The sequence below is a fragment of the Stegodyphus dumicola genome, chromosome 6 (assembly GCF_044657685.1).
Source record: "Stegodyphus dumicola isolate Sdum_Otavi_A_Nest chromosome 6, ASM4465768v1".
Taxonomy (NCBI): domain Eukaryota; kingdom Metazoa; phylum Arthropoda; class Arachnida; order Araneae; family Eresidae; genus Stegodyphus; species Stegodyphus dumicola.
In genome coordinates this window covers 89,176,546-89,295,481 of record NC_140773.1, presented here as the reverse complement: position 1 = coordinate 89,295,481, position 118,936 = coordinate 89,176,546, and the positions used below count along the sequence as shown (strand labels likewise).

The 118,936-nt window shown below is 33.7% G+C and overlaps 1 protein-coding gene across 1 annotated transcript; it reads left to right on the top strand.

Annotated features, from left to right (window-relative positions):
• The first annotated feature begins 9,542 nt into the window (after window positions 1-9,542).
• zda (peptidyl-prolyl cis-trans isomerase zonda) lies at window positions 9,543-88,709 on the top strand. The gene is made up of 11 exons (XM_085818653.1): window positions 9,543-9,929; window positions 10,438-10,582; window positions 24,466-24,553; window positions 24,710-24,817; window positions 29,371-29,445; window positions 35,676-35,706; window positions 38,897-38,983; window positions 48,761-48,850; window positions 52,249-52,326; window positions 87,424-87,546; window positions 88,406-88,709. Exons 1-11 carry the CDS (start codon window positions 9,603-9,605, stop codon window positions 88,484-88,486), a joined length of 1,233 nt encoding a protein of 410 aa, XP_085674779.1. The 5' UTR covers window positions 9,543-9,602; the 3' UTR covers window positions 88,487-88,709.
• Window positions 88,710-118,936: the final 30,227 nt, after the last annotated feature.

Below are 118,936 nucleotides of genomic sequence, written 5' to 3'. Positions count from 1 at the left end.
TCTAGAAGGGAAAGTTGGAGAGTTTAGCAAGCGTCATTACCTCTGTAGCGTGAGCTTCTTTTTCTGCATTTATTGCTGGTTAACTTGACGTAACAGCTATTACTTTGTTGCCGCGGATTTAAGTAACAGGAGTATCTGAGCCCTGTAGAGTAATTTCTGCTAATTGTTAATATCTTTGAATTTATAGTTTAATTCTTGTTATTTGAGTTACGCCCGAGAGAGGCGTAGTGTGTTAGCCTCAAGTCGATGTATATGTATTGTGAATTTTAATTAAGGGTATTTTTAACACTTCTGTGTGCTTTCTACACATACTTCAGCGGTCATATTAGAAGATAAACAAGTGGTTCTTACAACATATACTACCAATCTGAACTTTCATATTGTTTTTTATCTGAATAATTATGCTTTTGAGAGAATAATTAGTGGTGGTTTCTCATTCTGCGTTGTGCTTTAGAGTGTGAGGATGCTCAAAAATTATATCTCGAAACTAAAAATTCGTATACCTAATGCCGACTCATCTTCTATTCTAGTGGTCAACTCACTCATGATCCAGTTCTTTTGACCTTTGCTTTTGCCAGCGATCCAGATGAGTTTGCTTGGCACTGCAAAACTACTGAAGGGCTCGTTTTAAGACGTAAAGCATTAAAGCTATTCTGGATATGTTAAAGAAATCAATCGTCAGCTGCAGCTACTACCCCAGCAATTGATGAAACTTCCAAACTGCTAACCAAGGTGTGTAAGCAAGCATCGGAACTCGGGGTGGGGTGGGGGGGTAAGTTCATGTCACGCAGTAATTCAGACAATATTAATAAATCTGTTAATTATTCTAAACTTAGTAAATGTAAAAAAATATCAAAAATTTAGTATCGACTTTGATAATATCGTTAGTAGTGTAGCGATCTCAAGAACAACTCAATGCTTGCAAATTCGAAAGAGACCTAGTGTGCAGGAGCTCTTTTACGCTAGTGGTAGAGAATTCAACTTGCATTAAACAGACCCAGGATCGAATCCCAAGTTCATTGCCATCTTCGAGGGCATAAGAAACTTGTGCATTGTAGCAGTTCTCATTGGTTGTAACAGATGGCGACACGAGTAAGTAACTACTTACTCAAAACCACTGAGGTCTCTCGCACCGCGTGATCACTGCATTAGTTAAAATTGGATAATGTTCCGAGAGGAATGTCACCTACATCCTTGGTGGTACATACATGTTTGGTTTCTTGATGGATGTAGATGACATTTTATAATGCCAACAGGAATAAATATCATGTAAGGAACAAGGGCTAAGAAAGGGGGAAAGGAATTAAGCAGTATTTACTTTTGTTTGGTCAACTATAGCTAATTTGGTTCTATTATCTAACTAATTTAGTATTAAAAATCAAGTAATATACATTTATGACAAAAATGAGGTAAAGTTAAGAGAACAGCATTGCTGGAGACAATACTACACAATACCGTGTAAAGAGTAGTAGCCAGGGAAAATATATTGGGAAAAAGAGGATTGAGAAGTTTTTTCGGAGGGGGGTTAACTTATGTGCATTTATAACAAAAACATGGGCAGTTAGTTACTGTAGTGTCGCTTCAGTTCCGTCAAGTTTCTAATTAAATTTAGTTAAAGCGGAATGGTAACACCTTCTAGTCTCCGCGAAGAACGAAGTAAACAAACCTTGGGTTTCTGTCACGCGATTCTACGTGCATGCAAAATGTAAATAAATCTTATGAATAAGAATCTATAACTTTGTAAGGAATAAAATATTGGTTCCATTGGAGTCAGAGAAGTGTTACTTTCTTACATTTGCATACCAGACACTTCACTGGTGTATCCCGGCGTGATCGAATTCTACAATGGCTGACGAAGACGAAACCGAAATTAAAGCAACAACTGCATCTGTCGCCAAGGTAAACGTTAAAGTTCCTCCTTTTTGGAAGCCAGATCCTAAAATATGGTTTATTCAACTAGAAGCACAATTTAGAAATGCAAATATTAGTGCAGATCAAAGAAAATATGATTATGTTATAAGTTCCATTGAACCCGATATTTTGTCACAGGTATCTGATATTTTGCTAAGTCCACCACAAGATAATAAATATGAGGCAATTAAAAATAGACTGATTTCATTATATGCTGATTCAGAGACTCAAAAAACCCAAAAATTACTGAGTGAGTTAGAACTGGGTGACAAAAAGCCATCTCAATTGCTGTGTGAGATGCGTAATTTGGCTGGCGATAAAGTAACAGATACTTTCCTAAAAACATTGTGGCTACAACGTTTACCCGTTAATATGCGTAGCATTATATCTGTTAGTAGTGAAGATTTGTCAAAAGTGGCTACAATGGCCGATAAGATTTGAGAATTAAACCCCGTTACTCCCCAAATAGCTGCTGCATCATCCATAACGGTAAAAACGGAAGTGATTGAAAGTTTACAAAAACAGGTTAGTGAACTTAGCTTACAAGTTTCTGCTTTAAACAAGCAACGCCACAGTCGTCCCTATTGTCGTAACCGATCCAAATCACGAGATAGGAGTTACAGTGGTAACAGATCTAGTGATATTTGTTACTATCATAAAAAATTCGGTGATAAGTCATTTAAGTGTAAACAACCCTGCAACTACTCATCAACATCACAGACAAATAGTCCGGAAAACCAGCTCCCCGTCTCTCATTGACGACGGAGGGACAAGAGGTGCAGCTGAGTCGTCTTTTCGTCAGCGACAAAGAATCGGCTACCCAATTTTTAATAGATACCGGGGCAGAAATTTCTGTCATTCCTCCCTTACCTGCAGATAAAAAAACATCTCAAAATTAGAACTCTTTGCTGCAAATGGTACGAAAATTAAAACATATGGCCAAAAATTACTCAAGCTTGATCTTGGACTCGGACGATCATTCACATGGCCTTTTGTAATTGCGGAGGTAAACAAACCGATAATAGGCATGGATTTTCTTGCAAATTTTAACCTTTCGGTAGATTCTAAAAATCGCAAGTTGATTGATGGTACTACATTCTTAACAACCAATGGAACTCCTTGTTTTCAAAATAACAATAATAATATTCCGATTTTAAATGCCGTAAATGATCCATATAAACGTATCATTAACGATTTTCCGGATTTGTTAAAACTGAATGTAGTTAATAATAAAGTTAAAAATCATAACATCGAACATTATATCGAAACCAGAGGTCCACCAGTTTTCGCTAAAGCCAGGAGACTATCAGCTGAGAAACTTAAAGCGGCTAAAAAGGAGTTTGAATTTATGCTCCAAATGGGCTTATGCAGGCCATCCAAAAGTAACTGGTCGAGCCCACTACATCTCGCTATGAAGAAATCAGGTGATTGGAGACCTTGTGGAGACTATCGAGCGTTAAACAACGTCACGCTTCCTGATAGATACCCTCTCCCATTTTTAACAGATTGCAGTTCCATTTTAGCTGGAAAAAGAGTTTTCCCATCCATAGACCTCATTAGAGCGTACCAACAAATTCCAATTCGCGAAGAAGATATACCAAAAACGGCCATTCTCACTCCCTTTGGCTTATTCGAGTTCCCATTCATGACGTTCGGCCTACGAAATGCGGCCCAAACGTTCCAACGTTTCATGAACAGTGTGTTGAATGGACTAGAATTCGTGTTTTGCTATTTGGATGACATTCTAATAGCCTCTCCAGATGAAGAAACTCACCGAAAACATCTACGAGCAGTCCTCGGGAGACTAAACGAATATGGCCTGTGTATTAATGCGGCAAAGTGTAAATTTGGTCAAACAAAACTTATATTCCTGGGATACGAAGTGTCAGCTGAAGGACTTAAACTTCTTTCAACGAAAGTTGATGCCATCAAAATGTTCCCAGAACCAAAGTCATTTACTAGTTTAAGACGATTTTTAGGTATGGTGAATTTTTATCACAGATTCATACCAAATTGTGCGAAACTGCAACAACCTTTAACAACATTGCTCAGTGGTATTAAAAAGAACTGCAGAAAAGAAATAACCTGGACGGCAGAAACAAGAAACGCCTTCCAGATCTTAAAAGATGCACTTATTCATGCCACAAACTTAACTCATCCATCCGAAAAGGCTGAAATATCGCTAACAACTGATGCTTCCAATACTGCCATTGGAGCCGTTTTACATCAGATTGTGAATAATGAAAAACAACCCTTGAGTTTCTTTTCCCGAAATTTGACATCAGCACAACAAAAATATAGTGCCTACGACAGAGAACTCTTAGCCATCTATACAGCAGTAAAACATTTCAAATACATCTTAGAAGGGCGAACTTTTGCAATATACACGGATCACAAACCACTAACATTTGCCTTCCAACAAAATTTGCAAAAAGCTTCGCCACGACAAGCTAGACAAGTATCATATATAGGCCAGTTCTCAACCGATATCCGATTCATACAAGGGCATGAAAATACCGTCGCTGACGCTCTCTCTCGCATAGACACCATTTCTGTACCATCTGCAATAGACTTACAAGTTATAGTATACTGTCAAGAAGATGACGACTTGGAGATACTAAAAAACAACCCAAACTTAAAAATCCTGCAGATCCCTATACCGGACAGCGACAAGGAAATTTACTGTGATACTTCTACAAATTATAATCGACCATACATCCCTGCAAAGTTTCGACAGAAAATATTTTCTTCAATCCATAATTTATCTCATCCTGGAATAAGATCCATGATAAAATTGATAACACGACATTTCATATGGCCCAATATGAATAAAGACTGCCAACTATGGACTAGATCATGTTTATCTTGCCAAAGATCTAAAGTTCACAGACATACACAGTCATCTTTGGGAGAATTCAAAGTACCTCCACACAGATTCCAGCATTTAAACATAGATCTGGTGGGTCCGCTACCTCCTTGCAAAGGATTCAAATACCTTCGAACCATCATCGATCGTTATACACGATGGATCGAAGCGGTACCGTTAGAAGATCAATCAGCAGAATCTATTGCTAAAGCTTTGATTTATACTTGGTTTTCACCCTTTGGAATTTCGAATCGCATAACATCTGACCAAGGTCGGCAATTTGATAGCCAACTTTTTCAAGCTTTAGGAAAATATCTTGGGTTTTCATACAAACACTACAACTGCGTACCATCCACAGGCCAATGGCCTGATCGAAAGACAACACCGAACTTTAAAAGCAAGTCTCAAATGTCATCTACTCGAATCAAAATCATGGCTGGAAGCATTGCCTTTCGTTCTTTTAGGCATAAGATCTGCCATCAAGGAAGACTTAGGTTGCTCATCCGCAGAACTTGTATACGGAACCTCTTTAGCATTACCTGGTGAATTCTTTTCAACAGTCCCTCATATCAAACAGTCTGAATTTTCTCAAAACCTTCAGAAAATAATAAGAGCTATGAAGCCAAGTTCTACCACCACCCATGGAAATAGAACAGTCTTTGTTTCTAAACATCTTTCCAATTGTTCTCACGTATTCCTATACAACAACATTAATAATTCGTCGCTACAGCCTGTCTATCTTGGACCGTATCCTGTAAGAGCAAGAAAGGATAAGTACTTCGATATTGAAATCCAAGGAAAAGTTAAAAGAGTTTCAATAGACAGACTAAAGCCATGTTTCCTAGTGCAAGATTCTGATATTCCTTTTCAAAAACTCCCACTCCAAGAAAGCGGAACTTGGGGAAACACCTGCACTCAAGAACACTGAAGAATATTCAGAAACTCATCATAAAACCAAGGGGTCTAGTCTGGACACCGGTCGAGATCGATATCGGAAAACCAGTCGGGATTCTCTTTCCACTCGACAGCAGAATGGAGAGCAAGTCTGGCCCCTTCAAATTCCGTCGGCGGAAAGTGAAGTGGACATTCCGTGCGGAAGTGACGTTTATTGCATAGCAACCAGTCTATCTCACCTCTACATTGCTCCAGGCTCAGGGGAAGGGGGTAGTTTGTTGTCAAAGGGGTTGTTTCGCACGTGCTTATTACTGAGGATGGCGGTAGAAAAAAAATTCGAGTTTGAGTAAATGGTGAAATTTTTCAAAAAAATACGCTGCTGGATTTAGTAAAGAGTATGGAAAAAAGATATGGGGAACGTAAATGGATATTTTAAATGCAGAAAGAAATGGCCTTTTCAAAACTTCAGGTATGTGAAGAAACGGAAATATAATTTTGCGTATGATCGTTTGCAAAATAGAAATTTTCTAAAAGGTTACATGCTTGTAAACTATTTGTTAACAGGAATTTTATGATTAAAATACATTATTTTGTCTGAAAAGGTTATGCAACAACATCATAAGTCAAATCATTGAAATATAGCACCTAATGAATTTGAATAAAAGAAAATTTTAATTTTTAGCAACCCATGATTGTATCAATAATTTTATTTATTCAGGAATTATACCTATCACGTAGCTACACATTAACTATGTAATCGTAGATACCAATAAGCAGTGAGTAAAAATATAACAAATTTTAACAAAAGTAATGGGAAGAAAAATAAAAAAAAATTAAATAACTATAGGTTAAATCATAAAACATACTATCTTGCACACACACACACACACATATATATATTAACATATGCAGTGAAAGGAAATTGCAATACATATTCCTATTTATACCCTTTTTAAATCGATCCCACTAGTGACCATGTGGTAAAATTGCTGAACACTGGTAGTTCAGTCCGAGGTCCAAATACTGCGAATGGTTTGTTGTACTACCAACATATCTCTGGTAACCAATATATCTGTCATTACCAACATATTTCTAGTAATTTCCAAAAGCATAAAAAATTAAGGCATACAAAACCTGTTTTAAATAAATAATTATATAAATGTATTATAAATATATTAATATATGCAGTGAAAGGAAATTCTAGTACATATTCCTATTTATGACCTTTTTAAGTCGATCCCACTAGTGGCCGAGCAGTAAAATCTCTGAACAATGGTAGTGTGGTCCGAGGTTCGAATCCCGCGAACGGGCTGGACGCATGGGTGTCATTACCAATATATCATTGGTAATGACAGATATGTCATTGGTAACTTCCAGAAGCATAGAAGATTAGGGCACAGAAAATCTGTTTTAAATATATATATATATATATAGGTATGTATGTATGTATAACTGTATAAATATATTAACAGATTCAGTGAAAGAAATTGCAGTACATATATATTTATACCCTTTTTAAATCGATCCCACCAGCGGCCGGTAAAATCGCTGAACACTAGAAGTTCGGTCCAAGGTTGGAATCCCGCGAACGGGCTGGTTGCATGGACGTTTTCTTGGTTTTCCACATGTGTTACGTGTCTACGAGCTGGTTTTCCTTACAATATCCTCCACGAAGTCCCTCGAGGCTTTACCGTAATTACATAAAACCAAAACTAAGCACTTTTTAGATCTGAATAAATATACACAAAACTGATGTAATATCTAAAAGTAGACCACATTAAAAAATCTGATAACTAATTTTAAATTTTGCATTATAATATTGGCAAGAATTTAACCGAAAATTATACAGGAATTTAACTTGTTTTATACAGGAGATTCTAGAAATTATTGGAAATTGACATTGATATCGATACAGTTAAAACTACTTAAATAAATTTTTTAACTCAAAGCAATTTAATGTAAATGTTGAATTTAGGATGTGCATAGTTTGAATTATATACTGCATATTCTTTAATGGTCTAATGTATTACATTTTTATACACTACAAATTCAAATAAAAGAAGAGGCAAATACATTATAATTTAAAACATAAAATTTCAAAATTTATAAATTACTCATCAAAACATGAAATTAAGTACATTGATATATACATTAGTTTAAAAATTACAATTTTAAATTAAAAGTATGCACCCCTTCTTTATATGTGAAATAGGAAAACACCAAATATATTGTTCTTTACTAAAATTTAATTAAGGCATTGGTAATGTAGAATAAATAAATAATGTAGAATCGTCAGCATCAAATGCGTTATTTCTATAGCGAAATACTCAAAAGTTTTTCACAAATCTTAAGAAATTAAAATATCTATTACGTACACTTTCAAAAACAATCCGTGACCTCCGCCGTGCTCAGTTTAGCTCTAAAACGACAGTTAAACGGCAGCTGTCCAGCTGACGGAAAAATTTCCGACGCGTCGATCTCTGTAATGATCGAGACGATGACACCAGACTCGCTCTCTGTCGAGTAGATCGCAAAAAACGACCCGTTCTTCTACCTCGAAGGTGTGCAGACTAGGGCTCCAAGACTACTAGAACCGGCAGACATGTGAGGTTTCCCAGTCACTTTAAAGACTATCTTGCATAATCGCTGTCACTAGGAAGGGGGTGTGTAGTGTCGCTTCAGTTCCATCAAGTTTCTAATTAAATTTAGTTAAAGCGGAATGGCAACACCTTTTAGTGTCCGCGAAGAACGAAGTACTGTCACGCGATGCAAACAAATTTCGGGTTTCTGTCACGCGATTCTACGTGCATGTAAAATGTAAATAAATCTTATGAATAAGAATCTATAACTTTGTAAGGAATAAAATATTGGTTCCATTGGAGTCAGAGAAGTGTTATTTTCTTACATTTGCATACCAGACACTTCAGTTACCTTTGAATGTGGTTTTATATATGTATTAGTTAATGACATTTGCACTCATATGATCTACATATATATTAAATAACTAGCTACTCTTAATACTTACTTCTGGATGTGTACTGTTTTACAGTTTTCTGCTCAAAACTTAAATATTGAAACATTATGTGTTTGCAAGTGAAAATATTATTTCAGATTAAAATTCTCATATAACTAGGATGGAAACATGCTGCTGTTATCTATTTAAATGTGCAGATTGACTTCGATCACCTCCTATTGATGGTTTCTGAGTCGTAAATCAAACTCTTACTTTTGTTTTAGATGGGAGAGGGGAATCAGTTATTGAACTCCAATCTGAAGCCAACATGAGATTTCACTTTTGTTTTTTTAAGATTTAGCCCACAGGAGCGTTAGTTCAAAAAGATTATTAATTTCGTTGTGGCATTTTGCGTTGGTTACCTATATAAGTCTGAATCACTTTTCAAATTGTTGCAATCAATATTGGAGCTCTGCATCATATTTAAAAAAAAATTCAAATAATGAAGAATCTGCATGAATATATACATGTGTCTCGCATTGGGAAAAAACAACGGCACCTAGAAACACCAAATTCTGAATAACATAGTCCTCCATTCGATTAAGTGCACTCGAACATCTGGCAGCCCAAATTTGGAATTTATTTTTTTAATCTATTTTGTAAGATTTTAACGAATTTTTTACTAGCAAAATCACCGATTTGAAAGCGTTCCATTAATATATTGCGTGCATCTTCAAGCATGGATATTTCATGCGCGAGGGTGATGTTGCTCTTAAATTGAATTTTGTGGTTTAAGTACGAAGAATTTCGGTGTTTAATAAATAAAGGTAACATACAAAATGTTAAAAAAACGCCCCTTTGAGCATAATATAAAATCGTTTTTTTTCCCGCTGTTTCAAGTTTCCTCGCACTGCGAACTGAATTGAAAACACCGAACACTTACTTTCCTCAACTTTTCGAAATTTCTCGTAGTTGATAATGACAGCGGTAGAAAGCCTACGGGAATTAGGAACTGGTCTGCACGCCGATGATTTCAGTGCGGAAAAAAATATGGAAAATATTGGTGCAAATTTAACTGAATCAATAGGCATTTCGAGTGATATTCATGAAAATGCTAATTCTTCTGAAAGTGTTGCTATTTCAGAAACTTCCGATGCTGCTCAGAGCTCCGAACAGGAAAATTTGGTAAATCAAGACCTAGTTTCTAATTCCTCAGTTAAATTAGATACTCCTAATGATTGCGAAAGCAAATCTGATGAAGATGAATGGCTGGATATTATGGGCAACGGTAATTTCAAGAAAAAGGTCAGTCATAAAGTCATTTGATGTATGTATGACTCCTCGCATTAATTAATGTGTTTTGTACACGTGTAAACATTTTGTTGCAATAAATTTTATAAATGTGTGCTGATTTTAAAAATCTGTATCATATTATATAAAGTGCATTTTAATTTGTTATATAAATTTCAAAACTTTACACTAGTAAAACTGAAGGTGCTTATACTGATATTTTTGAGAATGGGCACAATTATTTACCCATTCTCAAAAATGGATTTTTAGGTTGAGCGATTATTATTTCTTACGTTGTGGTTTTATTAATTGAAAAAAAAATATTTAAAGTCTGCAAATGTGTGTTATTTACTTAGTGAAAAAGTAAGTTAAGTGAATGATTGTTGAATATATATGTAGGAATTTCTGTAAGTATAATTTTGTTAAATAGATATTTTTCTAGCCTATGTTTACATATTCTATATTTAAGATTTAAAAAAATCATATTAAGGGAGAATAAAAGTCTGGGTATCTTAAATTTTAGGTAATCAAAAAAGGATTGGGACATGAAACACGTCCAAGTCGAGGTGATAGAGTTACTGTTCACGTCAGTTACTATTTGAATGGAGAACTGTTTGAGGAAAGTAATGATTTGAAGTTTATTGTTGGTGACCTAGATGTCATTCAAGGTAAGTATCAAGCTCCTCCTCCCTTTTTTTAAAATATTTTTATTATATTTTTGTTACTCATATATGCAGGGGCATCATCACAGTTGCATGCCATTAAATTTTAAAATTGAAAAAATAATCCTTATTAATTTCATTTAATCTGTAGGTATGTGTGGCAGTTTTCAGATAAATCGTTGATTTTAGAGTCAATTTCAAAATGAAATACATGCTTTCATGTCTTGTTTATCTTTGACCATTTTCTTGATAAGAAGACTGTGTATGCTGAAGATTATATATCACATTCAGCCAACTAGCACATTCAAAAGATTTTTTCTTTCTCTCCTAGTGTAAGAGAGTTGGCTAATTGTATGTTGTCACAATTTAGTTACAAACAGAGAACATTAATTGCTTACCAATGAATAAACATTTATTATTATTATTATTATTTTTTGTTTGCTATTTTTTTTTTTTTTTTCTGCATTGTACTAAGTAATACGTGCATCCTTTTGATTGCTTCTCAATTTGATATTTCTCTATATTGTGCTCCTTTTCCATACTGAAAAGCATTTGTCAAAAGAGAGGATTTAACTTTTCATTTTATTGTTCCCTTGTCGCAAAACTATCATTCACTGAACACAAACTTGCCTTTGAAACCTCAGAAGATTACTAACAAAGAGTATTTTTATTCTTATTTATTTCCCTTACCTCTATCTTATTTTTTGAAGTTTTTCAGTGTCCTTTAGATTGAGTGTTCTCTAATAAGAGGTAAATTCACTGAAGTCCCTGTTCAAAGGGATGGGGACCAACAGAGTTGACACTTAAATAGATATCCCTTACAGAAGGTAGTAGTACTGTACAGTCAAAAGTCGTTAATTCGGACACCCATAAACCGGAATGATCTATAATCCGGACCTCAAAGCTAAAAACTTTCTGCGCATGCGCCGTGTTGACACATGCGCATAGGCGTTTACACGTGCGAGTAAGACCTCTTACGACTACGCATTTGCGTGTTCGCAAGCGCAGAATACGTTTTCGCGTGCGTGTTTTATGTATAACGGACGGTATAAGCTAAAATGGTTAATCTTTGGTTTATGGTAACTTGGCGAACCTTTGGCGACCAACCCTGCTACAGCAACCTGCTAGTTTTTGTTTGGACGCCATTTTGTTTTCACAAAGTAAAGGTTTTTTTTTTTTTTTCTTCAGCAATCTGCAAGCCGAATTACGCTTATGCTAGAACTTATGGAACAAAAGTGCTTAATTATGACGAAGATTAGGTGCGAAATTGGGAGAAAGTGCAGAATTGCCCACTGCTTGCCGCGTTTTTAAGAATTGCACATACACGGTATCATCCATGTACACGTCGATGTACTTTAACTTAAAAAAACATCCCAGAACTGCACAAAAATGGCATTGCGCACACTCTTGACTTTATCTATGTATACTGCTAAAGTCCTAGCTAGTAACCTTTATCGCCTTACCAAAATGTCGCCAAACTACCTGTTACCGTATTCCAAAGATTAGCCGCTAAAATTATCTAATTATCTAATTCAGTTAATGTTGATGATTGCGTTGTTCCTTAATTTTTGAATTGGATCCGGCTTATTATTTTATGCAGACTGTAAGAGCAATACTATAAAAGTAAACTTGAACTTTCGATTATGTCAAATAGAATTTCTGATTCTGGAGCTCCCAAAGGATCGTACAAAACGAAAGTATGTTTCGATGTCCATCAAACAAAAAGTGGAATTGCTGCAAAAAATGGATAAAGACATGAAGAATGTGACAGAGAGGTTAGTGAAAACGAAAAAATTTCGATTGACAAGTTAGTCGGTATTCTCGGCACAGCAATTAACGGGACTTGAACAAAAACTGAACTTTGTAACTGAACAAAAAATTATGTCTGTTTATAGAATTAAAGAGAAAGTATTATCACATAAAACGAAGCAACTTAAACAACTTATATTGAAAGAAATGTTTAATAAAGTAAACAAATAAATATTAACCTTTTTTTTTTTTGTAAATTTTGATACCCTTTAGATCATAATTGTTCTTTATTTCATAAATTACGGTTTCATATTTTTAATTTTAGAATTTCTGCATGCCATCTTACGCGATTTAAAGTGATGATCTATAATCCGGAATCGCCGAAGTCCCGACGAGTCCGGATTAATGACTTTTGACTGTATATTGTATAATGTGTTTAGTTGCATATTTTCCTCTTTTTTTTTTTTTTTTTTTTTTTAAATTTTGTTGTATGAAGATCAAGAAGGGAAAATTATGTGAATAACTAAATTTTCGAAAGACATGGTTGTAGTAAGAACATTCATGAATAAACTACCAGTAACTATCTCAATGTTATTTATTTAAGAGAAACTTTCATTCCGGTAAGAATGTGTAATAATATTAACATTATGCTATTTAATAAGATACCTTCATTTCTATTTCCCTTTCACCTGCTGTTATTGTTAACCACTGTCAAATCATTTATTGTTGCTCTGAGTGTTGTCTGCAACAGCTTTCACATTGTTACCATTGTCATTGTCTTCATCACCTTTCAGTCTGTCTTCAATGTGCAATGATCTTCAGAACCATCAAGAACATTTGATATCTCTCTTTTTTTTTTTTTTTTTTAAACTTTAGGGCAGCTTGCTTTTTGAATGTCTTGAGGAAAAGGAAAATTACGTGAATACTTAAAAAATTTTCAGAAAAGAAGAAAATTACATAAATAAGTATAATATTTAATTTAAGGCTGACGAATTCTTATTTACATATGGCAGAGTATTCTATCTGTAAGATTAAGCATCTTTTTTAAAAATTCATTGTGTTGTTGAAGATGATCCACATGTTAATGTAATTTTTTAAAAATTTTGGGTTGAGCAGTATTCTGTTTGGGGAAATTTGAGATATACTGCAAACATGGCAAAGCATGCAAGGGCTGTCTGCCTAAGAATGTAAGCCTTTTGTGAAGCAATATCCAAACAAAACGCTTGCATTCGCATTATATGTAGGAAAATACCCATTCACTCCTCCTGTTTATAAAGATTCATACTTGCATAGATATTTCACTGTTCAGCATTATTACTCAATCAGTTTCTGATGATGTATTTTTAAGTAAAATTTTTTTTAAAAATGATTTTCAATTGTATATATTTGGTATTTGACTCTAATAAAAGCTGAATATTTATTATGCTATTTCCATTACATATTTTGTATGTGTTTTTTGCTGTTGCTTTTATCTGTTTGTCTAATTTTGATAATGACAGAATTTCACATTTTTATTCATGAAAGTTATGTAAAATAACCAAATAATCTTAAAATTGTTATGAAAAGGTTAATTTTAGTTTGCTGACCTGCTTCCAGTGAAATTTTGTCACCCGTGAATATAGCCGAATTAACCCGGTCGCGGACACTTAACCGACACGGACACTTAGCCCACATGCACACTTAGCCGACATGGACGCTTAGGCGACAGTACATTTAGCCGACAGGACATTTAGCCAACACGGACACTTAGCCGACACGGACAGTTAGCCGACACGGACAGCTAACCGACAGGACATTTAGCTACGGGACACTTAACTGTCAAGTCATATAGTCAACAGGACACTAAGCCGACGTACACAATAATTATTTAAATTTACTATCATTTACAAAATTTCTCGACTTCTCCATAAGTTCCAATATTTAAGTTATTTTTTCGCCTATCAGTAAAATTCAGTTTTCAATTCTTGCAGATCTCATATGTACTTTTAATTATTGTGTCAATTTAGCATTGTTTGATATGTATCGTGCTGTTTGGTGTATATTGGCCAAATTGAAAAAGCGATGAAATTTCTCGTCAGGGTATATGAATCAAATTTCGAAAGGAAAAAGAATTTTTTTAGCTAAGTATGACGGTCACTTAATTACATTTTAATATGGGATCTTCAAAAATTATCCGTAAAGTTTTTTCATTTAATCAACTTTCACATCATTAATAATTTTTCTTGTTTACATAATGATATTAATTTTCCAATCTGACTCTTAATGCTTTCAAATTTGTAGGAAATTAAAAGCGCGATTCTGTAACATTTTATTGACCACGCCTCTCGCTTAAAATACTTACTTAGGTTAATGTTTATAACACTAAAGTGTCGCATAATGTTTAATTTAGAATTAAAATATTCTTTAAGGTTTTGTTTTATTCAGAACTGAATATATTTTTGCATAAACTACGTTTTTCACTCTTCATACATCAAAAACGCTGCTGATATGCAACTCCATTCTTATTTTCTAACCACGCCTACTGAAGGATTTGGATCGTGTTAAGGTCACAAGGAAGCCTTTTGAATATTATTTATCGGAATTGGATAGGGCATGTTTTAGTATACTGCAAAAGTATACATAGATTTCTCTTTGCCTAACTAATTTGTATATAATATTATATACTCACAATCATCTTTCACAATCATAATATTACACAAACAATCATCTTTCTTCTCTCATCAGCAGAACCCCAGAATAAACACCGTATATCACAGTTCTTCTCTCTCTTTATATATATATATATATATATATATAGTATATACTAAGGATGTCAAACTCGCGGCCCACAACAAATATTTTTGCGTCCCGGCCAATATATTGGCAAATAATAATATATAATAATAAAATAACATATCGACGAAGAAAAAAAGGAAATGTTTACTGCTAAGTAATTAACGATAATTTATTCAGTGTTAGATTACTCACAGCGAGCTGACACACACACACACACACTACTTAAATTACAAATGCGTGTGAGTAGCTTGCGTTCAGCTACCTTCGGCTTTTGGGGGACACGTGCACTCAGAACTTGTATGCATCCCCCAATAGCCGAATGTGGCCGAACTCATGGTCTCAGTTTTCCAATCATAGTTTTGTACGATATATTGGTGCATGCATGTGCATGCACTTTGTTTTATTATTAATTATTACTTAATTCATATTGTTACGGATTTCAGTTATTTATTTTTTTTTTTATTTAGAATTGTAATTAGATTTACTTCATGTTGCCTTAGCAACGCAGACGATTTTTGAAAAGACAGCTGCGTTGGAAGGTTAAAAATAGAACAGCGCGTGCATTTAATACCTAATAAATAAATATCTCGTAATTGCTGTTGCCATCCACAAAAATCCAGATATTTATAGATGTTTCCAGTATATTTGAGAAATTAATTATAAAGCTTATAAAAGCCGAGAACAAACAACTCATCTCAGTAGTAGCTGTAGTTCTAGCAAACTGTTTGTTTACTTAATGCTGTGATTGAGTTGTAGCGATTTCGCTGTGAGATAGAATTAGTTTCTCTGTTTTGAATTGATTTTTGCTAAAAGTTTGACATTTTGTGATATTGTTAGAATATTTTTGAAGAAATATTTCAGCATTTTGATTTATCTCTTGTGGAAAGCATAAATTTTTGTTAACTTTTTAACGTTAACCGTGTTTATTCCAGCCCTTTGTATTTAGTATGTCTCTATCAAAACCAAGTGGTAGTAAAATTAAACGAAAAGTCGCTGACGAACATAGAATATTCCAAGTAAAATGGGAATTAGAATATTTTTGCTGTGAAATAAAAGATAAAATAATCTGCTTGATATGTAATAATACTATTAATGTACCAAAGTTATATAATATTGAACGTCATTACGAACAACACAAATCGAAATATAACAATTACGAAGGATTAATGAGAGAAGAAAAGTTGAAAGAGCTCAAGTTAGGAGTGAAAAAGCAACAGTCCATGTTTAGTAAAGTATTGCAAGAAAGTGAAGCGGCGTTACATGCAAGCTACGTCTTGTCCGAGTTAATAGTTAAACATTTGAAGCGTTTTACTGACGGTGATTTCATCAAGGAATCCCTAATGAAAGCTGGAGAAATTGTTTGTCCTGGAAATGTGAAGGCTTTTCAATCAATTTCATTGTCTCGAAATACAGTTGCGAAAAGAGTTACTGATTTAGCTGCGAATTAAGTGATCAGATCAAAGCAAAATCATCTAGTTTCGAAAGTTTCTCCATTGCCTGTGACGAGAGCACGGACATTAGTGGCAATGCTCAATTAGCAGTGTTTCTTCATTCTTGTGACAAGAATTTTAACATTTTTGAGGAATTACTGGAACTAATACTGATGCCTGGTACTACCACAGGAGAAGATATATTTACTCGTGTTTTTGGACTTCTGCAGAAATACAATCTACCTTTGGCAAAATTAAATTCTGTACTACAGATGGCGCTCCATCAATGACCGGGAAAAACAAGGGCTTCGTAGCATTACTAAGAAAAAACTTAGTGAAATTCACGGTTCAAACATTCATCATATGCATTGTATTATACATCAAGAAGTTCTATGTGCGAAAGTAATAAATATGGAGAATGTTTTGTCACATATAAAAAAAGTTATAAATTTTATAAGATCTCAAGGTTTAAATCAGCGTCAATTCACTGCTTTCTTAAGTGAGTTAGATAGTGAATATTCGGGTTTGTTCTACTATACCGAGGTACGTTGGTTATCTTGCTCCAAGATTCTCAAACAATTCTGGGATTTGAAAGAAGAAATATGTCAGTTTTTAAAAACGAAAAATCAAGACGTAAGTTTGTTTTACGATCCAATATGGATACAAGATTTATCTTTCTTGGTTGATATAACCAATACTTAACCGATTTAAATTTCTCGTTACAAGGAAAAGATCATATCATTACGAACATGTTTGACATAATTAAAGCATTCAAATGTCAACTAGTTCTTTGGGAAAAACAACTTAAAAATGAAGATTTGACGCACGTCCCGACGACAGCATGAACAAATCAAGTTTAGATGAGACTTGTTCGTATCAAAAATACGCAGAAAAAATTGCAAATTTAACAACTGAATTTGAAACGAGGTTTAATGATTTTAGTTCCCTCGAAGACAATTTTTTTTTTTTTTTTTTGTTTTCTTCGATTTTCTCAATAAGTATTGACTCAGTACCCAGCCATAGTGAATGGAGGTGATCGAGATTCAGTGCAACTCAAATTTGAAAGCAAAATTCATTAAAGTGGGCGTGCCTGAATTTTACAAATATTTACCAGCCAGGTTTGAAAATACTCGAAAATTCGCATATGGAATTATTTCCATGTTTGGTAGCACTTATCGGTGCGAGCAGTTATTTTCAGTCATGGAAGGTAATAAAGTCTCCTATTAGAAACCGTATTAATGATGCTCACCTTGGGTCAGCGTTGAAAGTTATCACTACAAACAAAATTTCTCCCGAAATAGGAAAGCTAATAGCAGAGAACAGATGTCAAGTATCAGGACATAAACATTAAATTTTTCTTGTTCTTTTCTATATAAATATATATATATATGTTTATTATTGTATTATTCGAAATAAATCTATGTTTCTATGAATATTGATTTTTTTTTTTTTTTGCGGCCCGCCTAAAGTTAAACCTTGTTTGTTTGGCCCAAGTGTACCTATGAGTTTGACATCCCTGGTATACACAGTCATTTTTCTCCCTTAAATAAAAATTATGCTATAATTCAGCTCTCTCAGTATTATCTTTTGAAGTTTTATCATAATGGCCATAGTTAGTAGGTAAAAATTGCCCAATTCCGACATTTTAATAGAGTTGCTTATTTTTATCTTAAAAATGTTAAATAACTGCCGGTTGACAATGAGGTAACAATAATTTTTAAACACCTCTTTTCGGTCACCATAACCTTTAAAGTTCTCTGTAGTATGTTTTTAATAGCAAAATAAAATAGAGATGCTAATCTAACACTAGACCGCCAATATTTCCTTTAAAAGCATTATTCAAAAATAATACTTACTTCGGTATTCAGGTTTGGGACATTTTCAAGCAACACATTTATAAAGATTTAGCCTGAAAAAGCAATTTTTAACAGAAGAGACTGGTTCTATATTAAGTAAAACGGTTACTCTATTTCTGATATGCCCAGTAGCATCTGAGTGGTAAAGTCACAGAGCACTGATAGTTCAGTCTGAATTTTCAATCCCGCAAACGGACTGTCTTTAGTTTGGGTGTTCTTCCCTTAAAAAATCGTTTGGCTCCTCCCACTAATAAAATTTCCTTTCCCTGTCATGAAAATTCTGAATAATGCAATAAAAAATTTTTTATTCTTGAAAGTGTCAAGAAACTTTACGGATAATTTTTGAAGATCCCATATTAAAATGTAATTAAATGACTATCGTACTTAGCTAAAAAAAATTCTTTTTTTCTTTCGAAATTTAATTCATATTTCCTGACAAGAAATTTCAGCGCTTTTTTAATTTGGCCAATATACACCAAACAGCACGATACATATCAAACAATGCTAAATTAACAGAATAATTAAAAGCACGTATGAGATCTTCAAAAATCGAAAACTGAATTTTACTGATAGGTGAAAAAATAACTTAAATTTTGAACTTATGGAGAAGTCGAAAAATTTTGTAATTGATAATAAATCTAAATAATCATTGGGCACGCGCCAGCTAAACATCACTGTCAGCTTAGTATCCCATTGACTAAATGTCTTGACAGTTAACTGTGCCGTAGCTAAATGTCCTGACGGCGAATTCCGTGTGTTGGCTAAGTTTCCTGTTGGGTAAGTGTCCTGTCGGCTAACTCTCTGTGTTGGCTAACTGTCCTTTCGGCTAAGTGTCCTTGTTGGCTAAATGTCTTGTCGGCTAACTGTCCGTGTCAGCTAAATGACCTATCAGCTAAGTGTCCTTGTCGGCTAAGTGTCCTGTCGGTTAAGTGTCCCATCGGCTAAGTGTCGCGGACCCGAATTAACCTTCAGCTGCTATGAGGGAGTCTATATCCAGACAATTACATTTTTATGACTGTAGTCAAATATTGTGTACCTTCATTACTTTTGGATTATTTTAAAATAAAATCATGCTAATGTGTTATTCAGAAAGTGTTTGCAAAAAATAAGAAAATAAGAATAATAAAACAAATGTCTGTGGAATAAGAAATAGTTATAGGAATTTTTTTATCCTGCAGATATAGATCTAGTAATTGTGAAAATAAGTGATAATCTCTCTGAAAATGCATTCCTTTTTCAAATGGCTGTTCCAGTATTTTTACAAGCATTGTTTTAATTATTTCTTTGAAACTTGCAAGGTTTTGTTTGATTCTACGAGTTACAAACTTTAATGTGGTTTTAGTTTTTTTATTTTCACAATGGGTTGGTGCGGTTTGCTGAAAATTGAAAAACTCTAAAGAATTTGTGAGTGTTGCAAAGTATCAGAATATTCAAATCCGCATTAGATGAAATTATACATTATTGAAGAATAAGTTTGGTAGCTTCAGTAGGGAATAGGAATGCAGTTGATGATAATGCTTAGGTATTCATTATTTGCAAAAACTGTCCTCTTTCATTATTGAAGCAAATTTCCGTATTTTAATAACTGTTTGTTATCTTTATGTTTGTCACCAGGTAAATATTTTGCTAGTTGTTGCCAACTTTAAACGTCAACTGAAGAATAAAAGTAAATATTTTGGCAATGTTGGTTTCAGAACTGAAAACAAAAGACAAGAATGAGAATTGAAAATTGGTGTACATCTTCATCAAAGCATTCAATACATTGGAAATTCTTTGTTTCTGCAAATTCGATAAAATATCCAATAATAATTCAGTTCAATAAAATTTGATTATGCAGATTCAATAAATATAAATGTGTGAATCATTCAACAATGAACAAATTATTTCTGAAATTGATATTTTGTGCATAGATGATTGAGATTTCAGCATAATGTTCTTTGAGAAAAAAAAAGCTACTTTCATGTAATATGTTCATGTTCTTAGATTAATTATGTCTAATCGTATAATATTTATTGTAAAATTGTTGCCAGTATTGCTCATTTTCTGAAAACTAAGAGCTCTTTGATGCCTTATGTTAGCTAGATAATTCAAACTCAAAAAGAAAAATATTTTCATTTTCAAAAAGTATGGTTTACAGCTTTGTCTTAAATATCCAAAGTTTCAAGTGATAATGATTCTTTATTTAAATATTCAATATTAATCCACATTTTCCAATATTTTCAATGTTAGTAGGACATAATAATGCATTAATAAATTAGAGTCAAATAAAAATTTGACGGACAACATACTTTCAGCCACATAGTATTTATATTGCAGCTCTTGAACAGAAACAGAATGTTGTTTATTTAAGCGGTATTAAACAGCATACAATAAATTTGTGTTATTCTATATTACTTTTAATCACTGCTTACAAAATGAAGATGCTACACATTTTTAAATATCAGTATTATAGTTTTTTAATACTTCTCAAATATATAATAAATAAATGAGGTCATAATTCGGGTGATGAGAAAGCCACTGTATTCGATTAAAAAGGCAAAACTCTTCTATTATATTTATTATATGAATGTTATAAATTCAAATTTTGTAGCTTAGAATGGAAAATACTTTGAATCTGAGGAACATCATTTTCCAAAATTAAGTAATTTTTTTTATTATATAAATTTCAAGCAACGTGTTTTTAAAATTGTGCTATGTGCTTTTATTTTCTAAATATTACTTTAGATCGTTAAGTGAAATTTTTAAATGTTCCTGATACATGTTTTAATCTGCCAAAATAACTTTAAAAATGTAGTGTTCAGTCTTTTTACACAAAACTTATATAAATTTGCTTTTCGATTTAACGTATTTAAGAAATGAAACATTATGTGTTGTATAGGAATACATGTAAAGGAATTCGTTTAATAAGCAAAGCGTTTTATGATTTGAATATTCTCTATATATTTATTACACATTTAAATAAGGAAAAAAAGTTCATCCAATAAAATTTACTGAAATTTAAATTTAATGGATTATAAGAAAATTACATTCACAGCAAAAGATTAAAATTAAGTAATTTTTCTGTAAAAAAAAAAAAAAAAAAAAAAAAAAAAAAAAAAGAATATGCCCTTTAATGTAAAGAAGTAAAAATTTTAATGTATTATATTTAAATGTTTAGTACTTCTAAGTGATTGCTTATTTCTGTAAATTGAAAGGCCATCAGTTTCTGTATTAATTTTTTAAAATAATATTTCTGAATTACTATGCATTTAATTAAAGTAAAACACAACTTAGAGTAATTATACCCTGCTAAAATATTTATGCCTTATGAATATCAGATGTGAATAATAGCATTCATTTGCATTTATTCTATTAAAAGGTTTTGTAAGAAAATTGCCTGTAAATCTTTAAGTATTTTTCTTTTCGCTAAATGTACAAGATATTCAGATGATGATCGAAAAATTTTAGTAATGTTAAAATTGTATGGTTATTCTAGTAATAATTCTTTATTCCAAACATTCAGTGAATAAATTCATTATTTGTCTTTATCGAAATGTGTTTTTTACTGTTTTATATTGCCACTAAATATCTTCACAAGCTCAGAATGTTTATTATGTTGGAAGTTGATTGATGGTCCTTATATGACCAAATTAATTTGTAAATTATTTTATTATCTATGTATATTTTTTAATTTTGATTTCAGAATGAGGTTCAAATTTTGGGCAGTTCATGTAAAAACTATGTACAGAATAAAATATGCAACAAGCTAAAAATAAAAATATAATTTATACAAGAGATGCAGATGTATCATTACATAATGGGTTAATCGTTTCTATGTATATTGCATATTTTTCAAGTACATTGAAAACAATAATAATAGATAAATAAGAATTGTAAACAATAATAATAATAGATAAAATAAGAATTGTAAACAATAATAGATAAAATAAGAATTGTAAACAATAATAATAATAGATAAAATAAGAATCAAGTGATTCATGATTAAATATAAGAAACATGTTTCAAAAGCTAGTGATAAATTGAAATTTGCAGAAGGGGAAAAGCTTTGTATTACAGTGGTTACGAGTGAGGTTTTGAACTCATTACTTTTCCCTTTGTAATATCGCATGTGTTTAGGTGATGAAGTCGCATATGCAGGTACCAAGGCATCGCCCTACATCGTGTGTAGCAGATGAATAGAATTTTTGGCATAACTTTTCTTCTGCTTGATCACTCAGCTATCTGTGATAATTGAGTTCTGTGGCCCAGGCTGTAATTGTTCTCAAAAATTTCATAGCTGTATTTTATTGAATATTCTTTCATAGAAAAACGTTTTATTTTAGAAGTTATTTAGCTGAAGTTAGTTTTTGATATATTTAGTATTGAGATACTTACAAAGCTTTTTGTTACGCATAAAATAGCAAACATTTTTAATAGATAAGTAAGAGTTGTAAACAATAATGATAATTGTAAACAACAATAATAGATTAAATAAGAATCAAGTGATTGATGACTAAATATAAGAAACACATTTCAAAAGCTAGTGATAAATCGAAATTTGGAAATAAGGAGAATTTTGTAAGGCAGAGAATTTCATTTCTTAGAAATTAAGTTTATTAAGGTTCCAGTTGCTTACGTTATTACATACAGGTGAAGCATATGGATATATTGGTCAAATTATTGCTTTACATATATAAGATTATTTCCCTTTAAAGAAAATTTGAAATTTCTACCAATGTATATGGTTTGAGAGAATTGAGGATGCTGTAAACATTGCTGATGGTTTTAATTACTGTGAACAGTTAGAATCTCTTTAAACTAAAGCTGATCACTCTGTGGTTCCAACGTCATATTGAAAAGGGCAGACAAGAAGTTTTTTCCAATTATGACATGATAAGAACTCGGTCAGCTATTGGCTGTTCGGCCACGTCACTGTTGAAAATGCTGAACACACACAAACTCCGGTTTATGTCCTCTGTGTAATGCGAATTTACGCTGGCAAAAAAAGTAGCGGCAACTATTTCACGAGTGTTCTCATGTGGACGGGCCTTTAAGGATCCTAATTCAATGCTGCAAACAATAAATTAATGCTGCAAACTCATTATTGATTTTTTGGACCAAAAATATTGCCTCTCTTACCTGTGTACAGGTTGGCAGGAGGTAAAAACTAAAATATACAGAGCTCTGAAATGTATGTCTTAAAATGAAAGTGACAAGATGATTTGTTTTCAGAAAGTGCGTAACAGCATCTGAAAGAATAAAAACAAACATAAAGAAACATAAAAAGAAAGAATAAAGTTATTGATTTTGTTATCCATTTGGACTTTGGGGCATTTCCTCATAAATTGGGCTTTTTTGTGGTGCAAATTATTCTTAAAACTTAATGTATTTTAACCTTTATTATTGTATTGTGTGCTAATTAAACAATTTCCATGATGTGTAAACAAAGCTTGTATATTAATATACAAATTATATGTATTTTAACTTAATAAAGATATACAAACACATTTTCGTTTAATAAACATATCTGTTAGTTTTAAATTGCAGTTGACATATTCTGTTTTTTTATTAAGTGATTTAACTCTTTCGTATTGAAGTTGCCCAAAATGCCTGACCATTCAGACATCGGCAGGTTGCCTGAATGGCTGAATCATTTCCTACCTAGTGCTTTCTCCCATCACATTACTGCACTGTTCATTGCTTTCAGGAGTTGCTAAATGACATGCCAATCATTCTTTTGAAGTGACTAAAAGTAGTTCTGTTATTTTAATGCACCTCGTTTTTCCTTCGTTTACTGTCGATGTTTAGCTATTGATGTCTGAAATTGCATCCTGCCCTTAGGGGAAACTTCAAATGGGGTGAAAGCATCCAAGAAAGAAGTTGTTGCTTTATTTAAGTAGGTTATTGTCAGCAATGTAGTATTCTACTTGTCATGGGGGGAAGGAAAACCATTCCAAGAGAAATTCGTATACACGGGCATTTTCGATGTTTGAGGAAAAGCAATTTGGTCCTCTCTGTCAATGCGAAAGAGTTAAAAGAGTTGTTCCTTTACTACACTTTGGTGTTAACTGAAATTATAGTTGCCTTTTTATGTTTATAGGTCTTGATTTAGTTATTTGCTTAATGGAGAAAGGAGAAAAGGCTCGTGTTGTAATTCCATCTAAATTAGCATATGGTGAAATTGGGCGGTAAGTCGCATAACATCAAATAATTTTCTAAATGCTGCTGTATCTTATTCTATTGGGCAAAATTAAAATAACAAGAATGTTTGAAGTCATTGTTTTTAATAGTGATTTTAAAGTGCTAAAACTATTAAATATGCATTCATATAACATTTTTTTTAGAACACCAGATGTGCCACCAAATTCAGATATAGAATGTGATTTAGAACTAAAAGAAGTTGAAAGTATTGAGGAAGATTCTCTTACAGTATCTGAAAGGCTAAAGTTAGGGTAAGTATTATTAGGCTCCTTTTTTCATTTATTGTTGATGTTTCATGTTTAGGAATATATATATGTATATATGCAATTAAGACAGAAAAAGACATAGTAATATTGTGGTGAAGAGGACATAGCTGTGTTGATGGTGTAGATTGTAGATCCATATTGAAAAGGAAACTTGGCAGCTGAATAAGATTAAATATTCAAGTTTACTTCAATTGACATTTGCAGCTATAATTTACTTGGCATTCTATTATCTTACTATATATATGTGGAAGGTAAATATTTTTTTTTTAAATTACAAAAATTTGAGAAATTTATAAATCCTGCTGTAGAGAATTTTAATCACATCCATTTTATTTCAGGGTAAAATTTTTTTAATGACAGGTTTTGTGAAGCTGTTTCTTAAGCTGATATTAAGTATAATTATGTGGATAAATTAACAACTGATTGTTAATATACCTTTGCAGTTTTGCTCTATTTTGTCTTCTGAAAATCGGCAGTTTAAAAGTTTTATCTTATGTATAAGATATATCTGAGTGCATAATATATCGTTCTGTAGAGTTATTCTCATCACTGAAATGACTAAAGAAGTAAGAATAGCAACTTCTTCTGCATGTTCTAGATACAAAGCTTTTTAGAAAAACTAAATTTTTTAATTGAATCTGAAAATTCAAAGATGAAAAAAAAAATTGATTATGTAAGTAATTTTTTTTTTTTTTTTTTTTTTTTTTTTTTTTGCCAAGTGGATATTGATGAAGATTTTTAACAAAATGCATACACTTTAGAAGGCAGTTCAGCAACTAGTAAGAACACTGATTCATTAATTGGAGTAAATGAACTTAAAATAAATAAATGGAAGGAAATAAATAAGTGAAAATATCTTAAAGTTTCAGTTTAAAATGAGAAGTATTTTGTAGTGTTATAGATATTTGGAACCCACTTACCGTTACTGATAATTTCCATCGATTGCAGCTAAATCCACAATGAGATCATAATTCATCCATCCTTTTTCCTGCATTCTCACTGTAACTCCCTGTGATAAAATTTCTCTAGAAAAATGCTAGTTTGAACATAACATAGATCAGCCCCCCTGCCCCCAGCTGGTAGTCCTTTCTCTCAAGGGAAAATTATTTTATCAAGGTATATACAATAAATATATTCTGATTTTATGTAAAAAAAAAAATTAGAATCAAGATATATGATTCTTTTTTTAAACTTTAAACATCCTAAAAATTTTAAATAAGTTGTATTACCTCTTAAATTCTGCACTTGTCATTGCATTATAATCGATTACACAATTTTATTGTCAATTCATATTTTTCACTGTTATTCGTAGAAAAGTCATGAGTATATTAAAAATTTGCCATGCTGTTATGATGGAAATGTTCGATAGGAGATAAAGCAATTAAGCGAGGCTTTTCTCTCTTTAACTGCTTTTTCACACAGCTGAGGGCAAAAGAAAAGGAATGCAATGGTTTCCCGGAATAGCCAACGGCCAGTTAGAAAACTGCATGACAAAAGCCCACAAGACAAATGCTCACTTCAAAACAGCACACATTTTCAGGAAATCCAAAATAGCTATGACTTCCTGGAAAATTTGATGAGTAATAATTATTATGATTAAAAATGAAATTTCAAGTGGGAATGAAATTAATTTATGTAAAATCCAAGTTGTCAAAATTTAACTAGATTATTTGAAACCGTGCTTTTAATTCCCCATTAAAACAGTGTTTGTGATAGCACACTTAAATGTTTTCTTAATTATAATAGAATACAGTACTTTTATTTTTTTCATTGAAATGAAAGTGCGACTTTAATTCTCCATATTAACATGCAAAATTTTCTGCAGTGTTAAATTATTCATAAATTATTCTCTGTATATGGTGAAAATTTGCATACATTTTATACTCCTTATAATTTTGTAGAATTAAAAGAAGCAGTGTGGCCAGTATTCCCTTTCACCTCCCTTTGTCGGACTTAACGAGGGCACTTCCATTTGTCGCGTAAATATAAAACAAAGTTACACGTACATGTATTTAATTATATTATTTTTATTGACTCTCAGTTCTATATACATATAGGATTTTAATTCAGCCAGAGCCCAAAGTGAAATGTTCCGCTACTTAAATTTATTGTTCAATTATTTCTTATTAATTTAATTTATTTTTTATTTTATCTTTATTCATGAATCTGCCTTGTGAAGCTAAAGAAAAAGGGGAAAAAATATTAATTTTAACGTTCTATATATCGCTGTGGGTTTTTGTTAGTGTGGGCTTTTATCAGCATGTGTTTATATCTATGTACGCTTTTATCTGTGTGGGCTTTTATCAATGTGCGCTTTCATCAGTGTGGGCATTAGTCGCATGGGCAATTATCCCAGTGGGGTCCTTTTTTGTGGGCTTTTGTCGTGTGTGCTTTCGTCCAGTGGGCTTTCGTCTGGTCACCTTTCCTACTATATATTAAAAAGCTAGTCAATGTGTAAAAAATGATAGAATAATAATAATACTGTATTGCAATATAAATACGTTTTGTTTATGAAAGTAATAATCCTAATTATGCCATATATTTTATTCATAGTATCTCCATTGATGTGCTAGCATTTAAAGAAATTAAATTTTATCTGTAAAAACATTATTTGCTTATTTATTCATTTCTGTATGTCTGTCTTAACAAAATATAAAAAAGCATTCACAGTTCCTTTTCTTTAAGACTGCATTTCTTTAGCAGTTTTTTCTCTTCTTCAAGCTTACTTCATCATTCTCAGATTTCAAATATGTGAACACAATAGCTTGTAGAGACATTAGGAGTTTTTCGAAGCCAGAGAAATGAAAAATTAGCAACGACCTTGCCGGGAATCGAACTACGGACCTCTCAATTATGTGCTGAGCATGCAGGCCACCAAGAAAGTGGGAGAAATACCTTATATACTCCCCCTTGTAAAGGGTGACTGGGGTTTTTTTAGGGGACTCAATCGCCAAATCTTGGGTAAGGAGAATCATCATCCAACATCCTTTTAGTTCGGGTGCCACTTGTAAAGACATTAGGTATTTTTGGAAGGAGGCAAGATGAAAAATTAGCATCGCCTTCGCTGGGAATCGAACCGCAGACTTCTGGAATACGCGCCCAGCATGCAGACCACTAATACCACGAAGGCTCGTTAAGAAGGGGGGAGAAATACCTTATATACTTCTCTTTTTAAAAAGCAACTGGGGTTTTTTAGGGGATCCATTCGCCAAATTCTGGGTGAGGAAAATCATCATCCAACACCCTTTTAGTTAGGGCGCCACTATAGAAACATTAGGGTTTTCTCGAAGCCAGAGAGTTGAAACATTAGCACCGCCTTCGCTGGAAATCGAACCGCGAACCTCTCAATTATGCACTGAGCGTGCAGACCACGAAAGCTCGCCAAGAAGGTTGGAGAAATACCTTATAAGCTTAACAATGCTTTGAATTCTGACTGTAGCATTAAATCACTAGTTGGCCCTTCCCCCCCAAAAAAAGGAGGTTGCATCATTGTCGCAATTCATTTTAACTTTTTCTATTTAAAACCTGCGACTCCATTTTCCTGAATTAAGAAGATTTGGTGAATTTTTTCTTCTCTTGGAAAAAGTTGCTATCTCTGAAATGCTACTCTAAAACCAGTTTAATTACTAATATTTTTGTTATTATTCATATTAAGAGAAAATTGTCTATACAATGTGCATCTGAAAAGTTCGGTGAATGCTCCCATATTTTAAAAACCATGCTAGTTAGGATGAGGTGCCATTCATAACATTAATTCCAATACAAGTTTTTTTAGGGATTGGCTCGAATTAATGAGCATTCACTGTAGTAAATGTTCAGATTGTAAAAGGGGGTTAATTGGCATAAAACTTTGTAAAGTATATATTTTGTTTTGAGATGTTAATGCTTATTTTTATAGTTTCATCTCTCTCTTTTTTTGTTTTATTTCTAACCTGAGCTGTCTAAATTTAAACAAGAGAAAATTAATAGAAACTGAGAGACATGACTGATAAAATGGAAGTCGTTTGTGTTTTTGCTTAATAAGCATCTTCAAGTGTAAAATTTATTTTATAGTGAGATTAAAAAAGTTTTGAGTGTCCTTTGTTGAGTATATTTTTTGGATGTATATTTTTTATATCAAATTTACAGGTTTGTTTAATATTTAGCTACTTAATTTATTATTTCTGTGAATGCATTTGTTGTATTTGCTTAGCAGCATATACATGGTAATCTTAATTTTATAAATAAATAAATATTTTTAGAATATTATTTCTCATTTATGCAATCCTAAAATTACTTTTTAATAATAGGAAAATATTTTTAAAATTTTAAAATTCATTTACATACTGAAATTTTTCAGTTTTTGTGTGACTTATATTAAATTTTCACATATTAAATTATCACATCTAGATTCTTATGTTTGCTTTGCGAATATAATTAAAAATGTTGTTAGTTAATGATTTTTCATAAGTTCAAAATAGCTCAAAATTTGAATTTTAAGCATATTAAAATCTGTTTATGCATATGCACAAAATGAAAGGAATCTTTTTACGTTTTAGGAATGAAAAACGTATTAGAGGTAATTTCTTCTATGATCGTGGTCAATATATTGACAGTATCCACTGTTATGAGAGGTATTGTATGTCTTTCTGTTATTTGGACATTTTTTCTATAATTTGGAATCTAATTTTTAAAAAAGGTTAAATTTAGTGTTTTATAATAGATTTTCAGTTTAAATTAAGAAAAATACACTTAAGTGTACCTGAATTCAAGATACCTGATTAGAAATGAGTTGCTGCCACTTTGGTTATAGAATTCATTGCATCTGCAAAAGTGTTTCATAATCATGGCTTGCCAGACGTCTTCTAAAATTTTCCTTAAATCAATTAAGGATGCATCATTTTACACCTTTTTCCAAAATGTTGCAAAGATGCTTAATGGGATTAAGTCCATGCTTCTTGATGGTCATTTCAGCAGAGAGAATTCAGTGGAGTGCTCTTTGAACCAGATAGTAGCTAACCAGGATCTTTGAGAGGGCAAATTTGTCCTTCTGATATATTTCATTTCAATTCGAATGGCAGAAAAACATAAAGGATGTTAAGGGACTGTCCAGTTGATTACATATTTAGATTCAATGAGAGTGCTGGGTACAACTACCAAAGATAACCAGACATATCCAAGAGAAAATACTCTAAGGCCATCACTGAGTTACTATGACCTTGTTCATTTCTAACCTGGCACACTACCTTGTCATTGCCTTACAAAGCTGGCACCATATTTTTAGCCTACCGTCAGCATGATACAGTTGGAATTGAGACTAATTACTCTATGCTACTTGCTTCCATTTGTCAGTGATACAGTCACAGCATCAGTGATACAGTCATGGCTCATAATAAACATATAACATAGGCACTGAGAAGAGTCACTTTCATGGGTGGCCTCCGAATCCCACATATAAAGTGATATCCCTGTCTACATATGATATAGTTAATGTTCAAAGACCACATTCATTCAAGACTTCTTCTCTTTTACAGTTTTTGTGATTTCTCCATTTCTATAATTTGTGTTCTCTTAGACTAGAAGAGAAACATGCTAATGTGACAATCAAAATCGTAAAAACAACCTTGTATTTAGTGTAAGTATAAGTCTGGTACTTGCTGACATTTATATGCACTATTTTGAGATGAAATTATTTGATAAACTATGTTTTCGTCTTTGGATTCGGTATGTTGACGACACTTTGGCACTTTTTGGCGGTTATAAAGAGGATTTATCCAAGATTCTATCTATTATGAATTCAATTGATCCAGCCATCCAATTCACTCTTGAAATTGAATCCAACAATTTCCTCCCCTTCCTTGATATTCTTATGATCCGCAATGAAACTGCTTTTAGCACTACTGTGTACCGTAAACCCTTTGCAGTTTGTTTACCACCCCATGCCAAGTGATGCCACCCTGTTAAACAAAAAATGGCTTCTTTTTACTATTATGTATTCTGCGCGCTTAAAGTTTGTTCCTCTGAATCTTTGCTTACCAATGAACTTAATTATTTGAGAGCAGTTACGATTGACCATGGATTTTCTCCCGTGATTATTGATAAAGCCATTAAAAAATTTTCAGATTCCCATCAAAGAAGACACTCCACTGCTAGAAATAATATTAATGACCTTGTTGTGCTTCCATTTTATCCTTCTATTAGCTATAAAATTGCACGCATTCTCCAGAAATTCAATTTTCAAGTCGGTTTCTCCCCTATTAATAAAATTCATCCTTCGATTCTAAAAGATTGCGTTTCTGTCTTTAATTCTTGGGGAATTTATAGTATATTGTATCAGTGTGGTTTAAGATATATTGGCCAAACAAAAAGAGCGTTGAAGTTTCGTATCAAGGAACATGAATCTTATGTCAGAAAAGGCAAAATTAATAAGTCTTCAATAGCGTATCATAGTTGGACATTTAACCATAATTTTGACTTTGGGTCTGCAAAAATTATCCGAAAGGCTTCTTCCATAGGTGAATTGTATTTTCTTGAGGCTTTTCTTATTCACAAAGATTTAGCAGGTTTAGTTAATGATTTGAAGTCCAATCCAATCCTTCCTAATGCCTTTAAAATTCTACTATCTTAATTCAGTTATTTTTGCCGATAGATGGCGTTACCTCCTCACGTTTGGTACTACCAGAGGGTATAAAAATCCGTTCAGTGGTTGCTTTCCATTATTCGAAGTTCAGATTTTGAGCGTGAAGGTGCATTTGCCCCTCACTCCCTATTTTTAACTTCGCTAATTTTTCTTGCCCTTTGTGTTACATGTTTGATCAGATAACCTGGCTCAGTAAAAGTAGGCAGCCAGTCTGATTAAAAATCCGGTTATAACCACGTGCAGTGCTGATAAGGACCACGTGTTTCTGAGACCCCTTCCTCTTTATTTTTCTTCTTTCTAGGTATTTCTTTCTCCTGATGAGGAGGGATCTTTAGCTGCCCTCGAAATCAATTGAGTGTTCCATATACTTATGCTAAATACAAGGTTGTTTTTATGATTTTGATTGTGTTCTCTTGTCATACTCTTAATACTGTAAAATTGGGGGGGGGATAAAAAAATAAAAATTAAAATAAATTAAAAATTAAATTACTATGTGTTAAGTGTAAACGAAGATGTCTAAACTGGAAGTTTTCACTTATGTCATTTTTGATATTTGCATAGAGAGGACTATATATATGTTATGTCTTCAAGCTATATATATATTCTGCAGCAATGTTCTCACATGAGGCTGCAGTGCCACAATATTTGTATTATGTTGTATTCCTAATTTGGTAGCATTTCAGTGTATTTTACGTAGGAGTGCATTGAAAAGATTATAGATTAGCCAAGTTTAGCATCAAACTTCTATCTGTTCTTAGTTAATTTGAATTGTTGATTATTATTTTTGAAACATTTTTAATAAAATATTAAAAACTTGTTTATTTTACAATAAAATTATATTTATAATATTTTAATGCGATTCTAAGGTTTCTCAGTAAAAGTAAAAATCTTAATTTTGTTTCATTTGAAATACTTTTATTAAAAGTGACCTTTCCTGTTACTTCACTAATTTGCCAGAAAGCTATGAAAATTATTTGAAAAGCTTTGTCTTTAAAAGCCATGACCAAGGGATACAGTGTGAAAAAAGGCTTGAGAATTAACTATTAATGTAGGCAGTTGAGGGAATTAAAAGTTCTGTTTTATGAAAAATTAAAATTATTTCTCAGTTCAACTAATTGAAATTTTGGTACTTTTCCATTTCGCCGGCGCAAATCTCGCCAAGCAGACTTTATTGGCGACAACATTCAATTACACCAATAAAAAATGTTAACGAATGTTAGTTCTAAGAATTTTTTATTTTGAAGGCATAAACATTTTAATATCGTTTAAAATTTTGTAAAAAGCCAATAAATTTGTAAAAAGACATTAATTTAAGAATTTACTATGCTTTCATGGTTCAACATCCTGATTCGCCGGTTCATGTCACTTAACCCCATCTCACATAAACTACATTACAAAAATCTGATTCTCTCAGTACTTATCTACATTAATTTCAAGTTAAATCTTAATTTGGAATAAAAGTTTAAATGCAAGAATTATTTCAATTTATATGAATAGCTTGCTCAGAAATTATATAAAATCGCAGTGCTTTACTTCGCTAGTGCATTCTCATTAGAATTGATGAATTTAACCCTTGACTTTGCCTTTTCTATATTTTTGCCTTCGGGTGAGTGGTGTGATTGCATCCTAATTGACTTAATTACCGCAAATGGTCTTAGGGTATGAAATTTAACTATCTTGTAAAAATTCTATGTAATTGTATGCCAGTATTGAAAGGAACAATGAATCTGATAAGAAATGGCTGCGACTTGTTTTGAAAATGAAGCGTAAAAGGTTACCAGTGAAGATATTCCATTTGGCGTCAGTTGTACCATTACTGGTGACTTCATCACCTCCACCGGCAAAACGGAAAAGTACCGAAATTTTTACTTTATACATTTATTATTTTAAAAACAGTTGTTTTATGCATTCTTCAAATGAATCTAAAAAGAAGATTAAGACCAGTGTTTTATAACTGAAACAAATTTTGTTGTTTTTGAATAATAGTTTTGAATTCACAAAATTCTTGTTTGTACGTTTGAAGAGATTTATCTTAAGTCCTTAATATACTTCCAGACTTTCTAAAACAATGTTCATGAAATTGTTCGAATTTTTATTATATACTACTCTGCATTGTTATAAGCTTTTGACTGCATGTTATAATTTTTTACATATTCTAAATTATGATGCTATAAGCTGCAATATTTCTTGAAATTTCTTATACTGTAGTTGAGCCAGAAGTAGGTTTTGTCGTTACATTACTAACTCTGATTTTGCTTATGACGCACAATAATTTCAACCATATGCTTGAGGTATAAAAATGTCAAATTTTTTTAAGTTGTACTAGATTGAATAGGTTTGTTTTACTAAAATTACTGTATATTTTTACTAGTTGCCAAAACATTTTCTGCAAAGTTACTCATTGCTGGGTTGACAAAGATCTGTAACCACACCTAAATTTGATTTTATGACGCTGTTTGTGTCGCATCTACTTTGCAACCAAACCTGTAGAACCTGAATGAAATTTTGTATATGCAAGTGGGACATTGATATAAGTAACTGATTACAAAATCAAAGGATCAGTCATTACAAGAAAGGCTACAAATGAATGGAGGTTCTGCTACCCTTTTGAGCTATTCCTAACATGAATACGTAATGTGATAAAGGTGAGCATTAAAATGTACAGGTTCCATGCCATCTCATTCTCCACTGCTGTAAATATGCCTCTTGTTGAACCGATCTCCTAGGCTCTCCACCTTGCCATCTCTGATCCAGCCATTCTCAGTTGATAGTAAATCTGAAGATCAGACAGGCCAGAGAAAAATAGTAATATGTTGGAGGTATTCATGTGATTCTCTTGCTGTGTTTAGCTGAGCATTATTCTGTTGAAAAATGCCTGTTATGATCTTTGCCATCAGTGACAGTACATGTAGCTATGAAGGATGTCACAAACATACTTCTGGGCTATTATGGTGTTGTGGATCAATATTAGATGTGACTGGGTTTTGTATGTGATGGCTCCCTATACCATTGCACCAGTTGTAAGAGTAGTGTGCTATTATAAAACAAAGGCAGAATTGAGCATTCACTGCGGAATCTCCACACATATATATACTTGCCATTAGATGATCTCGTCCAATCCTGTTGAGTGTGACACCCATTTAAACAGATTCACCAGTGAGTGGCTGTCACTAGCAGTACGTGTAATGGGCACTGCAAATACCTAATGTCCTGCAAATACAAAACATATTGTAATGGTATAAGCTGATATAGGAGCCTATATTAAAAGTGCTGTCTGTGTCTGAATGATGGACAGTGATTCAGTTGGTTCTATGTGTGCTTATTTGGTGATATAACAGTCTTATCCAGCTGTTGGTTTGCTGAACGGATTCTGAGTTCGACTGCTGTTTAACTTGACTTCTCTGTCATCTGTAGCGGCCATCACCTCCTCATTGTAATGTCAGTTCAGTGATTAACCTAAGTAGCTGATTATTCGCCTAGCTGAACACATAGAATCAGTCATCTCAATTTTCCCCCTTTCAAACTCTTATAGCTGTTCATATTTTCTTTGATGGCCATTATCCTTAGAGAAAAAGCATTTTTCTATAGAAGATGAAGTGCAGGCAAAATGCCTCACTTCATCTTCTATAGAAATGCACTAGGAGGATTTTTTATGCACTAGGAGGAGCAAAGTTCAATATCTCGATGTCACTAAAAAATGCATAATCATGCTGTATTTCTAATCATTTGGCATGTCTGCTGATAATTACCTTCTTGTTGGGTATTGTTTTTGATCCAAGAATTACTTTTTGATGCACAGATTTTTATGGCAATGAGCACATTTTTTCTTATGTATTACTTTACTTAGCTTTTCTATTGTGAAACATAAAATGCAGGTCATTAAAGAAGTATTTTAAATTCTTGATCTGTTTAGTTGTCCTTTATGTTTCTATTAAGAAATTATGTTTTAAAATTCGTTTAAGCAACACATGAAACCATCATATGAGAAATTTCTGTCAAGCAGCAATTTTAACCAAAATTAGTATCAAATTTATGAAACTAGAACTACTTAACATCTGACTGAAAACAGTAATATAACATTTTTGCTGTGGTTTGAACATTTTTATTAAAGTATTTTAGAATTAAGCATTGCAACATCATGTTTGATCTTTTTACATTCATTTTCATAAAAAGTGTATCTTTGAGACATTTTATAATTAATCTTATAAAATTCTTATTATTTAGGGCAGCTGAGTATTTAGATGGAGTAAGAGATGTAAGTATAGTTTTGTAACTCCTCTGAAAAATTTCTGTTTTAGATCAGTCAGCATGTTTAAATTTGTTGATTATATTAGTATTTTTGATATAAATTCTTTCATTTTTCAGCACTTTCTTGTTCAATAAATGGTGAGTCTGATCTCTTGTAGTAATGTGTTTTCAATGCAAGACACTCCATTGTATGAATGATACAGGGTAGAAACCCAGTTAACTGAGGTTTCAAATTGTGTGAGGTTGACTTACAAGTGTATTGTTTTCTTCTAATTCTTAAAAGCTTTGCCATAACTACATTACTAGTTTTCAAAAATCCGCTTAAGGTGTCTCACAAAAATATAAATTTCATCAAACTAGCACTTTAAGATAAAACCTTTCATCTTGCATTTTTACATCAAGTTGACTATGAAGCACTGTGACAAAAGAACTGTTTAAAAACAACTCATTTTAAAATTGCATTTTTAATATTTTAATAAAATGTAATATGTTACAAAATCATTTTTGTATAAAGAAGTATTTTTAGTGAAAGTTTATCAGTTTTTTGCATCATATGAATAGATTTTTGCCTAGTTACATGGTTGGTATATACCTGCTACATATCATAACATTACATTATCTGCATATTTAGCATTTATACAACCTGACAAATTTTACCGTTTTGAGGCACATAAAATTTTTATGTATTTTTTTGTTATGTGTACACAGAGATATGGTAATTGCCAAAATAAGTGATAACTTGTCAAAAATGTGTGTCTTTGTGTTGCCTGTAGCAGCCATGTTTTTAATTGGTAGCACATTTTTTAAAAGCATGTAATGTTTTGTTTGTTTCTGTGGTAGCAAAATTTATTGCATAATTTTTTTGTTTTCATCATGGATTTGTAGGATTAACTGAAACAGAATATGCAAACTTTCCAAATAGTTTTTTTTTTGTGGTGTGTGTGTGTGTGTGTTTTGTTTTAGTCCAAAGGGCGTTAGCCCAGAAGGGGTATTAATTTCATTTTGGCATTCTGCGTCGAATCACTGTAAACGCAGTATCACTTTTCAAATTGTTGCCACCAAATGTTAGAGCCCTGCATTATATTTAAAGAAATTAAATAATGAAAAAACTTCTTAAATGCATTTATGTTTCTTGCATTGTGATAAAACAACAGTCTCATCAAATTTTGAATAACGTAATTCTCCACCTGAATATGGGCAATTTGGAAGCCCCAATTTGGAATTTGTTTTATTATCTATTTCATATTTTGTAACACTTTAATGAACTTTTCCTTAGCAAACGCAATGATTTCAAAGCGAGCAATGGCAACAAACAATGGAATTTGCTTTAGTATCTATTTCATATTTTGTAACACTTTAATGTATTTTTGCTTTGCAAACTTAATGATTTCAAATCGAGCAATGGGAACACTGTACGGGGAAAAAAATTGTCTTGAGCGCACAAGACTATGTATCAGAAATTCTAAAGATATGCTCTTTTTAAATTATTTTGTGATATTACTGTTAAATTGAATTTTGTGGCATAAATGTGAAGAACATAGTATGTAATAAATAAAGGTAACACACATAACATTAAAAAAAGGTCCCTTTGGGCATAATATAAAGTATGAAAACTTTTTTTCTAAGGGCAATTGTTAATATGGCTGTTGTTTTCTAAGTTGCAGCTGTTTTTGCTTCTGAGGAATGAAATTATCAGCAAAATTAGATTGGCGACTGTTACAGCTTAACCTGTTGTTTAACAAGTGCCGGTTTTCATTTAATAGCCAGTTCTCAGAGGGTTGTCATATTTGATAAATTTTATAGATTATAAGTTGTTGCATAACAAATTGAGTGATTTAAAAGAACAAATACAGTTCTTAATAATTTAAATCTCTTAATATTCTAGTCTCATATCTAGTCTCCTAACTTACTGATATAGTTTATAGTATACCCAAGTCATGATTTTAATTAACATTGGCAACATTATGATAGTTAATAAAAGAATGTTTCTAATGCCATATATTATGTGTTTTGAATAATTATTTGGTTTCTTGATTGCCTTCATGTTTGACTTCAAATGAGATGAAGTCATTCATGTTAAAATTTCACTGGAACAGAATATATTTTTATTCTTAAAACTGTTTTACATTTTTAAACCATAAAAAACAAATGCAGGTGTTTATATTTTTGTGAGTAAAATTCATTGAAAGAAGGAGTTCTGGTATATAAATTTATGAAAGGTTTTAATAGAAAATCACTGTAGTGTTCTGCTTTATGAGAGTGTTTGTTATAAGGGTTAGTATTATTCCCCCATTAACTTAGGTGATTGGGGTTCTACTACGTTATGTGGTTGTTACTTATTTAGATGTAAAGAGTCTTGTTTCAGGCTTTACTTTAAATATTTGGATTTAATTTATTGATATATTTTGTAATGTAATCTGTGAAGTGAACAGTTATTTATTATTTGGAATTTATGTTATATAAGATTTTTAAATATAACTCTTTGGTATCATAGTTATTTGAAGCATTTTGGTGGAATGCTTCATAAATAACAAGCAGTAGGTCATATGCCATCATTTCAGGCATTTCTACTATTATATATATTTTTTTGGTGAACATATCATTTGTGAGAATTTGTTTAAGTTTTAAGATTTGCATTCTTGAATTCTGTAGATTTTTTTCCATGTAATTTAAATGTTGTTATGCTGATAGGATTTAATTTTATGCATAAAGGTATGTTTTATATACAAATTGCAAGTAGTCCTTAACTGTAGCAAGATTTTTGCCATGCTCATGTATAATTACTTTTAGTATTTGTTGTGAAGACAAGACACTGTTAAAATTAGAAATGTAACATTTTCTGTAGTATTCAAAAATTTTGAATTAATGTTTTTTTGTTAAATATTGCAATTGTATGTATTCAATTTTATCATAAAAAGGAATTTTGGGAATTATTTTATTTTTATAGTTAAATACGTATGTATAGGTGTGTGTTTTCTGATTGGCATAAATCTCATTTTGCTGTTCTGAAGTTTTCATTTTAATGTGAATATTTTATTGCATTATTTTCTGTAGTTGATATGCGTGAAATAAGGTTTAATGAAATTTTTGGTTTAGTTACTTAATGAAGGAAGGAGCAGTATATTATTTATGAATCATTAAATTATTAGTATCTTTTAATTTAATAAGTATCCAATAATTTTCTTTTAATTTTCAAGTGTTCTGGAATTTCTACTGAACAATCCCAGGAAATTGTAGATATAAGAATCAAAGTGTATAATAATCTAGCTGCTTCACATTTAAAAGTAAGTTTCTGGTTACAGTTTAATAGACATTTTTAGTATTTATTTCAGTATATACTAATTTTTTAAGTGCATTTCTATTTATTCTTGAATTATAAAATATACTAAAAGTATAAATTATTAATTCCATGAGATCATTTTCTTAAGTAAAGATTATTAAAAATCATTAATCAATAAATTTATATAAATTAAAATTTCCCCATGTGTAACGTGAATACGAGCCAGTTTCCCTTAGAAAGTCCTCCACGAAGGCATCCCTCCTCTTAGGCAGATAGCCCTCGAGGCTTTGCCATAATTACACACACACACATATATAAATTAAAATGAATTTTTATGGGCAATATATGACTAAATAATTGTTGGTCTTATTAGTGCTTTGAAAAGCATTGTGAAAGTGAGTTTTGCTGATATATATATTATATATATGAAAGATCTTCCAGAAAATTCTGTCTATTTGAGAAGTAAAAGAAAATAATACATTTTTCATACCTTTAATATTAATATGTATTGTATAGTATCATTTCCATTGTTACTTGTGATCTTTTACCAGCATGGTGGTAATTTGTAGATACCATATTTAAAAAAATGTCTTGCCCTTAGAAGCAAGTAGTGCTTAGCTGACATCTGCTTCAGTTTTTTTTTTTTTTTTTTTGGTTCCCTTCAAAAATTTTTGCAAGGGAGTAGTAATCAGGGGATGCTATGTCTGGGGAGTGTGATGATGGTGACAGAATTTCCGAGGTTGACTGTGTGATTTTTTGACGAGCCACCAAAGCAGCCTTTAATCTGGCATTATCATGATGTGCTTCATATTGATCATTGCTGGCCTCTGTTTTTTAACTGCTTTGTTTAAATTGACCATTTGCTGACCCTATATCTCCAAATTGAGCTTTCTTTGCTTTTCAAAAGTTCATAATGTGTTGGTCCTTGGGCATCCACCATATACACAGCATTCTCAAGCTCAAACTCGATTTAGAGGTGGATGCGGCAGGTTGCCTGGGTTCGCAGTGTTCTCTTAATGATGTTTTGATACATAATTCACGTTTCATTCCCAGTTATTATCTGCTTCAAAAAGGATTCATTTTTATTCCAAGCAAGCACAAATGTGAATCTGATGACTTGATTATGCAAATTTTTCTCATTTAATTCATGAAGCACCCATCTGGTATGTTGGTAGACCAATCTTGGTATCTGAATATGGTCCAAAATGGTTTGTTGAGTTGAATTAAGCTTTTCTGCAATCTCTACTATTGTCAAAAAATGATCTTGATCTACCATGATCCTGACAATATCGTCATCGATCAAAGATAGCTGCGCAGAGTGTGGCTTATCAAGTTAAAATCATCTACTTCAAATTTTTCAAACCATCTCCTGCATGTTGTGTCTAAAACTGCATCTTGACCAAAGACTGTCGCCAAATTTCAATACGCTTTTGTATTGCTTCGTCGTTGTTAGAATTCGTACAAAATACAGTGTTATAAATGAACTTTAGCTGTATTTGCACTGTTGCATCTTACTTAATAATTACATGAAACAGTTAATTTAGAAGATGTTTATAAATGCAGTGATGAAAAGAGACGGCCATATAAGGATTAAATGAACACCTGGCATATGTGTTGCAGCTTGAGATAACATTATGAAATAAATTTTCTGGAAGACCTTGTATGTCTATATATATGTGTGTTTGTATATCCAGTACAAAATCTGAGATCATGAATCATCAGGACTTCAGCAAAAAATTTTTGAAATGTCAGGATTTTCGATCATCAATTTAATAAGCTTGATTACATGTAGAAATTATAAAATAAAAAATATAAAAGTCTGTTTAAAATAATGAAGCATTTATCATGTTAAGGAAACTAAAATAAAATTTAAAAAAAAAAAAAAAAAAAAAAACCCTCGGTGTTAACATTTGTTTTGTTTCATTAAAATTTTTTTCAGTATAAGTAGTTTAAACAGTTTCTTTTTATGTGTTAACCCTTTCTCTTTAAATTTTTAGAGATTTGATTTTGAGTTACAAAGTTTCATTCTTTGTCATATTGAGAATTCCCACTAAGCGATCATTTGAAATCTTTTCGTTCTCAACAACCTCTTTTCATGATGTTCTTCACAATCGCAGTTCCAGATTTTATATTTTGGTTTCCAGATTTTAAGCCATATCACACATTTCACCATCTGTTAATTAATTGCTAGTAAGACATTGTCATCATTATAAAGACTTGAGTTGCAACTAAAGTCTGCATTCAGCATTGCTTTTCATTTCTTTACTTTCTTTCATGTTTCATGAGTCAGAAAATTTCGTTCTTTTTTATCAAAGCTGCTTAGTGCCTTTATTTGTGTGTATCTATTTCCTTTGCATCATAAGATAACATTAGTGGTGCTTCCTTATGAAAAGAAGGAAAAGAGCTTAGGCAATGTTGCCCATTGCTCTTCCGCCATTTGATCATTTAAATCAAAGGTTTTCAATGGTAACTCCAGTGAAAGGTAAATAATAAATAAACAGATAAGATCACAAACTGACACCAAATATATAGTATCAGCAAAAGATTCCCAACAGTAAATTCAGCGTGTCGGTTAAATTGTTAAAACTTTCCAATTGGATGAAGAGCCGATTCAATCCCTCCCAAACCACCAAACGCAAACTCTTGACAAAACAAGTGTACGATGGTGAGGCTAAAATAAATAAATTAATTAAATAAGGAGGGCAGAGGTACTTTCTCAATCCAAATGGCCAGGTGGTATATAAAGATTTGATATCTATTTCCAAATTATATTCCAAAATACAGCTATGAGAGGGAAATCCCTGCATAGTTTCTTTTACAAAGGAAAAAAAAAAAAAAAAAAGAACTCGCAGGGCGTCTCAATGCTTGTTTCTTGTGGTTTCAAATTTACCTTACCTGTAGGTGTTTAGTATACATCAGAAACCCTATTATGCCAGAGAGCGCTTTGTATAGAAGGGCTTGATCAAAGCTAATATAGGGAAACCCAAGGAATTTGTTTCTAGGGACAGAAAACACTGGACATCGTCCCAGGAAGTGAAAAGGTGTTTCCTCTTCTTCTCCACAAGCTGGGCAGAAAGGAGATTCGACAAGACCACATTTGTGGAGATGCTTGGCCAGATATGCATGTCCGGTAACAATTTGAATTACTTGGCGTAAGTTAGTTCTACTGAGGTGTATGAGTTTACCTGTACTGAGCACCAATTTAGAATGAGCACAGTCTGGTAGTTTAGACCATATATCATCATGTTTGTTCTTTATCCAGCTTCTTACTTCTTTTTTAACAGTTTGATGTGAAACTGGGTAAAATGGTTCTGGGCCAGACATGGGTAGTTGCGAATCATCTTTAGCTACTTTATCAGCTAGTACATTTCCAGCAAAATCACAATGACCTGGGACCCAGACTAAACTAATGGTGTTATGGGCCTGAGCCAGAGAATTGAAATCTTGAGTACAGTTCAAAACACAGTTTTGTAACTTGACACGATTATCCAGGGCAAGGATGGCTGATTGGTTGTCAGAGAGAATATGTGTATTCTTATCAACTGTATGTTTAGCTAAGATCTCCCTGGCGACCATATTTATCGCCAGTACCTCGGCTTGGAAAACAATTGTTAGTTTACCAAGGTATAGATGAAATCTAATGAAATCTTCTCCAGATCCCTTGGTTCTTATAAAATAGCTCCAGCTCCAGTGAAATTGGATTTTGATCGATCTAACATTCAATTGATCCTGTTGGAATTAGGTCAATTAGAGATTCTATCTCATTCCTTTTTGGTATATAAGTTGAGAATAATTTATCTGGAACTATTGTTTCAGTAATTGAATTTTTGGCCATATAGATTATAGGGATCTCATTGCCCAAATCCAGGCTTATGTCAATGTGGCTTTTCAGGTGGCTTTTATGACCGAAACCTGTCCTTTAGCACCATGTGCCATTTTTATTCAAGCTATACATGGCTTTAATTGCTTCTCCGCTGAAGAATAATTTCAAGGGTGGAATTTGCAATAAAAATTTTAACGCAACAGTAGGAGTACTGTTTAAAGCCCCACTAATGCATAGGCAAGCAAGTCTCCCGTAGAAGTACTAAGAGTGAGTCGAATACTAGGTTCCACAGGAACGGAGAAAGAATACCACCCTGTAGACACTGTTTAGTAGTATCTTTCTTTACTTCACAGTCAGTGAGACTAACGCAGATATTCCTGTTTTTAATCATAAAGATGACCCATCTAGTTATCATAGGATGAATATGACTTCCAATAAGGGCCTTATGTATTTTCTCGAAACGGATGTTATCAAAGGATCCTACAATATCCAGTAGAATCCCAATGGCAAAGCGTCCATCTATAATTGTTTTTTCTATTCTCCACACCAGTTGGTGTAGGGCTGACTCAGTGGAGAAGCCAGGCCTAAAACTGTGTTGGTCTAAGCCAAAAGTATGGTTCAGATTATTATCTGACTGGAGGTGCCAGAAAATCAATCACTCCAACAGCTTGAGCTGGAAGGATGTTGGCATAATCATTCTAAATGAGTTTGGTTTCTCATATGTATCTTTTCCTGGTTTGGGAAGAACCACACCTCGTGAAGTTCTCCACACCTTAAGAACATATCCTAAAACCAAACTGGATTCGAATATGTCCACGAGAATGTGGCCAAAAATATCTCAGCCTTTCTGAAGCAGAATTGATTAGGTTAGGTTATTTAATTATGGCAAAGCCTCGAGGGCTATCTGCCTAAGGGGAGGGATGCCTTCGTGGAGGACTTTCTAAGGGAAACTGGCTCGTATACACGTTACACATGGGGAAAACCACGAAAACACCCATGCAGCCAGCCCGTTCGCGGGATTCGAACCTCGGACCGAACTATCAGTGTTCGGCGACTACCGCTCGGCCGCTGGTGAGCTGAAGCAGAATTGGATAAATGCAATCGTTCCCTGGAGATTTAAAGGGAAGAAATACATGTAGGGTCACTTTAGCCTTTTCAAAGTTCACTATTGTCTTAGCAAAATCCAAGTCTAATGGATTATGAAGTAGTTCCAATGGATTTTCCTGGGGGTCAGAGGTGACACTTGTGTCTCCCAGATGAAAATTCAACATGGTCGAAAGTGTATCCAAAGGGTTTATAGTATAGTATAACTACCATCTGGTCACATAACCGATGAGAGTTGAGACTCCTGAGATCTCTTAAGAATCTTATGTACTCTGGCAGTCTCATGGTAGGACAGAATATCTGTGCAAAAGGATCTCCATGACTTGTATTTAGTTTTCCTGATTTCACTTTTAAATTTCCTTTATAGAATTTTGAAGTTAGACCAGTTAACTTCAGATTTATTTCTGACTGCTTTCCTGTAAGCTCTCCGAACCTCTAGGTGGAGGCTTTCAATCTCCTTGGTCCACCAGACTCTCTTGCTAGAAGAGTACTTCCTTCGTTTGAAAGGGCATGATGTATGATAAGATTCAATAATGAATATTTGTCAGGTTGTTTGCTTGAGTATCAAGCAATTATTGTCTTATAACGACTGAACAATTATTGTCTAAAACCTGAAGGTTAATGACAGAAACCAGGGAGTCCTTATAAAAGTTCCAGTTTATGTTTTTAATGTTTCTGAAATATTCAGCTGGAATTTCATCTCTAATACAAAATTGTATAAGGCGATGGTCTGAAAGTGAGGGATTGTCACTTACATGCCAATTCTCAATAAGGTTATAAATATCAGAAGAAGTTAGTGTGAGGTTAATGACTTCTTCTCTTCTTCTGTTGACAAAGGTGGGGCGATTTCCCCTGTTTACCCAAGTTAGGTTGGTATTCATTATATGTTCCATGAGTTTTTCTTCTCTAGGATTGGTATCAGAACTGCCCTATGATAGGAGGTGAGCGTTAACATCACCACCAATAACTATATGAATATTGTTTATTTCACAGAAACTCGAAAGATCTATAAATTCTTGTGGAATGTTACGGTCATAAGCCATGTAAACCGAGCAAAAACAAATGTTTCCTCTCAGTGAACTGTTTATGTCCTTAGTTAAAATAGCAGTTAAGTCCTCTGATGTAAATTGAGATAATTTCATAGCCTTTATATTTTTAGAAACGTAAATGCTAGTTCTAGGTCTTTTATTAGGTCCCTCTGACGAAAAGAAGCGTGCTTTCATGGGCCTACCAAGGATTTTACCCTTGTACACCCAAGGTTCTTGAATTAAGGCAACAAAAGTGCCTTGCGTACCTAATTGAGCAGCTAAATTATATGAAGCTGCTCTGCTATGTTGCAGGTTTAGCTGTCTAACCGTAGCCATTAAAACAGGTTAAATGAGATATAAGAACTTACCGTGAAGGATTTTAGGAGAGAGTTAAAAGCCGCATCCTTAACCCATGACTTCAAAGGAAGTCGTGACAGGGGAAAACTATTCAGAAGTCTTCCCCAGAGCCTCCAAAGAAAGCTCTGGTTCCGACTCCTTTTCGGTCTCCCCTTCTTTCATCAGCTGTTTCCTCGGAGGATCCTTGGGCGGAAGAATTGATTTTTCCTGTTGTCTTGGTTCCTTCAGCTTGCGTGACCCAGGGGTGACGTGAGATAATCACGGACGCGGGTAACATTACTCCCCTTCCTTTGCATCAGGCGTCACCAATTTGATTGTCACCAATGGGGTACTTTTCTGTTTTGCTTTGCTGGTAACCTTTTACACTTCATTTTCGAAGCAAGTTGCAGCCATTTCTTATCAGATTGATTGTTCCTTTCAATACTGGCATACAATTACATAGAATTTTTATAGTTAAATTTTATGCCCTAAGACTATTCGTGGTAATTAAGTCAATTAGGCTGCAATCACACCACTCGCCCGAAGGCGAAAATATAGAAAAGGCAAAGTCAAGGGTTGAATTCATCAATTCTAATGAGAATGCACTAGCGAAGTAAAGCACTGCGGTTTTACGTAATTTCTGAGTAAGCTGTTCATACAAATTGAAATAATTCTTGCATTTAAACTTTTATTCCAAATTAAGATTTAACTTGAAATTAATGTAGATAATTATTGATAGAATTAGATTTTATAGCGTAGTTTACGCGAGATAAGATCACATGGGTCACGTGATATAAACCGGTGAATCAGGATGTCAAATCATAAAAGCATAGTAAATTCTTAAATTAATGTCTTTTTACAAATTGTCTTTATTTATTGGCTTTTTACAAAATTTTGAACCATATTAAATTGTTTATGCCTTCAAAATAAAAAATTCTTAAACTAACATTTGTTAAAATTTTTTATGTGTATACTGCATGCTGTCGCCAACAAAGTCTGCTTGGCGAGGTTTGTGCCGGTGAAACGGAAAAATACCCAACATTTTAAAAAAAAAAATAACCTCATGAAATTAAAATATGAATGTTACCCAGAATGGCTATTTTCTATTAATACCTTTTGGTTTATTGACGGATGTACAGTATTCAGAGAGTGAGTAAAACAGTGATGTTATCTTTTACTAAAACTTTAATTTTGGTAAGGTAATAGTAATAATAATAGACTGAACAAAAAATAAGGATGAAATCATGAAAATTCTTGGTTATAGCTGTACTTAGGTTAATCAAGATCTAATTCTTTCTCCTTTCAATATCTCTATTCTCTACTACGCCAACAAATGAAAGCCAGTATGTGCAACATTCCACTCCAAACAAACATTGGTTTTTGGATTTATTGGTATCCTGCCAACAAGCTAGAAAAATGCGGCATCAGCCTCAACAACCACTTGAGAGCTAAAAATTAAAAAATGGTTTATTAGCTGACAGGTTAAACAACATGCAGGATCATTCAAGACCAGATAATAAGCAAAAGTTAATCTCAGCTAATTGGGCTAAAAATTGAGATATAGCATGCTTGCTTTTGAGTGTCATTATTTTCCTTTTCTGCAATGTGGGAGGTTAAAAAATTTTTTTAAGTCTATTGGGAGGTCCTGATCATTTTAGTAATCATTCCAATTATTGGATGTCAGGATTTCAGATGTTGTATTATGTATATATATTATATACATATATATGTATGTTAATATGGCAAAACTTCTTTCTTATATTTCCATAGTGGGCTTTTTTTGCCATTTGTATAACATAAATGACATAAAGATATGTAAACTTTAAAATGTTTCAGATACTGATTTTATAAATTTAATTTTGTATAGTTTTTTCTGTATTTTTCTATATTATTAATGTTAAGCTTTCTCCTGTGCATAACATGTTAAAAAGTTAAACAACAGTTTAAAGGATTAAAAAGAAGCATCTTAAGGCTTTTAAGTTTTTCTTGATTAATATTTTACTTAAGACACAATAACACGCCGAATAAATACTAAATCAGAAGTCAAACAACAAAAATCAGCGTTATATTTACCAAATTTTCACAGGACTAGTTTCGATGGTTTTACCGAACCACCATCTTCAGCTGCAAAACCGCAAATGGATTCATTTGCGGTTTTGCAGCTGAAGATGGTGGTTCGGTAAAACCATCGAAACTAGTCCTGTGAAAATTTGGTAAATATAACGCTGATTTTTGTTGTTTGACTTCTGATTTAATATTTTACTGTTATTATGGGTTTACTGGTCAGCTTGTTATTTAATAAATAATGATTAATTAATAAATAAATGATAAAAATAAATGTAATAATAACTGTAAATAATGATTTATTTAATTTTAAAAAAAGTTTTTTCCTTTTATTAATACTGTTAAGGAAGGGAACCTCTTCTAGTTAGGAGGTATATATTTTGTTTCATTTGCAGATAGTTCTAGCAAATAATTTTTTCTTCATCAAGTAAGCATATAGCATAAGTTTCTATATAGCATGAGTTTGTGATGATAGTTTGTGACCATGAGTATCATAGCAAATTTTACCTCTATCATTTGGCATTGTGGAAAAATAAATTTTGAACAGCAAAACTGTGTGACTGAGCAGGAAGTAATGATGATGTGTGATTTAAGGGGAGAGAGACTCAACTTGTAGCATTATAAAATTTGAAATAAACTACTATAAATAGATGTTTGAAAAATGTAAAAGTAATTTTTCACGTGCAAATTTGTTTCCTCTTGTTTAAAGTTGTAGTATATTTAATAAATATTTCTTTATAAAAAATTCAAAGAGAAATTACTTTTATATGCCTTTCTTTAAAAAAAAAAAATTCCCTTTTCAGTCTAATGATTTTGTATTTATGACCTGAAATCCACAAAACTCAATCGTTATAGTTTCAGGTCCAAAGCAGCACTGATTTTTGATCTTCTGCTGTAACAGTTTGGCCAACTGTTAATAGAACTGATGTATTATAAAATGTAGATTAGAGGTAAAAAATGAAGCCAAAGTTTCAGTAAAGGTCAGCGTACCAACAACAATTGCCAATTTAAAAAATAACATGCTCATAAAATGTTTAGGGATTAACATTTAATTTGTAAACATTTTCCTTTCCAAGATTAAAAAAAAAAAAAAGTTAGGAATTATTTATCCATGAGATTGACATTATTTTCAAACATTAAAATTTATGTGAATATTCGTTCATTTTTAAAACAGTCTGAATCTTTCTCCTTGTTGCCACTTCTCAAAAACAAATCATGGGGAAGTGGGAAGCAGACTGTCATGAAATCAGTAGCAAGCAAGTGCTCGCAACATCATCTGTTAATAAATAACCTAACGTAAATAACCTTGTATATAAAATTAATGTACTGTAATAGAATAACATTGCACGTATCTTTAGGCAGTATTGAATATATTGAAATATTCTGTGTTGTGCTTATGTAGTTTTATTTTTTTTTTATATTACAGTTAAGTGCCTATAATTCAGCTCTTAAATCTGTTGAATCAGTTCTCAAAGTGCAGCCAAAAAATGTGAAAGCTCTTTTTAGGAAAGCAAAGGTTGGTGATTTTTTTTTAAAGTAATTTTACTGACATTAACATTTAACTCTAAAATTATAAAATTTCTCTAAGTAAGACGGAAAATATTATGAGAACTGTAAATTGTTTTTAGCATTTTGAATAGCATGGTTTTGAAGCAAAGGAACTTTTTTTAATATGTACCTGTAGCTGATTAGAAAAACATACATTGTGCATGCAAAACATGCATATGAACAATTAGCAATTTCACAGACCTGTTATTGAGTTCATAATTAGTGCTGTTTTATCTAATATGATTTTATTAATTGCCATTTGATTGTATTTATTCTTTAAAATTTATAGAAAACTTTCAGGAAGTAATTTAACACGTGTTAACTCGTATTAGCGCTCTTCTTCAGGATGCCCGATACGAGTTACTTTACTCGCTTAGTGCTTGTTTTAGCTATACCGAGGTGACTAGTCAAAACATGTCTGTATGAATCAACTCATAGTGGGCTTCTGCGAAGAGGTTTGGCTAACAAAAGCCGACTACGAGATAATTCGCAAGACCGTTTTTTCTGGGAGGGGGCATTCTGTAAACTTTTTAATGATTGTTATGAATCAAAATTAGTATTTTTAATATTGTAATATGATTAAATCGATTTGGCTTCTCGGACCGAAATCCGAAAAGTGCCGTGGCATTCAATGTGTTAACTGTTAATTGGAAAGTATTATTCAATTTAACAAATTTCTAGTATCGGTGAATTTTTTATTTAAATTATGGGGTTTACTTAACCTATTGTAAGGTAGCCCAAGTGGAAAGCTTTTGTGAGGTAAAATGTAAAATCAATGTTGATAGAAGTTACATCGTGTAAGATAACTTTTGAGTTTCTACATTCCATGATGGCTGTATATGGTTCAACATTGTTCTATAATAACACGACCCTCTTCTCATGGACACTGCACTACAGCCTTTGTGCTTGATTGCCTTTGGCTAAAATGTTGTGCAATAATATTCTGTTGTGCAATAATATTCTGTCTGTCCAGTGTAGCAAATTTTGAGTAAAATTTCTGGCAGATTAAAGAGGAACAAAACTCTCTCATGGAGGTGATAGCCACAGCTTTCAGAAAGCAATGAAGCCAGTGATTTCATTTCCTTGATTTAACCCTTTGTTACACAGGTGAGGAAAATTACATAGTTACATAGTTGGCGCATAAAATGCACCAGTTAATATTTCAGTCATAAAGGCGTCTTTTTTAATATTATTTAGTAAATAAAATATTTAAATAAATAACATGTATGCTAAGCAATGAAATAAAAATCTAATTGTATCAATTTGATCATCATAATGTCTATATACAATTTAAGAAAAATTCTGGAATGAAATAGATTTGACCAAAAAAAAAAAAAAAAAAAAAAAAAAAAGAAGGTTATAACAATTTATACACATATAATCAATCTATTTGTTTCATGTGATTTTTACAGTGTACATTATATTCGCTTAATTCTTCATCTGATAACTCTTGAAGAAGTCTGGCATAATCATCAGGGTGAAATATTTTCTCCTTGAACTTGAAATAAATATAAGGAAGTCAGCTTTTTTTTTTTTTTTTTTTTTTTGGTATATTAGTAAATAATTTGAAAGCTAGAGAAATTAAATAATTTAAGTATTATCTTTTTGTATATTAGTAAATAATTTGAAAGATTGACAAATTAAATAATTCTAAAGTATTATGAACAGTAATATTACTTTCTAATCATGCAAAAATTGAAAAACAAATACATTGTTACACAAATGTAGTACTTTGTGCGCCACGAGAGACAATCGTGAAAATTAAACGCGGGAAACTGTGACCTTCAACATTTTACGGCTTCCCTTTTGTGAAACGAATAAATGGACAAAGGTTAGCTTGGCAGCAGGTGTTAGTCACATGATTTTCTTGGAATTTGCGAAAATGTTTTCAAGGACTGTAGCACTCTGTGCGCCACCTATGTAACTAAGGGTTAAAATAGGGGCTCATTTATGGTGGCAGTTCAATGCAGAAACTTGTCTTTCTTGTAATATATGTGAATTTGGGAGTTAGTCTGTATTATTCATTTTGCTCATTTTAAGAACCTTAGAAATCAGTTGGGCATAAAGCAGTTGATATTTCAGGCATTGGCTAATAAATGTCTGCTCTGTGTTATGACTAATGTTCACTTCGGAGGCAAAATATTTGTATTGTAGGTTTTTACATGCTCCAGCTTGTGCATTTGTGAGTAGTGTTTGTGGCATATAGATTTTACCTAATTATGGATAGTACCTCTGTGGCTGACATGTTGTTCCTTGAATCATTTTGACAATTAGTTTGCATTAAAATCTAGTATTCATTGAATATTGCAGGAGTAGATCTCATGTTATGAAATTAGTTCTGTAATAAAAATCTTAATCACACCAATCTGTTCAGCTACTATCACTGCAATAGCCATTGCGACCTTTGTTTAAATATGCAGTAATCCAGGATTTGATTTATTTGCTTGTGTATCATTTTACTGAATTCAGTCTTATGTGTTATTACATCATTCAAATGGATTGCTAAATTGCTATGACACATTTGGATCTTGAAAACTAGCTCATTTTTTAACAACTTAATTTTTTTTTAAAGCAGATGTTGTTTCTGACTTTAAGTGAGTGCTAATATGAATGCAAGAAGATATGCCTAAAAATTCAGAAAATGGTATTTTATGCTTAAACATTTATTTTATTATTCATTAGTTTATTTCAAATAATATAAACAAAATTTCCTTTTTTTTTTTCAAGAAAGTTTTATTATTGTAGCTTATAACAATATTGTTGCTACATTAATAGTGATGTAATATTTTATTTTGCACTTTGATTATTAATATTTGCTGATAATGATGAATTTGAAGTCACTGACTAAGAGTATCTATGTTCCTCATTTCAACTAATGAATTATTGAGAGAGCAGGAAATGCATGTTGGAAAATTAAACTGCAGGTTTCACACAATAAAAACCATCTCATTTTACAAATTATTTATTCTGGAAAGTGACGTTATTTTCAAATTTATTCTATTTCTCCTTGTTGCCACTTCTTAAAACAAGTCATGGGAAAGAGAGAAGCAGACTGTTATGAAGTCAGTGGCAACATTATCTGTTAACCTCGTAAACATAAACTGTTTCAGTATTATACAAACTAAAAGCAGTTATTTCTTTGTGTTTTTTTTAATAATTTAATGCATAGCAGTTAGATGTATTAAAGTAGAAATGAAAATACTTAATTCTTAATTATTTACAGGTGATAGATGATAATTTGTGAAAAAGCAAGACAGTTTCATAATTTGAATCATTTTAAAGTATTAATAGTGTGTGTTTCATGTTACCACATATAATTATGTTGTGGAATATATTTGCTTTTTTTTCCTTTTTATTGGTGCAAAGATTTTAGCTAATCAAGGGTTGCTAACAGAAGCCATTTCTTGTTTGAATACAGCAGCAGCCTTAGAACCTGAAACAAAAGTAAGTTTATTCTTCATACTAAATTCTTCTGATCTGAATCATATCAGACCATAAGTTTATTTGCCTTCATAACTTCCAACCCGATTAGGTTTAGTAATCTGATTCTATGTTTACATAAATTATTCCCTAAGTTGGTATTGCATCAAAATAAAATAATTTGGATTTGATTAGTGTTTGTGTGTGGGGGGGGGAAGAGGTACAATCAGAACTTTTAAAACTCCGGGAGGGGGGGATTCTGATAATTTTCTGTTGAATTTTTAATTTGAGGGATATTCATTTTTTCTTAGGTACCTGTAAAAATTAAGTATAGTATCTGTGAGAGGAAGCATCTAGTTCATATACATGGTTGAGTTAAATAGGGATATCATATTAAATCCTATAAAGATGCTCGCATGCTAAATATCAAATATGTTATTTTCACTTTCAGTACTTTTAGGTTAATAAAAGTTAATAATTAAATTGTTTTGCTAGGCTCTTATAAGTGGTCATTGATTAAAAAGAAATTCATATTGTTTAATTTCATATATTTTTCTCAGTGGTTTTTATCTCTTCATTCTTAAACTAGCTTAGTCACTTGGATGCAATTGTATGGTTTTATATTATCCAGTTTCTTTTACAAAAAGTTAAATAATATGCATTGAACCCTCATATAGTGCCCATTCCTCTTAGATAACTACTGCTCAAAATATGCTGTAATTTTGAGAACATAAACACTAGCATTGAAATCACCTCTAAGAAATCATCTCCATCGATGATCAACATCATCTGGGATTACATGTGATCATATTTGAAAGCAGTCACTAGAGAGAGAGAGAGAGAGAGAGAGATTATTTTTTAAACAAAGCAATAAGCATATCAATTACATATTTCTAAATTTGTTAAATCACTCAGTCCATCAATATTCATTAAAATAATCTGTTCTTCTTTAGATATGAAGAAACAATTTTTTTAATCATATTAGAAATAAATTTTAAAAGCCTGGGAATATATTTCCAGTTCCCCTCCCCCACTTGAAATTTAGGTGAAAGAAGGAGAGAAATTTTATTCAGATTCACAGAAAAGTGTTGTCGAAATGAAAAATGAACAGCTTTATAAGACTGCATTTATTATAATTCCATTTATATTTTATGATAATTGATTTACTAATTTGCTGTGATTAATGTTAAGCATTTTTAATGCAATCTGTGTGACCATTTCAAACGAAGCAGGTCGTTTCGATGCAGGGGCAGTTCAACGGCATATTTTTTTCGTATTTTTATTTATTTTTAGAATAAATATGAAGTAATATAAATAAGTAATATGACTGATTTTTATTTATTGAATTAGCAATTGTTTGCATGCATATTTGAAATAAATTATATGTGTGAAAGTGTTCTAGATTTTTTTTTTTTGTGTCCCAGATTAGTGAGAAGCCCCCTCGCCCTGGGACATGAAGAAGGTTTTTTTTTTTTTTTTTTTTAATTTATTTCACAAAACAGCATCAAAAAGGCAAAATACAGAAATGGTAAATAAACGTATGGTTACAAAGAAGTTATATTGCAGACAAATATAATTACAGATAAATAAGATTACACATAAATAAAATTACATCACAGAACTGTTATTATACTAATCCATTGCAAAATTATGCGCCACACCTTTCAGGTATTCCATTATTTCTCGATTTTCAAAATCTTCAACTATTACTTTAATTCTCATATCAGCTCGCAGATACCTAGTCTGCTTGTGCGGCGGTTCATCTCCACGTACAAATTGTTCATAACATTGATTGAAACATTTCGATTTTTGAATACGTCTGAGATCATCTATGAATTTCCATAATGTGCGGTGTGAAATACCAAATTCGGACTGTAGATGCCTGTGCGCTGCTTCCGCGAAATTATTGATGGGTCCTTCGTTATTTAAGGTTCTAGCATAACATGACCACATTTCTGGTTTAAAAGTAGGACAACGGCGACGATTATTTCTCTGAATCCTTCCAACGTAATAATCTCCAAAGTAATCTAAAATTGGGGTTAACTCATTAGGTAAATTCTCACTCAAAATTTCTAAAGCATTTTCAAGTTCTTTGATAGAAAACTTAATGTAGGAAGCATACGTGCATAGAGAGCAAATTCAGCATTGTTATTATATCGTTTCATTAAATGGAATTCTGCTAATTTGCCCTTCATATTTTTCGCAAGGTGGAACAAGCACCCTTGAATTTCTGCGTTTCGAAATTTGCTTGAAAAGGTGTTAATTAAGGCAATTTCAAAATCGAAAGAAATTTTTTTCGGCTTAAAAAGTGGCCAGTTGTCTTGAATCATTTCAATCATGCGTGTATATGTTTTTTCGGCCTTGTCGGGTAAGGGGGCATAAATGATTAAAAATACAAAACCTCCACGATCGGCAAACCTGGGGAAAAAAGATGTGATGCTAGACTAAAAGTTCCATCAACGTAAATTTTTGTTGCGCTGGGAATCCAATCGCTGACATTGTCTTTTCCGAAAATCAAAATTCGATCTTGATCACCCAATCCCGAATCGCCGATGACAAAATTTTTGTTATTTTTTCCGTAATATTTATCATTTTCTGTCAGTTCAATGGAAGCCCTAGTTGCGACGGGGCTGCATTTATGTCTTTTCTACATCGTTTAATAACTAATCTTACAGCTTCTCTACTTGGAAACTGTCCTAGTGCTCCAACAGACAGTTCTTGTGTTTCTTCAATGCAAATTACTGCGAGAGTTTCTTGTGTTTCAACAGCCCTTTGCTTTATTTATGTTAAAGTGTGGTCAACTTCCACGCATGCTGCATTTCCTTCATGAGCAGGATTGCGAACAAGTTTTAAAAAATTTACCTGTAACTGCATCAGTGTATATTCTTCTTTTACATTTATTGTTTTGGAAAATTCAAATACACAACGCAACGATTTTTTTGCTCCATTTTCTATATATTTAACAAAACAGTATAAATATCCATCGTATTCATACTTTTCTTTACCTCTCTTAGTCATATATTTTCTGCTTCCAGACATTTCTACGGCTGCAAGAGCTAACATTGAATTAAAAAAATGTCGACTGCAGTCCAAATAGATTACGGGGCTCTTTAGAGAAAATAAGAAATGCGCATGCGTTAATAATCGGCAATAGATAATGACAAATCTGAAGCGATTTCATAACCCCCTAAATCTCACACATACAGGTATCAGTACTCTGACACATACAAGTCGGTCCATGGGGGGGTCAGTTAACAACAGCTTCATACTCAGAGTGAGGGATTATATACTTAAGATGACAAATGTTTATTTACAAGTTAGGCATGCAATATCGTCAAGCACATTTCCAATTCTGGAGTATGTTTTAGCAGGGAAAATGAATTATGCGCCTTTCTAAAAAAAAAATCTTTTATACTATATATCAGGCACATCGCATTTATTTGAATGATGATGCAAAGTTATTCTAAAAATAAATAAAAATACAAAAAGTATGGCATCAAATGAAAACAAAAAAAAAAGTATGGTGTCAAACTGATCCCGCGTCGAAGCTACCTCGTGTCGAATTGACCGCGCGTCGAACCATTGCCGTCGAACTGACCTGTACCGATTTCAAATGTATTTGATATTTATTGCCTTCAGAAAACCCTACGTACTCTAAGTATTGTGACATCACCATCAACCCTCATCATTATTCAAATCACATGTAAAATCATCATCTTTCTTAGAAAATAACAATATTTTGACCTATAATATATTGCATTGCAGTTTACAATGGTGAAAAATTCCTGAGCATTTCAAGACATACACAAATTTAGTTTAAAATATAATGATGCCACTTAAAGGAGAAGCATGCATGTTTTTATATCTGAGCAATATTACTACAATATACCTCTGAGGTTTTTGCTATGCCAAAGCCATAATTACATATATCATGCATTAAAACTGAATTCCTACCTGATTATTGCATATGACTTCTCAAAATGTTACAATGATTTTCATTCAGAGTTAGCCGAGAAAGATTATGCCCACATAATTACTATAAATAAATTTCACTGTAGTGTAAAATCACTTCTAGTTTATGTACAAAGTGACAATAATCAAAGTTATTATATCAAAACTTTTTGATTGCTGTTCTGTGATAAACTTAAATCACTGGGTAGCTTCTATAATCTAATTAAGAAAGATATAATAGTATGTTGAAGGGCCAACTTATGATTCGGCTTCATTTCTTTGTAAACTAGTATATAAATACACTCTTTTGCAAAAAAATTGAAGTACCAAGAAGGACTTTTGCCATTGCGACAAAATTTGGTATGCAAAAACATCTTGATTGAACATGCAAATGAACAGGAATTGTGATCTTAGCGTGCATTTCTAGTGCACAATTCACAAAGTATAAAACCAGTAACAGAGGCATAAAATTTATCTTTTTTTGTTACTGCCATTGTAATTCTGTAAAGAAGCAACTAAAGATGCCGTTACAACAATATCGAAGACCTTACCAGACAACTACACGACTTCAAATGTGGTCACATTGTGGAGTTGTGTGAAGCTGGGTGGTTATACCGAGCAATAGGCTGCCACCTGCAGCGTACAGACACTGCTTTGCAAAGATGTTGGCAGCAATGGTTGCTACAAGGAAATTACCGACAAAATGAAGTCTCTGAAAAGCCAAGGAGCACAAATGTGAGACAAGATAGGGTGATTGTTTGCCAGGCCCGAACCACCCCAACGGACGCGACGTTAAATACAGATTTATTCTGTGCTTTTCCCCATGATAACAGTTCAGTTACGCATGTGCAGAAATATGAGGTTACTTTAAATGTGTCATATTTGGCGCTTTATCTCGAATAAAATATGTTTCAGTTATTTAGGAAAATGAGCAAAGCATTGCCGAGAGAATGAATGATCCGTACTAAGTTTATATAGCTTTTTTTAATTCATGTTATTTATTCTCATTTTTAGAGCCTTTAATCCAAAAAATTGTTTGAAAATTTCAGGCTGTTTATGTCATAGGACATAAAATTTCGTTTCGGAAAGAAAAATAGTATAGAAAATTAACAAACTTTTGAAGATGCTTATTATTAATTTATGGTAACCATTAATTAATAATAAGCATCTTCAAAAGTTTGTTAATTTTCTAATTTTAATTAATAAACTCATATGAGAATAAAGTGAATTTTTTTAAAAAAGGAACCGTTTGCCTAAAGAAAAAAATTACTCATGTATTTAGTAGTAAACTTGAGAAACTTTATTTTCAATCAAAATTTTATGTCAGTATGTATGTAACAGTAAACCAAACAGAAAACGTAAAATACATTCAGGAAGTAAATATGCATGATTTGTATGTATAAATCAAAATATATTATCTATATTTTGTATATGTACATTTCTGAATGTGGTCCCAATAACAGAAGAGCACAACTCTGATTTCTATAAACACTGGAAATGTGGAACTCAAATTCAATATTAATTTTCCTCAGTTGAGCTTTACATTACTCTAATTTTTTAAACACTCTGTTTAGTTTCAGTTCATGAAAAACTGTATTTTTCTGTACAATTAAGCTTTTGAATGTAGATAATTTTGTCGTTTACTCTGATTTTTTCCCCCCTACAGACAAATAAATATAAATAGCCACATATTTCCATAAGATTTCATTCTTTATATTTATATATTGCATAACATCTGAAAGTACCAAGAATAAGCTGTGTAAAGCAGAGTACTTTTTTAAAAATTTATAGTTTAAATTAAGGATTCCCAGGCTTTTTCTTCATTAACCCTTTTATATTTTTCTCTATAATATATAGTGTTACGAATTTGGTATTTAAAAAGCTAATATTAGTTCTATTATAAATTAATTGGTTTTATTTCTCGCGCAGTGCAGCGCGTGACGAATATTAAAAGAAAGCTAAGCCGGAAAATTGAAAATACAAGAGCGCGTGCATTAAATAAATAAATATCTCTTTTTGATTTCGAGAAAGTACTGGAAAATTCTAGCGCGTGATTTTAAAATCTTATAAAAGGAGGAAAACATCTCAGTTTGTAGTAGTTGCTTAGTTTGTTGTTATTTAGAAAACTGCTCTTGTTGATTGTAGCGAATTCGCGGATTAGCGTTCTTTAGCTGTTTTGAATTACGTTCTATTGGACATTTGAGTAGTTAAAAGATAACTACTGTGAGATATTGTAATACTGCATGATAATTTGAGAAAATTTAAGCATTTTTGTTGTGATAATAATAAATTTTTGTTCATTTTTCATCGGACTTGTGCATTCATTTCATAACGAACCCGTACGCACGCAACAATTTTTGGTGTCAGAAGTGGGATTTGAATGCCAATAACAAGAGCGATGGAAGATCAATTAAGGCAGTTAATATCAGCCTTTGCCTCATTTAAAGAAGAAATGAAATTGGGCCAGGAATCCGTTAAGGACGAAATGAAAGCCGTTCAAGCTAGTCAAGAACAGATTGAAGCATGTCAAGAAGAAATGAAAAGAGAAATTACCTGCATAATAGAAAATAAATTTGAAGCTATGGAAGGCAGAATTGACACAGTTGAAAATAAAGTTGGACAAATTGAAGAAAAGTTTCTTTCATAAAAGATCAAATTGAAGAAAGAGTTTCTTCGGTGAAAGAAGAAATAGAAAAAAAAGTTTCTTCTGTAAAAGAACATATAGAAGGGAGAGTTTCGGCTGTAGAGGAACGAATTGAAGGAAGAGTTTGTGCCATCCAACACCAAGTCGAACAACAAATTGATGAGAGAGTTTCTGCAGTTGCCTAAGAAATGGAAACTTTAAAGAAATTCGTAGCGACGGCAGGGAGCAAGAATGATGATTTTAAATTCTTACCGATGCCTGCTCGTCCATTTCTGAAGCTATCCACATTTGATGGGAAGACATCCTGGCAAGTGTACAAGACCCAGTTTTCTATCGTTGCGGATGCAAATGGATGGGATTCCCAAGCTAAGGCCTGTCATCTCGCCGCTTCTTTAAGAGCCGACGCAGCGGATATCCTTCAGACTCTTCCCGAAAACAAAAGGTTAGATTTCGAAGCTCTGTCCGGGGCTTTGGAGCTGGGCTTTGGCGAGAAATGTTTAAAAGACTACAGCAGGCTTCAATTAAAATTCCGTCAACAGAAGCCCACTGAATCACTTCAGGAGCTCGCCATGGATGTTGAAAGGCTGTCACATCACGCCTTTTCGGAGTGCCCGACAGAAACAAGGGAAATCCTGTCCCTGCAATATTTCATCGATGGCATCCGGGATACTGAAATACAAAAAGCTCTACGAATGGCGGATGTAAAAGATTTAAAAAGCGCTCTAGTGTACGCCATGAAATTCGAGGCAGCCCAGCAAGCCACTCGTCGAGACCGCTACCCAGTCAGAGCTGCTCAAGTCCAGGAGCCAGGGGATCAAGTCACCGCTCGTCTAGACGATTTAACTAGACAACTGAACGCCTTGAGACGGAATATTGGTGAGAAGAAACCGACCGTTAAGTGCTGGAACTGCGGTGCTGAAGGACACATACGACGAAACTGCAGAATACCCCAGGGTACGGATGTTAAGACCGCTTCTAACAAGCAGCAGGGAAACTAATTAGTGGCCATCTCGCGGGGCGGAGGTTGCCAGATAATGAAAAGCCCCAGTTTAAAGCGCTTCAGATTTCTGCAGTGAGAGGCGGCAATAATGGACTTTTCATAATAGGACATATTAACGGAGTCCCCTGCAATATTACAATAGACACAGGAGCCAACGTTACCATCATCCGAAAAGATTTGGCTCAACAACTGGAAAGCAAACTTATCTGGACGCCGCCCTGCGTTACCCTACAGACTGTGTCCGGTGAGAAGATCGACATCAATGGGAAAGTAAATGTTAACATCACGTTTGGAAGTGCCGCTTACCATCACACGGCATATGTAGCAGAGATCACTGATTCTTGCATACTCGGATTGGACTTTCTAAGGAAATACAATTTTTCCTTGGACTTTAAAAATAACGAATTGCATTCTGCTTCTGAGGACATAACGTTATTTGGAATTAATAATGAAGAAGTTAAATCTGTCCACAGAATCATAGCACAAGACAATATCACAATACCGGCAAGAACAGAAATTTTACTCCCTGGATCTATAGCCGAAAACAGAGATTTCCGCTACGGCATCATAGAATATCCCAATAACTGTAATAGCCCGAAAGGAGTACTAGTAGCCTCAACACTCGTCGACCTATCGAGAATGGTTATCCCGGTGAGAGTTGCCAATGTAACTGAGAAGGCGAGAGTTATTAAGAAAGGCGACGTGGTTGCAGCATGTACTCCAGTAACCAGCGTTGAAAGAAAGAGCAATATCCAAGAATCCGTGTCCTCATCAGAGAGCATTACATCGGAGTTATTGCAGAATGCGCAATTGAACGATGAAGAGAAGAATGCTGCCGATCGCGTCATCAAAAATCTTCAAGTTGTTTTCTCCCGCTCGTCTTCTGACGTGGGTCGAACTAGTTTGACACAACATAGAATAGATACCGGCGATCATCCCCCGATCAAGCAACATCCAAGACGTCTACCGTTTGCTAAACAGGAAGAGGTGCGAACACTGTTAAAAGATATGGAAGAAGGCGATGTCATCGAGACTTCAGCGAGTCCATGGGCATCTCCCATCGTTCTCGTCAGAAAGAAAGACGGCTCAACAAGAATTTGCGTTGACTATCGCCGGTTGAATGAGGTTACAAAGAAAGACAGTTACCCTCTTCCTAGAATTGATGACATTCTAGACACTCTTTCTGGAAGCAAGTGGTTCTCAACACTTGATTTAAAGAGTGGGTATTGGCAGGTAGAAATACAGCCTGAAGACCGAGAAAAGACGGCATTTACTACGGGACAAAAGCTTTGGCAATTCAAGGTGATGCCGTTTGGACTGTGTAATGCGCCGGCAACATTCGAACGTCTTATGGAGACTGTTTTGAAAGGTCTTTCCTACGAAGCCTGCCTGATATACCTGGACGACATCATCATCGTCGGAAAGAGTTTTGAAGAAAATTTAGAAAATCTTAGGAAGGTGCTTCAGAAACTGAAAGAAGCCAATCTGAAGCTGAGTCCCGCTAAATGCAAATTGTTCCGAAAGGAAGTGACTTACCTGGGACATGTCATCTCTGCAGAAGGTGTGCGCACGGATCCTGAAAAGGTATCAGCGGTTAAATCCTGGAAACGTCCTGAAAATGTCCATCAGCTGAGAAGCTTCCTAGGGCTTTGCACCTACTATAGGAGATTCGTGAAGGACTTTTCTTCCATCGCAAGACCCCTTCACAAGCTGACAGAGAGCAAGCAAAGATTCTTGTGGACAAAAGAATGCGAGGATGCATTTAACAACTTAAAGGAGGCTTTAACATCTGCTCCAATCCTGACGTATCCTCAGCTCGACCGACCATTTATTCTTGACACCGACGCAAGCAATGAAAGTGTCGGTGCTGTTTTGTCCCAAGAAATAGACGGCCAAGAACGTGTAGTGGCGTACTGGAGCAAGTGCCTGTCTAAACCGGAGAGGAATTATTGTGTCACCAGGAAAAAGTTGCTCGCCATAGTCAAAGCCGTAGAACAGTTCCATCACTATCTATATGGCAGAAAATTCCTGCTCCGCACCGATCATGCATCATTGACCTGGCTTTTAAATTTCAAGAATCCTGAGTGTCAAATAGCCAGGTGGATACAGAGACTCCAAGAATATGACATCACTATCCGTCATCGTAAGGGATCATCACACGGAAGCGCCGACGCCCTGTCTAAAAGACCTTGCCAAGAAAGCTGCCGATATTGTTCCAGGGTGGAAGCGAAATACGAGCTGCTGACTCCGGTCGCAAGACAAATTACAACATCAACATTGGCTGATCGAGAACCGTGGAGTGATGATGAAGTCAGGAAAGACCAGCTGGAAGACCGCAACATTAAAACGATAATTGATTTAATGGAGTCATCAACCAGAAAACCTACCTGGCAGGACATTTCTATCTGTAGTCCTACAACCAAACAGTATTGGGCACTGGGATTCACTTCACATTCGAAACGGCGTCTTATACCGGAAATTTGAATCGGATGATGGGAAGACGTTCCGATGGCAGCTGATACTTCCAAGATCCTGCATTCCTGATGTCCTTAAAGAACTCCATAACAGCCCTACGGGAGGTCACTTTGGAATAATGAAGACCTTACAGAGAGTTCGTGAGCGCTTTTACTGGAATAATGCAAAGGATGACATGCAAAAGTGGTGCCGATCCTGCGATGCCTGTGCAGGTCGGAAAGGACCGAAGAGACGCAGCCGAGGCAAGCTGCAACGTTACAACGTAGGGGCGCCTTTTGAACGTATCACCTTTGACATCTTAGGACCTCTGCCACGAACTGCTGATGGCAACATATACATACTCGTTGTCATTGATTACTTCACCAAGTGGCCTGAAGCGTACCCTGTTCCTGATCAAGAGGCTGTCACAGTAGCTGAGGTAATGATACAGCACTGGATTTCCAGGTTCGGAGTGCCTCTTCAGTTACATTCCGATCAGGGAAGGAATTTTGCCTCGGCAGTAATCAAAGAACTATGCAAACTACTTGGCATTGACAAAACTCAAGCGACGCCATTGCATCCCTAGTCGGACGGCATGGTAGAGAGGTTCAATCGAACCATCCTTAATAACTTCTCATTAGTGGTTTCCAGAAACCAACAGGACTGGGACAAGAAATTACCACTCTTTTACTGGCTTACCGCAGTGCTGTCCATGAGACTACCGGCTATTCTCCATCACAAATGCTCTTCGGTCGTGATCTTCGTCTGCCTTGTGATCTATTGTTTGGCCGCCCTCCGGATGCTCCTTCATCGTCTGAGGAATATATTCAAGATCTCCAGGCCCGGTTTGAAGTGATGCACAACTTTGCACGAGAGCGAGTCAACTTGGCGACGGAGAAGATGAAGACCCGATACGACACAAGAGCTACTGAACATCAATTCCACGGAGACAAGGTGTGGTTGTGGAATCCGACTCGACGGAAAGGACTTTGTCCGAAATTACAGTCACCTTGGGATGGCCCGTACACAGTCCTAAACAGGCTGAATGACGTCGTGGTTCAGATTCGTAAGTCTTCGAACTCTAAACCTAAAGTCGTTCATTACGACAGGTTAGCACATTACTATGGCCATAGTACATAATGTAAATAATTGTAAATAGTATAAGACCATGGTCCATTTTGTTTTTAAATGTGTCTTTGATTTGATTTGTATTTAGTATTTGATTTGCATTTAGTATTTGATTTGAATTTGATAGCATTTGATTTGTTTTATGTATTGCATTTATTGTTCATGTTGTTTATTATTGTAATGTAATGCTTATTAATGCATTTATGCCACAGTTGTAAATTTAGCTTCCTGTCCAGGGATTGTACTGCCCGGGACGTGCAGTCCTTGGGAAGGGGGCAGTGTTACAAATTTGGTATTTAAAAAGCTAATATTAGTTCTATTATAAATTAATTGGTTTTATTTCTCGCGCAGTGCAGCGCGTGACGAATATTAAAAGAAAGCTAAGCCGGAAAATTGAAAATACAAGAGCGCGTGCATTAAATAAATAAATATCTCTTTTTGATTTCGAGAAAGTACTGGAAAATTCTAGCGCGTGATTTTAAAATCTTATAAAAGGAGGAAAACATCTCAGTTTGTAGTAGTTGCTTAGTTTGTTGTTATTTAGAAAACTGCTCTTGTTGATTGTAGCGAATTCGCGGATTAGCGTTCTTTAGCTGTTTTGAATTACGTTCTATTGGACATTTGAGTAGTTAAAAGATAACTACTGTGAGATATTGTAATACTGCATGATAATTTGAGAAAATTTAAGCATTTTTGTTGTGATAATAATAAATTTTTGTTCATTTTTCATCGGACTTGTGCATTCATTTCATAACGAACCCGTACGCACGCAACAATTTTTGGTGTCAGAAGTGGGATTTGAATGCCAATAACAAGAGCGATGGAAGATCAATTAAGGCAGTTAATATCAGCCTTTGCCTCATTTAAAGAAGAAATGAAATTGGGCCAGGAATCCGTTAAGGACGAAATGAAAGCCGTTCAAGCTAGTCAAGAACAGATTGAAGCATGTCAAGAAGAAATGAAAAGAGAAATTACCTGCATAATAGAAAATAAATTTGAAGCTATGGAAGGCAGAATTGACACAGTTGAAAATAAAGTTGGACAAATTGAAGAAAAGTTTCTTTCATAAAAGATCAAATTGAAGAAAGAGTTTCTTCGGTGAAAGAAGAAATAGAAAAAAAAGTTTCTTCTGTAAAAGAACATATAGAAGGGAGAGTTTCGGCTGTAGAGGAACGAATTGAAGGAAGAGTTTGTGCCATCCAACACCAAGTCGAACAACAAATTGATGAGAGAGTTTCTGCAGTTGCCTAAGAAATGGAAACTTTAAAGAAATTCGTAGCGACGGCAGGGAGCAAGAATGATGATTTTAAATTCTTACCGATGCCTGCTCGTCCATTTCTGAAGCTATCCACATTTGATGGGAAGACATCCTGGCAAGTGTACAAGACCCAGTTTTCTATCGTTGCGGATGCAAATGGATGGGATTCCCAAGCTAAGGCCTGTCATCTCGCCGCTTCTTTAAGAGCCGACGCAGCGGATATCCTTCAGACTCTTCCCGAAAACAAAAGGTTAGATTTCGAAGCTCTGTCCGGCGCTTTGGAGCTGGGCTTTGGCGAGAAATGTTTAAAAGACTACAGCAGGCTTCAATTAAAATCCCGTCAACAGAAGCCCACTGAATCACTTCAGGAGCTCGCCATGGATGTTGAAAGGCTGTCACATCACGCCTTTTCGGAGTGCCCGACAGAAACAAGGGAAATCCTGTCCCTGCAATATTTCATCGATGGCATCCGGGATACTGAAATACAAAAAGCTCTACGAATGGCGGATGTAAAAGATTTAAAAAGCGCCTCGAATTTCATGGCGTACACGCCATGAAATTCGAGGCAGCCCAGCAAGCCACTCGTCGAGACCGCCACCCAGTCAGAGCTGCTCAAGTCCAGGAGCCAGGGGATCAAGTCACCGCTCGTCTAGACGATTTAACTAGACAACTGAACGCCTTGAGACGGAATATTGGTGAGAAGAAACCGACCGTTAAGTGCTGGAACTGCGGTGCTGAAGGACACATACGACGAAACTGCAGAATACCCCAGGGTACGGATGTTAAGACCGCTTCTAACAAGCAGCAGGGAAACTAATTAGTGGCCATCTCGCGGGGCGGAGGTTGCCAGATAATGAAAAGCCCCAGTTTAAAGCGCTTCAGATTTCTGCAGTGAGAGGCGGCAATAATGGACTTTTCATAATAGGACATATTAACGGAGTCCCCTGCAATATTACAATAGACACAGGAGCCAACGTTACCATCATCCGAAAAGATTTGGCTCAACAACTGGAAAGCAAACTTATCTGGACGCCGCCCTGCGTTACCCTACAGACTGTGTCCGGTGAGAAGATCGACATCAATGGGAAAGTAAATGTTAACATCACGTTTGGAAGTGCCGCTTACCATCACACGGCATATGTAGCAGAGATCACTGATTCTTGCATACTCGGATTGGACTTTCTAAGGAAATACAATTTTTCCTTGGACTTTAAAAATAACGAATTGCATTCTGCTTCTGAGGACATAACGTTATTTGGAATTAATAATGAAGAAGTTAAATCTGTCCACAGAATCATAGCACAAGACAATATCACAATACCGGCAAGAACAGAAATTTTACTCCCTGGATCTATAGCCGAAAACAGAGATTTCCGCTACGGCATCATAGAATATCCCAATAACTGTAATAGCCCGAAAGGAGTACTAGTAGCCTCAACACTCGTCGACCTATCGAGAATGGTTATCCCGGTGAGAGTTGCCAATGTAACTGAGAAGGCGAGAGTTATTAAGAAAGGCGACGTGGTTGCAGCATGTACTCCAGTAACCAGCGTTGAAAGAAAGAGCAATATCCAAGAATCCGTGTCCTCATCAGAGAGCATTACATCGGAGTTATTGCAGAATGCGCAATTGAACGATGAAGAGAAGAATGCTGCCGATCGCGTCATCAAAAATCTTCAAGTTGTTTTCTCCCGCTCGTCTTCTGACGTGGGTCGAACTAGTTTGACACAACATAGAATAGATACCGGCGATCATCCCCCGATCAAGCAACATCCAAGACGTCTACCGTTTGCTAAACAGGAAGAGGTGCGAACACTGTTAAAAGATATGGAAGAAGGCGATGTCATCGAGACTTCAGCGAGTCCATGGGCATCTCCCATCGTTCTCGTCAGAAAGAAAGACGGCTCAACAAGAATTTGCGTTGACTATCGCCGGTTGAATGAGGTTACAAAGAAAGACAGTTACCCTCTTCCTAGAATTGATGACATTCTAGACACTCTTTCTGGAAGCAAGTGGTTCTCAACACTTGATTTAAAGAGTGGGTATTGGCAGGTAGAAATACAGCCTGAAGACCGAGAAAAGACGGCATTTACTACGGGACAAAAGCTTTGGCAATTCAAGGTGATGCCGTTTGGACTGTGTAATGCGCCGGCAACATTCGAACGTCTTATGGAGACTGTTTTGAAAGGTCTTTCCTACGAAGCCTGCCTGATATACCTGGACGACATCATCATCGTCGGAAAGAGTTTTGAAGAAAATTTAGAAAATCTTAGGAAGGTGCTTCAGAAACTGAAAGAAGCCAATCTGAAGCTGAGTCCCGCTAAATGCAAATTGTTCCGAAAGGAAGTGACTTACCTGGGACATGTCATCTCTGCAGAAGGTGTGCGCACGGATCCTGAAAAGGTATCAGCGGTTAAATCCTGGAAACGTCCTGAAAATGTCCATCAGCTGAGAAGCTTCCTAGGGCTTTGCACCTACTATAGGAGATTCGTGAAGGACTTTTCTTCCATCGCAAGACCCCTTCACAAGCTGACAGAGAGCAAGCAAAGATTCTTGTGGACAAAAGAATGCGAGGATGCATTTAACAACTTAAAGGAGGCTTTAACATCTGCTCCAATCCTGACGTATCCTCAGCTCGACCGACCATTTATTCTTGACACCGACGCAAGCAATGAAAGTGTCGGTGCTGTTTTGTCCCAAGAAATAGACGGCCAAGAACGTGTAGTGGCGTACTGGAGCAAGTGCCTGTCTAAACCGGAGAGGAATTATTGTGTCACCAGGAAAAAGTTGCTCGCCATAGTCAAAGCCGTAGAACAGTTCCATCACTATCTATATGGCAGAAAATTCCTGCTCCGCACCGATCATGCATCATTGACCTGGCTTTTAAATTTCAAGAATCCTGAGTGTCAAATAGCCAGGTGGATACAGAGACTCCAAGAATATGACATCACTATCCGTCATCGTAAGGGATCATCACACGGAAGCGCCGACGCCCTGTCTAAAAGACCTTGCCAAGAAAGCTGCCGATATTGTTCCAGGGTGGAAGCGAAATACGAGCTGCTGACTCCGGTCGCAAGACAAATTACAACATCAACATTGGCTGATCGAGAACCGTGGAGTGATGATGAAGTCAGGAAAGACCAGCTGGAAGACCGCAACATTAAAACGATAATTGATTTAATGGAGTCATCAACCAGAAAACCTACCTGGCAGGACATTTCTATCTGTAGTCCTACAACCAAACAGTATTGGGCACTGGGATTCACTTCACATTCGAAACGGCGTCTTATACCGGAAATTTGAATCGGATGATGGGAAGACGTTCCGATGGCAGCTGATACTTCCAAGATCCTGCATTCCTGATGTCCTTAAAGAACTCCATAACAGCCCTACGGGAGGTCACTTTGGAATAATGAAGACCTTACAGAGAGTTCGTGAGCGCTTTTACTGGAATAATGCAAAGGATGACGTGCAAAAGTGGTGCCGATCCTGCGATGCCTGTGCAGGTCGGAAAGGACCGAAGAGACGCAGCCGAGGCAAGCTGCAACGTTACAACGTAGGGGCGCCTTTTGAACGTATCACCTTTGACATCTTAGGACCTCTGCCACGAACTGCTGATGGCAACATATACATACTCGTTGTCATTGATTACTTCACCAAGTGGCCTGAAGCGTACCCTGTTCCTGATCAAGAGGCTGTCACAGTAGCTGAGGTAATGATACAGCACTGGATTTCCAGGTTCGGAGTGCCTCTTCAGTTACATTCCGATCAGGGAAGGAATTTTGCCTCGGCAGTAATCAAAGAACTATGCAAACTACTTGGCATTGACAAAACTCAAGCGACGCCATTGCATCCCCAGTCGGACGGCATGGTAGAGAGGTTCAATCGAACCATCCTTAATAACTTCTCATTAGTGGTTTCCAGAAACCAACAGGACTGGGACAAGAAATTACCACTCTTTTACTGGCTTACCGCAGTGCTGTCCATGAGACTACCGGCTATTCTCCATCACAAATGCTCTTCGGTCGTGATCTTCGTCTGCCTTGTGATCTATTGTTTGGCCGCCCTCCGGATGCTCCTTCATCGTCTGAGGAATATATTCAAGATCTCCAGGCCCGGTTTGAAGTGATGCACAACTTTGCACGAGAGCGAGTCAACTTGGCGACGGAGAAGATGAAGACCCGATACGACACAAGAGCTACTGAACATCAATTCCACGGAGACAAGGTGTGGTTGTGGAATCCGACTCGACGGAAAGGACTTTGTCCGAAATTACAGTCACCTTGGGATGGCCCGTACACAGTCCTAAACAGGCTGAATGACGTCATGGTTCAGATTCGTAAGTCTTCGAACTCTAAACCTAAAGTCGTTCATTACGACAGGTTAGCACATTACTATGGCCATAGTACATAATGTAAATAATTGTAAATAGTATAAGACCATGGTCCATTTTGTTTTTAAATGTGTCTTTGATTTGATTTGTATTTAGTATTTGATTTGCATTTAGTATTTGATTTGAATTTGATAGCATTTGATTTGTTTTATGTATTGCATTTATTGTTCATGTTGTTTATTATTGTAATGTAATGCTTATTAATGCATTTATGCCACAGTTGTAAATTTAGCTTCCTGTCCAGGGATTGTACTGCCCGGGACGTGCAGTCCTTGGGAAGGGGGCAGTGTTACAAATTTGGTATTTAAAAAGCTAATATTAGTTCAATTATAAATTAATTGGTTTTATTTCTCGCGCAGTGCAGCGCGTGACGAATATTAAAAGAAAGCTAAGCCGGAAAATTGAAAATACAAGAGCGCGTGCATTAAATAAATAAATATCTCTTTTTGATTTCGAGAAAGTACTGGAAAATTCTAGCGCGTGATTTTAAAATCTTATAAAAGGAGGAAAACATCTCAGTTTGTAGTAGTTGCTTAGTTTGTTGTTATTTAGAAAACTGCTCTTGTTGATTGTAGCGAATTCGCGGATTAGCGTTCTTTAGCTGTTTTGAATTACGTTCTATTGGACATTTGAGTAGTTAAAAGATAACTACTGTGAGATATTGTAATACTGCATGATAATTTGAGAAAATTTAAGCATTTTTGTTGTGATAATAATAAATTTTTGTTCATTTTTCATCGGACTTGTGCATTCATTTCATAACGAACCCGTACGCACGCAACAATAGCATACAACATATCAATACAAATAATTGTGCATACATAGCTTAAGTATTATTGAAGTAGATTAAGAATATGCATAACAGATTTGGAAAAAAAATGATTTTTTAGATCTATGCTTTATTATTATTTTGAACTTTAGAGATATAAACAAGATGCAAAATAAACTTGCAAAAGATCCAAAATCATAGATTATAATTGCCCCAGAATTTGATTTTAATGAATGTAATGGCTGCACTTCATGTATTGAAATAATTTTTTTAATATTTGGCATAAAATTACTTAATTCTTAAATCAGCTCGTTTAGAAATATTAAGCTTGTTTCTTGCTTTCCGTAGTAAGTTGTTGACTTAACTAAAGCTTCTTTCCAGTAAGTAAGAGGAAGAAATATTCTATAATATTGGTTTGGTAATGTCTTTAATTTTGAGATATTTCTCTCTGATGATTTACCAGTCACGTAGCTAGGGTGGGGCAAGGGGGGACATCTGTCCCCGGGCGCAACATCCAGGGGGTGCCAAATTAATGCTACGAAATCTTTTAAGGAAATGTTTTCCATTCTTGTCACACAAAAAGGGGCGCAAATTCTTCAGTTGACCCCGGGCGCTGAAAACTCTAGCTACGCTCCTGTGATTTACCAAACTTAATGCACTCGTATGTTTTGAATATAACTTGATTTATTTGTATAATAAGGTTTTATATCAGTGTACAATTACTTATCTTTTTTTTATGAACCCTTTTCTTGACAGTCAGTGGAATCTTGATTGTGCTGATCAATCGTCATTGCATATTTGAGTATCGAGTTGTTGACCATCATAGAGACCCTTTAAAAATTTATCAACCCAAATGACTTGGTCTAAAGTCTAACTAATAAAAATTATTTTAAAACATTTTTAATATTAGAATTAATTTTAAATTGCTAAAGGTTTGCATAATATCTCTTCATAAATCATTTTTATAAAAACCTTTTAGTAATTATTTTATGTAAGATCAGATTGGATTGGATTATGGTAAAGCACTTAAAATTCCTATTGAGAATAAAAGTATTTGTGGAAGACTTTTTAAGTGCAATGTAAAAAGGACAAAATTGAGCCAGGCTATTTATTTGCCAGAAATATAATTAATGCTGAACTACCAATATTTCAAAACTTTAACCATTCCACCATTTAAATTTACATCAGCAAATATTGCTAAAGATAAAATTTAAAATAATTGCCCAAGCAACTGTACTTATCTCAGTATAAAATATGAAGAATGTATAATGAATTGAATTATTTACAGATTTGGATATTGTATTCCTCAAAGAATGAAACCAGTCTATACTGTTTATATGACAATTAATGCTTATATATTTTTTAATTATATCTAAAGAATTCATTTTTTTTTATGCGGGATATCCATCAATGTTCTGAGGCAATATCAATATTGCATGGCACACTTAGATAAGAACTGAATTCAGTTTGGGCAATCCCTAGAATTAGAATTTGTGCCTTCTGGATTGATTTTTCATTCCTGATATTATGTCTGATTCTTAATCCTATAATTACTGAATGACCTCTGGCATTAAATTCACAAGCCTGCAGTTTTTCTGTCATTGAATTTTCTTTGAATCTTCAATCTTACCTTCAGTTCTAGTATGGGCAGAGACCTGTTGCAGTTGCAGGATTTCTTCAATTAACAAATGATGTCAGATATTACTTTACTTCATAGGCTGCTTTAGAAAGCTGAATGTTATTATATATTTCCTTTATTGAAATGTGTTAGAGATTTGAATAAGTTAACAGATGTAGATTGAGGCAATGTACATTGCATCAGTTTTCTTATGTATTATTTTTACTTCTTTGTATGAAGTAAAGAAAGTACTGTAATCACAAAAAATGTCAGGTATTATATTTCAATAGAAATATCACTTTAATTTTTTTTACATCATATATTGATAATTTTTTTACATACGGACAGAATAAGGGATTTTTCTCCCCCAAAACAGAAGGGAATGTTTCATGACATCTGTATGCACATACATCTCTGGCATAACCAGAGTCGTAGCTAGGGTTTTCAGTGCCTAGGGACAACCGAAGATTTCGCGCCCCCTACTGCTTGCCAAGGATGGAAAACATTTAATTCTAAAATGTTGTAACATCAGTTTGGCACCCCTTAGATTCTGCGCCCGGGGACAGGTGCAACCCTCTAGCTCCGCTCCTGGGTATAACTAAAAAATTATTGGCCGTAGGACATTAAAATTCTGTGTACAGAACTGCTATAACATCTACTTGTGCACATCTTTTTTACTGCAGTCGGTAAAACTGAAATTGCACCTCAGCTTGGGTATATATACTGAATACACCATAACCGGTGGGTGTGTATATATATATATATATAGAAAGATTTTGCAGAGCAATAATGAAAATTATAAATACGAACAAAGATAGAATTGTAATTCGGCACTGAGATTCATATTTTGGACTTAATTTTTTTTTTTTTTCTGGCCAGTCCCATTTTTTTATCATTGGCTTGTGCTGGTTAGGAGGATCCGGGCTGTGCCCCTTATAATAATAATAATAATAATAATAATATATTCTTAAAGCATATACTATACTGGAAGTATATATATCTACCTCTTACCTGGCTTAAAAGTACCTCCCCTGTCTATATTTTCACAGTTGTTGGTCATAGTCAAATTTCCAATGACAGAAGTGTATATGACAAAAATATTGATGTTTTAGCAATGTTAAACTAAAAAAATTAATTTTCAACAAATAACGAAATCTAGCTAAATTCATAACAGTTTATGCATGTTGTTAGTTTAACAATAATTAGCATCAGTTTATTGTTCTAAATATGTAACAATATTTAATAGCAATTTATTGTTGCAACAAAAAGTGTATATAATTAAAGAGGACAAATTAAGTAGTGTGTACAAGGGAGTGATGTGCTGTCCAAATCAGATTTTTTTAATTAAGTGACATGAAATGCATCCCATTTCATTAGTGCATGCCGTTCTAATAATTATTCACTAAGACATCATTGCATTCACTAATGAGATTTCTATATCAACGAGTTTCATAATTTTGGTGTTTCAGGAAGAATGAAAATAAAATGTGCAGAAGATACATACTTATTGTACACATACACAAATAAAAATGAGGAAATACCCTCTAGTCTGGATAGCATATGTTTTCACAAGAACTGAAGTCATGCTTCGTGTTTTTGTTTAAAATATTATTTAATTTCTAGACGATTTTAGCCAAATAAAATGTAAAAAATATATTGAATTTTTTTATACTGTAAGGCAAAGCTTACAGTAATTGTTAACAGTTCGAGTAATTGGTGATCCCAATTACTCGAACAAATGTTTGCACACCTGAGTACAGAGCTATATATAAATTAGGAAAATTAATTAAAACATCTGAGGATGTTAAATCATTAAAAAATTATTCCATAACACATGCAAGTCTAATTTTAAAGGCAAAGTCAAATATTCATATTAATGAGTTAAAATTGATTGAAAATCAATTAAAGAGAAATAGAAACCAATAATATTGATGATTTTGTATAAATTCTTTCTGTTATGGAGAGCACAATGCATACTTATAGTCCAAAGAAAGGCAATCAGGTTGAACATTTTGATAATATATATTTAGATTTAAAATATTATTGAAATAGTCTCAAAATAGATTATTTAATACCCTCTGTACTTGTATCTGACACTGAATTCAAGAACAATTTTTATGAGATTGTTAATAAATTATACCTGTAAAAAATAAAATAGAAATTATTTTGCATAAAACACCTTATTTTAAATTATTTATTTGGTTTCTAAATGGTATATTTCATAAAATGTTTTCCGTGAAATACACGTCTTTCAAATCAAAAACAGTGATAATATTCGGAATGTTCTACATATATTCCTCTTATTGCACGATACGTATCCAAGCAGTACTCCAACTCAGCTCAGATGTATTGTAATATTTCCTAGCTGAAACTGTAACTACAGCAGTTGTAAGTAACAATAAGGCATACAGACTATCTCCCTATGTCAATAAAATGCCACCCAGATGGGAAAATGGTTAATGATGCTAACTGCTGTAACAAAGGTTCCAGTTTCAAATCCTAGGAAACACATGAATGTTTGTAATCATTTTGAATGCACCTGCACACAAAGGCACATTCAAAGTGCATGGTAAGCTGAAGTTTTATCGAGAACCTAGGATACTGTTCCTCCAAAATCTATCCGGTACAGAAACTTAGCAGTTAGCAACTGCCTAACTGTGTGCACAGGTGCCAGCTTTGTTTCAGCCTGTACTTGTGTCAATAAGATGTTGCAGTAATTCTGAAGAAGGCATGGATTATTGTAAAGCATATAGTGATTGTGTAGTAAGGGTACACTCAACACACACAGCAAGGATAAATCTCCTTAAGAAATTGGTGAACGAAAGACCCTCAGAATTCCATTCACGGTGAAGCTCAGCAACTAGCAAGACCCCGCAATACTTAATATGCCTACTTGGATGCAAAGTGCCAGTCTTGCTTCAACCTGTGTTAATAAGGTACTGCATTTTCTTACTGGAATATGAATTTTCAATCATCTTTTATTTGAGGAAACAGCCACAGTTATGATAAATAATAAAATAAACTTTTTCACCTCAAACTGCTGTGAGAAGCCATCAAAATAAATTACTAGTCTGGGCAGTTGATTTAATACGATTAAAAACTATAGTCTTATGTGATAAAGATACTGTATATATATATTTATTATGATAAGAGTATATGTACTTATGCACATGTAAGTATTTATTTAGAATAAGAGTTATGTATTTTATGTATATATTTAGTTATGTATGTATTTATATGATAAGAGTTATGCATTTTGTGTACAAAATAAAATTTTTCAACTCAAGTTGCTGCGAGAAGCCATCAAAATACGTTATTAGTCATGGCAGTTGATTTATTAAGATTAAGAACTATAGTTTATGTGATAAAAGTACAGTACATGTAGTATATATATATATATTCATTAATACTACACATTCAGCTTTTGTGATAATAGTTATATATACATTATTGCAGTAAATGGAGAAATCAATAAAAGTATCTCATTTACATTTCATACATTCAGTTTTTTTTTTTTTTTTTTCTGAAAGTACTATGAACTCAGAAAAAATTTACATTTATATTTTATTAGTATATTTATTGAAGTGCATATATGAAACTAAGCAGTTCAAAGGTTCACTTTTGGAATAATTTATTAATATTTCTTAAATGATTAAACTGTCTTACAGATGATAATATATACAAAGCGTTCTGAAGAAAAACGGTGTAGACTTATTCTTTATCAACCACGGGGCGAACCAACATCAATAAAAAAAAATTGAAAGGAAATCCATAAATTTATCAAAAAGCAGCAGTTAACACTTTTAAAATCTTAAATACAATGAGGAAGTTCATTTATGAAGACTTTATTTATAAATAATGAGGAAGTTTATTTATGGTTCACACGTGAACGCACTGTCATTTTGAATGAAACGTTTTCAGATAATCTTGAAATACTACTGGAAGATTTCCCAGACAGTCTGTTTCCAAATTCCATATTCATTTCATTTAGATGAATCATAGCCGATTTCTAGCTTTGCAAACGCAAAAATACGGTTTACTTGCACGTAATTTCTCATATCAATCACGCTTCACATCACACCGTAATACGAAACTGGCAGGAAAATGAGACTCTTTTGGCGCAATCTATGGCGAAATTTCGTACAAGGGGAAAGCAAGGATCAAGTATGTATTTAATGTGACCGCCCCAACGGTATCATTGCCAACTATTCAACGTACTACAATCACGTCTATACCTCCCTTGGTACCATCCACTACCTCACGGCACTTGTCTGAGGCGGGGTTACGCTCACAGAGGTCTTTAAGACGTTTGCCCTTGACCCCACAACATTGGCGGTGTCGTCTGGAGTGATGTTGCAGCTGATTGTCATGGCTGCCGTCAGGCTGGCATCCTATAGTGTTCAGCGATGAATCCCGCTTCACTCTTGAAGCAGGTGACCGCCTTGTTCGTGTCTGGAGAGGACAGGGCCAGCGTCCCAGTCAGCCTTTGTTTTGCAAAGGCATACAGCCATAACCACTCATGTGAAGGTGTGGGTTGCTACTTCTTATGACTGCAGGTCATCTTTAGTCATCCTCTGTACATCTTTAACAGCTCAGCAATATGTTGATACCATCCTGCAGCAGGTTGCATTACCCTTCATGGCACGCTATCCTGGGGCCATTTTCGAACAAGATAATGCCATTCTATGTACTGCTCGCTTATCTCTGGACTGCCTCCGTACGGTTGATACTCTTCCTTGGCCAGCAAGGTCACCAGACCTTTCACCAATCGAGCATGTATGGGACATGGTGGGCCGCCAGATTCGTGCACCTCAAAATATCGCAGATCTGAAGTGACAACTGATGATTTCCTGGTGGAATGTGTCACAGGATGACATTAGGAACCTCTACCACTCCTTGCCTCGACGAATACCAACTACTAATTTGAATTTTCTGTGGGTGATTTTGAGCCTTGAACAGGTACTATGACCTTGATTTTGTAATCATTTTATTATCTGTGTGTGAGCTATACACATATTCAATTTCATGAAAAACAACCACTTCCTTCATGGTGCTTCGATATTTTTGTAAAAGAGTGTATATGTATATAAATACTCTCAATAAGAGACTAAGAGACACTTATCAAACCAGACATTTTGTCCCTTAAATAGAGGTTTTCCCTCTGAAAAGAGTAAATACTAAGAGAAATGTAATTTAATTAGAAATTCAGGTTGTATCAAGTTTTACATAAATAAGTAACTTAATCATAGGTATTTATTTGAAGTTAATGAAAAATGAAAATTCTTAAAGTTTAGTTATTGCAAAAATGTATGAAACTAACAACAGAGTTTGTGCTTGAAGAAATCTATTTAAAATACTCTGTTACACGGGTTTGTTTGAAAGTGTGTGCGTTGAAAGCATTTTTCCCCACGTGATCAATGATGTTCGTATTAAGCCCCTAACTAGCACCAGCAGGTATCTTGAAATTTTTAATTGGGAAGTGTTTTTTAAGGCATATGTATAGTTCTTTTATGCTCCACTTTTCATATGGCTCTTCTTTGTTTCCACCACTGCTTTCCAAGCTATTTTTATTAAGGCTCATGTCATCAGCTACAATTGAAATAAAAGATTTTATGTCATCATTGGTATCTTCAGTATACAAGTTTTCATCAGTTTCTAAATATTTAATCTAATTTTCATCAGTAGAATTTTCACTGAGGGCACTCAAAACTGGAATTTAAAGCCTGTTTTCTTAAAACACTGCTGAATACCTTGTGATATGGATTTAACTGTGTTTTTTATCCACAGAATGACATTCAATACATTGAAACATTTTTCAAGATGACTGCTGTTGCTGCAAGCTGCTTGACAAAGAGTATGTCATGCAAACAGTTTCTGTAATGAACCTTTGAAGCTTCTAATTATACCTTGGTCCAAAGGCTGTAATACTGATGTGGCTGTAGATGGGGAAAACACTAATTTCACTGATTTCAGTTTAACATTCGGTGGGTGGGCTGGCATATTGTCAAGAAATAGCAGAATCTTCAATTTTTTCTAAGCATTGCTTTATGAAGAGCAATCAAACATTCTGACATTATGCTTTGCATCATCCATGACTTGATGCCAGTGGACCAATAAAGCTTTTGGATTGAAGTTTTTTTTTTTTTTTTTTTTTTTTTTGGTTACAAGTGGTTTACAATTACAAGTGATTGCTGAAACTATCTTTTCATCTTACAAAAAAATTGTATGTTGAGACATTTTTCTTAGAGCTTTTAACGAAAGCACTTTTCTCTTTGTATTCTATTAGGCAAAATTCAATCAAATAATCCATTTTTATATGCATTGTAGATGTTCTTAGCCTCCTATCCTTCCCAAATTTCATTTAGTTTTTTTTTTTTTTTTTTTTTTTTTAAATCCAGTCTGTTACATGCTGCATATCTACTGATTTTTCTTCACCACAAATAATCTTAAAATTAATGTTAGGTCTTTCCTTTAATTAGTCTAACCAACCATTTGATGCTCTGAAGTTCTACGGTCCCAGACTTTCCAAAACTTTCTTTTGCCTTTTCTTGCAATAAAATTCCACTTTGCAGGTATATTGTTTGCTCTCGCAGAACAAAACAATTGACAAAGCAAAAATTACTGTAGCAATTTCACATGCTTTAGTTTTTCTCAATTTTATAATCTTGAAATGTTCATGTCCTAAATTTCTCAAACCAAGCTTTTCAGTTTCTGTTACACGAATGGTATCAACTTTTTGTTTTAATGTTAATCTTTTCTTCATTGAAGCTATGCTAGATAACATATGTAAAAATAACATACAAGTGCAAAACTACACTTCTTTTGCTAGTTCTAGCAAGAACTTGCAATGATACTTTTCACTCTATGTTCATTGTGAGATTTTTGTGTATTTTATATTAATATTTACCATTTTTATATTAATATATATTTAAAGACATAAAGTGAGATATTTAGAACTAATGTTTCACAAAGACAAAAATTTTTAAATTCATAATTAATAAATTTCAAATAATCGGATAAATGCAAAAAAGAATTTAATAAATGTAAAAGCGAAACCTTTTAAACAATCAGTACCCCTATCCCCCCCCAAAAATCTTAATGAAATTAAAAGATAAAAGAACATAACAGAAGAGTAATTCAATCAACTTCAGTGCTACTTCATCAGGGAAAAGGAACATTGAAATCTCTCTTCTACAAAAATTCTTGCTTTTCTGTATCCAGAATTAGCTGATTTTCAATGTATTTTAATTATAATTGTTTACCTGAAAATTCTGGCCCTTCCCAAAGCAAGGAAAAAAGTAAATTAGAACTTGTAATTTAAATAAAAAAAATTCTATTTTGTTTAAAGAATTGAAACTGAAAGTGAATAATTAAAATACTTTAGTGAAGAAAATAAATCAAAATTTTAATTTGAAACATATATTACATAACTCAAAGTATTTTAAACTTTAGTGAAATTATAAAACTTAGGAGAAAAAACAAGGGGAAAAGATCCAATTAGAACTTGCACTTTAAATAAAGGGAATTCTATTTTGTTTAAAGAATTGAAACCGAAAGTGAATAATTAAAATACTTCAGTGAAAAAAAATAAAAAATTTACCTTTAAACGTGTAACACATAATCTTTAAAAAAATAAAAAATAAATTGTAATTTATATTTATTTATATATTATAATGTCATTTTTATATTAATATTTTTGTTTATAAACATAACATTAATGGATCTTTAAATACCGTGTAAAGGGTTTTTGCAGATGTTTGTAAATTTGATCAACTCCATATATATCTGATGTAGAGGAGCTAATTTCCTTAATTGTATTATTCAATTTTTTTTTTCATGCAGTAAAATAAAAAATTCAATTGAGACTACACTGCATAGAGCAGAAACAAGATTATTTTCTTGATAAATGCTTTCTAGTTAAAAAGTGTTATGAATTACTAGACACAGACAGTAGTTACTTCACTTGAATGCATGACCATAGCATCTCTATTGGAGAAACTGAATAATAGTAATAATAATAATGCAATTTCTGCATTTTCATAATAAGTAAATAAATAAAAACTAGACCATGTTCTTTTTAGCTTCTAAAGCAAAGAGAATTCCTAAAGTTTTCAGTAACTGTCAGTTTCCATTTGATAGCAGACATTTATTTATTAGAAGGAAAAAATTATTTTTATGTGTTATTGTTTTTTCACACAAAATCTCTTGTTTGTTAACTCATCAACGAGTCCGCCTCTCGGAACGAAATGCTTTGAAAATGGCCGCGTTGTCAGACAGCAAACCCCTGCAAAAAAAATCGCTTTCGTTTTCTGAAATCTCTCTAAGATGGCCCAGCCTAAGGCAGTATGTTTGCTTTCCCTTAGTGTGATGGATAAGCCATAAAATTGCCTCCCCGGTATTGAATGGCAAGAAGTAGTTGTTGCGTTTAGTTTCGTCTCCCTCCTCTTTCTTTGTACCAGTAGCCTGTAGACCTGTTTCTTTTAATATGTGACGGCAGAATTTTCCGAAATCTTAGCTTCCAAGCTTGTAAATTTTCAATTATTCGACATGTTTTATTGGGCAGTATTTTAAGAAAGATAATTATTTATTTTGTTATACAATTTTTTTACTATTTACTTATCTATTTTATTTAGTTTTAGTAGGCCAATTTATTTTGGGAAATTAAATTTTAATCCATTTCTTTACCGACTCAGTTTTCATCACATTATAAGTCCATATATATTTACGATGAGAGTACAATATTTATCAGGAATTTTTGGAAAATTTGGCATATGTATTTATATTTTAGCGTTGAATTATTTCCACAAGTTGTTCGTTAACAGTCGAGCTCATCCTCGTAAACGCTTGATCTTTTCAGCATGGAATTGGCAAGCAATAATCTTCCTAATATTTTTCAGGATTTTATAGCAATTTCTAGAATTTTGGCGGTTTTCTACAAATATTTTGGTTAAGTTTAGCTATTATACAGTTGCTACTAATGTGGAATTTAAAGCCAAAAATGTATTCCTTCGTTGATTTGAGAGATCGTATTTCGAATTTATACGGAAGTTTAAATGAATTTGATACAATCTTACCACAGACTAGAAAGAAATATTTCTCTGTGTTGGATGGATTTTTCTCACTTTTCTGCATTTGATACATTAAATGCATAAAGCAGACATGCACAAATAGAATTTAAATAAATTTATTTAAATAAATTTCTATTTTCATTTAAAATTTGTCATTATTAGCACCTCCCGCAGTTTTATGCAATCATAGGATTTTCCGAATTCTATTAGGTCGTTAATATAATTTCAAGGCCTAATAGAAAAGTGATAATATGGAAAGACTATGTCTTGAGTACCAATAGCCAAGTATTTGTAATTAAATAAAAATAAATATTGAATACCAGCCGCTTTTTTATTTATTTTTAGTCATATAACAAAAGTTAAACAAGAATACTATTACATCTAAGAATTATTTAGTAAATTATTTTGCTAATGTTATATGAATGAGGAAACCCGGTAAAAATGATTGAATTCACCATTAAAAATCAAACAAACCCCAAAATTCCTTTTTCCCAAAACTTCGTAAAATGTTTTGATTAAATATGATTTGAATGAGTTTTCCAATTCTGTTTTGAGTGATATAAATTAGGATATAAATTATTATTAGTAATAATTTTTGTATTATAACTTAGCAGAATATTGTTTACCGTTAAAAATTATATCTAAAAGAGTTAAATTTTGTAAAAGAATAAAAAATATAATTAGCTGTTCCATTTTGTCCTCTATGCATCTATTTATATAAAAAAGGAATATGGCTAAGGAATTTATGACTTGTATATGAACTAAAAATTGGTATCTTGCCAAAACTTGTCAGAGCATAAAAAACGTATATTCTGTTATATTAGTGTATTAATCATACTTCTGTATCCGTAAATACAGTTTATAATTACCAGCATAAGTATCATAATGGATTTTATTAAAACAATGAAAACTGAATGCATGATCCTAGCATTATCAAAGTACGGCTCTTTATCCCGTTAATTATTGCTTGGGTCATAACCAACATAAGTTTTATTTTGGAAATATTATTCCAAATAAAACAGGAAGCTTTAAACTATATGAATTTTAAACAGTTTTACTTTTTTATACGCATAGAAATGTTAAGTAGCTTTAAATTGTACTTCACTTCTGAAACTTCTGGGTTATTATTTTTAGAACAGATCAAGGACTTTAAAGAACAAGTACATTTTAGTAATATGCAACGTTAATGATATAGTTCAAATGTTATTGAACAGCTGTACGATTTGTAACTGCCACTGGAAGAAGCAAAATTTATCTACAACTTTCCCTTTTTTCCAAATTCGTCTGATTAGCAAGGATTGAATAGATAATTGTAAACGTCTTTGCTAAAAGTAATAATAATCGGGAAGAGTCCTTTCTACCCCTGCCTCCTGGGAAAAGAAAACGACTTGGAAGGGAACCTGACCTCCGCAGGCTAACTGACACTAAGGTTTCTAAAGACTATTTCTAGTCAATAGAGTTTTTTCATTGTAGAAATACTCATTATCTAGTGCTATCTTTTTTTCTAGCCTTTGTAAGCTACAGATATAGTGGGAAAAAATTCTCATTTTGCATAATTTTCGGATAATTACATTTTACTTTAAATAATTTTAGATTTTGATTAACGCAATCGATGAATATGGCGGAATAACAGTTTGTTGGGAAAGAACATTGTAAATTTCAACATTTTTTAAGTAAAGTTTTCAAGTGTTTTAAACCAAACCAAAAATTATTAAATTAATCTTATAATGTTTACTGTTTGGTTTCCAGTGTTCTGAATTTGCATTTTGAAAACATAATTTAAATAATCTTTCTTTACGCTAGTTGCTTTTAAAATGTTTACCTATGTAAACACTTACTAATGTTTAATGTAGCAACTTTGTATGTACTTAATGAAAGACTTGGAGGAATTTATAAAGAAAACTATTTCACATGAAAAAATCACGAAATCTTCCCTACAGCCAGCGTATTGACCAGAAACCAAAGCCAGGTCAAAATACTTATGATCATCTCTTTTATCCACATAGCCATTGGTAAACTTTTCAAACTTATACTTGTTCTTATTGCAGTTATAAACAGAAATGTGAACACTCAAGATACTGCACTTGTTAAAGTTAGTACAGTCTGCGGCTGATTCTATATCTGCTGAGGTGTTTTTTAAAAAAAAAAAAAAAAAAAAAAACTTGAAAGATAATAAATTATGTTACCTGCTGAGTCATCGAAATATTATATATTTGTTTATTGAAACTGAAAATTTTATAATTTTCTATAAAACTGCAGTGGAATTATTGCATTGAGTAATCTTCAGTGTGATGTAATTAGTGTCCTAAATATAAAAGTATGTAAAATCAAATTGGGAATTACAGCAAATCAGTCCATAGAAATATGCTATGCCTATATTAATCTAGTAGCAATCAATTATTCATGAATATTATAGTATGCATGCCATATAACAATTTGTCAGCAGTACAGGAAACAATTTCGATATGTGTGCCTTTTCTTTTAACATAGTTTTTCTCTCGTTACTTTTAAGATAAACATATAACTTGAAATAGTTTTTCTTCCTCCAGCACTTTCACTTATTTATTTCTTAAAATATCTCCACTAAAATCAGAGTGATATTATCAATGATTTTTCTTTATTATATAAATATAAAATTTATCCTTTATTATATAAATAATTGAAATGCTTAAATTTGACATTCTAATAAATATTTTATAGTAACTCTCTGAAAAATTTAACTTCTTTTAAAATGTATGAAAATGAATTAAATAGTGTATTTTTTCCAGTCTTAATGATAATAAAATTTTAGAATCATCAGTTATATATCCGTATTGATTACGAGAAATTATCTCATTCTTCTTTGAGCTAGAAATTGCTCAAAGGAGCTTCTTCCAGCTAGAATTTGAACTCGGGGTGTATGTGATAGTAGATTGGACTATCAGTCGGAATGCCTGTGGTTTGTATTCCCCTGATAGGATAATGGATTTTTTTTTTTGTAAAAATGCTATGTCTCTCCAATGGCACCCCAACGAAAACATGTCAGACGATAATTCGTTAACACATGAATTTTTCCGACAGTGCCTCGTGCTTCTTCTCTCTCGCCCTTCAAATGAAAACAAATAATAAGGAATTATGCCATTCTCACTATCTTGTTGTAAATGGAAGTCCTTCCAGCTAGAATTTGGAAGACCTCCTTATTAGAAGCATAATGAGGGCACTGCTGAATTTTCGCATTTCTTAATTTAGATGCCTTACAGTCCAACAGTTATTTCCCCTATTAAACTACGGCCACATTAGTGGTCAGTAAATACTGGTAGTTCGACTTAGATTTACACCCTGACAAACGAATATGATGGCTGAATGGTATTTTTCCATGTTTTTTCCTATGTATAACATGAATATGAGACTTCTCGTTAAAAAGTCCTCTACGAAGGCATCTCTTTCCTTAAAAGGAGATAGTCCTCGTGTGTTTTGCTGTATTCATGTAATCCTAACCTTCAAACTACGGCACCTGTCACACTAAATCAAGATGAAAGGTTTCTAAACAAGATTTTTAATCGGTCTGCGGGCCCCAGTGGCCAAGCGCTAAAACCGCTGAGTACTGGTAATTCTACATAAGTTCAAATCCTGGTGAACACGCTTGTTCGGTGAAAGTTTTCTGCATTCAATGTGAAGGAAATCTAGTTCCCCTTAGAAAGTCCTCCCTGATAGTTTCCGTCCTCTTGCGCAGATGCCAACTCCATTAAATTTTCTGTATTAAATACAATTGTAATTCTTTCTTTTTAAAGAAATCTCGGGAAAAAATTGTAAACATCAAATCAAGTGCGATTACGAATTATTATTTTAAAGCAGTTAACACTTTGAGCGGGAAAAGCATTTTTAATACGCTCATTAACAACCCCTCCTCTAAACTGGCATCAAACTGTGTTGATTTCTAGAACAATCTATATAAATACGTTTCCAAAAAATTCTGCTAAAATATTAAAAGTTGTATTTGTAGAGCATTTATTAGTTAGATTTTTAACTGCCTTCTCAACTCTTGGTTTTCATAACCTATAAGGTATTTTCTCCCGCCTTCTTAGCATACCTTCGTGGTGTAATGGTCAGCACGCTCGGCGTATATTCGAGAGGTCCGTGTTTCGAGTCCCGGCGAAGCATTGCTCCTATTTCACATGTCCTGCTTCGAAATAACTTAATGTTTCTATAGTGGCGGCCAAACCAAAAAAGGTGGTGGATGATGATTCTCCGCCGCAGGGATTTGGCGATTCGGTCCCCTAATTCCCAGTCGCCCTTTAAAAGGGGGGAGTATATACGGTATTTTCTCCCGCCCTTTTAGCATGCGTTCGCGGTGTCAGTACGCTCGGCGCGCATTCGAGAAGTCCGTGGTTCGAGTCCCGGGTAGGGCATTCCTCATTTTGAATGTCTCTTGCTGTTAAAAAAAATGTATAATGTCTCTACATACCTTCCATTCATCAGAAAAGTAATAAAGTCATTAAGCATAAGGAGTAGGGGGAAAAAGAAATTTTAAAGAAAAGATTATTTTTACAAAATGACACAAAATTTCTTGAGACAGTATAAGTAGTTATATAACTCAAATAATTAAATATTTGACCTCTCTTAATTTTACCAATATTTCTGTATAGAAATAGAGCATAATTAAATATCGATAATGAGTATTATAGATAGTGGAGCAAATCGAATGACCTTCACAATATTTTCAAAAGCAGCCACTTTGACAAATGAACAGAATTGTTGGGAATCGCTTATGAATGTCGCTTACACGTTTCATAATGCCAAGACTGTTATTAAAATAACGGTTATGCTATATCAACAACTTACCGATATTTCCAAAGTGTTTAAAATTAGAGCTGTTCCAAAAATTGTATTCAGTTCATTCACGGTGTTTAATCAAAAGCTCGTCGTCGATTTTTGAACTACTTTTGTATAAAAAATTGTAAACATCAAATCAAGTGCTTGATTGAGTTCAAATTTTGTACACACACCTTTTACGGATGATAATAATTCGATTTAGAGTTTTTAAAATTTAATGTTGAAGAAATTTTTTTGCTTATATTTCCATTTAAAGAATAAACTGAAAATCTCAAAATTTTTAAGTTTGCATCATTTTACAGAGCCTAAAATAGCTTTATTTGAAATGAAATTTGTATGAAATTCGTAACCTAATTTCTGATTTCGGGGCGAATTTTGTTTTAAATTTATATATTTTTTCGATTATTTGAGGTAAAAGGATACTTGGAAGTAAAAGACTAAACCAAGAGTAATAATAAAAATTTATTGCATGGATTAATGGTAATAAGAGATTACTTAATAGCCTCTTTGCTAAATTCCTGTACAGTTTTATAACAAGAATCATAGGTTCTTAAATTACGAAATCAAATAATTGAACGTTGTCAGACGTATAAGATTTATAAATTTATCAAGAGAGCCTCACGTTTTTATTATTTGTGATATAAATTTGTAGAAGAATTTTTTAAAGAGAATTATTTAATTTTGTATTCCCATTAAATTACATGATACATTATTTTTAGCCCAAAGGGCGTTAGCCGAGAAGGTCTATTAACTTCATTTTGGCATTTTGCTTTGAAAACTATGTCAGTTCACTTTTCAAACTGTTGCTACCAAATATTACAGCCCTGTATTATATTTAAAGAAATTAAATAATGGTTTTGGTTTATTAGATTACGGCAAAGCACTCAAGGGCTATCTGCCGTGAAATTAAATAATGAATAACCTGTGTGATACTTCTTTGGCGATATGAAGCAACTCCAATGATGGAACACAGTAATCACTTTTATTTAACACTCAAAAATGGTGACATACAAACAAGAAGAGAAAACATATTCTAACTTTTAAAAATAAATTACATTCTTCGTGCGAGAGTCACACGAGGCACTCGAGTCTGGTTTCAAATATTGCCATTCACAAATGCCTAAATGTTCATCTATTTAAATTATTTAAACTACAAAATTTTAATATTATTTAAAGCTGTTAAACCTGCATAAATGTATGTATATTTCTCGCATTGTGATAAAACAACGGTACCTAAGCGAGCAAAGGCAACACTGTATGAAAATAATAATATAAAAAAATTATCTCCAACAGGCGAGACTGTGTATCAGAAATTCTAAAGATATGCTCATTTAAAATTTATTTTGCGGTATTGCTGTTTAACTGAAGTTTTATGGTTTAAACACGAAGAACATGATATTTAAAAATAAAGGTAACCCACAAACCGTTAAAAAACCGCCCTTTTGGGCGTAATGTAAAATCTGAAAGATATGCATTTTCAGATTTTTATGTTTGCATTTATTACTTTTATTTTTCTCGTTTTAATTCATTAATGCTTGTATAGGTAAACGTTCATTTTGTTAAAAGTTCTATTTTTTATTCAATAACTGCTCTAAAACGGAAATTCTTAAATCCCTTTATATATGCATCCACTTTGTAACTGATAATAAATTTGTTTCTTTAGAGTCAGTGTAAGGCTTTTATCTCAAAACATCGATAAGATTTCTCCCCACGCTAATGACAGCCATTACCCATTGTCGTCAGGATTGCATGGACCCTTGTCCCCTTAGGCATTGGAGGTTGGAAGACATACAAAAATACGGGCATTTTTTTGGCGCATTTTTTCACTGATACAAAAACACGGGACTGTCCGTTTTTGAGGATACATTTAAGCTAACAATAATCCGTAACAAACTGTTAAGAGACCTGCATAAAAGAACGAGAAAATACGGGTGAAACCGTTAATGGGTTAAGCATAATGTTTAGTTTATCTTTGCTATGATAATTTCATCATAGACTGTTTTCTGATGTGTTGTTTATTGTTTAGATTATACAGGCTGAACTAACACGACTAAAAAATCAAAAGAAAAAAGAGCAACAAAAAGAACAGGCAATGTACCAGAGAATGTTTCCACAAAGTGAACCCAAAAAGTCCAAGACAATTTCAAAGGTAAATGATTTACTTGTGAAAAAATTGTCATGTAATGCTTTTTTTAAAATTGTTGTGCAGTGTATGCCATGAATAGATGCTCATGTTAATGCATGAAGAAAATATGATTTGTAAGGAGGGAGATATAGTACAACAGAGGTTGCTTGAATGAAACTGTACAAAGTTGCATGGGAGAATTTAACAAAATATTATTTAATACAAATAATAAATTTCTTCTAGTATTATATATAATATAATCTAAACTGTCAGACTGCTAGGAATACTTTGCCATCGTACCTTTTTCTGCTGCTATGTCATGATTATGATTTAATTTTTTCCTGCAAAGGCATATGAATGCTATAAGACCAAGTAAAATTTTATGTTAAATAATCAGTTATTATGATTTTAACCTTTAACTTTTTTCCATAATACTCACCAGATGCCAATTAGTTGTTAAGTATTTAAGCTGAGGTTTTGAATGTTTTAGAGTCGGAGCTTCTGGCAGCTTCACCTTATAGTTACATACTATCATCACCTTTGTTAAAATGTTAAATTATTTAACTTGCACTAGCTCCTTTACTTAAAAGGCTTTAATTCATTCAGAATAAAGTGAGAATGTGCTGTTATGATCTTGGACTCACCATAGTAAATGAATTTAAAATTACTAAACATACAGACTAATTTATAATCAATAAATCTCTTTCAATTCCTAGATACATCATTAATTTACAAAAGCTTTGAAATAAATCTTTTGTAAGCAACTGATTTTACAACATACCAAAACACTATTTTGCATTTTGAATTGATTTCAATGTTAAGTAATAATTACTAAGAAATTATTAAGATGTAATTACTAAGAAATGTATTTTTCTATTTTTAGTTAAAGACATGGGGTATGCTTACAGGCAGTTTATTGGCAGTTGCTGTTGGAATGGCAGCATATCGGCAGTTTCACAGTTGAAGGAACAATAAATAATTCAAAATGTTAATATAAAATAATGTGTTTCTTTGTTTCTTGTTTTATGTACAGTGTAATGAATGTACAGATATAAATAAGTCCTTTTCTCTTTTGAGAAATACTAATGACCAATATTCTAGCAATACGCTGTCATTGAAAATATAATGTATAATTGTTACTAGTTGTAATTATTAAGATTTTCAATTAAAATAATTTTATTGCATAATGTTTGGCTAATTTTCTTGTAGTTAATTTAAGTCATGCATATTTTATAATCACTATTATAGTAGTACCTCCCAATAAGTATCACCCACTGGACCAAATATTTTGTCCCTTAAGTAGAAGTGTCCCTTTTTCAGAGGGTGCATACTAAAAATATGTAATTTAACTAGAAATAACAGGTTGTATCAAGCTTTAACCCCTTAACTGCCACGGGCATATATATACGCCTTGCTCAGCTGATGTGTTAACTGCCCCGGGCATATATATATATATCCAAAACTACCATCATTTGTTTTGCACTGCTACTCGTAAAATTATTCGCAAAGCTTTGGAATGGATAGAGGAGTGTGACTGTAATGACTGCGCGGTATTGGCGGGTGTTGTTTGAGTAAAACATATTTTTTTTATTCTGTGTCCTCCGTTTTCGTTTACTTTTTGTAGTAGGTTCCAGGAGTAAAGAAAGATATAACGGATGTTTCGAACCCATTTATCTTTTTTGAATTATTTTTTGATGAACTGCTCGTCCTTCATATTGTTACCAAAACTAACCATTTTGTAGACGAGTATAATTCATTACACAAGTTTGTTTGAAAGTCTGTGAATTGCAAGCTTTTTCTCATGTGGATATTAAAGTCACTGATGAAGTTCTTCACTGTCACTAATAGTAATCATGAATTGTTTTTATTGAGAGGTGTATTTTAAGGCATCGGTATAGTTTTTTATGCACACTTTTCATCATTAATCTCGAGCCAATTGCTGTATGTTTATGCTTCAGGCAGGTACGACTGACACGTGACGTATCCCTTAATCTGGAAAACAACGGTGGGTTGATATTGGATTTGGAGTTAGATATTTCCACTGAATTGTGATTTTCATTTGTTATCTAAGTTTCCATTACTTTTACATTTCTCAATAGAAAAATAATTTCATTAAAAAAAAAAGGTTTAAATTACGATTAACTATGAAACTAACTAACCCGTCATGTTGATGGGTATACGTAGAGATATAACATACAGAACTTTGAAATTAAAGCGCTGAAGAGGAACTAAATTTGCATATGTATTTGTCTCATTACATTGATAATAATCAACATAAAAAAGAAAATTATAAAAATAATGGTTTTGATAATTTTGTATGTCTAACATAGTAGTAATTCCCCCAAAACTGAGGGTTATATAGCCATCCTATATTTTTCCTAAAACAATGTACTCAGGATTTACTTAATGTAGGTCGGGATACCTATTTTGAATAGTTGTTCCTTTTAATAGCATATCAGAGGTGACCAAACTTTGTGTCAGTAGGATCCGCAATTTAGAATTCAGAAATGCTCAAGCCATAACTAGATAATTCTATCATTTTAAAAGCAAAAAGGAGTTTGAGATTAGAAAGAAACATTTCAAATAAACTGACAAGTATTTTTAAAGTTTTTAAATTAATGTTTCTGTTTATAGGCAAAAATGAATCATTCTTATAGCTGTAATTCTGCACTGAGAGAAGAATGCTTATACTCTGCTCTGAAAATATTTTATTTGGCTAGAAAATCATCAAGTAATGAATTCCTGCTTTTATCTGTTTATAATCGTATAACTGACTACTGATTTTAATAAGAGTATAAGGAATTTGAAAAATGTTGTTATAATCTTTAGAATTACAAAAACAGCTTTTAATCCACAGAAAGAATTTTGTCTTGCCCGTATTTTGATAAGTAGAACCACAGATTCTTTTTTCTATTTGTAGTCCATCCACAGTTTTAGGGAAAGAACAAATGCAAAGGGAGTTGGACAGAACATTGTAAAGAGTAATTTTAAATTAGTTACTGAAAATAATGTGCTTAAAATGCTATCAGCTCAGCACTGTTTTTGCATAAAAATCTAGACCAAAATACACATAAGATACACTGAACCTTAAGTCATTTGATTAATTCATAACGTACAAAAATTCAGTTATTAGAAACAGTTTGATTTTCTTATTGCAATTTAATTGTATGCATTATTGGGTGAGCATTAAGTCTATCGTGATCGACTGGTGGACTGGACCACCAACACGTTTTGGGAGACCGCCTTTACTAAGACCTAAGGCATACATACTAAAAGAAACATATTTATGGAACACTGATGCCAGCTAGACTGGAGAATCGAATTTTCACAATTGATGCAACTGCGTTTACTTAAGCAAATGATTCGCTGATTGTGTAGATGACACATGTTACCTTCATTGGAAGTCCACGATGACTCTTAAGGACATATTTTGCTTACAAATTCATCAGTTCATGTATGCTCGCTGCGTTGATTATGTCCATGTTCCATGGTCTGCAGTCACTAAATTCTTCAAATATTCAACTTGACAATTTTGTGTTACTTTTGTTTTTGTAGTAAAAATAGTAATCTGTCATATTTTAAAAGAGTGGTACAATGTCAAGAACAAGTGTTAAGAAAAGAAAAACATACAATTTTAATACAGAATGGAAAGAACAGTTTTTCTTTACAATAAGCTCTTTAATAATTCTTTAAAGCATGACATACATGCAAGTGTGCTAGCGCTTAAAAAAAAAAACAAAACAAAAAAAAAAAAGGAAACATTGAAAGGCATTTCAAAAGCATGTATGGAAGTTTTGATACAGATTTTCCATAATAAAATGAATGTGTAAACATATCTTATGTATTTATATCACAATTAATGTGACAATATTCATTTATTTTATTAAACCCAATGTTATATCTAAGGCTACAACAGCTTCGGCTACAATTTTCGTGTGATTCACATGTTAGCAAAACATAAGAAGCCCTTTTTTAGATGAAATGATAAAAAAGTCATTTCTGGAAGCCAGTGTTTCATTATCATTCAAGAACAAAAAATGTCTGAATTTAAAGTATACATCTTTCGTGTAGAACTGTCATGCGCTGTATGGAAATGGCGAATCCTGGTTCAGCTGACCAAAGATATTACTAACTGTATTTGCTTTTCCTTGCAGTTTGATGAATCTATAGACATGGTTGATATTTCTCAACTTTGCATTTCTATAAGAATGGTTTTTAAGGATATGAGTGTAAAAGAAGAATTATTAACAATATTACCTCTAAAGAAGAAAACACAAAGTTAAGATGTTTACTGTACCTTCACAAAACACATAGAGGAGGAAAAAATTAGTTTATAAATCTGTATTGATGACAACTGTATGAGGCCCCATCAATGACTGGCACAATCAATGGATTTTTGGCTACGTGTATCAGAAATTCTAAATATGCATCATGTTATGGGAATTTTCATGAAAAGTGTCAACTCAATTTGAGGAAGAAGTCTTCAGAGCAGAATGTTTCGGACCCAAGTAGAAAGAAAGAATCTGATTATGTTAATTATTATATCATGCAAATGCAGTCAGAGTACAATTTTACAAATGTTCAAGGACCTACTACAAGAGGTAAAAAATTTTGGAATCAAATGATAAAGTGTACATTGAACTGTTTGGTTGATGGATTTAGCTTTTGTTGTTGATATAACAAGCCATCTTAATGAACTGAACTTACCATTGCAAGGAAGAAATCCATGGAGGTAGGAAGTAAGATGGAGTCGCCCTAAACAAGTTTCTCCGTACCGTGCTCTGAAGCACCGGCGATCCCTACGTGGTGACCAAAACATTGGGTCATTTACCATTGAGTTCTATGGGATTTGACGCGTTCGGTTGTAAATATTTTGTAATTACATTGCAAATATACATATAAATGTATATATTTTCTTTTTCTACAACACTTCAGAGTCCTAAGTATGTGAAAACAACATTTCATTCTGAACGGAATTAAATGCTATACATTTCACAGGACAGTTTTCTCAGAATGGTTTAATTTGAATGAAATATTTTCACAAGTTTTCGTTAATTACATTAGAAAAAAAAAATTAAGGTAATTCGATTTTATTCGGTTAAGGTACAAAAATTAAGATCAAAGTTTATTGTATTATTAATATTAAAATTATGCATTATTTCTTTTCTATTTATAGAGCTTCTTCCTAAAATACCTTCTTAAATATGACATGATTTTTTGGCTTCTTTTAAATCGAAAAATGCAAGTCAATTTATAATTTATGCTCTATTCGGTTCATTTTAAATTAGAGAATTATTAGGAATTAAATAGTATTTGACTTTCTCTGAACATTTCTAAAAGGGAATAAAATAAAGTTTTTTTTTTTTTTTATTATTATTATTTAAAACTTGTAACTGAGTTATTATAAAATGTAAAGGGAATAATTCTTTTAATTATACTTTTTTTTTTTTTTTTACCCTTCATTTCAACAATACATATTCTAAAACTCTTTATTACGTTCTTAAGTGCGCATCTCATAGCATTTGCTTTACAATACCTTTTAACAGATTGCTTTCCAATACGAACAATTCTTGCTTAAATAGTTTTATAACCTATTTGTCAACAGGATTTCAATTTATGTTTACAATTCAATATTAAGGTTATTATATATTTAGATAACATTTATAATCATTATAAATTAGATACATTTAATCATTAGATTTCTTCACAGTACTTTCACAGTTGTTTATAAGTGAATAAATTCTTCATTTCAAATACATTTATAAATAATTTAATGAATATTTAAGTATTTTGTCAAAGGCAGATACATGCTTTTTGCAAGCACATGCATAAATACCCATACATATTTCCTATTTATCATTTCCGGCATGTGCAAATCTTTAATTTCTGTGCATTCACTATATTTTTCCTGTAAAGTAATTTACACTAATTTAGCATACGCCCAAAAGTTTTACATAAAAAATATATATGAATATAATTTGAATGAAAATTATAAGTAATATTTTTAATACCCACTCAAAGGTCAGTTTTTCTTCAAAATTCCTCCATGATGGCATCTCTCTCTTTAGGCAGATAGCCCTTGCATGCGTTACTCTATTTAATAAAAACTTAATCTGACCTATGTGCCTAATTACAAATATCTTAACATACATAATTTTATATTTACATTTAGCCATCAAGTTTCAAACTTTTCAAATCTTCTAGAAAATAAATTTTGGCAGATCTCTTTTAGCAATTTTCTTAAAATCTATATTTTTGTAGTGCAACAGCTTAGAATTTTATAAAACAAATTCATAATCAAAATCGCTGTTGTTAGTTATCTAAAAATAACCAAGATGTGATTTTTGCGTAAATGTCAGTAAACTATACAAATTGCTATTATCCATCACACTATGAATGTTTCTTTCATGCGAGAGTGTCCCTTTCTCGATTTCTATGGAACTGTCGTGTGTCGAAATACTATCAGAATCTTGTCAAGCGAGCTTCTGAATGTAAACAAAGAACACCCCGTCTGGTGACCCAAGCTTCAAAGCAGTGCTTCACTTCTAGCACGGAATGGCCCCTCCTCCCTTTCCTACCTCTATGAAGAAATCACACAATAGTAGAATTGATTGGATTTGCTAATACTTTCAAAAACAAGTTAAAGCTAATATCTTCCCAGTTAATGAAGAATGAACTAAAAGATTTCAAAAATATTTCTGACAAGTTGGTTAAAAACGGAGGTACATTAAACAAAGAGAAATATTATATTGAAATGATAAAACTTCACTCCAAATTTGAGAGACATTTTCAAGAATTTACTAGACTAGAACCAGTTGTTATGTTCATGTGTTATCCATTCGACAATGTTGATGTGGAAGAAATAACTGAAAATATATATTCCCTTTGTCTCTTGAGGAAAACAAAGTTTTTCTCCTTCAAAATGACATAATTTTAAAAGCACATAGTTCAGAACCTAAGAATAACTTTGGAATCTAATGGACGAAGTAAAAGTATCCTTATTTTAAAAAAGTTGCACTTCATTTAACATCATTCTTTGGCTTTACCTACCTGTATGAATCTGCATTTTCGACAACGATGAACATAATTAAGACCACATATCTTTCCTGTCTCACAGACGGTCCCTTAGAATCCAATGCAAGATTAGCAGTTAGTAATTATATACCGAGACATTCAAGATTGGCAGACAGTATGCAGACTAAAATGCAGACTTCTACCAGCTATAAATACAAGAACTAATTTTGGATGAAAATGTTTTATTTTTTAATCTATTTCGAATTGTTTGATAAGAAATGCATCATTTGAAATTATTATATTTGTGGCTATTCTTATTATGTCTTGCATTTTGATTTAAACACAGTTTTAAAAGATAAATTTTCATAAGTAAGTACATATTCTGTATTTATTATTAAGTTATAATAAATATTGTAGACTTTTTTTTTCCAACTCACCTAACCTATGCCACTGGGTGGAGCGCAACAGCTTGGAAAAATTAGAAGTAGCCCATATCCTGTAAAAGTGCTTGCGCTGGTATACATCAATGATGTCATTCGAGAGGATATATTGGTAGGGGAATAGGACTATTCGCCGTAAAGACATTTCACTGTCAAGACATTTTTCTTTACACGACTGTACTATATCTTGCCGTATTATATTAAGTTGATTTAAACTAATAACATTGTTTAGTTTAATAATTTAATTTAATTTGATAAACATTTTATATAAAATAATATAAAAAAATGTTTTTGTCTGCAGTTTTATACAAATACACTGTTGCCCATGATATATTAATTTTAAGAGAGTAAAGGCTGACAAGATTCCAAAGTAATTTGGTTTTGCGTTCAGATTTCATCAAAAAGTGAATTTCCTGCTTGTACGAGTGATTTCTCTGAACAAGCTGATTAAAATTTCAAGAAATGTTAACAAATCATGTAAATACTGTACCCACATAATTTTAAAGTCAATAATATAACTTCTTATTGTATCAGAAGTTTAGCCCCAGTTCTCTTTGATACTGACATAATTTTCTAACTAACTGTAATTTCTTTATATCTCATACTTATAAATAACTATATATTAAAAGCAACCTTTACTGAGTATACATGAGGTAAAAGTTAAACAGAATTATTAAACTAAATAAATTTATATGAGTATAATATGGCAAGATAAAATACATTCAATTACAGAAAAATATGTCTTGACAGCGAAACATCCCTACGGCAAAACGTTCCAATGGCGAAAAGTCCTAGACCCACTGGTAGAGCGTATTCCCGGTGTATATGTCTAATTTATTTTGACAATTTAACGTGCGATTCATGTGAACAAGCTTCATAGCTTGAGGATGTTCTCGTTAAATTTTAATTATATGTTTCATAAATAACACTGCTGCTTATTACAAAGCTAGTTGCATGTAGCTTTCGAGTTTGCTGGGGCAAAGTTTGGTGAATTATAAGGTGTCCGACAACTCAGGAACAAATTCTGATCGAAACTTATCAGTGCTTCGCATTTACAGTTTGCTTGTGAGTTTATGGCAAAGCACTGTCTGCCTAACGGAAGGAGGTCTTTTTGGAGGACCTTTTGGAAATTAGTTCCCATTCACCTTACGCATGCAGAAAAGTAAAAAAAAAAAAAAAAAAAAAAAAAAAATGGCAATGCAAGTAGTTTAATTTGAGAGCCTCGCATTTTCTAAAATGATAACAATTTTAATAAACTGAAATATTATTTCGGAAGCATTGCTCTTGAAAATGCGTAGAAAGATAAATCAATGTTATGCTTTAGAAACATATTTTTGTAATTGTCAGTCTTATGAATGACTCTAATTTTATTGGAACGATTAGTGTTTGCTGCATTAGCATTACTTATGTTCTTTCCTTTTCGCGAGGAAAATGATTAGAAGTCAAAACACATATCAGAAAAATAATTTTTATAATTTCTGCTATGACGTTTAATTTAATTAAATAACCATAAATTAAAATGAAAGTACCTTCTTCCAAGAATAAAATTTGAGCTTTATCTTTTTTTGAAACAGTACGTCGAAGACAAATGTCAAGCTAGAGGAATACTCTTAATAGTTATTAAGGAAAGCAGTTATTGATAAATATACGTATTTTAATTTTCTTTAAGTTAGTTTGTTTGATAAAATCAGAATTACAAAGTAAAAATTTTTAGCCTTACCAATTTATGTTTATTTCAGTATTTAGTTTTTAAACACGCTTAAATCTATATAAATTGTATTACATGCTGAGTAATTTCATTTAAAATGTGATCCAACGGAGAAAACGCCAGTTGTTAATTAATATGTTAAGTTTGGAAACGGTCGCCCAAATGTTAGCCAATTGAAAACATCGAAATTAAGAAAGAACGTCTGAATAAGGCGCGTAAAGTAAAAGCGCGTTGACTAAATTATGGATGCTTTTATTTAGTACTTAACCTGCTTCGTTTCCCTTTTATGGGAGGGGGGATTTTGGCTGAAAATACACTATTCTTCTTTTCGGCAGATCTTCCGCTGATTGGAAAGACACCAAACCAAAATCTGAGCCTTTACAGAATTAAAAATAAATAAATTAAAAAAAAAAAAATTCCTTGTGTGTCGGGGAGAGTAAGTTGCTTCAGAAGCTGAATATTTTTTTTAAAAAAGAGGAATAATGATGTAACAGAGGTACAATCGCAAAATGACGCAGTAAGCGCAGTTCCTCTATGAATTAGTTTTGGGAAAAAAATAGGTAAGTGACATAATAAGTGAATTAACGTATTATGCAAAGGACTGCTTAAAGTAGCTTAGGTATAAAAATGCATTTTTAAAGATTTTGGTAATTTTAATTGACTTTTTTCTGTCCTAATGTTATTGCTATTAATTAATGTTTCCTGTAGAAGTAGGAAATTTTAACTTTAAATAGAATTGATGCTTTGCTCGAGAAAATTTTTGGCAGCAAGACCCGTTGTTTCAAGCAAATTGCACTTCCTCTTTTTTTATTTATTACTTTCCTCTAACCTGACCTATCCCGTGCATTGGATTTTACTGCAATTGTTACTACGTTGCAGACAGGCAATCGCTTAAAAATGGCGTTTTGCCAAGACACTGCGACAGACCGGAAAACGTAACTGAAATTTACTCTTTTTTTGCAAAATTCTACTTATTGTCTTCTCTTAGATTTCAGTATTAACTGATGAAAATGTGGCCTTTCTTACATGCTGTCCTGGTTTATTTTACATTGTTATAAAATTAAGACTGATACACTTTTAACAAATTTGGAACGAATTAATAACTTGAAATAAAACGAAGCATAGTTAGTTTAACGATTGTAACTGCATCAAGCATGAGAATAAATTTAGATTTGTACGATTTGAACATAGCTTTTCTTTAAATGACTTTCTCGTAAATGAATCTGCTTTTTAATATTTTTGAAAATTCATATTAAAGTATTTCTGTTTTTCGGAATTTTTTTGTAATCTTCGTCCAGTTTTTGAAAGACTGGAAAAACAAAACTTGCCTTCTCTTCTCGATTTCGATAGAAAAATGCCCATGGCAAACAGTACGCACCGTACATTCTTTGAGTGTAAACCGCCCAAGAATATATGCGAAGCCAATCATGTTGAAAACTCCTGTTTTTCCTGTTCCATATTTTTGTTTTAGGGAATACATAAGAATTTGAAAACTGAAAACGATTTCTGAGTGTGTATCTTGTATTTTAATTAATAAAGAGTAGTTTGTTTTGTAGGAATATAGTATATGTAGTATACGTATGTCCAAAGTACTATATGTAGGAAAAGAAAGAAGACATAACTTCTATTGAGAATTAGAATATTGCGACGAAAAGGACTTCCTCTAGAACGGATTACACTGCGTGTAAAATTTTGATGGCCATATACATATCTGGAGGCTCCGAGAATTCCGCAAGTCACCTGCTTTCATTTGATATCGGCATAAGGGCCCTGCACCTGATGTGATGGTTTGAACAACCACTGAGAACACGACAGGCGCATCTCCTAGTTCGGATCGACTTTAATTTGAACGCAGATCCGTACATTTCTGACATCTTACATCCAGTTGTTGTGCCCCATCTTCGAGGCCTGCCAAACGCCATGCTCCAACAAGATAATACAAGACCACGTGTTGCACGCCGTGTTCTGACCTTCCTTGATACACGGGATATCCGACTTCTGCCCTGGCCTGCACGGTCTCCCGATCTGTCTCCCACTGCAAACATCCCGTCATGGGTTGCTGAGAGACTGTCACGCCACCCCTCTTCAGCTAATGCGATTGATGAAATGTGGCATAAACTTGAAACAGCATGGCATGAGTCATCCGTTTCTGTCATCCAAGCCAGTTCAACTCCATGCCTAACCGGGTAAGAGTCGTTTTAACTGCCTGGTGTGACAGCTGTTTCTATTAATTTCGCACCCCTGTAAACCTCCAAACTGTTTACAAATTTTATGATTTTGTCTTCATGCCATATTATTTATATACAATATTTTTTTTTTCTTTCCTTCATTTTGCTGCAATTTTAATAGCCAGCAGTGTAGCTTGTTAAGCGTTGGATGGGAACGGTTGACACTCCTTGTTGACACTGGGCTTCCAGTGAATGCCGTCCAGATCACTAGATATTTTGGGCACTCTATCAAAATATTTTCAGTGAAAAATAGGAAAGAAGAGATTAAAGATAAGTATGTCAATCTGTGGATATTTGCCTGCAGTAGATTAACTCTTTCATGCTTCCTTAGTTGAGCTTAGGATAATTATTTATTTGTGTCATTAATAATAGCTCCGTCATATTCGATAACAGGTAAATACTGGCTTGAAAACTGTCCTCTAATTAATTTTAAAACCTTTTATATAGGTTTATCCACACTGCAGCTTTCAACCTTAACGAAAATGTAGTTGTCGGAGCATACTCATTAGTTTAAACTTTTCAGAAACACTTCTCCGAATATTTGTTCGTTTTAAATATTCGTTATAGAATTCCAACTGAGTAACCAGAAGAGGTGTCCGCCGATAACATCGCGGCAAAAACATCGCGGACGAAAACATCGCGGAGAAAACAACGCAAAGCGAAAACGTCGTGCTACAAAACATCGTGGGAGAAAACATCGCAGTCCTAAAACATCGTGGTAAAAAACATCGTCGTCGAAAATAAAGCGCTTCAAAAACTTCGCAGTTTAAAAACATCGTCGTCGAAAATATCGTGGTAAAAAATAAAGTATCTACAAATCATCGCATGACGATAACATCGCAGACATGCTTTTTCAAAACATGCTTTAATAACTGTAAATGAATATTCCCATAATGATTTGTGAGCGCAAAATGTAAAGAAGGATAATTTTTACTTTCACATTTTTTATTAACTAATAAATTTTTGCTGAAAAAGTAACAAGGAAACTTAAGCATAGAAAATTAAATGCAACTTATAGCTTATACGTTTCATGAAAAATTACCAGTAAAAACTTTATAAAAAATGATTTATTAATGGCCTTTGTTAGTTAACTATGTCGGTTTAAAATTCTATTAATTGCTATAAGTTGCATTAATTTGCTATGTTTAAGTTTCCTTCTTACTTTTTCAGAAAAATTTATTAGTTAATAAAAAAATGTGAAAACAAAAATTATCCTTCTTTATATCTTGCACTCACAAATCATTATGGAGATATCCATTTACAATTATTAACGCATGTCTGCAAAGTTATCGTCATGCGATGATTTGTAGATACTTTATTTTTTACCACGATATTTTCGACGACGACGTTTTTAAATTGCGAAGTTTTTGAATCGCTTTATTTTCGACGACGATGTTTTGTACCACGATGTTTTAGGACTGCGATGTTTTCTCTTTGCGATGTTTTCTCCAACGATGTTTTGTAGCACGACGTTTTCGCCTTGCGTTGTTTTCTCCGCGACGTTTTCGTCCACGATGTTTTTGCCGCGATGTTTTCGGCTGTAACCACCAGAAGAGTATGTACATCTGCGATTCTTTTCGAATAATCAAAATTACTTATCAGAAGTTAATAAATGATATGAAAAGGTTAAAATGACGGCTAAGAAGAAACCACAAGACTATTGGTTGCTGAATCGCTATGATGTTTGTGGAAAGCAAAAGTAAATTCATTTGTTCTGTTAAAGGAGGTGTCAGTTATTTCACGTACTTCATGAAATTCATTTGGCTGTTAGGCTCGGAGGCCGTGACAGAATGTTGAAGGAACTGAAATCAAATACAAAAATGTTACACGAAATGATATTGAATTGTACATCCACCTTGTGAGCCCTGCCAGAAAAATAAATAGTTATTAAAAAAGTCATTATTGTGAAACGTATGATTTTTTTGAATTTAATTCCCGTTGTCAGGTAGATCTGACTGATTTCCAGTCAGATAAAGAATACAAATTTATTATGGTGTACCAAAATCATCTCACTAATCTTTTTTCGTATTTAGAACAGAAGTCCTTAACTCCAAAGCGGTGTAGATAGTCTGGGATAGGACCGTGTCCTGTGAGGAATGTCGTTAGTGCTGAAGAGTAAAACAATATATTTGTGAAGACGCTCGGGAGAAACAAATGTTCTGCGTCCCGTGCTTGAAGTGTTCCAGTGGTACTGCCACTGCGATATTAAGGCCTGTTGCGTTATTCTTTCGAGATGGGAGTCAGGGAGCGGCAGATTGTACTCTGGTAGATGGCGGCCAGTGGCGGCTTCTTTAGCCTTGGTATCTGCATGCTCGTTCCCCGCAATGCCAGTATGAGTTGGTATACAGGATAAGTTAGGTCTTATGTAAGGTGATATATGCAGTAGTAGCTTCGGGATTTCGTGCACTAGGGCTTTGTGCTTGGTGGGCCAGCAATGGCCTTTAGGCTGGATTGTGAGTCGCTATAGATGAATACTTGACTCTGGAAAGCGTATGAAAGGTAGATCCGTTTCCTAAGGGCTGCCATTTTAGCTTAGAAGATTGAATTATTTTCTTTAAGTCTTCTTCTCCAGCTGTAGAGTATCCCATTTGCTTTAAGTGCGCAAAGCCTACTGCCGGTCCGTAAGTCCATTCTCGAACCGTCTGTGTAAATTGCGAAGCTGTCATTAGGAGGTGGGAAGGTTACATCTTCAATATTAACTGTGAGGTCATGATGTGAGGGGTGACTTGGCAGGTGAGACACTTTGCCCTCATATTGCGCCTGCAGGTTCATCTTGTTCCAGAGTTTTTGGTCGATTCTGAGCCTGAGAACGCAGGTGATAGTCACTTCCCGCTCCGCCAGGAGATCCATCGCAGGGAGGCTCGTCAGTATCTGTAGAGCTGTTGTGGAGGCAGTCCTGTAGCCTCTGCTTATGCTGAGGAGGTGAAGACGTTGAACCGTTGAACGCTGCTGTGCGTTTCATGTGGTTGTTTAATTTATTCGTTTTTTCTCTGACATACTTGATGTGAGGTATCCAGGATAATCGATGGTCAACAATAATGCCCATATATTTCAGCTTTTGTACTGTTTGGATGGAGGTGCCTTGTAGCTTCAAGGGTGGTCTCCTTTTCAGAGGGCCGTTTCCTCCAATAAGCAAGGCTTGTGTCTTGGTTGGGGAATATGACGATCTTATGCTCTCGTACCCATGCAGTGATTTAAGTAAAATTGGGGTTCGGATTCAATTTTAGGTCTTTCTTTTACGATCATTAAAAAGTCATCCGCGAATGCTATTAGGTGACAGTCTGAGATGTCCCGGAAATCTTTGAAGATGGTATGTGCCAGTAGAGACCATAACAGGCATGATCCTTGTGGGCAACCTCTTTCCAGCTGTTGTGTGATTAATCCGAAATCCATTGTGGCCTGAGCTGAGTGGTTGGGGAGGTAGCTAGCAATTAGATGAGCTCGGCTGGGCATTCCATTGCGGTCAATGTCTCTACGATGTCTGGCCACCACAGGCAGTCAAAGGCTTCTTGTAAGGCTAGATTTATGATTAGTAAGTGTTGCCCTTCGTTTCTGTTCTTTTTAACCTGCAGTAACAACTCGTGGATGGCATGTTCTGTTGAGAGACCTGCCTGGAACCTAAATTGGTTCCTGAATGATCTGGTGCTGCTGAAGAAAGTAAGTGAGCCGTCCAAGAACTACTGTTTCAAAAAGCTTTCCCATGGCCGGGAGAAAGCAACTGGGACGGTAGGAGTTTGCTTGTTGGGGATCTTTGTCTTTTTTATGGAAGAGGACTACTTCCGCTCATTTCGTTGCTATGGGGAAGTGTCGCAGTTTCCAACAGGTTTTGATAAATACCATGATTAGTACTGGTTCAGTTTCAGAGATCATTTTAATGATTGCATTATCGATGCCGTCCGGACCAGGGGCTTTGGATGGATTGAGGCGTTTAATAATTTTCCCAACTTCCGGGAGATTTGCGGTAGGTTCTGCTGTTAGTTTGTGAAAAACATGGTTATGGAACTTGGTTATTAAACATGGTTATTAAACTTGTTTCGGAGTTCTGTGTGTTCCGCTGTGCTCTCTTCCGGAGAGTCATCTTTAAAGAGTGTCTTAAGAATAAATCGAATGATGTCCTCTGAGCTGGAAGCTGTGGGAAGGATGTCCATGGAAACTAAGGAAGGGCGGAAAATTCTGTTCGTTGCGGTGTGGAACGTTGTGCCGAATTTAGCAGTGGTTCTTGTGCAATAGGCTCTCCAGGCATCCTCTTTGGCTTTGACTATGCTCCTTTTATACGCAGCTTGCTGCTTCTTGTAGGTTTGGTAAAGTAGAGTTCTCTGTTCGGGGGCTGAAGCAGCCTGCGCTTGTCTTCATAGTTTTCTCAGACTGCTTCTTTCTTTCGCTAGGTTGATATTCCACCAGGGAGCACTAATTGGTATTCTAGCACTTCTCGTTTTGACGGTTTTGTGGCATGCGTTTATGCAGGTGTTGATTATTTTTTCATATATTCTATCTAGGTCTGTAGTGTTTTGACTGCTTTTTAATTCTGAGATTAGAGGTTCCACGTAAGGTAAGAGGTGTCTTTTCAGTTTGGCTGTGCCTCCGTATTTTGTTTTGAATCTTCTTTTTACCAAAATTGTTGTTGCTGGGTGGACGGTGAAAGTTAAAGCCCGGTCATCACTTAAAGTGGTTTAAAAGGGGTAGTATATACGGAATTTCTCCCGCCTTCATGTCATGCCTTCGTGGTATAGTGGTCAGCACGCTCGACGCGTATTGGAGAGATCCATGATTCGAGACCCGGCAAGGGCATTGCTAATTTTTTTCATCTCTCCTGCTTTCAAAAATAACCTAATGACTCTACACATTGTCTAAAGCGCATTTGTCATTCTATAGAATGCCTAGGTTTTATATACACTGGCTAAGGTAAAGTATATAATAATTCTCATATTTCATACTTTGCCTAAAAACACCAGGCATTCTCTAGAATGCCGGCATTTCTTACATTGTTGGTAACATATACACTGTGTCCACAAAAGTCCTAAGCCGGGCTTTATTTTATGGCCGTAGTCTTATACTTACTGTTGCAAATATGTTTTAAATGATGTATGTATTCATGTTTTGGCTTTTTTGGATTTGAAGAAATTGATTTTGTAAAAATTACGAAATTTAACTTTTTATACATTCTTTCGGTTTCCGCACTTATGTTTAAAGAATGTTTTGTGCTTGTTATAAAAAGTAAAACGCAAAAAATTGGATTGCCGTATGGCAAAACTTGACAGAGATATTTAATTTCAAAATTTGCGATATTTCATATGGCTTTCAGTTTGCATTAAGATCTTGGTTAACAAATAAATTAAAATAATCCGAGGTTAATTTTTGTCTCCTTAAATGCCTTCATTGGTGTTTTTTTGTGATTTACCCAGTGTTAATTTATTATTTTGTTTCATTTGGCATGTCGCAAGAATTTTCAGCTAATTAATTTATAAGTTTTGTAAGTCTTAAAAATACGTTATTAATACTCTCATGATGTTTTATTACGTTCGAATCATAATCAAATAATCATACAACAATTTATTAAATACAAAGTTTTCGTTTTAATTTAAGGCAAATGATTTTATGAGTTGGCTACATGCCAGTACTGTAGCCTATCAGTGTTTCCTAGAACATGAATTCTACAAGATTCTGTGAGTAAGATCTCCACTTAAGAAAAATTATATTGCTGAAAACTTTTCACAATAATCTGCATACTTACTTAATCTCTTAACATCGCGAACCTTTTTTCAAAGCGATATTTTATTTTTGTGACATACAAATGCATACATTTCACTCTTCTATCGTATATGGCCTCAGAATATGATCTCCGATTTTAATGCGAAATATCTCCGTCAATTTTTGCCGCATTGGAGCCAAACATTTTGTGTTTTATTCTTTATAGCGATTCATTTTGTAAATACAAGTATAGAGATTGCAACTTGTATGAAGTTATATTGTGTAATTTTTACAAAATTGATTTCTTTAAATTTAAAAATATAAAAATGTGAATATTTGCGTCATTTAAAACATTTGTGTAAATGGAAATATATATCTCTACGACCAACAGCTGCGAAAATAAAAGCTGAGTACGTACTTTTGTGAATACGGCGTATATATGTTCAAAAGATTTGGAAAAATAACACACTTAAAAAAACAAAAAAATAAAAATATTAATTTAAAATGAGTTTAAAAAAGGAACTGGCAGTAAACCTTTTAAATTAAGTTGAACTGAAAAAAAAATTTGGAGGTAGATAGGATGAACATTATTAAAAAAATATGAAGCAACCAAACTGATATCTGCCAGAAATACAGTTTATGCAAATCTGCAGTTGGTAGCCATATGAAAAAATCGAAAGTCTTTCGCTCATAAGAAAAATTTGGGTACGATTAAAATATTGAGAAACATGTAACACAGGGATGTGAAGATGCATCGCTGAAATGCTTCGCCATTCAGATACCATAATCGGCCAATATCTAAACAAATGCTTGCTTCAGGCAAAGACAGTGAATTTGTCAGATATTTTGGAGGGAATGGGAAACGAACATCTAATATAACAACTGCTCGTAACAATAATTGTAATTAAAATGTAATATGATTTTTTTTTAAATTACATTTATTTTTCACTTTTTTTTGGCAGATACAAAAATATTATTAAGGTTTTTTTTTCTTTTTTCTTTCTTTCTTTCTTTTTTTTTTAAAAAAAAAGATTCATTATTCCCTTTCTGCACATTTTTGTCAGATAATCCATTTTTCGTATCAATTGGTATATGTAAGCCAAAGTCTGGTTCCTTGAATTTCGCTATAGCGGGGTTCAACCGTATTTAAAAAAATTGTTCATGTTATAAAATTAATTAAAAGAATTCATTAATATTTGATTCAGAAGTCAAACAACAAAAATCAGCGTTAATTCACAAAATTTTCATTAATATTTATTCACTTCCTCTCTTTAAATTCATTCTATGTTTTCATTTTACTTTTGAATATTATATTATAATAAATTTTACCCCCAAGTGCGCAAATTAAACATTTTTTTACGAAATTCACATAAAATTATCTCATTAAATTATTAAAATTAAACATGATGTCTCTCTTATGACAAATACCTTTTTTTTCGGTAATAAAATTTAATTCGATATTATAACGCAATTAATAGCAGTAGCTATTTTTTCGTTACAAATGACTCTTGATGTAAAAAAATTGAAAAGGTACTAATTTTTTTTTTCTTTTTAACCAAACATGGCTCAGAATGGGTAACAATAAAATAAAAATAATTTTGAATTATTTAAAAAGGCATTTTGATATTATTTGTATTTATTGAAGTAATTATACCGACGTACACTGCTTTTTATACTGAAAAAAATATTTTATTTCCTCGCATAACTAGGCATATAGTCTGATTTTCTCCTATTTGCTTTTTAATGTATTTTGCACATTTATTAGTTAATTAAATATTGTTCTTTTTCTGCTCCTTGAACACTTGGCTTCATTCGACATAGTCCTTTACCTTGAATCACCTCTTGAACCCCTACTCTTGTCGACAGCTGGATATATATATATATAAATCATTTTGCCTGGTGCTTCTATTAATTCTTGCAAGGTACACTTGAGCTAAATTTTCTGCATATGAAAGCTCAAGTGATGTTTCCACCACTTGACCTTGGAATCTGGAAATTCCTCTTTTGTATCGATAAAATACGAAGGAGTGAAGTATTTTTTCTTTTGAATTCTTAGGTGTAAGAAAAAAATCTGTTCGTTCATCGCTTTTGAATCGACGTTTATTATTGAAGTTAATCAGGTCACAAAAAGTAAGAATTTTGTGCGGGTATTGTTCAGTGGAAAAGTTTTGACTTTTATTACAACCAAAATGGGACTTACTATTACTTCATTATAAATGTATAATTGTTCTATATTTTAGCATTATTCCAACCAAAGTTTTGGTTTACTTTTAGAACGTTTATAATAAAGAAAAATAATTAACATTATTGTCAGCTAGGGTTTTTTTTATGTCTTTAAATAATCACTCCAGATAAACAGAAAGAAAATGATTATTTATTATAAATATTAACGACACACAACACAATATATAACTGTAACTAACTCAAGGATAATTCAAATATTAAGCAATTTCTACTTAATACATGAGAAATATCTTTATTTTCCAAATGTCTCACAGTTTAAATTCTGAAACGCAATTCAACTCACTTTGGACCACAAAGTCTCACAGCTGATTAGCAACTGACTCGTCCTTGATACCTTGATACGGAAGCTACACAGGATTTCTTTTGAAAAAGCAGTACTTTCATGTAACCTCAGATACCCATGCTGATGTAATGCTTGTAGCGAGTGATTTGATTAAAAATAAAAGAGGAAAAGGAGCTAGACCCACTGTAGCCTGGTAAACATGACTGGGGCCTAACTCGTCCTGAGTTTCAAAGCTGTATTTATATAGCTTAACCCGGGCTTAGGTCTGGTATAGCATGGGTTTCAGAAGTTGTGGAAAATTCTGTTACAGGGCTTTGAGAATGTGTTTTCTCCGTCAAGAAATTCTCCAAATGTCGTCAGTTTGGGAATAAAAAATATCTCCAAGTGTCGACAGCTGTGTATTTGCCAATATCTGCCTTTCTACTTGAACTATTTCTATAATTTAAAAGCCATTAGATTCAGAATTGAAACGATTTATAGTTCTGTGTGATAAATTAATACTTATATACAAAACATGTGGCCACAAATTTGAAACACAAATTCTAAAATTATTACCGTAAAGGAACAAATAAATAAATAAGTAAAACAAGATTTAATTTATTTAACACAGTTTTACATCAATACAGAAACTTAACAATGAAATCGAAAAGTTTTTAAATATTTACAGAACTGCATACAACGATATTTTACCTGAATTCAATATATCTCTCTTCCAATGATAATCTTGATATTTTGTTTAGAGTAGAGGATAATTATTACAAACATTGAAATAATTACAATAAAGCTAGTCAACGTAGTTCCCTTCTAGTTCAATAACCAATGTTTAAAAAGTATGTAAGCAACGTAAAACATTATTTTTTTCTGACTAGTGTTTAGTCCCTCATTCATTGCTGTCTGAACTTCATCATGATCCCAGATTTAGAATTCGTTTCACTCAAAAGTATACTCACTTCTAAACCGTAATGAATTCATCTTTGGCGATAAAACTAAAGACAAAAATCTCATTGTGCTTCATTGCTCTTACTTGGTGCAACTTTTGTCTAACTTTTTACCATATTCCTGTGCTTGCCGCGAATGTGCTAATACCATATATTGATAGCCCAAAGTCACTGATTTGCAGTCTGATGCGACAAATTAAGAAATTTTTAAGTAAATCATACACTTGATTTTCAGTACAACTTTTATGGACTTCTATCGAGCGGCCTAATAAAATTATGCACTTATATGCAAACAATTTATGTTCTTACCGGTGCTGCTTGAATGTTGATGGTTTCTTTTGCTATTCTATGTGACATGATAATTTTACTTATTGAAAGGCTATTAACAATATATAATTTTAAAATTCCATTTCATTCAAGTGTTTTAATTTTCTTTAAAAGTTTTCCTGCAAAATGAAGAGAGGAGATTAATTTTTAGAAATGAGTTCTTCATAATCATTAGATATTTTAGTACAGGTTTTTCCTCTTTAAGAAAATGCTTTTGTATATGAATTTATAAAATATATAAAATATATCTAATATATAAAATCTAATATATAAAAAATTAAGCCGTATTCTTGAAAAGAAGAAGATATGAAAGTGAGTGATTTAAATACCTGCCAGTTTTCCTTAAACATTCGCCATGAAGACATCTTTCTTTTCACACAGATAGACATAATTAAATAATCCTGTTCATGGTTATAATCAAATAATCCTGTTCGAAAGATTTCTGCTTTAAATTCATTATTTTGGAAATGATTTAGTGAGAGTAATTTGTATGAGCATTTAGTAAGTTTAATTTTTAAATTTAATGCATATTAACTTTAACGCAAACGTCAAAGTTTCATATTTATGTTAACAAAGAAACTGTCTTTTTCATGCATAGATTTGATGAGTTTTTTCCTTTAAAATGAAAGTCCAAACCAATTCAGAAAGGGGATGTGTATCTGTCTTCTAAATAGCTGGGTTTTTGAGAAATTTTTTTGAAATTTGATATCGTTAATAAATTAAACGAGTCAAGATCTAATTATTTATTTAAATCTAACGATTTCTTTGCGAAAGGAAGGAAACTAGGAGCAAAATACAGTGACCCCTCTCAAAGAAGAGTACATATGGTCTCAAATAATTTGGGTCTTCTATAAAAAGGGTGGTTTTAGGAAAATAATGTATAGTTTTGATGTTTATTATGTTCCGGAAAACGTTTATTTTCATCGTTATACTTAGGTAAGTGGTTCTCTGCATTATAGAACATTTTTCGCGCAAGGTACAGTCAGTGAAACTTTTCATTTTTGTGCAACTAACGTTGAAACTGTAATGCCGCAATTTTATTCACGTTATACAGTTCAAAATGTTTAGGTTATGACTTCCAAACTTCAGTTTTTTTTTCCTTAGAATCACTGCTGTTTTATTGCATGTTATTTATAATGCTAAATACTTGCACAAAACTTTACTGTGAACATTTATTTATTTCATACGTACTGTTTTAATTTAATATAGTTGGAGTTTTTCATCGATTTTTAACGTATTTCCTGATATAATATCGATTTCAAATTTTGTACATATACTATTTGTTGATCACAACGCAGTTTGGTGAAGCGATGCAATCAAAATTCAATTTAGAAATTTTTAATGGTTAAAACAACTTTTCGTTAAAATCTTCGTTCAAAAACAAACTAAAACATCAGAATTTTACTATTTACATCAAGGATGTCAAATTCGCGACCCGCGGCCCGCATGCGGCCCACAACAAATATTTTTGCGGCCCGGCCAATATATCGGTAAATAATAATATATAATAATAAAATAACATATCGACGAAGAAAAAATATGAAATGTTTACTGCTAAGTAATTAACGATAATTTATTCAGTGTTGTTAGATTACTCACAGCGAGCTGACACACACACTACTTAAATTACAAATGCGTGTGAGTAGCTTGCGTTCAGCTAACATCGGCTTTTGGGGGACACGTGCACTCAGAACTTGTACGCATCCCCCGATAGCCGAATGTGGCCGAACTCATGGTCTCAGTTTTCCAATCATAGTTTTGTACGATATATTGGTGCATGCATGTGCATGCACTTTGCTTTATTATTAATTATTACTTAATTCATATTGTTACGGATTTCATAGTTATTTATTTATTTAGTTTTTTTTTATTTAGAATTGTAATTAGATTTGCTTCATGTTGCCTTAGCAACACAGACGATTTTTGAAAAGACAGCTGCGTTGGAAGGTTAAAAATAGAACAGCGCGTGCATTTAATACCTAATAAATAAATATCTCGTAATTGCTGTTGCCATCCACAAAAATCCAGATATTTATAGATGTGTCCAGTATATTCGAGAAATTAATTATAAAGCTTAGAAAAGCCGAGAACACAGTAGTAGCTGTAGTTCTAGCGAACCGTTTGTTTACTTAATGCTGTGATTGATTTGTAGCGTTTTCGCTGTGAGATGGAATTAGTATCTGTTTTGAATTGATTTTTGCTAAGCGTTTGACATTTTGTGATATTGTTAGAATATTTTTGAAGAAATATTTCAGCATTTTGATTTATCTCTTGTGGAAAGAATAAATTTTTGTTAACTTCTTAACGTTAACCGTGTTTATTCCAGCCCTTTGTATTTAGTATGTCTATATCAAAACCAAGTGGTAGTAAAATTAAACGAAAAGTCGCTGACGAACATAGAATATTCCAAGTAAAATGGGAATTAGAATATTTTTGCTGTGAAATAAAAGATAAAATAATCTGCTTGATATGTAATAATACTATTAATGTACCAAAGTTATATAATATTAAACGTCATTACGAACAACACAAATCGAAATATAACAATTACGAAGGATTAATGAGAGAAGAAAAGTTGAAAGAGCTCGAGTTAGGAGTGAAAAAGCAACAGTCCATGTTTAGTAAAGTATTGCAAGAAAGTGAAGCGGCTGTACATGCAAGCTACGTCTTGTCCGAATTGATAGCTAAACATTCGAAGCCTTTTACTGACGGTGATTTCATCAAGGAATGCCTAATGAAAGCTGGAGAAATTGTTTGTCCTGGAAATGTGAAGGCTTTTCAATCAATTTCATTGTCTCGAAATACAGTTGCGGAAAGAGTTACTGATTTAGCCGCGAATTTAAGTGATCAGATCAAAGCAAAATCATCTAGTTTCGAAAGTTTCTCCATTGCCTGTGACAAGAGCACGGACATTAGTGGCAAAGCTCAATTAGCAGTGTTTCTTCGTTCTTGTGACAAGAATTTTAACATTTTTGAGGAATTACTGGAACTAATACCGATGCCTGGTACTACCACAGGAGAAGATATATTTACTTGTGTTTTTGGACTTCTGCAGAAATACAATCTACCTTTGGCAAAATTAAATTCTGTAGCTACAGATGGCGTTCCATCAATGACCGGGAAAAACAAGGGCTTCGTAGCATTACTAAGAAAAAAACTTAGTGAAATTCAAGGTTCAAACATTCATCATATGCATTGTATTATATATCAAGAAGTTCTATGCGCGAAAGTAATAAATATGGAGAATGTTTTGTCATATATAAAAAAAGTTATAAATTTTATAAGATCTCGAGGTTTAAATCAGCGTCAATTCACTGCTTTCTTAAGTGTGTTAGATAGTGAATATTCGGGTTTGTCCTACTATACCGAGGTACGTTGGTTATCTTGCTCCAAGATTCTCAAACAATTCTGGGATTTGAAAGAAGAAATATGTCAGTTTTTAAAAACGAAAAATCAAGACGTAAGTTTGTTTTACGATCCAATATGGATACAAGATTTATCTTTCTTTGTTGATATAACCAAACACTTAACCGATTTAAATTTATCGTTACAAGGAAAAGATCATATCATTACGAACATGTTTGACATAATTAAAGCATTCAAATGTCAACTAGTTCTTTGGGAAAAACAACTTAAAAATGAAGATTTGACGCACTTCCCGACGTGCAACATGAATAAATCAAGTTTAGATGATACTTGTTCGTATCAAAAATACGCAGAAAAAATTGCAAATTTAACAACTGAATTTGAAACGTGGTTTAATGATTTTAGTTCCCTCGAAGACAATTTTTTTTTTTGTTTTCTTCGATTTTCTCAATAAGTATTGACTCAGTACCCAGCCATATGCAAATGGAGGTGATCGAGATTCAATGCAACTCAAATTTGAAAGCAAAATTCATTGAAGTTGGCGTGCCTGAATTTTACAAATATTTACCAGCAAGGTTTGAAAATACTCGAAAATTCGCATATGAAATTATTTCCATGTTTGGTAGCACTTATCGGTGCGAGCAGTTATTTTCAGTCATGAAAGGTAATAAGTCTCCTATTAGAAACCGTATTAATGATGCTCACCTTGGGTCAGCGTTGAAAGTTATCACTGCAAAAAAATTTCTCCCGAAATAGGAAAAATAATAGCAGAGAAGAGATGTCAAGTATCAGGACGTAAACATTAAATTTTTCTTGTTCTTTTCTCTCTCTCTCTCTATATTTATATATATATGTTTATTATTGTATTATTCGAAATAAATCTACGTTTCTATGAATATTGATTTTTTTTTTTTTCGGCCCGCCTAAAGTTAAACCTTGTTTGTTTGGCCCAAGTGTACCTATGAGTTTGACATCCCTGATTTACATCATCGAATAGAACGCAATAAAAATCTTTTAATTAAAACTTGTTATGGAAATTATAATTTCATTTTAGAAATTTTGGTGAATTTTCAAATATCGTTTGATGTTTTCGACTGTTTGACCTGAATGGTTTTTTAAAGTTTCAACATCTAAAAATGTGTAGGATATAAAGCTTTGAAATTTTCACAAACCCTTTACTCTCTTTTAAAACAAGAATTATAAAAAAATATTAATTCGGCAATTTCTACATTTGAAAAAAAAAATGTAGTTGTCTCAAGCAGAATGGAGGAATTTGTTCTTCCAGCCATCGCTTCGGCTATTCGCATCGAGATATACAGGTTGCGGCAATGAATCAGGCAATCTGACAACAGCTCTTGTTTCGGTTTGGCTGAAGTTAGAAGAATGATTCTACCCCCAATTTGTAAAAACCTTTAAAGCACTTTTAGTAAGAATGAATCAGTGGAAAGGAACGTGCTTATACTGTAAATGCATTTTAGGAAAATGACAACAGTTATGTGATTGTTCAGCGCGAATTTCGAATAATAATTCGCAATAATTTGAATAATAATTCGCAATAACGCTATTCCATCATCCCATGCCATCAAGAACTGTGTAAGAAACTTTGAGGCCACTGGTTCGACAGTAAATAAGAAAGATGGTAATGGAAAAACAGTGCGCATTCCCGAGAACATAGCATTAATGAGAAAGGTCTTTAAACGTAGTCCACGCCACTCTCCACGTCGTTATTTTATAGCACTTGGTTTTTCAGACGCAGTGCTCGACAGATTTTATACAAAGATCTTCATTTCAGCGCCAACAAGAGTCAAATTTTTCAAGCACTACGGGAGCAGAACTATGGGAACAGACTTCAGTTTTGCTAGACACTTTTGCAGTTGATTAACGGAAACCAGAATCTTGTTAACAATTTACTGATGAGTGACGAAGCCCATTTCCATTTGTCAGGATACGTTAACAAGCAAAATTTCCGTTACTGATCTAACACAAACCGCAAGAAATCCATGAGAAACCATCCACAACTTGAAAGTTATACAGCTTTGAAGACATATCTTGTTTTGCCATTATTGGTTCGTACTTCTTTGAAGATGAAAAGGAAAAAAACTGTAATTGTGACAGGGGAAAGCTATGTTCACAATAGTGAAGACCTTTTTAGCTCCTACAGTTGCTCACCTTCCTGTGAACGATGACACTTTCTTCCAACAAGATGGAACTTCACAGCACATGAAACTCCGTGGCAACTATGAAGAACCTGTTTCTTCTTTATGTTATCTCCAGATATGGGGATATCAAATGTCTCTTCAAATACGAAGATCATTCAGCCTGTGATTTTTTTCTGTGGAGCTACTTGAAATCACAAGTGTTTACTCTCCAGCATCATGCACAATTCGGGAGTTGAAACATCGACTTAAAGAAGAAATTCAACGAATTCCTATGGAGATGCTGCAACAGGTAATGAGCGATGCTAGCAGAACACTTTCCGAGTGCATCCGAAGGGACGGTGGCATCTAAAAGACGTCATATTTTGAAAAATAAAAGCTTTTTAAAATTTTTTTTTCAGTTTGAAAACTAAATGCTTTAATGCTTACTATACATTTTTATGTATTTGTGGCGTTCCGACAGATACTTCAACTTCTATTCATGAGATGGCGCCACGTGTAAAATCCAGTTCTTAATCGGAGCAGCAAAGCGACATCTTTACTCACTGAGACTTCTCGTCACACAACGGTGCGCGAAGGTAGCATGAACTGTGTTCCGAGCTCTGTGTTGATCTCTTCAATGTAATTTAAATTGTAATTTAGTACTTAATATATTCTTTTGCTATAGGAGATTGTCTACTCTTATTTTCTTTAATTATATCATGCATTAAGCACACACGTCCACCAAAAGTGGTGACCTTTTGACTGAGCACGCTACTGAGAATGGATTTTCAACGACCCTAAGCCACGTGCATCCAAGGCATTCTGAAGAACTGACTAAAAATAACAACGAATATGGACATTAAACGTATGCTACAACGTACCCCTTCAATTATTTCTAGATGTATTGATATATATTGCTTGTGTTTTTTCAAAGTCGTGCATCTCATCGCAAGGAGCTTCAGCAAATCATCAATGTGATCTGTTCCGTTCCGCTGACTTCGCCAGTCGTGCAATAATTCTTCGATCATTCAACGACAAATGTGCTACAACAGTGATTTTCGCTAAATGTGCCACATCAGTAACTTTTGTGCAACGTGCTACGACAAAATTCTTTTCTCAGTGTTCGAAAGTAGTGAATTTCTTTCCCACGTGCTACAGGAGTGATTTCCTTTTTCCTTCGAAAGTGCCTTAGCAGTGTGAAATGGTGATTTTGTGTGTGCGCAATACAAAATGAACGCATCATTTTTTTTCTCAAATAGGGGTTTCTTTTCAAATGCATTTCGGTAAAATATTATTTGTGTGTGTAATTGCTGACCCTGTATTATTTGTGTGTGTATCATTACGTAAATTTTTTATGCATTTTTAAAATATTTATTGTTATGGCAAAATATCAATAGTGTATCATCTTGCTACAATATTTGTGCTGTTAAGTGTTTATTAATTAAAGTGAAAATTATCTATCAGTATGCCCGACGATATTCCACCAGAGCCACAAATCACACGCGTTGCGGTGAAGCCACCGCCTTTCTGGAAAAATAATCCTTCATTGTGGTTCGCTCAGATCGAAGCACAATTTTCTATCGCTCGCATTAGTGAGGATTCTACAAAATTCAACCATGTAGTTGCAGCAATTGAGTCTGATATTCTGAATTCAGCGCATGACTTAATTCTCAAACCACCTGATTGTGATAAATACTCCAAACTGAAACAGCGGCTCATTGAAATCTATTCAGAAAGTGAATCTTCAAAAATACGTACTTTACTACAAGGACTTGAACTTGGAGATCAGCGACCTTCATACTTGCTGTCACGAATGCGTGATCTGGCAGGAAGCCATTTTAGTGACGACTTGTTGAAGTCACTATGGCTTTCGCGTCTCCCTAATAACATACAAATAATTCTTGCTGCTTCCAATGAAGATCTAACCCGTTTAGCAGCAATGGCTGACAAAATTAATGAACTTGTTACTCCAGCTTATGTCAGTGCTGCTAATGCTGCACCTTCCAGTTCACCCCTCGAACAACAAGTGGCTGAATTGACCAAAAAAGTCTTCATGCTTCACGGAGATACAATCGATCAAATCAGGGCCCACGTAATAAATTTCGTGGCCGAAGCAGGAGTCAATCTCGTCATAATACTCGAACGCAGTACAAAGAACCCACAAGTGGCATATGTTTTTATCATATGACTTTTGGCTCTCAAGCTCGCAAGTGTGCCCCTCCATGCACTTTTGTACAAGCGGGAAACTAAATGGGCGGTCTTCTGCTGGCCAACAGAATGTCCGCCACATCGACAGAATAGTACTGGCTGATCGTTCAACTCAGTTATGTTTTCTAGTAGATACTGGAGCTGACATATCAGTGCTCCCGAGAACTAAAACAAATGCTCACCAACTTAATAAACTTGTACTGTATGCAGCCAATGGTACCCAAATTGCAACCTACGGCACCAAACTATTGACACTTGATTTAAACTTGCGCCGGACTTTCAACTGGCCTTTTATTATTGCTGATGTAACTCAAGCAATTATTGGTGTCGACTTCTTGGCACATTTCCACCTTCTAGTGGATGTCAAGAATAATTGCTTAATTGATGCTACAACTCAGCTGACATCACAGGGCCAAGCTTCTCACATATCAAACGTACCTACCAACATAAGTGTTTTATCGGGCAGCACACGGTTTCATCGGTTATTAGCAGAATTCCCTGACATTTTAAACCCATCCAAATCAGGGCAGCATACTCATCAGCCAGAAGTGTATCATCACATTGAAACACATGACCCACCTGTATTTTCCAAGCCTCGTCGTCTTTCTCCAGAGATGCTAAAAGCTGCTCGCAAAGAATTTGAATTCATGCTAGCACAGGGAACCATTCGCCCATCTAAAAGCCCATGGGCCAGTCCACTTCACATGGTTAAAAAGTCTAATGGTGACTGGCGGCCTTGTGGAGATTATCGTCGACTTAATGCCGTCACAGTCCCTGACAGATATCCAGTCCCACATATCCAAGATTGTACCCATCTTTTTCATGGAACAAACATATTTTCTACCCTCGATCATGCCAGAGCATATCATCAGATCCCAGTGCATGCTGAAGATGTGCCCAAGACCGCAGTGACTACACCATTTGGTCTCTTTGAGTACTTATATATGCCATTTGGCCTTCGCAATGCTGGCCAAACATTTCAGCGTTTCATACACCAAGTACTGTCTGGTCTCGATTTCTGCATCCCATATTTTGATGATATCCTGGTTGCATCTACAGATGCGGAGAACATTTTCAACATCTGCGTCAGATTTTCACTCGCCTAAAAGATCATGGATTAAAACTAAATCCATCCAAATGTGTACTTGGTCAACCCTCAGTTTCCTTTCTTGGATGTCTTATCACCCAGAACGGAGTTAAACCTTTACCGGAAAGAGTCAAAGCAATTAACGACCTACCTCAGCCCAAAACCATCTCTGAACTGAAGCGTTTTCTAGCAATGTTAAATTTCTACCGACGCTTTCTGCCAAATGCCGCAAAAACACAAGCCTGCCTACATGAGTTTCTGAAGAATAGCAAAAAGAACGATCAACGAGCTGTCCCTTGGACTGAATCTGCATCTGCAGCATTCGTGCAATGCAAACACGATCTGGCAAATGCAGCCACACTTTCTTATCACTCACCTAGTGATCAGCTCTCTAGAATGGTAGATGCATCTGACACGGCCATAGGAGCAGTGCTTCAAGCCCATACCACTAAAGGACTTTCCCCAATGGCATTCTTTTCCAGAAAACTCACTACTGCAGAAAGGAAATACAGCACATATGACAGAGAGCTACTTGCTGTGTACTGTGCTGTTAAATACTTCCGGCACAACTTGGAAGGACACGACTTCATCATTTTCACCGATCATCGACCATTAACCTTCGCTTTTAGAAAAAACTCTGACTCATGTTCTCCTCGTCAGCTTCGACATCTGGATTTCATCGCCCAGTTTAGTACAGATATCAGATATGTCTCTGGTACTGATAATTGTGTCGCTGATGCCTTGTCTCGTTTAAACAATATCAACCTCACTACCCCAGATTTCTCTGAAATTGCAAAAGCTCAATTGCATGATGAGGAACTCAAGAACCTAATCTCAAATCCACAAACCTCCCTTCAGTTACAACCGCTGCACATTGATCCAACGCTTAAAATTTACTGTGACATAGAGAACAATAGAATACGTCCCTATATTCCTGTCAATTTTAGACGTGAAGTGTTTAATGCCTTGCACAATTTGGCACATCCTGGAATCCGTGCCACCAAAAAGCTAATCGCAGACAGATTTGTCTGGCCAGCAATGAATCAAGACATCACAGAATGGACTCGTTCATGTATTAGATGTCAACGGTGTAAAGTATCCCGTCACACTCACAGTCCCATTCAACAATTTAACCTTCCAGCAAGACGCTTTGATCATGTACACTTAGACTTGGTTGGCCCATTGCCTCCTTCAAATGGTTACACTTACCTCCTCACTTGTATTGATCGGTACACAAGATGGCCTGAAGCCATTCCTATTGAAAATATATCCGCTGAAACTGTAGCTCGAGCATTCATCTCCCAGTGGCTTTCAAGATTTGGCATGCCTACCACCATCACTACTGACCAAGGCCGACAATTTCAATGTCACTTGTTCGCATCCCTCACCTCTCTTCTTGGCATTCGCCATATTCGCACAACACCATACCATCCATCTGGAAATGGGATGGTGGAACGCTTTCACCGATCTCTCAAACAAGGTCTGAAGTGCCACAGTAGCACACGCTGGACAGAATCCTTACCCCTAGTCTTGCTTGGTCTTCGCACAGCATTCAAAGAAGACATTGGTAGCACTTGTGCTGAAATGTTATATGGTGCAACCCTCCGTCTGCCAGGTGAATTCTTTCACCCAGAATCTACTCCAGTTATCGACCCTCCAACATTCCTTCAACGTTTACGTGAGACCATGAGCAATATCTCGCCAACCCCAGCATCTTCGCGTAACCAGCCAAGCTATTTTGTACA

Excerpts from the sequence above, each read along its gene's own strand:
- zda (XM_085818653.1), top strand. The coding sequence starts at position 9,603 with ATGACAGCGGTAGAAAGCCTACGGGAATTAGGAACTGGTCTGCACGCC. Across the intron at positions 9,930-10,437 it reads ACGGTAATTTCAAGAAAAAG|GTAATCAAAAAAGGATTGGG; the intron begins GTCAGTCATAAA and ends CTTAAATTTTAG. Across the intron at positions 24,554-24,709 it reads GCATATGGTGAAATTGGGCG|AACACCAGATGTGCCACCAA; the intron begins GTAAGTCGCATA and ends CATTTTTTTTAG.